Here is a 144,179-nt window from a genome sequence, read left to right as displayed (position 1 = left end):
AGACTCTGTGGGGTTGCATAACTTCTTCTCCGTGCAGTGGCCTGTGGATCGATTATAGAACACCAATCAGTTGTCAAAGCATGTATAATTTGGTTAACATCTTTCCATCTGTTGTCTGTATGCACTTTTTTCCCCCACAGAAGGAACTGAGGATCTTCTCGCTGCGACGCAACAACAGGAGCAGCACCAGAGGCAAATGTCTTCCTTTTGTGCCTGAAACCGTTGCTTATGAAACAACCCAAACATCAAAGCTGAGAAATGACAAGTGGAGCAAAAGGGCTAGCACACTCTTTGCCTGCATTGCCTGGGATGTTAATAATAGGTTTCATTCTGTAGTTCAGGAGGACAGGAAAGAACTACGATAACACGACAACAACAGGCCAGTGAGAGATTTCCGAAACACTGACCATTAAAAAAACATACAAAAAAAAAAAGGAAAACATACAAAAAAAGTCACATTAGAAAAACATAAACTCTGTTTAAATTACTATTTTTAGTTTTGTTATTTTGATGATAGTCTGCTTTTATTGTCCACTTACATCGTCATTTCATGTTGCATATATATTTTTATGTTAGGGTCACACAGCGGTTGCATTTGTTTCAGTGAAGGTATTGTGCTACTTGTTTTGTATGAAATATTAAGCAGCATTGGTCCACAACATACGTCAAAAATCAGTCCATGACGCTGAAAGTTAGATGGCTGAAATTGTTTCGGCATAAGTTTCGGTCTTCATCTTGCCCATTTGAATGCTGGGAGTTTCTTGCAGCCATTTCCTGAGTCACAAAGACGCTATTCTAAAAACAGTGTGTTTTCTTGCCTTTTCTCTTCAGAAGAGTGTCTTATCCTGCTAACATATATAACAGAAAATCATAGCTTGAAGTTTCTGAAGTCTTTGTAAGATAAAGGTATAATTTATTTAATTGCGATTGATAGTGTACACTATATTAGTCCTATATATTAGACACTATATTAGTATTCACACGGTGAATGCACAGTGGTGCATTTGGTAGCGCGGGGTTTTTCTGCACGGAGTTTGCATGTTCTCCTTGTGCATGGTGGGTTCTCTCCGGGTACTCCAGCTTCCTCCCACAGTCCAAAAACATGACTGTCAGGCTCTAAATTCTCCCTAGGTGTGAGTGTGCATGGTTGTTTGTCATGTCTGTCTCTGTGTTGCCCTGCGACAGACTGGTGACCTGTCCAGGGTGATAGGTCGCCTGGACCCTGTCCAGGGTGAACCCCGCCTCTCGTCTGGAATGTAACTGGGAATGAACACCAGCACCTCCTGACCCCAGTTGAGACAAAGAGGTTAGAAAATGGATGGATGGATAGTATTCACACATCTGAATCCTTAAATCCAGGCACTCCATTCTTCTTTTTGGCCCCATGTGTGTGAAAAGCTGCACCTTGGCATGCGGACTGCTTCTGCAAACATCTGCGAAAGAACAGGGTTCAATTTGTTGCTTCTAAATATTCAGCTGTAAGTGCAATTATAACAAAGTGGAGGTGATTGGAAATGACAACAGGGGTCAGCAGCTAGTGAGGTGCAGAGTGCGCTGAGGTCCCTGACTTTCAAACCTTCTAAACTTGAGTTTTTCTTTCCAGATTAGCTGAAGACCGGTGTGTAGAGAGCTTGACAGAATCATCTAAGGCACACATCACAGAGTGCAACGCAAAACATGGGATGCTGAGGGGCAAAGTTCACCGCCGGTGGACTCCAGAGCAGAGGAGACGTGTTCTCTGGGATCATGCTTCTCTTTATTTGGCAGTCCAGCAGGGACTAATCTCGGATTGGACTTTGCCCGGAGACCAAGACTTGAGTGTCTGCATTGTGTTAAGTGTGGAGTTTGTTGCAGAGATGAGATGTGGGACTGTTTTGTATACTGTCTTAAATTCTGCCAAACGTCCCCCTTTTGACTCTTTGCGTTGCTCTTCTTGTCTGTCTCGCAACGATCGGTTTCCCCAGGGCTGATTCTTCAGGTTCTGGACAATGCGTTCGTCATGATCCCCCGTTACGTCTCGTCTTTCGAGAGGTATGGTCAGCCACTGAAAATGAAACGAGACAGACCCTCGGGACACCGGGGAGAAAGCGTCCTCTCCAGTAGGATCAGACTTCATTTGCACTACAGCTGTTAGATCACCTTTAGTCAGGATTACTCAGTGTCTGTGCTTGGTGATTACTGGTGGGGAGGTGGGGGGGTTTGGTAGACTGTTAAAACCCACAATGAGGGAAATTACTCAGTAAGCACTCTGTGACTCACTCCTGTAGGAATTGACTTTGGTCTTGTACAGTGTGCTCTCTGTTTGCTCACCGTCTCTTCATGGTTCTGCACAATCTCCAGTCACGTGCGGAGGCGCAGAGATGTCCTACCACTAGTAAAACAAACAAGCCAGCTGCACAGACTCCAGCAGATGTTTAAGGACGACAACAACAGGAGGCAGCGTCCAGACCGGCGGGGCGTCTCGGTAACTGCTCGCTGGGAGAGGAATCGCGAGCGTTCTTCGGGTTTTGGGGGAGGGAAGGAGGGAAGCTGGCATTTCACAAGAGCCCCTCCGTCGTCTCCTCATCCTTTCCAGACTGACCACATCCATCTCTTTATCCTGTGTCATGTGTTTTAGTTGGCAGACACAGATCAACTGTCTGGAATGGAAACGCTCACGTTACCGGAGTGCCACATATGTTTATATTTAAAGTCATTTCCGAGATTTTTCTTTTTATGTAGTTAGCCATTTTGAAAGAGAAATAACCTAAAAAAAAAGACACATGCAAGAGCTGGAAACTGTGATTCAACTGAAAATGGTCAACCCCCTCCCCTCCCAGTGCACCTCTGGAGCGCCCGCTCCAACAGCTTAGCAGAGTCAGATCAGTGTAATAATCAGGGGAGGAAGAGGGTTGAAGGAGGGGATGAGGAATAGGAGAGGAGGTATGGGTTTTTTTCTTGACCCGTGAGGCCGACAGAGGTGGAAAGAATGTGCTGTCCAGCCGGTGAACACGTTAACGCGAAGAGGGGAAAAAACTTCCTACAAGCAGCTTTCCCACCATCCCAAACCCCCTCACCCACAGCACACACACGGAGGGACGGAGGAAGGGAGGGAGGAGAGGAGTCGGATGGAAGGAGGAGAAAATGCAAACTGCAGAGAAACGGGAAAGCCACAGAATACGCTCGTGGTCAACCATACAAAGAGACAAAACATCTTGAGGATGCAATTTAAAATGAACAGACACAGGAACAGATGGAAAACAAGAGCGGGTAAACAACAAAGAAATGTGGGACCCGCAGCCAGGTGAATGTGCACAGCAGGCACCCTGGATGCAGCTGTTTGCCAGGATTCAAGGAGCTGTGTCACAATTAACAAAAAGAAAACAGTCGAACAACTTGAGACAAAACATTTTGTCATGTTTTCATGTGCGAATAAAAAAGATTGCTCCTCAAAGTTTAGAATCATTCTGTAAATAGTTTTGTTATCTTCAGCAACTGAGACAGATCTTTTCAGAATAAAGTGAAAAGTTTCTGCAAAACTGTGTTAGTGTGCCACTTTGCGTTCTCTCTCTAAAATTAAAAAAAAAAACATGAAAAAAATAATCAGAGACAAAGTCTAAATCTGTAGTACTGTTCTAAACAGCAACAGAAACTAAACTTTTTCCAGTGATCAGCCTGATCTCCTAATTGCACACAGAAAATCCAACAAAGGAATTTTGCAGTTTTTCCTAATTTAACTGCTTGTTTGGTTTGAAAACACTTTCTTTTTCTCTTAATTCATTGACGTATCGGACAATCGTCGTTTCTTCTGTGTGGAAAAACGTATGTTTACTAAAAAGCAACCTTTGCTTCACTTGCGTCCTACTTTACACCAAGGCTCCTGACAAATCTTTGGTTCTCTTAACAACAATCCATTTGTCCCACCATTTTTAATAACTCGTCATAATATGTGTCAGTGCAACCCAAACTCTCAAGTAAAGGATTTATGTTCCCTTTCAAACTTGAAACACTGGGTCATATTTACTATAAAGTAAAACTGAACTGGTTTAAATGGCCAAAAGGTTTTGTTGTTGTATTGTTGTACTGGTTGGACAGACAGAACTTATGGTTTGTTGGCTGGTTGGTTCAACCAACCAATTTCAAACTATCTAATGAATTTCAAACTATCCAATGAAATTCATTAGATAGTTTGACGATAAGGACTGAAAAATGTTCCGAATCCCATAATAAAGTCTAAAGCTTTTAAAAATCTTAAAACCTTTGGTGTGTTTAGGATTCTGGCTGTTTATGTATTCATGACTAAATATTTTCTCCTATCATATTTGTCCAAACGACTCAGATTTCTAAAATGGTGACAATGTTTACTGCTGTTTTACAAAATGGTAGGAACACCCAGCCAGCCTTCAGGGGTCTGTGTTTGTCTTGTGTGTCGAGCACACACACACACACACACACACACACGCATACACACGTGCATAGGTGTCAGGTCTCCTCTGGGGACCGGTCTACGGACCCGGTTGGAGGCAGTTTACTTGGAACAAGCCCACACATGTTCCTGGTTCTGGCCTTGTCCGGTACCTTTCACCACCTCCATTTGGAACTTTGGGTTTCTAATGGAGCCAACATTCTCCTTTCTTTCCATAATTTGGGACGACCTCCCAGTAGAGGTCGGACCCAACATGTCTGCCAGGAGTTCTGTTGGAAACATGGCGTTCAACGGAGGTCGAAGGGAGGAAGCCCGGGGAGGCACCAGGGAGGAGTCAGAAGGGTCCAGCCTGCCCAGGATATGGCTCCTTTGCCTGGGATGACTCAACTCCAAAGTATCTCTTCTCAGGAAAACATCCATATCAGTGCTCTCCCTGAGAGCCTTTGGCTACTTATGGTTTGGAACAACTTCCTTGATTTGCAACTCATTTGCTCTTAAACCATTTTTCTGTTGGTCGTCATGTTTCTGAATCCTGTGAACAGTTTTTTTTTCACCCCCCCAAATTACTGTATGAGAGCATTAATTTGAGCTGACATGTGTTAATGTTCTTGGGTCTGTTGATAGCAGAGGGGAGAGTGTTGTAATATCTTTAGCAGATTGTGGACTCTGTACACAGAGCCTTTCAGCCCCCCATGTTGCTAACACCAGCTCCCCATCCCCACCCGGTGACTCCCACCACAACCATCCCACCTCCTCATTACAATCCATCTTTTTCCTTACTTCCTTTCTGCTGATGGAAAATCTGATCTTCAGAACTGCGGAGGTCTCCCACATTAACTTACACTTTGTACAAATAACATTTGGTACCTTGGCGAAATGCTTCATTCCTGTTGAACTTAGATTTTGGCCTGGTTATGTTAAGTCTAAGCAAACTCAAGTCAGTGCAGATTTTTAACCGCAAAGAAAAAGTTGATAAAGTTTTTGAAAATGTCCAATAAAAAAGTCCTGCTCTTTTAAGCTGACACTGATGAATAAAAGCCAGTGTATAAAAATTGAATTCAGAAGTCACCTAGAAAAACGACATGGGGAACCCCTGCGTGTAACAAAATCAATATGAATACAGCTGTTTCCTGTGAAGTACTCTGAAGTTCATTAGAGAGCTTTAGTTAACTGGATAGAGTTGGACAACCAAACCCAAGTCCTGAACATTTGATTTGACTCTGTTCAGTTCATCTTCTAAGATTTAAAAGTATGGAATACTTGTAAACTTACCAAGACTTGACTTTCCATCTACAGTAAACTCAAAGCTACAGCTGCAAAGGCTCCGCCAAAGTTCAGATCGAAATGGAGCTGGGAATCTCTGGCGAGACTTGCTGTCGATGTTCGCAGATGTTCTTAATGTGATCCGTACCGAATTTGACCTTCTTTGCCAAATAATATTGGGCAAAGATTTTGGTTTCCAAATGGCCAAAGCTGGTAGAGATATGCACCTAAGGACTTGCAGATGTGACGGCAGCGCAAAAGTGCTCCTATAAAATATTATCTCCAGGGCTCGCAATGCATGTTGGAACATCGCAAAAGCACAGCGCATTTATAAAACAGCGGCGTTTCGTCTTGATGTTTAGACGCTGTCTGAAAACCTGCCACATCCAAAAACCTAAAGTTTATTTTGGTGTCCTGTGGAAGAAAGCAGAATATTTTCACATTATGTTGACCCCTAATGTTGACCTCTGTTTTCTTAATATTCTTTTTAGCGCAGCACAAGAAATATTGACGTTGGCTTGCTTGCCCTTTCTGTCTTTGAGGTAATTAGCTGTTCTCCCTTTTAATATTATCCCGACATGAAATGTGGCCTCCACTGTGAACAGCTTACTTAGCTTTTATGGGAGGCTCTTTGCACACTTTGTGAATTTATGACAAGTGCTCGGTGGAATAATAGAGTCCAAGAAGAGCTTACATTTCTCCCGCTGCAGAGTCCGGGATCGAGCCCAAACATTGAGATAAGTACTGGCTGAGTTGCAGTCCAGCGTTGCAGGGATTGTCAAAAGAGTTCTTCCCTTCAAGCTTGCAAACAGTTACGGTCATTTTGTGTTGCGTCCTAAACCGGCGCTCACATCCCTGGCTTAAATTAGCAATAAAAATCCTGTTGTCACTGTGACTGGTTACCTCACTGCAGAGAGGAGACGTGACCCAGGAAGCTTTGATAGACAGGTATAGATGTGAACATATTTTATATGATTTTGCTCCTCTTTAAGGTTGTTTTCTTCATCGCAGTGATAGATGTGATCGGGAAAACTGGAGCAGCACATTGGCGGCCTAAAATAATCCCACTCTCAATCAATCCCACTCTCAATCACTTGGTTTGGCCACTGCCGAGTATATTTTGATAATGTAGTCCCGAATCAGCGTCAGTGGAATTTTGATGTAATAAGATTTATTAAATCAGTTCCTCCTTTTGTGTGTGGTAGGATAAAGTGGATATTAACTTACTCTGCCTTAAGGCTACTTCAGAAATAGAGGACTTAACATTTTTTGAAGTGTTTTCTCACTAATCTGATGGAACAGATATGTTTTTTTTTTTAGCTGTTGTGCAGCTGTCCAAACAGTTAACTACGACACGAAATATAATTTTATGTCTCAACTCTGCTTTATTTTTGTTTTACCTGTGCAACAGCAGTACTTCTGTTCGTTAATGTGTCTGAGGCGTTCTCTGATTTTATTGATATTTAGTTTGCCAGAAACACAAACCTCAACATGATATGATTACTAATAACGCTCGGTGTGTCGTAGTGAACCTCTTATTTCCCTCTTTCAACATAAAGTCATAACAATATTCTCAGGTTTTGCTAAATTTATCCCCAGTTTTGATAGAAAGTTACACTTTCTCCTATGAGAAAGTGTCACTTTGCCTATGTGTGTGCCTTGCCTACGCAAGGCACACAATGCCTTGCCTGTGAGCACATCAACATGTTGGAGGAGAGAACTGGAATCGAACCAACAACTTTCCCAATGCAAGATGACTGTACTTCCCTCTGAGCTGCAGTTGCCCCACACATACATGCAGGAGGAATTACATCTAACCTGTGGGGGGCATTAACCACTTTTCCATACTCCTTTCCTTTCCTTTTTTTTTTTTGGGAGTTATGTGAAGCTGACAAAGACTTCCCCAGACAAAGGGCATGCGGTGGATGAAGAGAAAATCAGAGTTTAAGACACAAGATTGACTTTTTACTGCTGTTCAAGCAGCCTGGGGTAGTTTCTCCAACCTATACTTTTCCCAGTCTTTGTAACTTTTTAAGACTTCTATATCTTAAATGCAATAAAACACACAGTCTCGGCACTACTGCAGAAGCTCACATTTGTCGTTTTCTTCATATCTCCTAGCATAAAGCTAGGAAAATCAATGGCGGTCCTGATTTGACTGCTTTAGAAAGTCTATCCAGTAGCATTCGGTTCAGGTGTTTCGGTCTGCATTTTTATTTATTTTTTTTGACATATTTGAGATCAACACTACAAAAAAATTCTGCAAATAAGTGAATCCGGAATCGCTGTATTTTATTGTAGCTCTTAATGACTTGGTTTCACTGGGTTTTAACAAGCCATGTCAGAGTCAGCTTGGTGGGATAAAAATGCATATTTCCAATAATTATTTGAAAGGCTTTACCTTTTGTTGATTGTAAAATCTCTGAGAACTTCATGGAGGTTTGGATTTAAGCTAATAACGCACAATATATCGGCAATAATATTGGTATCGGATGGCACGTTAACATGTTAATATTGGTCCGATAAATACAACTGAAGCAATATCAACTACTGATATTTATTTCCATCTTGTTGCCATTTGCTCCATATCGCATACCAGCACAAACTTATTCTGCAACAAAACATTTGAGGGCTATGACTACTTTTGCAAGGCCCTGGAGCTCCGTCTCTACAGCAGGAACCCAACTAACCAGAGCTGAAGATTATTTCCCAAAGTTTGGAAAGGTTGAGGGTGAGCACACGACATGCCCGCAACAACCCACATCACACAGATAAGAAGCCACAAAAATATACACCAGAAGTTGTGAGATGGGCAAATTAGATCTAAAGGGAATTTCAGATTTTTGCCAGCTTCAGTAAACACGACGGAGGAATGGACTGCGGGATTCCACCCAAACGTCCACGTCAGCGCGGTGCGAAAACCTCCGCCACATTAAAATTACACATCTTTTAATAGCACGCGTGAAGAGCCGCTCACATCATTTTCTCAACACTCGGTCGGACCCACCTTGGGAGAAAACTCGGGTTTCCGTAAATCAAGCTTAATTTGATATCACCTGACACCTAAATTGAGCGTGAGCCATCTCGAGATGCAGCTCCGAGCGAAAACAGGCAGCGTCCTGGCCGCACTCATTCTGCACGGACCACAGCTCCAAGACGGTGTTGAAGAAGAGCAAACACCAGAGCAATGATTAGGAGTCTTGCTTGATTCTAGGTGCTAAAAGTAGTTCAGTCAACCTCACACAATGACAGTGGTTGCTCATCGTTTGCAAAAAAAAAAAAAGACTCTCACGGCAGGGTTATATCAGGCTCAAACTACGGTGTCTGGAAAAGTAGGGCTTGAATTGTGAAGCAGTTTTCAAGTTTTTTTATTCCATGTTTATCTTTCTGAAAGACTTAAACATCTGAAACCCCAACAAGTGCAACTCTTCTGCAGTTTGTCTCTACCAGCTTTGTGTCGTAGTGAGTATTTTGATGGTGCAGAAAGGCAGCAGAAGTGAAAATTGTTTTTAAAATGGACAAAAAACTTCACAGGGAACGACAGGGAGCCAGAGCGGATCAAAAACAGGAACACAGGCGCAAAACGTAAGCGGGCTATAAACGGGAAAGTAAACAGGATATAACGGGATTTGAGAGGAACCAGCAGGGAGTGCGAGTAGGTGAAGGGTTTAAATACTTTTAGGTGAATGCTGGAACAAAAGACCTAGACTGATCAATCAAGTATAATTACTCAGGATGTTTGGTGTGTTATTAGATGAAATTGTTGTTATTAGTAGCAGTAGTAGTTTGAGTCTTGTTGGAGGAATTCTTGAGAAAATCACGACAAACTCCATGAAATACAGATGTTTACATTTTTCCCTGGGACGACTGGAGGACGCGTCTGTTTTCTATCCCGGAGACAAGAGTCGTCCTCCTTTTTTGGCGGAAACCCACCCAGTCAGACTATATATTTAGGAGAGAGACCACAAACCTCAGTCAGGCTTTATCAGACATTTCGATTGAACTTTACGTGTTTATATCATCTCCCCTCACATTCCCCTCGTCACCTCTGTCAGCGCCCTGTAAGGCTGACTGTAAGGCTTTGCATCATGGTCAGTGCAAATGACAAAGCCGGCATTCGAGACCGGGGTGGAAGCGAAACCAGCCTGCACGACAAAGTGCAGGTTGACGGGAGGGGAGAGAGGGGAGAGAGGGCAGGAGCAGAGCGATTACGAAACAGAGGTGAGAAAAAGGAGGAAGGGGAATCTGTTTGAATGGCGGTGGGAGGTTGGTGGGGTGATACGTGCAGGAGCATGAGGGAGTGAGGGAGCAGAGGATGAAGAAGAAAAAAGAAAGAAAGAGAGACAGAAGGTTAAGATTTGGGATCTGTGAGAAAGTGAGCAGGCGGAGCGGAGTGATGCAAAAGGGTGGGTTGGAATTTGCTCAAAAGTAGGAGCCAAGGCAAATGTGCAGCTGTCAAGGACTTTTGTCCTTTTTAAAAAACACATCTCCGTCTGCGCCGAGCTTGTTTCAGTGCACAAGCGTAATGGCTGTAGGTGTAAACATGCGAGTAAAAACGTTTCTTCTTTTGAACGCTGCGAGACCAGAGCTGGACCAGACGCGGGGAAGATAAGGGAAGATCAGCGCGTTTTGGTCACATATGGAACAAACTAGTGGTGGAGAGAAGGAAGGAGGGAGAGGGTTGGGGTATGGGGGGCTTTAGGGGTTTGTGGGGAGATTTATGCACTCAGTCAAAAGTGAAGAGAGCCACACAACAGAGGAGAAAACGACAGAAAAAAACAGGAAGATTTGATCGTTTTTTTTCCTCGGTGCACCATGTATCCCTCAGCCTCCCTGTGGACCCGCAGCCTGAGCACATGTCAGTGCTCCAGAGCGCATATGTTTCTACTATTACATGATAGGCTGTGGGGAAATATAGGAAAACCGTATCTGTGTGTGCATTGGGAGGGGGCAGAGGGGAAAAAGAGGAGGAGTGATATTAGCCGGGGTGCCTGTTCCAACAATCGGCTCCACCTTCCTTTGCCGGGAGGTTTTGCAGCGGGAGCTCAGGGATCTCGCCTCCAACTCACCTTCCCGTTCTCCGTTACCTAATGACAAGACCTTGGAGTTCGCCAGGCCCAATCAGGAGCAACACCCCTCAACTCATGCTTGGGATCACGACGGCTTTCTTTCCTCAAATAAACTCTTTTCTGTTTTTTTAAAATAAGATTCAAGATTGGCTCGAGAATTTTAGCAGATTCTTTCTCCAGCTAAAAGCTGTTTGACTAAAAATACTGTAAACACAAGAAAGAGCTGTGGTAACCAATTACAAGAGTACAAGTTAAAGTTGACCCACTCATCCCATGTCTTTCACGTGACGGGCCGTGAAGTTGAGAGATTTAGAAGGGAAATCCCTAAGTCCCTGTGCTCGGTGACACGCTCCAGCTGCTTATGACGAAATTCAAGATGTTCCCAGGCCTGAAGCGATACACGAGTGGAGGAAGCCTCTTTTTGAGCAGGGAAACATGCAAATTCCTCACAAACAAAAGACACCGCCTCTTATTCAAACTAGTTCGTGCAAGAAAACAAACAGCGTACGATGCGTGAATATCTGCAATCGATTCTCCAAACAGACCCCAGAGGATCTGCAGTCCAAAAAGCAGTCCTGTGTCGGGACTCATAATGCTTCGGTTTTATAATTTGATCGATTAGTTGCGGTAAAACCATTCAATATTTGGTTTTCTCGCCTTTGTTATGAGAAAACCAGGCAGAATGCCAAAGCAAAGGCAGAGACTGGCGAAGAGGATGGTTCTGATGTCGTTTCAAAAGTGACAAAAACAAGAACAACATTGTCTGCAGGTGGGGGAAAAAATAAGTCAACATGATCTCACTCAGTTTAAAATAACATTACATCAATTTCTAGGTTGCTGGGTCGGTGCTCTTTGGTAACACGACACCAAGATCCGAATGATTTGACATGTTTTTTTGTCGCCCAAGCAGATCCCAGCTGCTGTTATACTTAATTTCAAGTATTAATTTCAAATTGTAACACAAGTTTTTTACCTGCTGACCGATTGAGTCAAGTGCCAGGACGCCATGTTAGAGTAGATTACCTTTTGCGATTCTATCGCTAATAAAAAGAGCTCCTCTGCATTCTCAGTTGTTTGCCTTTCTCATAGTTTCTGTGGGCAAAATCATTAGCAGCAGCTGATTTTGTTCCCTAGCTACATCCTAACATGCTTTCATGCTTCGGTGCCTCAGAGGCATGGAAGAGGGAAACACGTTGTTACATCAGCTAAAAGGCCTGTCAAGAAAACTCTGTGTTGGAATGAATGCAGATAAGGAAAGGGATGAAGTTGACAATTTGCGAGAGGGTGGTGGAAATCTGCAGGTTTAGAAATGATTTGGGAATGTACAAAGAAATAGAGTTCATTAGTGCATCCATGAATAGAAAAATTTGGTGTTAGAAACGTCCTCAGCAAATCCTCAAGTATTTATTTGTGGCGACAAGGCTTTTAGTAAATCTTGAGAATTTATTTCCCTTCATATGGTCTATAAGAAAACTGCATTCGTGGGTTGAGCAGCGGAGTTGAGTGTGTGGGTTGTTCCCATTAACAAAAAATAAATAAAAAAAACTTTTCCTAATCTTCTCTGCCAATTGCAAATAGTTTTCCTTGGCTTTGACTCTTGTTTTGTGTCTTCAAAGGATTGGATGTTTGAGTTTAAAGTGTTTTATTTAAGGAACCGGGGGACTCAGTAATGCGTGGGAAAATCGTACACAAACACAACAGCCTGACACGTCTTCCTCGTGTCGGCTACCAGCTTGGTCAGACTCTGCCCAGGGATTCGCATCTGTCAACCAGCATTTCATTAAAAGTCAGTCAACGCGGTCGTGTTGGCCACTCCGGCACAAACAGCTAACACGATAAGCCATCAGTGGGGTTGACGTCAGCGCCCCAGGCGGGTTATTCCGTTTCACAGAGCTCGTCTCGCCCTCTGTGGGTCGGACATTGACGTCCTGGATGATGGAGTTGGGCTTTCAGGAGTGGAGATGTGCGATTGCCTCTGGTCGACGATGGTGATGAGCCTCGTTTTTCCAGTGAAGGAGATTTCACATGACATCATCACACTGCCTCCACCAAAAAGCTTTTTGGCATTAACACAGAGGATCTATGACAGAATAACATCTAATGCCAAGAAGCAGTGCAGCGAAGTTGGATAAAATTGCAGAAATGTTCTCACTTTGTGTTGTGTATCTGAGGGTAGTATTGGCACATACTGGTAAGACAAAGTAAGAGGACTTTGGTGGACTTTGTCGACTCGTTGCGGGATGATATCACGAGTTCCAGCTCCTCACTTCCGTCTCCATTTGGTTTGCAAAAGAACTGCATTGCTTTGTCAAAGTCTGCAACTCATTGAAAGTCTGTGGAATGAACTTAAGGACAAAACTAGACTGGTAGAAAGTTACATCGATGACTAGCAAAGCTATGAGAGTCTTCAGATTATGGTTGCATGTCCCCAATCCCTTTTTTGTCTTTTAACCACAAGCGACCCCCTGATAAGAGCAACCGAAGATGATTGGTGTTTGTTATTTGGTAAAGCAAGGTATAAGATAGCTACTCAACTCATCTTCAAACTGGCCAGTCAAGGAAACAGTCGCGGCTGCAGTTGTCCCCTGGTTTCTGCCAGCATGTGATTGTGCATGGAAGTAGGGAAAGTAGAAAGGCTCAGTCAAAGTCCTGCATTTAGTTGTGAATGCGTGGGAAAAATTCAGTCAATTCCATCCAGTCCACCTGTCATTTGGCAGTGAGGTGGTATTTTTACTAGTCGTTCACATCCAAACCCAGTAAATTATGACACTTTGCAGTTTTGTGTGGGTAAATGTGAAGAAGTATCAGTTTTTTGTCTTGAAATTCTGTAGATTTGTCTGTAGCTGGACGCTGTCAAGCAGGCATTTGAGTAGTCAAAATGTCTCTTGGTGCTAATTAGAAGATCAACAAACAAGACACCAGTAATATAAATTTTAAAAAAGCATGGAGGCGGGGCGATATGATCCATTATGAGCGATGGACGATTCAATCTTCCCCTTTCTCTCTATGCAACCTCAATTAGAGGTTGCAGTCCAGGTATTATTTGAGCTTCTCAGATGCTAATTGGCGAACTGGCAAAAATGCATTGGTTATGCATCACCTTTAATACTGTGGAATGCATAATCAGTTTAGACAAATAGTTTGAGCATAGTGAAAGATTCTGCGGCACAAGAAATGATTTGTGTTTGAGTCCAGATCTGTGGTTGTAGATCTAGGATCTAGGAAGATTTAAAAAAAAAAGTAGGAATGAAGGAAATATGAAGGAAATATGATGAACATTTATAATGTTTCAAAGTTTCAGCTGAGGGAAAACAAACAGCTTTTGTCAAACCAATCGAAATTTCGACGCTTGAAAAGTGAGGGCAAATGAAAACGTCCTTCAACTGGGATCCATTAACAGTCACAGTTTTCAATTAAACTTTGCTTGCCTTTGTGGCACTAAGGCAGGAAGTGAGTTATTGAGAGCAGCTTTATGTGGGACGAATCAATAAAATATGACGTGTGTGAATAAGGAGAATAGGAAAGACGTCGACTGTTGTTCCTAAGCCGTGAGAAAGCAAGGCCATAAAACAAGATGGTGTGGAAGTTTGTTTGATTTCATATGCTTGCTTGCGTCACGGTTTTGGGTTAAATTTCAACATTCACTAGTCATTTTCATAAAAAACAAAAAATAAACAAAACAGAACTCATTTAACTTGATTGTTTTTTTTTTCTGTTTTCTTTTTTTACATGTTTTACAAAATGCTCGATATTTGTGAAATAGGTAAGCAACACAGTAAATACGATGTTTTCTACGTTCAAACATCTACGCTTACATTTTAAAGTCTTATGTCAACAGTTTCCAGTCATATAATACAATAAAAAAAGTATACTTCAGAGGTCTTGGATTGGTTAAAAGATGTTCTTTTGTTTTACTCAGTGGTTGAAATTCCCTAATTTGAATTTGGAAAAAAATGATAAGATGAAAGCTCCCAAGAAATCAGCAATCAGAGATTTCCCACCGGCACTGGCCACAAAATTCAGATTTGTGCTAAATAAAAAGCTATTGATATTGTAATGGTATGCTTCTGCATCCGATTAATTGTTTCTATTGTCACTTTGTTTCTTGTTTATGTGGCTTTTTTTTTTTTTTTTTTTTTTACTGAATTGAAATGGAAACGACAACAAAAAGTGACCGGAAATTTGTTTAAATCATTCCTTACAAATAAATCTACTGAACCTAACATGACATAAATATGAAAAGCAGGAAAAACAACCTTTATAGCAATCGTAGAACATAATGAACACCTTTTAAATAGCTAAAAATCTGGGAAAAAAAAGGTGTTTGTTAACAAACCGAAGATGGTTTATCCAGTAAAAGACTCATCTAGGTTTTGGCCTTCAATTTGCCAGTAACTCCACTGCAAAGTTTTCTTACCTCACTAATCTGAGGTTTGACATACTGATGAAAAGTTGGACAGGAAGATTCCTCAGCTGGGTTTAGCCAGGGACTCCTGGAGGTAGTAGTGGAAAAGAGGAAGTCAAGAGAACTGAGTGACCTGGTTCTTTCTTGCAGGCCTGTCGGTATAACGAAGATCATCAGGTTTCAGGTTAAGTATCTGTGTTGCTACATTTGAAACAGGGGTATGAAGTCTTTGCTTGCAAAATAAAGCAGAAACACCACTAACATAAAAAGTCATGGCTTTTTGAATCTATGGATTTTATATGAGAGAGAAATGTTGATCCTTGGAATTTTGAACCGCAAAATCAGGCAAAAGAAAGATAATTTTAGATAATTTGACTTTAACAAAGGTCATTTTTCCAGACATTCCTCGCCTTTAAAACTCTTCACAAGGTCAATTCTGCTATTGAGATCCCAATTTTGGACCACAAAGAGCAAAAGTGTGTTCAGAAACCAAGCCGTGTGTGTACTACACACGTTTTGTTCTCGTGTCGGACTCAGTGACTGAACAGCCATCTTCACATGTAGAGGCAAATCATTTAATTAAGAGCTGATGCACCTTCAAAGCCTAAATCCCAGCCCAATTCATCATCAGATTAAGTCTGCCCTGAGGTCTCAATGGACCGTTCCAACACTGCTGGATGCGAAACGTCAGCTAAATGTGAACGCAATCAAGACTCTGCTGCTCTCTTCTCTGGCCAATGTCTTTGTCGATTCCACATTTTCTCAAACACACATAAGGGAGGTTTCTACTTCTTTAGTGTCAGTTTTCAGTTTTCTAGCTTTGGCGGAGGGTTGTCAGAACAGGAGTCACGGACAAAACATCCTCAGGGTCTAAAGCCATTTTTTTGTTATTATTATTTGTTTTTTAAAGGCTCTTTAGCAATTATTGAATGCCACTGATTGTGCGACAGAGTCACCCCTTCTTTCTCCTTTGTCCTCCATTGTCTCTGTTTCTCACTCCATCCCTGTCCATCCATCCATCCATCCATCCATCCATCCATCCATCCCCATCCATCCAATCCATCCATCCATCCATCCATCCATCCATCATCCATCCATCCATCCATCCATCCATCCATCATCCATCCATCCATCCATCCATCCATCCATTCATTCATTCATTCATTCTGGGTGCTACATCATTCTTGGTGTGGCCCCAGAAGACCCTCAAGTCCCAGTACAGCTTTACACTGGTGTCAAGGGGATCGAAGTGAATATCAAGATGGCTTCTACAGCTTGATAATGGATGACTTGGCTACAATTCGTTTAGGTTTCCAGTGCCATAGCGTCTGCTGTTCTTTCTCCTTTTATAGAATTTTCCAGTTCAATTTGTGTTGGTGACGAGGTTCTTTTGTGAAAATCCATTCTTTCAGAAGTTTGACATCATATTAAATCCCCTCAGTCACGTGCCAAACTTACTGCAAGACTGTCCACAGACCAGTCTGCTGTTTTTTAATTACTTTTACTTTTTAATTGACTTAGGTTATTATTTCTACCCATTTTTCCCCCATAAAACTCACACACAGCTTGCCACTGTAGGCTTTAACAAGTTCCTGGGTGTGCGTTTTTCTCAGTGGGTTGTGTAGCCGAATAGTCGCCAGCAGCTACTTTTGGTGAAGACTAACTTCCAACCTTCCTGCCTCTGTCCTTCTCTCTGGTCTCCCCACTCTTCTTGTAATTTTTCTCAAGAACGTGGAAAGCACTACCTCACCCTTTCTATAAACACCCCTATCCCTAACAGCAAATGTTGAAAATGCTCACTTTCTTTGTGTGTGTTCGCTTACTTGCTTTATTTTAGGTGGACTTGGCTAATTTCAGAATCTGCGCCTTAGGGGAAGGCGGTCGGCGGCCTTCGAGTTGTGTCAGTGCACACAAGAGACGCAAGCATGCAAAATATACATGCGCACATCCAACATCTGCTTGGAACGCAATGAGGTCCAACCTTGCAACGAGGACGGAAAACAGCATGTGAGAGAGAAGAAAAGGGAGGGGGACGGATGGGACGGAGGAATATGAATGGACGGAGGGAGGGAGGGAAACTAAGCAGGAGCTCAATGTGACAGGCTTGGAGAGCAGAAGCCCGGAGATGATGGTCTGAAAGCATTGGATCCACAGTAAGCCTCTTCAGAGCGTAGCACACATGCCCTGCGAGTGTAGCGCGCCTCGCTGATGCTCACTTCAAAGGCCAGAGATCCGGCAGGCCAGACACGCTCTTCCCATCGCAAAATCCGGTCCTTCTGTTCGTCCTGGCCACTCTACATGTCTTTAAAGTTTATTTTTATCTCTCAGGTTTATCTCTTTGAACTGCAAGGAGATAAACGGACTGCATCATTCCCTCTGGCAGCAATGGTCTTTCTTGAGTACATTTGTATGGCCTCTTGATTTTGACACGTTATGTATTCGCAAGCACACCTACCCGCTCATTTTGGGACTATTAAACTGAAGAATTTTGTTGTCTTATGAGACGTTGAGCTTCTGTTTAAAATTGATGTTTCTCAGCTATGTCTTGAGATATAATGTTACTCAATTATCAAAACACACCTGGCGTTTTGCCTTGATTCTTTCATGCATGCGTTTAATTTCTCATGGCAACCATTTCGCTGTGCAAAATGCCCGGGTGGACCTAGCACCGCCCTCTGGCGCTAGGGCCACCCAGGCTCCTGAGCTTGTGCCTCACAGAGCAGAGACCCCCACACATTCAGCTCCTTCAGACTAGCCAGCAACAATTAGCAAACACCTGGAGGAACTGAGCATCTGCTGATCTCATTATATAAACTACTTCTCAATGCAACACTGGTAATAAACAACAACAACAAAAAAAACATCGTTCAAGGGTTAATAGATGACTTCCCGACGGCGGAGTGTCAACTAGAGCAAGTTCCTGAAAGAGACAGAGGCCCAATTTCAAGATGTTAAATTCCAAAGTCAATTTTGTTTCAAGACATATTTGAGGGACACAGAATTTTTTCTGACAACTGAAGGTAGCATAGTTACTTGATTGTTCAGCAAAGTGGCCTAGAAAACACACAATGCTGCCCCTTCCATGGCTTTAAACGGGGAAATGCATGAATTGCAAGAAGTTTAAAAAATACTACATCAGCATCAAGAACTGCAGGGAGAAAAATGGTGGTATATTTTAAAAATATGCGATATGACTATATGTTTAAGTTTGGTGGAGTGACATATTTCAAGTGAAGGGAGCGACACGTCTCATTTCCTGACGCTGAAGTGGCTGAAGGAGTTCCCTCTGCTGCCCAGCCTTCATCGCCAAGCACACTGCCTTCATCCTCATCCTCACTCGATTAACTCTGTCTGATGGCTGCAATTGTCTTCAACAATTGGTCATGTAGCTCCGCCTCCCATTTAAAGCCATCTGGTATCTTTATTATGCATTCAGAGTTATATCTCCTTCGAAACAAAAACAAAACAAAAATATTCCCTTGCATCGCAGTGGGCGGAGGCCAGCACGGGTAATACACAAAATGAGAAACATAAGCATCAAAACTCTTCATATTCCAGCTCACATCACAATAGCGATTGTGTTCGGTATTAATTTTTCCAGATTTACCGTTATTAGTTCTGGAATTTTACCACAAGCACACGCTGCCTCCAGTTTGTTGTAGTGGCCAAATGAGATCCTACCCTACTTTCCATAAAGCACTTTCCCATAAAACATTTTTAACTAACGCAACAGTCATAAAACGTTTTAACAAGACACAACCTCCTACTTCAAAAAAGTCTTGTAACATGCTTTTATATTCAATCTGCAAGTCGTGGGTTTTTAGAGATGTACAATGGAACTTCGGAAACATGCAGACGCGAACAACAAAGCTTGAAACGTGCAGTTGACTTATTGGATTTTCAGAGTCCTGCATTTCGATTCCACACACATACATAAGAGCAACATGTGTGCCTTGTTCTGTGAGTAGACGGCGGAATGAGCTCCAGGATCACTTTATGTGGATTTTAGCTCAACTGATTCATTGTCTGGAGCAAACATGGCCGCCTTGTAATGTCATCGATATGAAAAAAGAAAAAGATATCGTACACCTCTTGTATCGAATAAGAAAGACAACTTTATATGTCCTCTAATTTGAGCAATTTGAAATATCCAAATACTTTTTCCCTGAACCCAAAACCACTTGACAATCAGTCAAGTCAATCTAGTGATATGCTTGAGTTAAGTATAGTGAATAGTGTTGTCTAAAGTAATAGAGCTCAATGCATTGATCTCAGATAATTTGATGTTAGTAGGCATAAATGTATTCAACAAAATCTGAAATGAAATAAAACATACAAGGGCTGGATCTGAACTGCTAGACGCCAGACAGTAGCCGAATCTTCCACTGAAAACCACAAACGCAAACCTGACTCAGGACTGTTCCCATCAAACAAAATTACATCGAGACTCTTATGTCTTGTTTATGGAGTAAAGTCACCTACTTCTGAGCCAGTCTGTTTAAGTCTGGAGCCGTAATAGGGGAAAATCTTATAGACTCTTCCTCTTAACGTTGCCTTTTGTGGCGCAGTCGAGGGGAGTGCGTCACAAGCCACATGAGAAAACAAAGATTTCACACACAAAGCTCTGTTGTGCCACTCAGATCATCGCCATCTGCGGCTGTCTGCGCATTCACACCCTTGTTTCTGCTCATCTGTGTTTTTGTAGAGAAAAGTTCCCCCCTCCACCTCCAAACGTAGAGTTCCCCCAATTTTCTTAGCTCATTCTCTTCCCTGTCCCCTCCCTCGTCTTTCCACTGAGCAGGACCCTCCTCTTGTTATTTTTCCAAGTCACCAGCAGACATCTGGATTTCAACTGCAGACCATTACATTGTAACAGGCCCAGCTTTTATGGGTTTTGCAAGAGAAGTGGCAAGTAACAGCCATAAAATGACAGACATCCAAAAGGTTGCCGTAGTACAACAGACACATCATGAATGAGACGGTTGTGCCCATGTGGTCCCTCCGTGGAAGCTTTTATTGAAATGGAAAAAAAAAAGAAAGATGGAGGCTGAAATACGACGTAAAATAAGGAGATGTGATTCCCGTTCCCAGACGTCGTGTTTATCAAAACCAAGATGCATTCTGGCTCGGCTCGCAGAGTTCGGGTTTTCCATGAAAGCGGCGCCAAACCATACTGAGATGTTTGTCATGAATGTGTCGCATGGAAATTGTATCAAACAGGACTCTTGAAGGGGACCATTAAAAAGATTTAACTGTTGGTATTGTATATGTTTGTGTGCTTGGTTGTGTATTTGAGCATAGATGTGTGAATAAACAGCCATTTTCCCAAGAAGTCTTTTCGCTGGAAACTTGCAGGGCGGAGCCTGACAGGGGATTTCAGTCAAGTTTTCTGGGAGTTGGGGAGGAGGGTGTCCATGGTCCTCCACCTGGCTGCTTGTGCTTCTTCTTAATGCTTATTCAAGCAAATTACCAGAGTGAAAGAAAAGGGAACTAAGGTGAGCAGGATTACTCCCTGCGGCTTAAACACTGCAGGAGAATAGTTTGAGTGTCTGAGACGGCATGCCTTTTGAATTTAGAAACACATGACTTATGCACAAGACACACACATATATGGCAGATATTTCTTGGACGTAAAGTGATCTGTACGGATGTGTCCGATTTGACAGCGCTTCTCCAGGTCTCTTCAAGATGTGCCTGCTGAACCATCTCCAGAATGCAAGCATATGGCCTCAACGTGTGTCGTACCCCAAAGAGTTGCTGTCTGAATGCCTGCCGATGTATGTCAGAGTTTCTTCTCCAGAAGGATTTTATTCAGCTAATTTAGGAGTTGAGGTTTAGTTTAGTTTAATGGTTTGCATGTAAACTTGCTCTTTCATTCAGTGCAGTGATTGCATGTTTTTAGAAAAATGTCACTAAGAAAATTGAAGGGTCATATTTAAATTTTTGGCAGTACAGACATTATGTAGTGCTGAATAAACTGAGTTCATTTTGTTCTTCAACTGTCCAAAGATATGTGGCGGCTGTCACCCTAACTTCACTCTGATTGGCTGACCAGCGCCTCGTGAGGACTCCTGTCCCAAAAGTACACACTATTAAGATGACACTTGAACCCAGGGAGATCCAGTAAGAAAGAACCTGAAAACCATTTCAAAGTATTTTGTCATAGCTTAATCAAGATAGTCCAATTGGGTAAATCTTTAAGCTTAAATATTCATGAATTATACACACTTGTGATTTAAAATCCATGTTACTCTTATAACTATATGAGGCTGACATAAAATCCATGGTCTCACTATCAGCTGGTGTTTCCTTCAGTGGAGAGTTTGAATCCAGAGCTTCTGTCTCAGCGTTTTGGTCTGAGAAGTCACTGAGGTAAGGGCAGCGTGGCCAGGCAAAGGGAAAAATTATGACCGCATGCTGCTTGACTCAGATCATCTCACAGTTTCAGCATTTCCTGAACATCCAGCAGCTCTCGCCACGACTGACCATTTCAACACCGGGCAGATTAAAAAGCCCTTCGCCGTGGACTTTTCTGGCAATCGAACAGCTGACATTTCAGCATGGGACGAATCTCCTAAAGCTCCAAAATCAGTCTGCGGTTGGTTTAGGAATTGTGATGACATTTTCTGGCTTACATCAGACATACTCAAACATTTAGTAATGACCTTTTTTTTTTTTCTTTTAGCATAACTACTGCTACACAAAACAGAAAAACTAACTAATAGAAATGCCGTCGAGTATTACTCAGCTGCCATGTGTGCCTTTGATTAAGAACATTCATGGGTAAAGAAGAGATACCACAGGAACTCTCTCCCACTTCGTTTTTCATGTTTTCAGCTCCATATTAACCAGATTGCTCCGACATGTCACGGCTGCATTTTTCCTTCTGATTTTCAGTTCGTTTTGTCACTCTGCGAATTTCGACCTCAAAAACACGACAGGCACGACGGAAGCCCATCGATCACTGGGGCTTAGCTAAGCAGGAAGAACGAATGACTAACTGGATGAGAAACAGAGAAGGTGGGATGTTTTTATGGGCCTTTTCTGAGAAAGGATAACAACATGAGAAGAAGACCTGGAAGTTTTCTGAAAAATTGGGACAAAAGACACGTCAGATTTATACAGTTCAGGACTTTTTCTCCTCTTCTTTTCTAGCTTTACATTTTAGGTCTGTTTTGATTCACATAAACAGTTCCCACCAAGTCCAGCTGCTTATCAGGATCTATTCTAAATAAAAATATGAGGCTGGATTTTGTCACCTTCCTAAGATTTTTGTCAAAAGATGATTTAGGCGTTACGTCATTATTTTAGGAAGGTGTTTTTGAGTCAGGTGGTACAAAAGACAAATTCTATTATTACTGCTCAGATCTATATTCTTCAATAAAATGCAGCTGATTAAATTCCACGTTTGTCATTTGACGACCAGTAAAAGGTCCTAAACGCATCAGTTATGCCACAAAGCTTCAGTCGTCCTAATGTGGCTTTTAAGACGCGGCGGACTTCGCTATGTTCAAATCGACTCCCCATTCGCCACGTTTTCAATCCAACAGAACAACTTTAAGGAGTCTGACATGAAATATTACACTTTGTGTGTGTCCAAGCGGCCAAATCTGCAGCAAGTGTTACAGATTATCACGTCAATGTGGACCAAGTTCTGAAAATAGAGTTCGAAGCAGATGTTTTGGCTAAGCGTGTTCATTTTTGAAAAGATTGGAGTTATTTTAACATGGTAGAAGTCCACTTTAAATTGAAACCAATAGGAAAAAGAATCTCATTTAATTTTTTTCAAAAAGTTGCAAATATGTTTATTTCTTTCAGATATAATTCTCCCCCTCCCCTCCTGGTCATCACTTATCCAATTTTTCTTTTTTAAATAAATCAGTGAATATGTCTTTGCTTCTGAAGGAGGACCCTCTACAACCGGAGACGTAGAGCTTTTGTTTCACCAAGCGCTCAAAAATGTCAAGAGACGTGATTCTGCCTGGGCGAGTTTAGCAAAAACAAACAAGAGTTCTTCAAATTGGTTTCCTTCAGACTTTCACACATCTTGAACTTCTTTTGCATCATTACATTCACATGGGTTGTCTGTGATTATCTTAAGAAAAACAGCCGTCTTTAGTCTGAGCTAGAAAACAAATAAACCGAGCCACTTTGCCACAAGTTTATGTCTGTAAATTGAAAGCTTTTCCTTTCGTAATATATTGTTACTTAAGTTAACCTTTAAATCATCTTTATGTTTGTTTGTATTGTTTTTTGTTTTTTTTTTTAAATGATTTTTAATTTGCAACAAAAAGTTCGAGATTCCAACGCGAGTTTGGGCAGCAATTAACCTCTGCCTGTTATTTCAGATTTTGCTTTGGAAACATTTCATGGGAGTTTCCACGTGGGCAGACAAAATCAACTCTCACAGTTTACCCTCTTGTTTTACGGTTTATTTGAACCGTGGTGATACAGGCGAACGGCTCTCTGGTTTTCCGCTGCTTTTAGCTGAAAATGGGCGACGGCAAATATCGGGAGGGCGCCAACGCCGCACCATGAAAGCGCCCCGCACGGAGCCGCACGTGTGCAAACTGTCTCACACCGTCTCGAAAAGGGACAAACACTCACATGCCCTTCTGCCCTCTGTGCAAATTCGCACTTGACACGTTGTCATGAACTCACCAGCTGCCAGTTATCAGTTGAGTGCAAAATCCTCAATTGGCAGCGTCCCTTGGCCTGAGGAATACATTTCTGCTCTGCATGAATGCGAACTCTGCAGAGGTTTTTCTACAGAAACAGCCACTAAGTGCCCAGAGATATGAAGTGACCTCATCAATTAAATCCCTGTGCTTTCAGTTTTGACATTGGTTCAAAAAAAGAACCGATGTCAAGACTTTATTCAACTGAAAGCTTACAAAACAGACAAGTAAATCAGCACTTTTGACTCCGGAATAACTAATTTAGGCGAAGCTAATTGTGCTAAATGTTTACAAAGTTTGCAAACGCGCAAGAGCACAAAACAGACTGTTAGCCCTCTATTAGCACTTTAGCGGGTATTGGCCCATCACTGGGTTCAAGACATGCATGGCACTAAACAAAATACAATCTAATTTTGTATCACCAACAACTGCACAAAGCAGTATATCCAGTATATATATATATATATATATAAAAAAATTCCCTTCTCACCCACCGCGGGTGGTTCTTATCCTCTGAGCTCGGGTCCTCTACCAGAGGCCTGGGAGCTTGAGGGTCCTGCGCAGTATCTTGGCTGTGCCAAGGACTGCACATTTCTGGACTGAGATGTCTGATGTTGTTCCTGGGATCTGTTGTAGCCACTGCTCCAGTTTGGGGGTTACTGCCCCGAGGGCCCCGATGACCACAGGCACCACTGTGGTCTTCACCTTCCAGGCCCTCTCCAGTTCCTCCCTGAGGCCCTGGTATTTCTCTAGTTTCTCGTGCTCCTTTTTCCTGATGTTGCAATCACTTGGTATTGCTACATCTACCACAACGGCTTTCCTCTGATGTTTATCCACTACGACAATGTCTGGTTGGTTCGCCATTACCATTTTGTCTGTCTGGATCTGGAAGTCCCACAGGATCTTAGCTCTGGCGTTCTCCACCACCTTTGGGGGTGTTTCCCACTTTGATCTTGGGGTTTCCAGTCCATATTCTGCACAGATGTTTCTGTAGACTATGCCTGCCACTTGGTTATGTCGCTCCATGTACGCTTTCCCTGCCAGTATCTTGCACCCTGCTGTGATGTGCTGGACTGTCTCAGGGGCCTCCTTGCACAACCTACACCTTGGGTCTTGTCTGGTGTGGTAGATCTGGGCCTCTATTGCTCTGGTGTTTAGGGCCTGTTCCTGGGCTGCCAGGATGAGGGCCTCTGTGCTGTCCTTGAGTCCAGCTTTTTCCAGCCATTGGTAGGATTTACTGATATCAGCCACTTGGGTTATTTGCTGGTGGTACATCCCATGTAGGGGCTTGTCCTCCCATGATGGTATCTCTGGCACCTCAACCTCCGTTCCCTGTTGTCTGAGACATTCACTGAGCACATTGTCTGTTGAGGCTTTGTCCCTGATGTATTTATGGATCTTAGTTGTTTCATCCTGGACAGTGGTTCTCACACTCACTAGTCCTCTGCCTCCTTCCTTGCGGCTCGTGTACAGTCTCAGGGTGCTGGATTTGGGATGGAACCCTCCATGCATGGTTAGTAGCTTTCTGGTCTTAATATCTGTGGCTTTTATCTCCTCCTTTGGCCAGCTAATTATTCCAGCAGGGTATCTGATTACTGGCAAGGCATAGCTGTTTATCGCACAGATTTTGTTCTTGCCATTGAGCTGGCTTCTCAGGACTTGCCTTATTCGTTGGAGGTATTTAGCTGTGGCTCCTTTCCTTGTGACCTCATCGAGGTTGCCATTTGCTTGTGGTATACCTAGGTACTTGTAACTGTCCTCTATGTCTGCTATTGTTCCTTCTGGGAGTGAGACCCCTTCTGTGTGGATCACCTTCCCCCTCTTTGTGACCAGCCGACCACATTTCTCTAGTCCGAATGACATCCCAATGTCAGTGCTGTAGATCCTGGTGGTGTGGATCAGTGAGTCGATGTCTCGCTCACTCTTGGCATACAGCTTGATGTCATCCATGTAGAGAAGGTGACTGATGTTGGCCCCGTTTTTGAGTCGGTATCCGTAGCCAGTCTTGTTGATAATTTGGCTGAGGGGGTTCAGGCCTATGCAGAACAGTAGCGGGGACAGAGCATCTCCTTGGTATATGCCACATTTGATGGACACTTGTGCAAGTTTTTGCAGTTGGCTTCAAGGGTGGTTTTCCACAGCCTCATCGAGTTTGCAATGAAGGCTCTCAGAGTCCTGTTGATGTTATACATCTCTAAGCATTCAATGATCCAAGTATGCGGCATTGAGTCATAGGCTTTCTTGTAATCAATCCAAGCCATGCACAGGTTGGTGTGTCGGGTTTTGCAGTCTCGGGCAACTGTGCGGTCTACGAGGAGTTGGTGTTTGGCTCCTCTGCTATTTACACCGATACCCTTCTGTGCCGTGCTCATGTGTTTATCCATGTGTTTGCTTATCTTGGCCGCTATGATGCCTGACATGAGCTTCCAGGTTGTGGAGAGGCAGGTTATTGGTCGGTAGTTGGGTGGGACTGGACCCTTTGATGGATCCTTCTGGATTAGGATTGTCCGCCCTTCAGTTAACCATTCAGGGTGAGTCCCACTTTGTAGCAGCTGGTTCATTTGGGCTGCCATTCGCTCATGGAGAGCAGTGAGTTTCTTTAGCCAGTAGGCATGGATCATGTCAGGCCCTGGTGCTGTCCAGTTTTTCATACCTGAGACTCTTTCTTGGACATCTGTCACAGTGATGGTTACCGGGGCTTGCTCAGGGAGGTTGCTGTGGTCCTCTCGTAGAGAGATCAGCCACTGTGCATTGCTGTTGTGGGACGCCTCCCTTTCCCATATGCCTTTCCAGTACTGTTCCGTCTCCAGCCTTGGTGGGTCTGCTCTGTTGTTATTGTTACCCTGCCATTGAGAGTACACCTTAGCTGGTTGAGTGGAGAAGAGCCGGTTAATCCTTCTGGATTCATTCTCCCTTGTGTATCTCTTTAGGCGGCTGGACAAGGCTTGGAGCCTCTGTTTGGCAGTCTCGAGTGCTTCAGGTATGGGCATCTGCCTGTACTTTCTGGGTACTGGTCTTTTCATTGCACCCTTGTGGAGCTCTGACAGTTGGCTCACTTCCCTCCTTGTTACCTTGATTTTAGCCTCTAACCGTCTTTTCCATGGTGGGTATTGGGTCTCATGGTTGCTCTTATAGCCAAGTATCTCAAGGATCACTGATGCTGAGTTGTAGATCAGCTCATTGGTTTCTGTTATGGTGTTGGTAGGGATCGTTCTCAATGCTGCATTCACATTCTCAATGAGACTTTCAGATGGTACTTCACTCAGCCGTTGTAATTGGCGCCGGGGAGGCCTGGTTGTCATTCGGGTCATGATTCTCTCTCAGGTCAGCAGCTGTCTCGTTCAGCTCTGTTTCGCTCATTGGGGCCGTGTATCCCCTCACTGGGTGGGGACTTGTAGTTAAGTCCCCACAGTCCTGACATCCGGGTTCCTCCCTTTTGCCGTAGCATTTGTGTTGTATCTCGTCAATCTCAAGTTGTGATAGCAGTTGCCGTTTGCGGATGTTGGAACACTGAGCTACTAGTTGTTTAGCGCTTAGTGTTGACTGGGGATGTCGAAGTAACCATTCCTTCCCCAGTCTTTGCATGTAACCTCTCTCACTAGGGTTACTTGAGTAGTAGCATTCCAACAGATCCACATTTTCATCTCTCGCCCATTTCCGTCTTGTTCCAGTAGCCCATTTGTCATCAAGGTGCTCTGGTTCCCCAACACCTGACGCAGACCTTGTTTGGCCGGGCGACGTCTGAGCCGGCATGTTATGCAACTTAGTATCTCTCATGGTATGAGGTAGGCAGTAGCTTGAAGGGTCTTGCCTAAGGACCCAGACTGGATTCGAACCCTGCCCTCTCGGGTGATATACTGATGCCTTATGTATTGAGCTATCCAGTCAGCTATATATATATATATATATATATATATATATATATATATATATATATATATATATATATATATATATATATATATATATATATATATATATACTGCTCAAAAAAATAAAGGGAACACTCAAACAACACAATATAACTCCAAGTAAATCAAACTGTCCACTTAGAAAGCAACACTGATTGACAATCAATATCACCTGCTGTTGTGCAAATGGAATAGACAACAGGTGGAAATTATTTTCATATTTATTTCATTCATTCAGATCTAGGATCTGTTATTTGAGTGTTCCCTTTATTTTTTTGAGCAGTGTATGTTAATTTTTTTTCCCCAAATAAAGGTTCCAAAACACATTGGTGCCAGTAAGTGCTGCAAGCATATGCTCAGCTTTTCTCTTCATGACTCAAGTTTAAGCATTATTCGGGAGCTTCATTTTGAAGTAAAAGGTCACGCTTCAACACATAATCACAATAATAAAATCTCTTAGCCTCTTAAGAAACGACTTACACATAACTTATGAATTATTTAGTATGTTGTACAGCCTTCGTAGACCAATAATGAACTGATAAATGTTTTAGTTAAAAGGCAAAAACGGAAATGAAAGCGACAAAGTTTTTGTCAAATATTGATCTGCCATCAATAAATAAGAGCCTAATAGCTGTCGTTTAATGGCTTTTTAGTTATTAATGAAGAGTTCTCAGCTGTAATGATACCTATTAATAAATATTTGAAGTTGGGAATCGTATTGCTACAGTGGAGTGACGACCTCCTCTTTGCCCAGTTACAGCTGAAGACAGGCCCTACATGCACAAGTGGAGTGAGTATAGAGAACAGGAAGATGGGACTTTTAGAGTAAAGTGGAACATATTTATCATTTTGTGGATTTGTAGAATTGAGGTTAAACTAAGTTTTAGAATCTCATAAAGATAATTTGTTATGGCCAATGACTCTATGGCTCTAAACAGCTTTTCTAATGTCTGTTTGCATGTCCCACCAAGTGGGATCCTGGTTTCCTCCAAAGTGTGAGAACTCTAAAAAAAAACAACATGGCACGCGCATGGCTTCAGGACTGCGCGGCTTTTCAGTTCAGGCTTTTCATCGCCTGTCTTTACGCCCGACAACCAGAGACAGACAGGCGACGGGGGAAGCGAAGGTGCACCAGGCTCTGTTGACACGATTCAAAAACAGTGACAGAGCAGCACTGACGTCTGCTGCAGAATGGGGAGATGAAAAACCTAAGGGCCGTTGGGAGGGAGGGGAGATCTGTTTGGGTTGGACCAGGATGCTGAGTTTGTCTCTGAACTAAACTTCTTTCACATAAGTGCAAATCATCAAAGAGTATCGAAGGCCCGAGGAGTTAAGAATACGGAGAAAGTACATAAGTGACTGACACTGTTGATTTGGCGCCTTCTGCTCGTCTGTCTACGCCTGTTTGCCATCCAAGATGCCGCTGGGAGGAGGGAGAGGGAGCGTGTGTCGGTCACATGACTGGCAAAGAGTGGAGATTTCCAAAATGACTAAAACTATTTAATGTGGCGGTGTTTTTTTTTTTTTTTTTTTTTTTTTTTTTTACGTGTTATTCACAAAGCACTGAGAATGTTCTCCTTCCCTTTCAATGCAGGAGAACAAGTGTTGGAGCCTGTGTGTGGCGCTCTCCCACTTGGATGACAAACAAACACAAATACAAAGACGCATGGGCATAAAAACACAATAGGAAAGTCAGCTAATTTGTTTATTAAGCATGTAGGAATTTGAAGACAGCAAAATGTCAGAACCTCGTTTTGTGGCCACCTGTGAGTTGTCACTTTGTTTCATGCAGCTGACCCCATTGACTCTGTTAGCAGCTGGGGAACACCTTGGATCCCTCCTGCCCGGGCGCTGACTGTACATGAAGCTCCGCTGCGCTCCTCTGCGCTCACATGTGGCACCCAGGCCCTGATCTTGGCCCACGCTGGTTCTGCTGGCTCTCAGGCCCACGCTGTTATTTATTTATTTTTCCTCTCTCTTTCTGCACTCGTAGGAGAGCTGATGTCATAAATTAGACATCGCTTGCACGTTGTAATAATTAGAAACCAGCAGGGCGTGCTAATCAGAGACTCGGAATGAGACGTGAAGTTGAAGGGATGGAGCACATGCCAGGCTTCTGCATGGGTGGTGGCACCCAGGATGAGTCAAATCTGCCCAATTGATGGGCCTGCGTGAAAATTAAGTGATTTTATTGAGGGAGGAAAGGAGTCGTCACCAAGCTACTCTGCAAAAACACAACATCTTCCTATTTATAGTCTTGTTTTTAGTGCAAACACCTTAATATACTTAGTATACAAAAATTTTATTTTGTTGTAAGTGAAAAAAAATCAGCTAGTAGAACCAATACTTTTTCATCAATTATTTACTTAAAACAAGCTCCTACAGCTTGCAGAGAAGTTACTTGTATGTTATCTATGTGTTAATTTGAGTGTGCTAGAATATTTGCTTTGCAGTCAGTAGTGTGTCAAGTAGCTTTGCCCCGAAGTGTTTCAGCTTCCCCAGATGCATTTTAGACATTAATATTTCAGACATGATCTACAGAAAGACCTATTTGCTGATTTTCCACAAATTATTAGGCGACACAACAGAAAAATATTGTAATTCCAACCTGCAAGGGTCCACTTTGATTGCGTTTTATTTTCTAATCCTGCCTCATACCGTAATGGCATTTTGAATAAAAACCCACCAGCTGTTGCACCCAAACTTTATAAAAAGCTTTTTAAAATTGGCCGGCTTTCTCTCAAGTTTCTGGGTTATTGTCATAGTCCACAAACTTTGAAACAAATGTGAAGCTGCATCTTTAGGAAAGCAATTTATTTATTTTCCTCACTGTCACCATGAGAAGAAGGACATTTGGATACGATGTTGAGCAGCGACTCAGAGATGGAGACTTGAGCATGACGCTGGCCAAGAAACTGCTGGAGCGCCGTTATCACCGTCCACAATGAAGATAAATTTTAAGACAGCATTGACGGATGTTGACTAAAGAAAGCCGCTGTCCAAATTCAAGTCCTTCATGCTTGACTCCAAATTTCCATTTGCTCACATGGACAAGAGAAATTCCTCCTCAAAAAAGAAGAAGAAAAAAAAACAAGTTTGTCTTCAAATCCAAGTAGGATGTCTGGAGGGGTCATGGTAAACCTTTAAAACAACAACAACAAAAAACACCATATAAACCGTCTGGCGTGTGGTGTTACCATTATGCTGCCAGTAATGCCAGTGGAGTTGGGTTGTAAAAATTAGATGCATTATGGACTGGAGACCTCAGAATCCTCCAACTTCAACTTAAATCAGCAGATATATGATGAAAATGTCCAACCACACAGGACTCCTGAAACATGTCAAAACGCTTGTACGATATTTACTTCATTTTCTCAGTGGCAGCAAGTCATTCACTTTTCTTCAGGATCTTTGGCTCTAGTGCCCTTTTATTTGAAAGTGTGAAAACCGAAAAGTAGGCAAAGAGAGAGAGGGAAGACCACTGGGCCGGGAATGGAACCTGCGACCGCCGTGTCGAGGACTCGGGCCTCGTCGAGGACTCGGGCCTCGTCGAGGACTCGGGCCTCGTCGAGGACTCGGGCCTCGTCGAGGACTCGGGCCTCGTCGAGGACTCGGGCCTCGTCGAGGACTCGGGCCTCGTCGAGGACTCGGGCCTCGTCGAGGACTCGGGCCTCGTCGTGTGGGGTGTTGCTAAACCCCAGCGAGTCATCCGTAGCGTCCATACTGGATGACGGTGACTACTTCATTGAATAGTCCCGTCCTTATCGCTTCACTCCTCGCTCCTTTATTCCGTCGTAGTGAGGGAGCTTCATCTGTCGGAGAACGTTTTGTTATTACAAGGCTCCTTGTGAAAACACATGGGGACGTAGTGCCTGTCGCAATTAAAGTCGCCACTACAAACAGCCGACAGGGCGGAGCTGGGCTCGCTGGGGTGGGGAAGGAGACATGGTTAGTTAATATCAAACACCAGCTTTGGCACCTACTCCATATTATTTCTTCTTTAGCTGAGCGTTTTTATTTCTGGGAGTTCTTTTTTGTGTTTTTTTTTTTTTTTTCACGAGACTATAAATCTAAATCCGAGGGCACAGGCTGTGATGCAGTAAATTACACAAAGGGAAAACGCTTTGTGTTTTTGAAGTTTGAAGTTTTCTCCCTCAGATTATAATTTTACAGCTGCATGTCAAGGTGTAAATTTAGCACCTGTAATGAGCCGCTGCCGCCGTAGAAACGCCGTCGAGCAATACATGGCGCGCTTCCTAGTAAACGCAGAATTGCTCAGCAGCTTCGAGTAATTTCCAGCGACATCAAAGCAGGAGAAACGTCTGAGTTCTTTCGAGTGTCTCTTTAGCACGAGCATGTAAAGGCATGCTTTTATTTATTTATTTTTTTAAATCTCTTTGAAAGTTTTAAGAGTTCGCTTTTTACAGTTTCTTTGCTATCAGTTAACCTTTTGCACGTGAGGTCAAAACATGTCAACTTCTCTTCACAAATCGTCACAAAGCCTAATTTCCTCACAGATTGTTGTGTTACATGTCTTGTCGAGCCTCTTGAGCGCGCACAAACACGCGCACAGCCGAACACAGACTCTGCAAAAAAATTTTTTTAAATTGCCTGCAGGATTACCGAAGCCCTTCTTCTCAATGGTTTCTCCTTGAGCTGTTGTGGTTTCAATTAGTCCCTTGTCAGTCGAGTGTCTACTACAGCTCTTTCCATAAGTGACCTGAGACATTAAAAGCCTCATTTCAAAAGGGGGGAAAGAAATGAAAATCCAACAAGGTTTAAGAGGCGAGTGAGTCTCTAGTTAATTCTTACAAGAAAAGCTGTTTTTGACTAGTTTGAGATTTTTTTTTGAGTGTGGAAATGTTGACACACATATGGATTATCTCCTGCAGTACAGTGTCAGAACAGAACATACAGTTTGGCAATATCGCAACGCTTGTGAGATATTGTGAGTTCATGAACTAAAGTATAAATAATTGTCTCACCGTAAGCCTGAGGATCAAGCTAATACCATTAGGACGTCCTGTACTTTTGGATAAAGAGCATGTATCTAAATTCAAAAGAATAAATAAAAAAATGCGTACTTTGTCAAAGACATAGTTATTAACTGAATAGCACAATTTGCCTCTAAAGCACATGCCGTCACTAACTTTCTATCGGTATTTAATCCAGTAGGGACTGGAGCAGACCCTGCACTGGTGGCCTTCACATCGCACTGTCACAACTTGTGAAACGTAACAAGCTGCCAAAACCGAGAGAAACCTATTTCCAACAAACAAACCATGATCCAATGACAAAGCCCTGAAGAACTCCAGGGGCGGGAGGGGGGAGACAAAAAAGACTTGTTGGAATCAGCCATTTAGTGGTGCAGAAATTTGTTTAAAAGAGGAGAAAATTCAAACAACTGCAAGTATTTTACAGGTCTTGTCAACCAAAACAAAGTCAGCGCTGAAAGCAGACAGCAAGATGCTAATATAAGTCTACAAAAACCCTTCAATATCGTTATGAGACACACAGCAGGCCTTCGCTATCATTGGTGAGAAAGTAGCAATAGTGGCAACATGTGCAGAAATCAACTGGTTTTTCATAGATGCTCACAGAGATGTTTCTCCAGGGCTGACTGATGAGCTGATGACCCATGAACATTTCTCAGTCAGCATTTAATAATGTCACGTAAATAAACACTTTAAAAGACACTTTAACAAACACCTGTGTGTCTTATTAAGTGGCTGTGCAAGTCTGTAGAAGACATTTAACACCTCAGATTGATAGATACCTCAAACAACGCTGGAACTATTCAGCAGCGACTACGGCATTTATATAAATAAAACAAAATTCAATTGTAATAGCCACAAGCCAAACACTGACAACTAAACGAATAACACTTGGGAAGTGTGTAAGCAGATGTTCTGCTTTTCTGGAAGAGCACAAGTTGGATCGAGCTCCCGACTGCTTAGACAGGAAGGCTGCAGCCTCGCTGAGCTCCACGATCATGTACAACACAAGAATTTTCCACATGGCAGATTAACTTAACTCCTTCTGCTCTCTAACAAACTCCCCCGGTTTTCTGAGGAATCACAACCAAAGCCCGAGCCTTACTCCCCCCCGACCCTCTCCGCTCGCTGGCACGTACCTCCAAGTCCTACAAGGCCGAACATGCATGCATCAGCGTCTTTTTTTGTGCATGTAGGGGGGGGGGAGGTTAATTTAGCTCATACCCTCTGATTTGCTCATTCTTGGCACCGACGTTCAGTTGGCCTCTTTTACAAGAGGAAATCTGCGCCTGCAATTTTTTCCGGCGCAGCATGTTCAAGGAGATGAGCAGTAGCTGGAAGCATTTACAGATAGGTGAGAGTGACTCACCCTCTCATTGATGGAGGATGTCTTTTGCCAAACTTTACCGTTAAAAGTAGGTTTGAGGGCGTCACTTTTTTTTGCTTCGACTTGCAGAAGTTTCACTTCCTTCCATCCCCCAAAGCACTGGCCAGATATTTGCCGTGATAAAAATCTGGCAGCAGAAAGAGTCACATATTATGCCAAACAGGCTTTAACAACACCCAATAACAAGAATCTGCAGATGATGGACAGAGAAAAAAGAGAAAAAGAAAAAGATATATATCAAATCTCAAGTTGCTTTCAAATGAACAGATTGATATTAAATTCTTTCAAACAACATATGATCCGCAAATGTGACAGTTTTGTTCACAAACTGAATTGCTGCAAACGGAAATATCTGGAGTTGGACCTCGATTCGCTCATTTAGGTTTCAGGAGCTTATCTGCAGGAATCTGAAAAAGAAAAAAAAAAAGAAAAGAAAAACCTAACATCTGAATTCAAACTGTTTTTTTTCCCCCCTGTTTGGCTTCCTGCGTTCAGATTTCTCTGATCTAGCACCTTGAGCACACACACACACACACACACACACACACACACACACACACACACACACACACACACACACACACACACACACACACACACACACACACACACACACACACACACAAACACACACACACAAACATGATTAAAGTGAAGCTCTCCTGCTTTAACTCTGTTCTATAATTTGTCCCCGTCAGATCGTAGACGAGCAATGTTTTGACATGAGATCTGTGAAAAATATCGGTTGACTCTGAAAGGAATGAAAACATATAAGGTGGAACTTTGACTACGTGTAATTTGGCTTGTGTAAACTTTCAAAGTTTCTTAACAAAAGGAGCAACAGGTTTCTGTACAGCCACAGATAGAAGATAGGGAGCTTCGTTTGTTGCTTTTGCTCATTCAGACAGTGTGGTTGTCTTTTTCGTTACCATGCCTTTAACCATGTTTAAATATAGTTTTATAGTTTGCAAAATGAGCAAATAGAGAATATCTTCAGAAACCTTTCTTTATTTGACATCGTGATGCAGGGAACTTAATGATACGCTCAGCGCCAATTGCTATCCCTTTAAATTGTTTCATAATTGTCAAAAATGACATCCATAAACATTTTATTGCCATTTTATGTGGTGAACAGAAATAAAAGTGTGCATAATAGAGAACTGCAGTGACAAGCCTTGCTTGTTGTTGTTTTTTTTTTTTTTTAATAAATGAAAATCCAAAAATATTGCATCCCGTGCATTTGTGTCCAGCCAACACTTTGGAGAACTGGACTGAAACTTTTTGGGCTTGTTTTTTTTGCTTCAAAAGCAGATCAGACTTGATCAGACTGAATGGAGATCATATTATGTGAACATTTTTCTAAAGAGCTCAATGGGATGAAGGGCTTGACTTTGACTACGCCACTCTAACGTGAATACGCTCTCATTCCTACCAGGCGATTGCAGTTCTGGCTGTATGTTTGGGGCGACTGCAAGGCGAACTTTCCCCTTAGTCAAGCGTTTTGCAGCCTCTAAAATTGGATTTCATCTGGAATTGGTGAGTGGTGTGAGTTTTCTGCCACGCATAGCATTGTGTAGCCTGGTCAAAACCAAGTCTATTATTTCACTCAATCGTCAATGTTTGCCCGTGACGTATGCAATACGCAAGTTCTATTGTATAAAGAACCATCCTCCACTGCAAAGAGAGAAGAAGAAGAACAGAACGGCTACGTTCACCTCCTCTGTTGCCATTGCTAGAACTATTTGCAGACAGACTACAATTCTAAAACAATGCAAAAAAATAAATAAATAAATAAAATTAAAAAATCGCAACATTGTTGTTCACGACTTCTCCTTCTTTTCACCTATTGGCCCGAAAGAAATTCTACCAGAGGAATCAAAGTCAATGGGAGAAACCCCAGCGAAGCGAGATTTGAATAGAGTGGAAAAGCGTTGGAAGGCAACAGCCGGGTAAAGCAGTTTACATGAGACCAACAAGTTCAGTTTTAGTCTCATGTAAAAGTAGAAGAAAAAAAAAAAAAACGTTTTCCGAATGTCTGCTGTCTTTCCAAGAGTGTCTCTACTCTTGCCAGTCTCACTTAAAGCTGGGCTCACACTGTACGATAATCTACGCTGCATCTTTTATTCATGATGTGTCTTTTGGACCTTTCTGTAGTGATCCTGTTGCTCAGCAGTCCAGAACCCTCCATTGTGCAGTTTGTCTGGATTTACCAAATTGAGCTCAGATACTGAGATATGTCGAACTCCTGCACAAAATAATAATAATAAAAAAAATCTGTCCAAGCTTCAGGGAATCTTGTCAATTCCCTCCCATTCAGCTCCTCCATTGTTTGCTCATAAAACTTCCATTATGACTATGTAGCATTGCACTTTGGCAGCTATTATTTCCATTACAAATACCTTGCAAACTGCTGGCAAACACCAAGGGCTTCAGAGATATTTTATTTGACATCCTGAGAATCACAATGAGTTACTTGAGGGTTGGATGACAGTACGGGTCATGTTGTGCATTAGATCTTCATATGGCTTTAAATCCAGCACTGACACCTTGTCAGAGTAGATGTGGAGTTACTTACATCAGGATCGCTGATCAACAATTTCCTGTTTCAGACACCGGATCTTTTCTGATTTATTTTTTTTTTTCCAAGTAGGGACTTTTTTTTTCTTCTTTGATGCATGATTAAAGTCAAAGAGACATGATTTAAAGTCATTGTTATTCCAGCATCAGATTAGTCAGGATGTTTTTGATTAAATTCAAACAAAAGGGAAGGGCTTACAAGACGTTCTTTTTTTCTTTGCACACTTTGAAAACTGAACCGTCTAAGGTCATTATTTTCAAGAAGAAGGGTGAGTTCGATTTTTTAGGAACTATTGCGTGGATTTGTATCATGTCACAGTAAACGTTTCTCTTGTAAAATAGCACAAAAGTCAATGAGATGAAAATTAGAAGTCAGAAATAACATGACTAACTCTAAAAAGTGGGCCATGCTCTGTGTTTAGATCTAGATCCGTAAATGCCAAATTAAAAAAAAAGTACAAAAATTATTTCGAATTATCTTAATTGAACATATGTTGTCTAAAAAAAAAATGTAATCCAAAAATCCAGTGTTTTCCATCAATACTAGAAAAAAACAGCAAAATATCCTTTTGGCTAACATTTATAATCGCTTCACATTGAGTAATTGAACATGCTGTGAGATCTTGTTGTGAAGTCATGATAATTGCTTTTACATAAACTTTTACTAGGCCGTTAATGTTTGTCTGTCTCATTACTGGAGGAGCCGCGATAGTTTATGACACCTTGCTGGAGATGGAGCAGAAAATCTGCTGCATTTTATGTTTATATTTTTAGATGACAATTGAAGAAGACACGTAAGAAAGTATACCTGCTGGATCAATTTGTTCCCTTCACATTTCACACTTTATTGTTCACGGCTTCAAACGAAGAACACCCACATGACCTTTTTTTTTTCGAGCAACGATGCAAAGGTCGCCTTTACAGTGGCAACTTTTATCCGGTCAACAAAGGTGTGTTTGTCTGGATTCCACACTTCTCCATCTGCAGAGTTTAAGAAAGTGACGAAAACCTTTCAGTGACTCCACACACGCCTCCAGACACGATGAACCTGCTGTGTGAAACGTTCAAGTCAACACCATTGGAGGAGACCCTTCGCCTCCAGTCATTCAAGTTTAAGAATTCAAACAAGGATAGAAACAATAGGTGATCTTAAGTTGTTTACTGAGACACTCTCATTTGGGTTTTACTGATTTCCTTTTTCATGCTACCATTTATCCTGACATCTACACGGCATTTCATTTCATTGTAAAGACACTGAAAACACGACAAATGACTCTTTCACGCAAGGTGGCCGCTACAGTTGGCAGCTATTCAAAAGCTATTTTTCTTCTGCATGTGGGGGTGCTGTCTCATTTAAGCTATTTCTATGGACTTTGATGTGCTCCACACAGTGCCACCTACTGGGCAGTCAATGTAAGTGCAGCAAAAGAGGAAATATCTTCAAACCCACGGTCAGCAGATAGCCAGAAAAAAACTGGGCTCTGAATTTGTTGTAATATATATATATATATATATATATATATATATATATTATATATATATATATATATATATATATATATATATATATATATATATATATATATAGATACATTGTGCTACTGACTAGACCTATAGATCTACATTTTTGTTATTTTTTTTTTTAGGACTTTTACAAAACAACTTTTCCCATTTTCTGAGATTGTAAAATTTTATTGGTGTATATAAACAAACAAACAACAACAACAAAAAAACTGCTCCTGAGACAAATTACTTTCACTTAACATTTTATAATGACGAGTTATTTTTTATGACTGCAAGCAAACGCGGTCTCAATCTTTTAATCGTCTTTAAGTCAGTCAATCAATTCAAAGCGAACCGGGCAGAATGCCAAATGTTGTACAATTAATCAAAATGCAGGAAATATACATAAAAAAAATCAAGTTTGTGCCATGAAAACAACTTACAAAAACCACAGGGAACACAATGAGCCAGAGCCGAACGAAAACAGGAATCCAGAACAAACAAAAAACAAACAAACAAACAAACAAAAAGCCACCAGTGGAGTAGAGGAATTAAAAAAAAGAAAAAACAAGATATGATGGGAGGAGCCAGCAAGGAGGAACTGAGGATGGGTTGTGTATATATACCTGTCATCTGTTCCTTCTGTCAAGGAACAGATGACTGATTAGAAACAGGACGTAGGTCTGAGGAGAGAGAGAGAGAGAGAGAGAGAGAGAGAGAGAGCAAAAAGCAGAGAGAAAAAGAGAGAGAAAATTGGCAGGGTGTGGGAGAGTACAAAAGGAACAAAGGAACTTGGACATTTATCTAATTCTAAAGAATGTCTAGACATGAGAAACATAATAAAACTGGAGTAATAGAATAAGTAGACACAAGAAATAAACATAAACTGGAATCACTAAGGAGGACTGAGCTAAAGTGAAACAGAAATAAGGCTGATCTGACCAAATGAAGGAAAACAGAAGAATAGTGAAACTAGAATCAGTAAATCAAACCCCAAGAACAACCCAAGAGTTTCCTCAAACAATGGCATTAATAATAATAATAAAAAAGACAAAAACCAACAAACAAAACAAGTGAGAATAAGTTCATCAATTGAATTAAGAGAGGAGAGGGGGGAAACTTTTTGTGTAAATTAAATTATGTAAACTTTAATTAAATTATGTAAACTTTAATTGAATTTTAATCCGTCCACATGGTTAGATTGAATAGACTACGTACTGGTAGCTTCAGCTGTTTGTCTTGTAAAATGCCTTGAACTAAAATTGAATTTGGTTGATGCTATAAAAAAAATAACATCGATTGAGCTGAACAGGGCTCATCTGTTGCAAACAGCCAAACACCAAACATAAAATAATTATGAATATGTTCCAAACAGTTTTCACAAATCTCACATTGTGGTTCAGAGAGTCTTTGTTCACTGCAACAGAAGCAAGATTAAAAGTGTAGAAGTTGTAGTATTTTGTATTTTTGAACAAGTTAGGAAATCAGTAAACTATGGTCCCGGGGGTTTTAATGCTAAATTTGATTCTCAAATTAGAAATCATATTCAACATCATTAGCCTGCATTGCATTGTACAGTCCTATGTGCCTGCAGTTCACCCCAAAGGTTGGACATCACACTTTACGACAGAAAAAGAGGAAAAAGGTGAACATGTGTCCACCCTCTACTGGGCTCACAGGATGGCGCCCTGGGCTGAGAGCCATCATGGCTCAAGTTCAAGCTCCCCTGTTGCTGAGTCTCAACATTCAGACTGACAGCAGAATGAAGATTACATTCCATCCCATTGAGGCTGTCATCAGCCTCAAATGCAGTTTGGATTTCGCGCTTTAATCCTTCCCTCAGGGAATGAGAAAAGGGAAAAAAAAAAGAAGGAGGAGAAGAAGAAGAAAACAGGATCCAGTGTGTCGAGAGTTGGAGGCGTGAAAGTTTTCCCTTCAACTTTTCCTCCCTCCCCCGGCCAATAACAGAGCCGGGCTGGGACGGACGGACTCCTCTGATTTGTCCGGCTCTGCTGTCCGGGACATGAGTGACGGTCGGAGGGCTGGTAGTCTCCCCACCCCACAACCCCAATCAGCATTTGCCCCCCCCCCCCTCCTCCTCTGACTTTGACGGGACTCTGCGTGACGCGGCTGAAACAAGGGGGCTGGGGGGGGAGGGGCAACACTTGAGCTCCCAGGCGCAGCGGTGCGGGACAGTTCAGAAGAGCAGAGAGGAGAGGAAGCAGTGCGGGGAGAGAGAGAGACGGAGCTCAGCCGTCAACCAGCTGGAGGAACCCACACTTACAAAAACCCCCTTATGGCTGCTTGAGACGTACCGATACACCCCCCCTCCCCCTTTTTTCTCTCTTTCTCTGGGACTTCTTTGGACTTCTACTTTTTGATTTTTATTTTTTTATTTTTTTTTTGTTTTGTTTGCTTTTTTTTTTTTTTTTTTTTTTTTAATTCTTCTTCTTCTCCTTTCTCGTCCTGACCAGAAGAAGTCACAGCGAGTCTTTTTTAATTGAGTTGCTCTCGGCTTGAGAAGTGAATCCACTTGCCGTGGACGGCGCGAGGCGGTCATGGATACCCATATAAGATGGAAAGATAAACGGAGAATAAGGGACGCCCAGGTCACTTTAGCGGTGATTCTGCTTTTTGTCACGTCGCGTGCGAGTTCAGGTAAGACGCGGCGGTCCGTGTGATGCGTTTGGGATCCACTTTGTGTGAAAAAAAAAAAAAAAAAAAAAAAAAAGTTCTCCCCCCCTCAGCGGGTCACTGATGAGCGCCCCTCCTCCTCCATTAGTGCCTTAACTTATCCAGCTTGCAGGGTCGGGAACTTTAGGGGGACTTTAAAAAAGTTTTTGCGATTTGGGGAAATTTATTTATTTATTTTTCTATTGGGAAGGAGCTGATGATGATTTTGTTGCTTATTGCAGTGGCGCCACGAAGGGTGGACCAAAGGGGACAATAGTCATTTGCCAGTCCCTTGTATATTCATGATGTTTTCATCTATTTATCATTATCATTATTATTTTTTAACGAACACTAATTAAATACACAAGAGTGAACTCATTCGTGCATATGTAACTTTTGGTTTTGCCACTCATTACTACAAATACAAAAGCATATTAAAACTCCCGATGTCCTGTCATGATTTCATTTTTGTGTGTCATTCCATCATTATTGTCAGTGGTCGCCATCTTGCCATCCCTTTGAAAACTTTCTGCAAGTCTCCCTGTTTTCAGTTACTTACAGTCCTAAACATTTTTTGTTTGGGGAGGGGCGGGGGGTGATGGTGGGGCACTTTTCGAATGCTTCGTATTTTCGCGAGGCTTTTTGCAAAAAAAGTTCATTGGTGCATTTCAAGAATCTTCAGTGAGGCGTTTGCTGCTCCAGCTTTTTTTTCATCTTCTTCTCCCTCAATAGATGGGAAGGATGGGAATCGTTTTCAGAAGCTGGGAGGGGCTGTAGCTCCTCTGAAGTGGCAGGGTGGAGCGGTTTGAAGGGCTCCAACGCCAGGGGACACGACTCTTAAAGTGCTGGTGGCCCCTCTTTTCTGTCAGTGATGGTTGTGCAACCGAGTTCACGAATATCTACACGTAATGTTTGCATTTTATTCAAATATGACTTAGAGCTCAAATCCTGTGGAAGGTGGCATTTAAAGGGTTTTCCTGTCTCCTGGAGGTCAAGAAGTCAGGCTTGGGTCTGGCCTTTAAATATTATTAGCAACTTAAGACGGCCTGACGTTGCTGGTGGTCTGCTGCAATGTTGCCACACGAGTCTTTGAGCTGAACAGGTGGCTTCTTCTGTATGTTGTACACAGGAAGTGTCCGAGATTGTGCTGAGCTCGTGAATTAGTAGAGTCACAATGATCGCTTAGTGTGCGTTGACAGCACAGAAAAAGATTGTTTGTCCTTTTTAGCTCATATGCATGTGAAGTAATTACCATTGTCTCTTCAGTTTCTTTTTGCGTGTCCAAACTGTATGAATGTGTAATATTTGGATCTGCCATCGGCTATTTCAGGATATTTGAATTGCGATTGCTTTTGGTGGACCCAAGGAGCTTGATGCTGATGCTGCGAGCTGGATTTAAAAAAAAAAAAAACTTATATGACTCATGTACAGGATCCTCAGGGCACCGATGTGCTTCTTGAAACCTGAAGCTGACATATGCCAGTAAAGACTCGATGATTGAGTGGTGGTAACACAGCAAGTACATGAAAAGCCTGTGTAAACTAATTATCTCCTCCGTCAACGTTTTTCAGTGTTACTATCGTGCTCTTTGTCATCGCGAAGTACAGCGATGTTGGTAATCTTAAAACACGGTGACACGCAACGTTTCACCCTCAAGTCAAACAAAGTTGAACTTTCCTGTTCTTCAGCTGCAGTCGTCTTATTTCACTCATAATTAACAGCGTCTTACCAAGCAAGGCTAAGTTTTAGCACAGTTCCTTTGAGAGGCTTGCACAGATATACAACAAAGGCATTGTACGAAGTATGGCTATTGCTATGACTGCTTGAGAATGTTGACATGTGCAATAAACATGTTGAAACACAAGATCTTTTTATTGTCATATACATTCCATGTTGATCATAATTCCATGCCTGAATGAGAAGTTACTTGCAATATCACAGCACTTTAATTAAAAACAACAAAGTGGCAATGAGTGTTGGTTAACAGTGTTTTGCCACAGCTATGAAGGCCTTTCTATTGGGAGTTAGTATGCCCCTTCTGTCCATGTAATTAACCGAGATTTTAAAGCTAAATGTTTGGTTTTATGGAAGGAATGACAGTATGAAAAGTTCTTTCTCTCCGAGTGTGGGACCTCTGCTGGACTGACGACCTCTTGCTTTTGTCTCCTTTGACCTGGAACAGAACGAAATACGTGGAAGGCAAATCGATTCACTAAATAAGAGAAATGTTTTCTTGACAAGAGCGCGCTGTCAAAAGGGCACCGAGGTTTGATTTTCAATTTGATTTTTACGTAAAATTCAAAACAGGAATTGCTGAGCTAACTATGGCCTCTCAGTGTCGATCTGACATCACTGCATAGAACTTTATCTTTTTATAATACTGTATAATATAGCTTAGCAGACATTTTCATATGGGCTGGCATTTAGCTGTATTATTCAAAATAAGAAATGGATGTTGTCAAAACCACCTTTTTACACAGGTTAAAGCTCAGTAAGATGTAACTCATCATCACTTAAAGGATCTTAGTGAATCACAATGTAAACAGGTCACCTTTATACGACAGCAACTGAACTGACTTTAATTAGGAAAGTTCAGTTTTCACAGTCCTTCGTTTTTGATACTGGCCAAACATTTACTCATTGTAGCCCAGCAGCCTAAACTACTTTTCTACCACATTTAGATGTCAATAAACATATGCATGTTCACTTCTTTTCACCTTTTTCATGCTACAGTTACATGTTGTGTGGACAGAAGGTCTCAGTAAAGTGGTATTTGTTGCAGTCCTACTGGTCTGTATCATTAGCTAGTTTCTGCTGGTGTTCTGACAACAAAAGAAGCTATTTAACCAAGCTACAGAGAGATTTGCTAGCAATGTGTAGCCTGTTTACATACAGTGTGTTAACATAACGCATGCCAAGTTTTTCATACTCCTGTTGGAAGCAAAATACCCAGATTATCATCCCACTGGAAGTTAATCAGGCCAGTGGAAGTTCATGGCTCATTTGGAACGCCATTTTGTTTTACTGTTAGTATGGAAACTTTAAGTCGTAAGTGAAAAGTATAAATAACACCAGGCCTGTAGGTCGCTAAGACAATGAAGGAGAGGAAAGGTCAGAGTTCAAAGGTGATTGCTAGATATTTCATGTTTGTCAAGTTTAGTATTTTATCGCCAAAGGAAGGGGAATTCTTTCTCCATAAGGTATTTTTTTGTTTTTTTATTCCTTGTTTTAATAGATTCCCTTTTGGCTGTGCTGGAGGAAGTTAGACTACGATGAAAAGCGAGGTTGCATTTAATGACAAGAAGCTGCACAGTGGGATGCTGAGGAACTTTGAAGTCTCTTTTCCAACCTTATCATTTACCTTAGATTCAGAATTCAATGATGAGCGTGTCTTGCTACAACCACATCCAGGTTGCAGCAATGTTTTCTTTGGATATTATAATTCACTTACTTCCATCTACCAAGTGTTTTATTTACAAGAAAAAAACTCCTGGAAATAGTTGATTTCTTATTTTTCTTTAAATTTGGATTCAATTGATTAACCCAAATGTCACTTTTCACGTTCTTTTTCCACAGCTGGAAATTCACACAGGAACAGAACCCAGTCATTAGAAATACTGAAAAAACATTCTTTGAATACCTCACGCAAATGAAAACAAAGCCATATGTTAGCCAAACCCATAGGTGATATGTGGCAGCAGTCGAGGGGTAGTTGTGTTTGGGCAACGTCAACAATATATTTTCAGGAAATAAGAATTATGCATTATATGTGTTTAATCCTAAGGCAAGTTTAAAAAGGATGAACAGAAGAGCTTGCCGTTTCTCTGAGCGCCTCCCCATCTGGATTCGATAAGTTCCATTGTGCTGTCTGCTAAGCCCTCCAAAAAGCCAAAGAAATGTCTTCCAGATGTTTTCCTCCCATTCTTGGTGGAACAGAGAAACCATGAAAAAAAAAAAAAATCTTAGTTGCATTTTCTTTCAAGAGAAAATACGCCATTATGTGTTGGTTTTAGAGAAAATTTCTACTCAAGTAACAGTGACACAGTTATAGTTGGCTTTAGGAATATAATAACAGCATATGCCTTTTATTTACCCAGTTTTGTACTCGTTGCAACCAGCGTCATTAAAAGGTTCTTTTTGTTTATGTGGGCTGACCTTATGGCAGGGTTAAAGGTCTACTGCAGCTGGTTTTCACCTAGAGTTGCCCTGCGTCTGGACAGCTCTTCTCCAAAAGGATATTTTATGTATTGACCATTTCTGCCCTTTGGCTTTGGCTTTTTGATGAAGCCAGTAACTAGTGAAGTTCAGAGAAGTGACCCAACGCCGGCAAGACGAGCTCATAGGGTTTCTTGGTGTTTTATGTGCAATGATAGCAGGTGGTTTTCCTGGACCGTGTTGCCAAAGAAGGCTCATCTCGATTTATGAAATGATGCTGATTAATGTCTCTTAACTTATGAGAGTCCAACTTATTGAATGCTGGAGGAAGGACCAGGTTCAGAGGGTCGTCTTTCATCCAGTTTAACCACCTTCTCTTATCCAACTCAGACTCATTTGGTGGAATTTGGGTCTGCTGGTTCTTACACAGTGTATTTTAGCTCTCCTGAGGTCATGTCCGACAATATCAGATAAGCGTCTGTGAGAGAAAGTGGCTTCTTGTGTGTGCCTATTGCCTTGGTGCTGAGGAAGGAATCTGGAGCTGCTTGGAGAGGCAGTGACCCTGTAAGTGCATGTGCCACTCCAAGTCTGTAAATGCAGGCTTTGTGGATAAGAGACGCTGTAAATCAGCTTTAATGCATGATAATAACATGGAAGTTAGAGCAAAATATGCACGACAAATTTTTGACCCAGTGACAGAGTTAAGGAGACTCTGTGTTCGACACAATCAGCGTATTATTTGCCATGCCCTGTTGCTAATTATCTTCAAGACTCATTTAGACTAGGCATTAATCTGTTGTTTTAAAGTTGTCACAGTGCAGAACGCTTGGTTTCCAACAATTTTTCTGATTAGTTTTTCTCCTTATGTGCATCCCTTCTCCAAATGAAGTGCCGGCCGTGCCACTTTGTGACGGAACCCCAAACGGTTGCGCTTGGGATTTATCAGCATGCCTTGTTGCTGTACGTTGTGCATGCAGAGTGAAACTCCGCATCTGGTCCAGACTTACAAGCTCTGCATTCACTTTAGCTGTAAAACAGTGCTTTTCTCTGTAATGGGTATTATAATCATTGAGCATGGAAAGCAATGTATGACTCATCCTTTCCATCCCCATTCCCCCTACTCCAGCCAGAGCCTAGCCGCAACTTTGGTTGCAGAAAACTGAGTGTAAGCACTTTTTTCCAAGTGGGAAGAAACAATGGTTTCTGGTCAGTCATGAAACTTTACTGTAGTCATATGTACTCTATTTTAAATTTATTAGGTGATGAAATCAGTTGAAGTTGTAATGAGAGGACATATATAGTAGGACATGGTTTGCCTCATCAGCGGGATTTTGTTTTTGTCCAGGAAGCTTAATTCATTTGGTCTTGTTGCAACAAGGGACTCAACTAGAGTTTTACCGCACACCGGTTATGTGTTTAAGAAGGATTTAAGAGATCTTTCTGACGGAAAAAAACATTGAATATGGACAGGCGTCAATATTTTGTTTAGTTTAGAATGAAAACAAAAAATCTCTGAGCACATCCCACAACCTTCAGCACTTACATCCTACAAGATGTGACTTAATTGCTTTAGTGTAATTAGTTACATAGCTGAAGGCTATTTAACTAGATTGCTAAAGTCCAAAAGCATAGTCAAAGCAGGAAATTAAGGGATAAAACACATGCAAACTTCATGGAAACAGTGAGGAATGGAAGACCATGAAGGCATAGGAGTTTCATACTACATATCATGTGAACATGGGCTGCAGTAGTGTATGATATACTTTTCTATACTCAGTTATATAAAATCACAAATAATGACACAGAATAGTTTTCCTTAGATGTAAGGTTGCTATGGACAGTGTGCTTAGTGAGGTCCTCAATAATCAAGCCCTGGTCACAGCCAGAGTTTAAGCCATGGGACGACAATTAAGCTGTTTAGAGATAGTCTCTAGAAAGTTTGGGGAACATTAGCTCAACTTTTGACAACTGAGCTAATTAGACCTGGCCCGGCCTTTCTTGGGAGATTTGGCTAGGTTCCCATCTCTTGTTCACTCTGTGGGTCTTTCCACTGCAGCTGAGGAAGGTCCTCAGGGCTGTTGACTGGCCACTCACCTTTTGTACTCCTTACCTGGGGCCAACCATATTCTGCCCAGGTTCTCATCAAGATATAGAAAGCCTCTCTTGTCAGTTCTGACACACCTGGGCATGTCCCCTTAACCACTTCAACCCAAGTGTGCTGTCCGGGAGAGCTGCTTTGAGGGCTTAGTTAGTGCTTGATGCCAGGCAGTGTCTGTGGGTTGGGTATGAGAACACTGTGGGTGTTTTCCGTGCAATAAAGAGGAGTTTTCAGTGTGGTCCCATTGCTACCCAGCTGCTATCCCTCTCACTAGTGGTTTCTGTGGTGGAGTGGGCTCTCATGCTGCCTTGTTTCCCATCATCAGTTGATGGATATCCCTTGTTCACAGTTGACGGAGGTCTTCGGCAGGGTTGGTGGGACACCTTTTATACTTGTGACCAAGGAATTTTCTGTTGGGGTGGGCCCTTATGCTGGGATAACCCTTACAAAGTAGTTTTATTTATTGTTGGCTTTAATTCAAGAGGGCTGTCCTAGAGGTTTGCTGTGGGACTTCACATGCAGGTTGCCCAAAGGCACTGTAATTGCCGCCTGTATTAAACAAACCACCTAAAAGGATAATGAGTTAACGGTATGAATTTGGGCAACTGAATTCATGCAATTACTTCTCAATAGCACTCTGGTCAATAGTAATGATGTGATTCTTAAGTATCACATTGAGAAGTGATTGTCGCACAGTGCGCCATACACTGTTACACTGATGTGCTGATTTCTATTATTACAGCACAAGCACCTATTCAACTTGTTAGGATGTCATGGATATATCCTCTATATGCTCTACATCCTTTTATACTCTTCTATCACTGAAGAGTTTGTGAAAACCTAAGATTTGCTCAGCATTGTTACTGATCAACCTATGTGGGGAATTTTATTTCAACATCTGATTGAATTCTCTTTTTTATGAGCCTAGTGAAACAACACAAATGGCCACCCACACACTTGCACCAAAGCAATTCTTATGTCATTTACAGTTTTGTTCAGTGGCGAAGAATATTATTGAGAGGTCAATCTAGTGCAGTAACTCCATTTACTAAATAATACACGTTACATAGATTATTTGCACACAGACTGATGTTTTCAAGCCTTTAATTCTGTTACTTGGGATGATTTTCCTCTTGCAGCTAGAGAAAACAACCATTAATATTACACTATTATATCACACCAAAGGCGAGAGTCAGCTATAATGTCTGCTTTTGAAAATAAATTTTGACAAATGATCCTTATGAGAATGCAAACTCAAATTTATTGGATATGTCTTTGCATAAGTATTCAAAGTGCTGTGTTTGCACCTTGATTTGCTTGGTTCATATCACTTGAACTCCAGGCTAAGAGCATCCTGTGTCATTTATTTCAACTTTCTTTACAGTTGTTGTTGTTTTGTGTGAACTACAGCTGACTTGTGCTGCCGAGACGTAAAGCACTCGAACTGCTGAGGTCTGGAGAGGAAGGCTTTGAATAAGCAATGGAAATGTGAAAGTAGTATTGAAATAACTTCCACTTTTTCTTTATTGGTGGATTTTCCCCTGAAAGTATTTGAGTGGTGTTGGAACAGTAAGTAGGTATCTGGTTTTGTCTGATTTATTGTACGATTCAGGCATAGTAGCAGGATCTTATTTGCACATTGACTTCTGTTCCCCCACAGGGTTGATGTTGCTCAAGTGAGTCACCCGTTAAAATGTCAGTAGCAGATAAATTTATCCTCGACTTGGCTGTCACTCCAACTATGGCGTGTTATTTGGCAAATCATGACATCGCAAGTTATTTCGCTCCGTTTTGAATTCAAGCGTGAGAAGCGACTCGGAAGAAGAATTACTAGCAGGCAGTAAATTTCCCTTTTTGTATTTTGTTTATGTTTCTCAGGTTTCAGAAATTATTGACAATAATGTAGTTTAATCTTGAAAAGTATAACTTCGATGTCCAATTTGAAGCCTGTAGTCAGCAATATAATGTTGATCAAATAAAGTTATTGTAATTGATGCAGTTGATTACCAAGTTCTATGACGCATTAAAAAAAAATTAATAGTGTCACTAATAGTTGAAAGGAAATTACTCCTGTACTAATAAACATAAAATTTAATAAACACTGACTTTGCTCCTGTCGCTCCTGAATATGAGCTTAGCATAAAAATGCTTGCCTCTTAATAAACAGAAACAACGTGAAATATTTGCATTTCTTTACCACAATGTTGTCATATAAATTTAAGAATGTATTTGCAAGTCGAAAAAAAAAGGGCAAAATTGTGGTAAATCAGTTTTTGGATTTGTCTTTCACGTGCTAAAGTTGAAATGGAGTTAGATTTACAGTATTTCATTGGCTTATGATCAATAACTTCTAGCAGTGATCTGTTTTCCACCAACTTACGACAGAAACAAATTGATTCATATATACACTACCGTTCAAAAGTTTGGGGTCACATTGAAATGTCACTAAAAGCACTGTACTTTTCAATAAAAATAACTCTAAACCAGTCCTAACTTTAAAGAAATACATTCTATACATTGCTAATGTGGTAAATAACTATTCTAGCTAAAAATATCTGGTTTTTGGTGCAATATCTACATAGGTGTATAGAGGCCCATTTCCAGCAACTATCACTCCAGTGTTGTAATGGTACAATGTGATTGCTCATTGGCTCAGAAGGCTAATTGATGTTTAGAAAACCCTTGTGCAACCATGTGCACACATCTGAAAACAGTTTAGCTCCTCACAGAAGCTACAGTACTGAATGGGGTGACCCCAAACTTTTGAACGGTAGTATATATATATATATATATATATATATATATATATATATATATATATATATATATATATATATATATATATATATATATATATATATATATATATATATATTGGATAAAATTATTTGTTTGTAGTAAAATTTGGGGGAATTACCGGTAATTCACCATGAACTCCACAAAATAGTGCATTTTTGTACTCATTTATGAAGCATAATTCTATTTTCTGATGAGAAATGATGAGAATGAGTGTAGGAGTCCTTGAGAGCACTAATGATGATGAAACTCTTAATATGTGGGAACACATTCTCTATTTAGATTGATTCTCATCATCCTATCGTAATCAGGAAAAACAAATCGCTGGCTTTGCTTGTGCAAGTGATAATCGAAAAGTAGAAACGTCTCAGTGGAATGCAGGATTTGTTATAAGTAGATTTCTTCTTATTGTTTCTTTTCAGCGCATCTCTTCTGGAATAATAATCACGAGCTGCAGGCTCTCTTTCGCCGTAAATTTCGAAGGTGTCAGCCAGTAAAGCCTTAACTGCAGCTGGAGACGGAAAGCGTCGCAAGATGCAGATAAAACTGGCAGACATTTAAACGCATTTGAGGGTGGTTATTGGAAAAAGACAAAAGTTAATGAAACTGAGAGAAGAGACGGCGGAAATAGGTTTGGAGGAACACAGATACCGTGGCAGAGATAACGGTAATCACACATGTGGCTGAAAATTACTATGCCTGTACTTCTTTTTTTTCTTTTTTTGCTGTAAAATTAGCATTCTGAGGTGCACTATGGAATCTTGAGTCAGTTTTTCCATCTCAGTCTGTGGAGGGAGGCAGACAGTGATTTATCTGCGCTGCTGTGCGCTGCAGCACGGAGACAGTGAAGTAAACCATCTGGTATTCCCACTGTTAAAGAAATAAAAAGGCCATTAAGTGCACCGAGCCTCAGAGTACACAGCACACAACTCTGGGTAGAAAATTGTTTCGTCACATCTGTGTGCATAAAATGGATCAAATACTGTATGCAGGAGTTGTGCTTTTTGTGTGTGAGTTTCCTGAGTAGATGGTGATTGTTTTAGTGTCATATCATCAGACTGTATAGTCCATAATCAGAGAAGTTGTTGAATTAAATACTTCCACTGTGTTTTTTTTTCCGGTGTGCAGCTCTAAGTGTGAGAAAGACTCAGCATTTTCATTCAGTGGTTTGTATTGAAGAATTTCTGAAAATATTTGTCAAATTGACCTAAATTACCCGTAAGTGTTCCATATTGATGTCTGCATGTATAAAAGCTAAAAATAAGTTTCCTCAAAACCAGAATTTTGTTGCATTTAGCTGAGCGTATGTGCAAAACTCAGAATTTGTTGGCCATTTGTTTGGATTTATCTAGCAATAGATGTTATCAACAGAATCGTAAGGCTGCATTTTAAGAAAAAATATAATTGCGTCTAACGTCACCTGGCCTTATGAATGAAATACAAGGTTTTGATAATCCCTCCTTCAGGACGGAATGCAGTTGCTTTGTGTTCTCCATGAGAGTTTGAATTTTCAGTCTGTAGCAGCCTTAGAGAAGAGAAAACATCATTAGCGTTTTCATAAGTTTATCGCCAGCATGAGAGGAATGCAAAGGATGGGATCGACTGAGTGATTCCTCATGACTGTACAGAACTCAGTGTGAAAGTCTCACTCTGTGCCGTCAGAAGGAATCATTTGCGTAAAATCTGTGTTGCGTTTGCAGATCTTTGCGAATCAGCCTTGTCCAAATTTGTTTAGTTGCATAAGTCATGTTCTGATTCTACTATTTTGACTAATTGTGCTACATAGTTTGTGTTTTTCCTCCTCCTCTTTCTCACACTGGTAATTTTTCTGGTGCTTTTCTCAGACAGACTGATAGCTGGCCTTCGTTTTCGATTCAAACATATAGCTTTGAAAAGTCTCCTACTAGCACACACAGCCAAGTCTTGGAGCAATTTGGAGGTGTGTGCGCGTGGCCCTTTCCGTTTGCTGAAAGCAATGTCAGAGCACAACACGCTGTCCTTTAGCATGGAGAGAATGGTTTGTTCGCTGCAGCAGCTCCACAGTGATACCTCTCCATTCAAGCTGACTGTGGTTGAAGCCAAACCGGTGGCAATGGCACAGTTCAGGAGTAAGTACTATAACTTAATTATCGAGCTGCCAGTCTGGTGTGTGATCATAATGAGGCTGTACCCTTAAAATCAAGCCTGTGTTTTTAGTTAGGCTTCAGATTATACAGAAAGGACACAGTGTCACTGGTGCAACCGTCCTCCCCGATGCCTCAACCAGAACACCATGGTGCCACCAGGATAATAAATCTTCCTGTGGTGGTTTCACGCCTGCACAAAAGAGTTGGGAAATTTTCAGAAGCTATCACGCTTAATGGGCACTATTAATAGACGGTAAGTCCCAGAAGCTTCGCTCAGGCAGCTTTTTAACGCTGTTTTTCTGGTGTAAAAGAAGTGCAAGTGGAGAAGGAGTTATGTTTTGTTTTGTTTTTTTGTTTGTTTGTTTATAGCGTGTTTTATTGGGCGTAATTTGATTGGCTCGAAAAGTTATGCAAGGCGAGACAAGCAGATAGGATTAAATTTGTTGTACTGTGGCTAATTTAGTGTCAGCCAGTTGAGAGAGAATGATCTGAAATAAAGTTGTTTGATTGTTCTGCTTAGACATGCTGTCGAATAACAATTCTAATTTATTAGTTTTAATTGCATAGCCAGTGAAGAACATTGGTTGGGGCTTTGGGATTTCATAAGAGCCCTCAAATTAGCACATTAGCACTTCCTTGTAATTTTGATCTGGTCTATTGAACATATGCTGAAATGGTCTGAATATAATTTTAAGTGTTTTGATGTTAAAATGTCACTTGTTTGGGATTCTGCTCTGTACTGGATTTAATTTACTCATGTGCGCTACCAAGCATAATCATAATTCCTGCTGTATGACTCGCCTGTCTGGTCACATAGTGGGAACTAAAAGGTCGCAGGTGTGTCTGATGTCATTTTTTCCGTTTTTAGATTTTTCGACCCAACACCTCAGGGCTCTGGAGTTTTTCTCTACCTTATATATATAAAAAAAAAATATATGCTTCCTCTTTTGAAGGTCACATATAACTGCTTTAAACAATTAAAGTAAAGACCGTAATTGTAACCTGCTGTACTCACAGCAAGGTTCCAACTTTACGACAGTTGGCTTCGGGTTTTATTACAAAATCAGGTGAAATAATGAAAGAAAAAAAACAACAAAAAAAAAGAAGTATTTTACCCTCCCTGTCGGTGATGCACTCTAGGAGGGGGAAGTCTCTCTTCGGGCATTCTTGCTTTCGGCTGTGCTGGCTTCCAGGAGAGGCAGGGTCCTCTTTATGGCTACTAATTACTCCGTGTCCTCAGCCCTAGGTCAAGCATGTGCCTGAGAGTCAGGGCTCACCTCGAGAAGGGCCAACGAAGGAGGAGGATGAGGGTCAGAAAATAAAAAAAATGTTAATCCCTCCCACCCCCTCGAAGAAAAAGGTCATCACGCACCGGTTCTGCACAGTTCCTGCTGTCAAATAAAATGTTGCCGTCTGGAGTCACTGAGAGTTGTTACAGAGACTGTGTGTGCGTGTGTGTGTGGAGGTGTGTGCGTGTGTGGGGGTGTGTGTGTGGGTTTGTGAAAATTGAGGGGAGATGAGTACTTAAGGAGAATGGGATCCACCACAGTCTTGGCTCTGAGCCATAAACAGGGTTAGGAACCTGTTTTTTAGCTGCTGTTCACTTACAGGCTGAATGAAAGAGGTACACTGAGGTCAGATTGGGAGAGGAAGATATTCATTATTCCAAATAATAAACTACTCTTTTGTCAGCAGGTAGGTTTTATGTGAGTTTTGCAGTATTATTTGTCTTTTTTGATTCATGGATTGATTTAACGTTGACTTTCGGTGGCGTCATTCTCTTGAAGCAGCTGTGCTCAGACATTTTCTGGTTTGCAAAGATCCAAAGGATCGATTACTTCTTGACAAAGGCTCTGATCTGTTGATAACAAACAATCATTGGGAACAAGTTTCTGGTTTGCATATATGCATGATCTACTCATTCAGATTTTAGCAAATTATTAAATTATAAAAAACCCCAAAACAAAACAAAAACACTGCAAAACAGAGAAAAATATGTTGCATCTCTTTTAATAAAATCATCATTTTGAATCCAACAGAAGATGAAGAATGCTTTGAATTATGCTTAAGCTTTCTTAAATCCTCAAAAATTGCCTCAACCTGCATTGAGTTGACTGATGCACTTTCAAACCTAAACTAGAGGGAGGTTTTAGCTTTAGTGCATTCACAGAATAGTATTACTCCCTCCAAAACGTCCCAGAATTTTCATTGTTTGACCTGTGATTGATTGATCACAGCGAATCAATGACAATTTGGTAATTTGTGACCCACAGTTCACCGTTTTTTTTTCATTGTATTTTTGTGTGAAAGTAGCGTCACATATGTGGCAGACTGGCAAAGAGCGAATGTACACAAGGCATCGTCGTATAAACACTCTGTGTACTTGAGGTGAACCTGCGTCTTGGATATGAGGGTCTGTGGTTGGGGTGAAAAAGTATTTTTAGCATCCACTTCCAGAGGTGTTGGTTCCCCAAGGGACCTGGTGCATTAAGTTGGTAAACATCTCAGTTTAACAAGGTGGGATTGAGCGCCATACCTGCGGTTTGGAACGCGGTCAGGAATGCTTCCGCTGCCAGGTCGACCGCCTGGTGACCGAAATCTACGGATGAAGGAGTCTCTGAGAAAGTGTAAATCGGGGAAGGGAGTTGAGGTGATAATGTTTGCTTTTTCACATTTCTGAAAATGGTTTTAGATAGATATTTTTTCTCTCTCTTCGAACCATTTCTTGGTGGAGAAAAAAAGTAGACATCTTCTGACTCTCGCCGCAGTTTTTGGGAAGTTTTATTTCCACTTGGCCTGCGGACAAGAGCAGTGCTGTCTTTTCTTAGCCTTTCATTGTAAACTAACTAAAGTTGCACAATTAAGGGTTTTGCTGACGAGTAAAACACATTTACCAATCCCTAGAAAGACTGTTAAAAATGTACTTTTAAAATGGCACTGCAATGAGAAAAGTGATGGCTGGTGCTTTTTTCAGTTTCAAATGCCATAAAGCAGAAATATTTTCAAAGGCCCAAATGGAAAAGCATAGGAGAAACATGACCTGCAGAGAGCAGCAACAGGTTGGGGAGGGGGAGTGATGCAAAACTCGACCCTCCAAATGGCCTCTGAAAACTCCTGCTGTTCAGGCTCTCTCTCTTGTATTTCATTCAAATAAATTTATCATTTTCGAGACGTGGGCTGTGCTTGATTCTCACCACAAACATCTTGCGTTTTTTCTTCTCAACTTCTCAATAATTAACCTGAGGTCATAAATAGAGATGGAAGGATCAGAATTTTGTTAATGATTTCTGATCTGCTTCTTTTTTTTGTTTTTTATTTTGGAAAACTGATTTATGTGGTCAGCTTTCTTTCTGTCTTCAAAGTGGACTATTGAAGACTTCATAACAGGATTCAAAAATATCTTCGTAGCCTGCCTGCCCTCTGGAGCAAAGGGAATCTCAAGCTGCCACCATGACAAGTAATTACATTTCAAAATGTCTGCAGCATGTCATAAATGAACATTTATCACTGTTGATGGTGTATGCCCTTGATAATCCTTACCTTTACTCTGTGGAGCTCCAAAACTGCCAATTTTGAACAAGTAAATAAAACTACTTTACTGTGACATACTCAGATTTTAAGTCTTGCTCTCATTTGCTGCCTTGCAGCCTGAATGCACCACAGACATATGTCATCACTGAAGAGCATTGTCAGCACAACGCGGTTTCGCACATGTACGGAGTATTCACTGATCGGAAGAAGATTGGATTTTTGAGTTTTCAACCCAAAACAGTCAGACTCAGTTGTCAGCTAACAGTAAATTTAGCCATGTTATAAAGCTCCTTTTACTGCTGTTTTGCTTGAACTGTGACTGCAGTCCAAATAAACTGTATTCAGTTACCAAGTGAGGTATCAGTATTGGCGTTCTGTTATAACCTACAGGTGGCTGTGGATAATCTTGGCTGCCGCTGGTTCATGCTTGATCGGTTTTGTTCAAATGCAGACGACTGTCACATTAGAAGAGCATTTTCCAGATATATGACGGTGTAGTTTATTTACATGGAAGGTCATGACACTCTTGTAAATTAGAGATGAAGAGAAGGCTTTCAACCTCTCGGTGGAGAGGCCTGAAAATGCAGCCAAATGCAAGTCTGCATCCAAATAAGGAGATGGGGACAGTGTTGGTAACAGAGACGACGTGTGAGTATTGAATGGAAATGGAGCCTTTGACCGAATGGTTATGACTACGGAGAGGAATTCTGTATTTTGTCTTTAATCTGACCGCCATTAAGCTCCATAATTTAGAGCCACCGTGGTCACTGTGTTTAGCATAAGCCAGCTCTGTCCAGGCCTTGTAGGGACCTCTGTATCACTACAAGTCATTGGTTGATCTGTTTGAAGTGGGATACAGTTCTGCTGGCTGTTGGCCGGTTACAGAGGAATCCTGTTGGGTCGAAGCAGACTGCTCTGACGTTTATGGAGAGAAGACACTGAATCTGATCGAAAAGGTTTTAGTTCCTGTTTTAGAGCTGCAGGCATTTGGTTCCTATAAAACGTGTGTAGCCAAGCTGAAATAAAAATCAAACTTAAATCACAGTCCAGCGCTCACAACTGTATTGTCATAATATTATAATAAAGTTATTCTGTTGGCTGTGAACCAACTGGAATGTCATACATTTAGCTCACAAAATAAATGCAAGAAATTATGATTCTGCGTCAGATGTTAATAAAATATTTGGCCAGTTAGATGGAGTTTCAGTCTCTCTTTAAGGCCACACATGATGGAGATATTAGTGGCCTTAGATAATAAAGTTTGAGGAAAGTTTTAGGGTTATCATGATAATGGGTAAAAGAAGAATGATGTATCACCTTTGCAATATTCAACAATATCACAGTTACATGGTTAACTAATATTATTATGCCCTAGAAGATCAGGTTCCCTAGAGTCATATACATCTTTATCCATCTGTTTTAGCAACTAAGTAATCCCAATGTTTTTATTTTCACTTATATTTCATGCTTATCTTGTTCCAAGGTGGCCAAAAAATGTGTTAAAGTGATTTTGTTTCATAAATGATCCATAACCGCAGACTGTTTTTGAGATAGTAATTTAGTGCAGCGCTGACAGGAAGCCCTAACGCAGGCGCTAACTTCAGCATCATTAACGGCTAACATATCGCAGTGTTCTCAGTGTTTAATCCTTCTTGGTTATCCATTAGTACAACAAAGCAACTCTAGAGCCACTTCCTTTCTCACTTCAAAATAAGAGTCTCCAATGTAGATAGATCAGGGTCTAATTTGACTCTACACAAATTTTGTTCTCATTATTGTTTTTTTTTTTTTGTTTTGTTTTTTTTAACCACCGCTTATTCCATGAGAACATTTATAAATATCAATAAATTGAGAATATGGCTAATACAGCTACTGTGTTCAGTCTGGTGATAGAAATCACAAGTCTTTACATGAGAGGTGAGCCAATGAAGGCTATTTCAAATGGGTATGTCTTTCAGGAACAGTATTTGATTGCCCTGACATTAGATACATTTTTTTTAAATCTTTTTTTTTTCCATGATCACTTTTATCGTTATCACAATCAGGCCACAGAATATTGTGAAAAAAATTTAACTCCACATTGCCCACCCCTGTTTATTTTTGCAGGATTTTGTGTGATGACTACCTATTATTGACTATGTTAGCCTTATAGTTGTGTGTGTCCGCATCTTTCTTGAAATGTAGCATCTTTATGCAGGTGATGGAGATGTTTTTTTCTGCATTTGTCCCTGCTGGATTGTGGAACCTCAAATGCTCAGAACTTCGCAGAAATGCTACATGATGCGTCTGGATCCGAGTAACGTGAATAAGCCTCTAAACAGAAACAGTGGCCATGTGGACAAACCGAATAATGATGGATGGATGAGGGGATGTTTCCCATCAGATAACAGTGTAACATGCACCTTTATTACTGCGCTCCGGAGGTCTGAGAGTGAGCCTCGCTTAATCAAGCCCCCCTTTCATGGTGGATGATGGACATTTTGCAGCTGCTGGATGGTTTTCTATCCCTCTGTTCATTGAGAGCTGACGACAGATAAATTGGTCTCTCTGTTCAGACCATTCTTCCACTCAAAAGCCGTGTCGCTGTGTCGGATTCCCAGACAGGAGTGCGGTTATTGGTACCTTGTGCAGCATCGAGGCAGAGAGGTGGGTGAGCTTTTAAATTGGAGGGTGGGGTGCTTCATTTGATTAGGTGAGTTGCCATCACAAATGCCTGTTCCTGTGCCTATTATTACCTCCAAAGCATTGCTGGGTTCTGATTTAGAAAAACACCTATTAAGTTCAGATCAAATTTTTTTCATTCTACATTTCTGTTCCCACCAAAAACAACTTCCTTGATTTTTCAGTTTAGCTGGTTTTGTTTTTTTTTTTTTTTTTTGGAAAGATGTGCATACAACTCCTCATTGAGCTTTTGGTTTCACAGAGTAGAGAATGTGAAAAGTCTTCGGGAGGTGCGTAAAGAAGTTTATTTACACCACCACACAGCAGTAGGAAAACATGTGCAGCTTCACTGTTTTTCAATGGAAACCTCTGTTTGAGGATGTTTTTTTTAATTGATTTCTGCTGCATGTTAGTCACTCATAACCACATCCAGCTGGGGGTTGTTACAGGTCTCCGCGGGCGGCTTTGAAGCTCAGCCGAAATGTGCTCATTCATCATTTGACGTTTTTAATGGCCTATTTAATTTTAAGTGGTTGTTTCTGTTTCAAGTTGACTTTTTGAACAGTTTGTGCTTTTTGCAGTATCACCTTGTAGATACGGTCGGCTAAGATGTCGCATTTGAGAAAGTGTACATATACAAAATAAGACACTGCGATAACATGGCTGCAGGGAAACCTATTTCCAAACTAATATTTTATGGGAACTTTACGGCATAATTACAGCATTCTTGATTTTATATCTAACATCATAGATTTTATTATATTTTTTTGAACGAAAAATAGACATAAACACAAGATGGGAATTAGTCATGAAGACTTTTAAGAGGAGTGGAGTAACACTGAAGGAGCTACAGCAGTTTCCAAAAAGTCCTGGCTGTATTCCTGCTCTACTTAAAGTAAGAAGTAACATCACAAAACAGAAATATTTAATTCCAAAAGGAACATCCAGAAGAACCCCATGTCCACTGTGAAACATGGTAGTGGCAATATTATGCAGTGGGTTTATTTTTCTTCTGATGGAACTGGGGCTTTTGTCAACTTTTGCCAAAAAATTTGAGCCGAAGTCCAAATCTAAATCTGACAGAAGATATATTTGATTTGAAGGGGGCAGAGGACAGAAGATGTTGTTAGGGTGTGTTCACACCAGCCCTGTTTAGTCTGCTTTAATCCAACTCTAGTTTGTTTTCCTGTAACGTTTAATTCGTTTACGGAGGTGTGAATGCGCAGTCAAACTCCAAAAGCAGGAAGCAGACTGTTGTGCAGGGCATTCTGGGTAAATACAGCCAAAAGAAAAGAGAAGAGTCCAGAGCTGGTAGGAAAAATGAAAGTGAAAATCCTACAGCTGGTCTAATGTGATGCCACTTCATTTTTGTCAACATTTCTTGAAGAAGAAAGTTGTGCTCTTGTCTTCTTCAGAGGTTTTTGTGCTGTTTCCTTCAGTAGTTCTTGGTGCAGTGCCACCACAGGCGAGATGGGGACGGGTTTTTTTAGGGGTTCGGTTTGTTTGATGTAGTGCAGTGTGAAAGTGAATTGCACCAACTGAAAATTAAACAAATGTCGTAACTCTTGTTTCCAGTCAAAATGATGCGTTAAGGTGTGGAGACCTTAACTTGATATATTTGGAGACATTTTGATTAGCATCAACAAATATTATCAATTCGTAATGTGGAATGTTGATGGGCACGCTTCGCTGGAAATTTGCAGGATGAGTGTAACGTTAAAGGTGGAAAAACATCCATCTTAGTCTCAAAACATCATGTTGCGGGCACTTTCTAAAGTTAATATTCTTTTCGCTTTTAAGTTTTAATTTGTGGCACGAGATATCAGAAATCTCCACTTGTCTTCTTTTAAAGATGTTTCTTAAATATGAGGTTTGTCCAAGTTCCTTCAGATGACCAAGTGTCCGACCCTGCACATATCTCTGCTTACGAAAGGAAAACGTGCTACTGGTGTATGTCATCGTGTTGCTTCTGGCTGCATGAACAGCTGTTTGTCCTGGGCGGTTTTGGCACATGACGGTTGCGGTGCAGGGTCAATCTCCATGTCACATTGTTCTGACCCAGCGAACTCCTGCGGTAGCTCGGTCACAGCCAAGGCGGCCGGCTCGAGAGTGTGCTAATTGCACGGTTGTGGTCAGAGAGAGGCGAGCGGTGGACTTTGCAAGTGAAATGGTTGGAAGCGTGGGTTTTTCTGTGTGGCTTCGGTCCATGATCTTTGGAATCTATAAATGGGCACATCTCTGTTTTGTGCCTAAGTGGGAAAGCATAAATTTTCCCAAATGTGAATTGTTCTCCTGAGCAACCAACTCTTGTCTGAGTCAGCAGGATGCTGGAAATAAAGAATGGTGAAAGAAATACATATAATTTAACTTTAGTTTAGATGCAGGTATTTTTGGAACACATTGACTCTGGTGTCAGCCCAAAAGTACACGCAAACCGAGCAGCTAGCTACCTTCCCCCCTGTATCTGCTTCCAATTCATTTAATATACTTTTTGTAGAAAAATTATTTAATAAGAAAGAGTTATGTAGTCAATTATTGAATGAAATTGTTTTCTAAATACATTTTTCTTTTGGTGTCGTAAGCTATGCTTGCAACAAAAGATGGAAAATGCAAAAAGTTTGAACATATTTAATCAAAAAAAGGTATTAAGTTTCCTAAAATTCTTTTCAGGTCCCATAAAACTACAGTAAGTTTTTGAGTATGTAATGTGGGAAATACTGCATGATAAACCCTTAACATCTTTTTTGTGTGTCTGTTTTCTTCTTCGCAGCGGAACCAGCAGACCTCTTGAAGATTTTAGATTTTCACAATTTACCTGAGGGTGTTACAAAAACAACGGGTTTCTGCTCACATCGGAGGTCGACACAAGGACCCGATGTGGCGTACAAAGTATCCAAAGATGCCCAGCTCAGTGCCCCCACCAAACAGCTTTACCCAGGTGAGTGGCCCAGTCAAAGCACAGCGCACACAGCTCAAGTAGCCATTTTGGTCAAATGTTTGTAGGCAATAATAATAATATTTACAGCACTTGTGTTCCGTTGCAAAAACAGATTATAGCTCACTTAAGTTTGTTTATTTTTGGTTCTGCTGATTTTTAAGCAATTCTTTCATTTGTTGTGCTGACACAAGAGTCGTAAGGCACCTCTATGTTGAGAAGGATAATTATATAATTATTTATATTGAGAACAAATGAGGGCAGAGTCACCTCATTTTATTTAAAAAGAGAGTGATCGGTGTTACACAGCACTGCAGTTAATCTGGATTTCACTGTAATTGTAAAAATAGAAACACGATGATTTCAGAGCTGACATATTGAACTGGTTGTAACGTCTTATATTAGTTTGCCATACAGTAAGTGTGTTATCTGTAGACTCAGTGGATCCTTCCCTCAGTGATCAAATGTCTAAAAGAGCCAACATATCCTGGTCAGTCAGTATGAATCCCATCACTGATCAGGGTCAAGCTAGAAACTTTTGGAAGCCACTTCAGTTTACTTTAGACCAAAACCTTTCTGAAAACATGTATCACTCTCCACTGTTTATATAACAATCTCACTTAAATCCTGCATTTGATTGTAGATCCTGCTGCCTTTTTATTGGAAGGTAATGATTTCTTTTCCCTAGAAATCCGACAGCAGATGGATTGGATGCACTCCTTCAATATTCCATGTTGTAGGAGGAGTCCTGACAGTGGGAAAGCAGTGAAAGCAGGGGAGAGAGAGAGGAGAGGGAAATGGGTGGGCGGTTGAGGGTAGTGGGGGTTCCACTTTTGCCTTGTTCTGCCGTGCTGACGTGGCTCAGCGCTGGCTGCTGTGGGGCGTTCTGCAGACTTACTTTCCTTTCTCTCCTCCCTTTTCCCCTCGCCTGTCTTTTACCCCCTCAAGCATCATAATTTCTCCTCCCTATCATTTCTCCAGGACTCCTTCTGCCTCATGGTGTTTTTTTGTTTTGGTTCCCCCGCCTCCCCCCCACCTCTTCTGTTTTTATCTCATTTCCATCTAGCAAGACTTTGCTGAACTCTGAGAAGCCGCTGCGGTTAGGCTGAGCCTAGCTCCGATAAAAGCTCGGACTGCTGGAAGACGTCCCCGGTCTTCCAGCGGCTCTGTCAGACGCTAAACTGGCCCTTTGATTTGAGAGCGACTCTTTCTTCGGGCTTAACGTTGAGCCACGAGGCTTCTGCGGCATGCGTGCCTTTACATGCTCTCCAATCAAACAAATGCCTTTTCACTTTGATGCTCCATGACAGTGGAGCCCCTTATGGGTCTTTGTTTAGACACACATTGCTGTAATTACGCATGTGCCGCTTTGGAAGATCCAAAATAACAATCCACATGAAACAAACCATGTGGAGAGGGGTTTTAACCAGGCACCTCATAGTCTTCAGGTGCAAACAGACTAACTCGCTGTCTGCGTCTTGCAGGATTTAAAATCTAATGTCTGTGTTTGTGATGTGACCCCTGTCTCGCCTCTTTCTTACGAGAATGTTTGCTAATATATTCCAGAAGGCACCTAAACTTCTGACATCATTTTATCCATTATTCCACACCCCCTCCCCTCCTTTGCTAGTTATTACTCTGGCTCAGAGAACTGTTTGCTTTAATAATCTGCATAATATCCTCTCACTCTGGAGGTTACAGATAAAATTACGGCAAAAAAGAAAAAAAAACAAAAACAACAACAACAACAACAAAATGAAGACATGCAAACATCCTGCTTTTGTTGGGACGATAAAATAAAAACCGGCTTTGATTGGGAACACACCAAACCGTGACCCAGTAACCACAGACAGACTGCGATGATGTGTTGGAAAAGAGCAAGTGCAGACATGCAATCATTAGGCAAACATGTGGAAGAGATGAATCATCTAAAACCACCGAGGCTTTTAAAACACTGGAGACCTTTCTTACCTTTATTACTTCAATCATAAGTGGCAAAAAAAGAAAAAAGAAAAAGAGGAACCGCCTGGAGAGAATGGATGGCAGCCAACGAACAGCTGCTTTTGCCTTTTCTTAGAATAAATGAAGGGTAATTTAGCAGGTTCAGATTTGGTCTGAACTATTTTGAAAGATAGTCCCATAAATCATAAATTAGGACTGAAAACAGTTGGATTGAGTCACCTACTGAATAGGAATCTTGACGTGGTTTTGCTGGTATCCGTTAAATTGATATTTTGACACAAAATAGTAAATTGTAAGACTACAGCTCATAACCAGATCAATTAAAAACAGCTTATTGACAGCTGCACTAAATGTTAGATAATTATACAATTGTTGGCACGGCTTAAAAACGACGTGCATAAAACTCTGAGGATCCCCAGGTGCTTCTTTTTGCTGCAGTTCTCTAACAGTGTGATTTAAGTTTTGTTGACCTTACTCCTCCTCCTCACTCTGCATGCTGTGAAGATAAACTTTGGCTCAGGTTGTTTTAACTGATTCAATTATCACTTTGGGCAAAATTAGATGAGTAGGTGTTTTCTCTCAGAGTGCTTCCAATTCGAGGTCTCTGCATAGCGTGCTCATGTGTCTTACAAAAAAACTGATCTCGTTCACAAGAGAGACCGAATAATCAAATTGCAGGATGCAGGTCTACGTCATTCACCTGCCTTTGTACACACGGGTTGATGGTACACCTCTTAACGAGACCCACCAGGAGAAATTCTAGCTGCATTAAGTCCAAGATATTGTGCTCAGTTTTAGCAAGAAAAACTCATTTGGTTATTCCATCGCAGAGAAAATATCAAATTGCTCCCGTGTGAGCGCCTCTTCCCGGGTTTCTGCCTTTTCCTAATCTTTTTCTGGCCTGGATCGGGTGGTGGTGGTGCCAGTGTAAACTCTGTGGACGTCTGGCACCACACTACTGCATGTCAGCATACGCTGAGGACACATAAAACACACACATGAAATGAGAAGGGAGCAATCGCCAATGCAGTAGCTTAAATAGTCAATTTCCAGAAAGATAAAAAAAAAAAACAGCTTTTAAAAATATTTTTCCATCTGTGTCTGGTAACAAGTTTCGTATCGGGACAGTGCTTCTTTTATTTTGCAGTTTTAGTTTTCTGTGCGTCTCGACTGTCTCGATCCCGTTGGAGGTTGTTTTGGGGCATCGGGTGCTTAGTGAAATTACAGGATGAGGCATTAATACAAAACACTCTCAATTTTCACATGGGCTCAAGTTTGATTTCTGTTTCAATTCACTTTTCTTCTCTTTTTTTCAAACCCTGGTCTTTAAAACCCACGGTTTAAAAAAAGCATCATCTTAAAAATAAAAAAAACGAGGTTCCCAAACGAAAATCTTAAATCTAAACAACCGAACAGGTGATCCCTGTCACTTTGAGACAGACCATCTTCAAGCCAGCTGACTGGCAGTGCAGAGCAGCAATTGTGGGAGAAGCGCTGCAGCTTTTAACCAAACACTACCTGCTGAGCTAAGCCTTTCTTTTCGCGTCCCTGAAGTTAGCTGTTTGAGATCTTTTTGTCTCATCCTCGTCTTCCTCTTTTAAAGCCCAGTCTTTCTCATCGCGGCGAAACGTCTGTCAATTATAGCAGCGTTTCTCATATGACTCCGAGCAGAATTCCTGAGCGAGGACGCTGCCAAGGCATGTGGTGTCCTCATGATGCGATCTGATGCTTAGCGTTAATACAGAGACGATGGGAAAGAGGCAGGAAGGCAGAAAGGCAGACAGACATCCAGCTGCTGACAAAAAGAGGGAGATGATAGAGATAAGGAACGAAGCAAGAAGGATGACAGTTATAAATTTGTCTGTCTGAGCTTTTCTTCTCTTTCTCAGCCTAAGCTGGGGTTTCCACACCCGGCTCTTCCTGTGGCACCTTTTCTTCCACTGTACATAACTATCACTTTAACATTTTCCAAGCCTGTCCCCAGCCTGTAACTGATGGCTTTATAAGAGTCTTTGATGGTGATACAATAACATCTTTCCCCTAAACCCAGCCTCTCTGTTCTGCTTGCCTGGAAACCTCAACATTGCTAGTGGAGATTGAGTGCCCTCTTTGCTTATGTTAAACATAACAGTTATCACTTTAATCTTTTTTTTTTATTTTTTATAGAATAAACATCTGGAATTGGTAGCAATCCAGCACAGCCAATGCACAGTACTAGATTGTCGCTAAAAATCCACAATTTTTTGGGTTTTCAACAATTCAGCTCTCAGAACTCAAAAGTATTCAGTCATCAGTGAACAATCGAGTCATGGTTTAATTGGTCAATTTATCTGGTGTTTTTTTTATGCTTGAGTAATTCCAAGGCTATTCGAATGCCAAAATAATCCTCACTTGTGTTTTTACAATTATAGTGAAGGTTTTTATAAGCCTTAAAATGTGTTTTACAGATTCGGCTCAGGCTTAATCAGTCTAAGTTCAGAGGATCAAAAATGTTTAGACTTGTTAAAAAGCAGGAAAATAGTGCTTTAACTTAATTAGTTACTCACTCTTCGTTGGTTAGTTAAGTTTTTTACAGAACCCAACCAGCTTCTTAAAAACTATGCATCCAATTCTTTAGTAGTGAACTATTCTTTCTTTCTAATATGTCAGCACACAAACTCATGAGCTGCTTCCTTTCCTACTTCAAAATAAGAGTCTCAAACAACCCAGTTGCCGTCTTTAACTTGATGGCAATTGGGAATCGGCCATGTCAACACTTCACTGTAATTGTTTTTCCAAGCTAAGAGATCAGAAGTCTTCCAGCACAAAGCCACATAGCTGAAGCAGTTCTGTCTTCTGAATGGTTTTATCATGAGGTCCTGAATGCACCCTACTAGGAGGGAATTTGTCTGGCAGATGTGGGCCCCATACTTTGGGAGAATTGCGGAAATATTTGAGCCTCCACAGTGGAGCTAAGCAGACGGAGCCTAAACGGATCGCTTTCATATCTTTCATGCGGTCACATACCAATAGGCTGTTGGTATTTCCATTTCCAAATAAATGTGTCGTTAAAAATCTCTCCTGCAATAATTTGGGGTCTCCGTGTCTGTTGGATGCATCGGCTTGGGGACGGGAGGAAAAAAATTGGGGAGGAGGAGTTTGAGAGAATAATGGCTCGACAAAGCCTCTCAGGACCAGATGTTTTCGTCATTAACGCTGCTCTGGAAGTGATCCACTTTGTATTTCTCTTTCTAACCCTCTCTGAACAGACTCTGTCCTGCCAGCCACCTCTCTCAGATGAATTCTATCCGGTTGCATTCTTGGCCCTCTTCACATCGCACTTGTTTCCTTCTGCTGTGCAAACCCCACCTTCATAGTTTCTCAGTTTCTCCAGTCCCGTCTTAAGTTTTCCATGCGATCGCATACCAATAGGAAGTGCTGCAACATTATTTGTCCTCACGACAATAAATCTGTCTCCTGACTTTAACACCCCGATGACTTTTCAGGCCAGAAGGTGCAGCGCTTGCTTCTCCCTGCTGCTGGTGACTCTCTGACTCGTCTCTGTTTGTGTCCAACTCGCCTGTCAGGTGATGCCTTCCCGGAGGATTTCTCCATCTTGGCGACGGTAAAACCCAAGAAGGGCAGCCAGTCCTTCCTGCTGTCCGTGTACAACGAGCAGGGCATCCAGCAGCTCGGACTGGAAGTGGGCCGATCCCCCGTATTCCTCTACGAGGACCAAACAGGCAAACCGAGCCCGGAGGACTACCCGCTCTTCAGAGGAGTCAACCTGGCTGACGGAAAGTAGGTGCATCAGTCTGTCGCTCCTTTAGCCCCCAACAAATGTGGGGTTATCTTTTATTAGAGGTGATTTCCTGCTGCTTTTACTCAAGCCATTTGTATTCACAACATTGATAATAGCATACCAAAGCATCAGAATGACACTTTCATGTGTATATACTTTTTAAAAAAAAATTTTTCCAGGCTGAACTTTGTGGAATATGAAATGTTGGTAAAGTGACATGCATCCATGTTTCTGTGTAACTTACAAAGTATTTCAGACAGTTATTCACGGGTTGAGGTGAAATAACGGCTGTTTGTCAAAAAGATTTTTTTCAGGCCGGTTTCAATATTTATTTATTTATTTATTTTAAGCATTGTTAGCCCAGTTAGCGTTACTAAGTGCAGTTTAATGAGTCTACCTGCTATCGCCGCTCACAAAAAAGCCTTTTAGACATTAATTATTCATGAGCTGAAGGGAAATAACTCTTGTGTTTGTTGAAAAACGTTTTTAAAACCTCTTTCAACAGGTTCTGTTGGTGTTGAGCATCTTTAGCCTAGTTAGCCTCACCAACTTCAGCTTATTATTAAGCCTTTCTACTTTGAAAGGTCCCAAATTATTCATGGAGTCTTAAGATTTTTGTGTCCAGCAGTGAAAATATATGCTGGTCACACCAGGTAATCTGATGGATTTAGTCGTTTCCTGTTGTGATACTAGTATTGGACTGGACCCTCTCTCATTTCTTGACTTAATTTGTATGTAATCTGTTGATATGGTGGCCTTTTATTTTTATTTTCTGTATCTGTCAGATTTTTAAATTTATTTTATGTATCGTAATGACTCGTACCTTTGAATTTCAACGCAGTGCAGGCCTCTCAGGGCCATCGCCGCTTGGTTTCACGTTATCCTGCAAGTGTGTGAACTAACACCGCCTCTTGTTGCCAGGTGGCATCGAGTGGCCATCAGCGTGCACCAACAGACCATCACCCTCATTCTGGACTGTAAAAAGAAGATCAACCAGAAGCTGCTTCGAAGCCCCAACCCCATCATTGATACCAAAGGAATTATAGTGTTTGGAACTAGAATACTTGATGAAGAAGTCTTCGAGGTAGGCCATACGCTGTCTCTTATTTCCCCACTCTATATGGTGAATGTATTTATAAATTTGAGGCCAGGAAAAAAACACAGAAAATGTGTAAGGGCATGAATGGCTGTATTGTTTGGTGAAGCGCGGCTATAAGTGGAGTGTTCTTTATGTAGGTCACGAAAACTTTAGTTGTGCTTTGATTTGACGTCTTTTAGTAAATCAGATAAAAGCAAGGCATAATCTCCATTTTAACGTCCATATAGACATTTGCGGCTGTGGTCTGAGCAGTGGTCGACCACAGTGCCCATCCCTCTTTACATGCAGCATAAAATAAGGGATTGTGGCGGCGGCCGCATCCTCTTGAAGATGTGCAGATTTGGCCCGCAGGACTCCACCGGCCTTTGCCACCTACTCATACTCAGGCACCCAAAATCACAAATCACACTTAATTTTAGGTTGCCCGATGTTCCACACTGTCCACAAATGAGCTCTGATTCCCGTAATTCTGCTCCGTTTCCAAATGTGCTGTGTGTGTCTGCTGATTGGATGCTCACACTCTGTTAGCTTTCCCTTCTTCACAAGCTGCAGCATTTCTGTCAGAGTTTTTTAACATGCAGAAACACTCTTCTGATTCTTTAAAGCTCCTTTTGTCCGCATAGAGTCAATGAACAAAATATTGTCGGATTTATTGCATCCTGACTGGTGGACAGGAAATCTTTTGGCGATTATGTTACACTGATGTAACATTACGTGAATACTACGGATGTTTTCTGCAGCCAGCTTTTGTGCTGGGTACTTGTGTGTGACCTCTGTGAGGGACGGACTCGCGCAGAGAAAATCCAGCGAGTACAAGTGTTGTCTTTGTCCCTTCAGAGTTGCGTTTGTTTAAAGGGGGATTAGTCCATGAAGTTCAGGCCCTCGATAATAATTACCAACAGAAACAGATTGATGTGGCTGATGCTGAGCCAGCTGACCTTTAACCTCACTGCTGCTCAGCGAGAGGCAGAAATATGACATCACCTCCCTCTAGAGTCCCGAGAGTTCTTCCACCAGTCTATGGGCGGCACTGATACATAGTGGGATGTAAAACCAGAGTCAATATGTCTTTTCTGTTATTCAACGCTCTACCATGAAATTTCAGTCCAACGTGGAGCCGACAGAGAGTGTCTATTAGAGTCCAACGTTAGGTTTTCTCACACATACTTTAACTAGATCATTCGAACCCTCTGTGCTTTGACCAAAGCCATTCCATTGTTTCTCTGGTTGTATGTTTTAGGCCATTATCCTGCCAGAAGGTGAAACATCGCCTCAGTGTCAAGCTTTTCTCCTCATTGTCTTTTTCCACTGTAAAAGCAGCCCACACAACTGACCTGCATCGCACCATTTCTGGGCCTTCTGCTGTTGTAGATCCAGTGAAAGACGCAACACTGTCAATTGATTTGAGGGACAGGAAAAAACATCACTGCTCAAAACACGTTCATTGTCACATTAGCAGGACATTACATTAGGCGTTTGGGTTTGGGGATCCGACTGCCAGTGGAAACGCTTTCCTGATACACGAGGCCTTAAAATAGAGTACCGAACATCACCAGAACGAACCGTACTGCTCAGTGGAAGTGAGGCATCGCATGTTTTCTTGCAGGACTGTGTTTTATTTAGCTCCATCCATATTTCTATTAACTTCATTAACTCCATTAATGGTGTGAGTGCTACCCTACCAAAATGGTAATTTTTTTTTATCTTGTCACTAGCTTCCCTGCCTCTGCTAGAGAAAAGCATTCTGCCTGCATGAGGCTGTCACAAGCATGTCTCACTGTGGGGATGGTGTCGTTTCCTGATACCAGCAGTGTTTCTCAGTTCAGTCGAAAAGTGACATTTTGGTCTGTGACCGGAAAAGTTTTTTTACTTCTTTTTTTCAATAGCGGTTCGTTGTTTCCTCTCTTCCACATGGGACAGAATTGTGGAATGGAGTCCTCCACATGAGGTGGAGCTCTTCCGGAGTTACCATGGGCATTTTGACTAATGGTTTCCTTGTCCATTGTTTTCAGATATGTGGACAGTCATGTGCCATACATACATTTTTAAAATATTGGATAAACCATCAAAATGCTTGATGTTTTGGAGATAATCTCACTATCTAATCATGCTTTAAAGTTCTCCACAACTTTCTCTCAAACCTTGATTCGTCTTTATGATGTTTGATAAACATAGTTTGCTAATTATTTCCATGGAACAATATAGACTCTGAGTAAAACACGAAGCACAATCATTGCATTACACAAATACCTTTTGTACTTTAGGTACTTTTAGTACTAATGAGGCCTCAGTTCAGATATAATATCTGTGTGCTTGAGTTGGCTATTCAGTACTATTATTCAGTAGCAATTATCCTGCACTTTTCATTTTTTTTGTCGTTTTATTAAAATTTGCTTTGTTAAAGTTGCACAGAAACAGAGCGTAATCTCAGCCAGCCATCAGCCAGCGCTGCAGTAACAGCTCAGCAGTGACTGTGGGAGCCGGCAGATAGTTTGGGAGAGATGTTTAAAGGACTCCTGCTGTGCGTCTGCCAGTCGGGAGACAGGACAGGCTCCAGTGCATTTAGAAACTGGAAAATATGCCACATAGTTTCCAAATTGTCCTCAGGCTGCTCTGCCTTTCCCCCCATTACTCCAATTCCCTTTGTGCAGTTTAGTTAGATACCATGTTGACTATTGGCAGAGTACAAAACTTGTGACATACAAATGGTTTTGATTTTATAGTATAAATCAAATTAAACGTTGGTTTCCTCAGATAAAAAAAATAAAAAAATTTTGCTCTCTTTTAAATACTGTGTCAACCATAAAAATGAAAGAGGGGAGAGGAGATAAAGTCTTCTCCGTCACACCGTTGAGTTACAGTGAACGGCATGATTTAACTGCTTGTCTAGGTTTTTACTGCAGCCTGTGCTTTTTTCTGATATACAGCAGTCAGGGGATAAGTAGCACTTTTACACTGAGGTGGTTTGTGGTTTGGTCTCTAACAAGGTTATTGTGGCAACAGAAAGACAGTCTATCCGCTGCAAGCACTGTATGTTCTCTCTCTTTTTTCAGCATCTTACATAAGAATGCTGCGCTTGTGACAGTGCCAGTGGATGATGATTAAATCCGTGTTAAAGTGTTTACGGGAGCAGGCTGTTATTTCACACTGCAACCGAAAACTCGGATGTGTTTTGCCGGCATTTTATGGGACAGACGTGATGGCAGCTTGGGAGGAGCAGCAGAGCACAACGGCTCAGGTGGGAGAATCTTATCGATCCAAATTCGAACCTTTTCACAAAAGTGAGATTTGCTGTTTGGCTGGACACAACATGTAGGAATAACTTTTTGATTCCTGTATAAAAGGCCGCATATGATGGTGAAACTTATGAGTGAACACACAATCCGTATAGTGATACAAGGTAGTGGCACAATCATGGTGTGGTGATGAGTTTCCTCAGCATGGATAGACTAGGATAGAAGTTGACCTTCCAACGAGAATGTAACCCTAAACACACAGTCATATCTAGAACAGAATTGGCACAATCATACCCCAAAATACTTTGAGGCAAAGTTCAGGTAGCTGAACCGCCATATTGTAACTCTGCTTTAGACTTCTTCACAATTTTATCCCTGACCTGTCTGGGTCAGGGTCATCTGGTCTTCATGATGTTGTTTCTCTGAAGTGTTCTCTAGCAAACCTCTGAGGCCTTCATTGAACAGCTATCGGTTTTGTAATTTACTTGTCACGTGAAATGGCACTAACATGAATTGGTAGTAGCCTGGGAAATTGTGAAAAGGTTTAATACTGCTGGAGGGCATTGCAAATGAAGTATTTAGACTTTATAAAAACTGCCAGTTGGTGTTTTTGTCTTTATGAAAGGTGCAGCGTGGAGTGTTTAGAAGTATTTTGTAGCCGCGGGGTGAAGATTGAGGCCTAAAAGTGGGCTGTTCTGGTTTGAAAGTGTTAGTCAGAGTCCATTTAGAAAATGCGTCCCCTGATTGCTCTGCTGACTCATTTCTGAGCGTGTGTGCCTAAGAAAACCTGGGATCATTTTAACGCCCATTACCGGGTCCTCAGTAGATTTCCGAGGAGAAACTGTTTGCTCCGAGGGGAACGCAAGTGGACCGCTTGACCTCACGTGGAGGTAACCGTCAGGGTAACCTGAGCCTGGCTGATGCGGAGCTGTGCAGACATTGCAGTTCTCGTCTGACCTCCGTCCTCGATCTTTGCGAACCCGTGGGCCATAAGACTGACGCTTGATCAGTAATCGACCTTCGGACTCGTTTAGTTAATTCGAAGTTTCGGATGTCAAGAAAACTGGAGAGAGTGCTCCGGAATGAAAGCAAAGCTGGAACAGTAGATTCAGTTCGAGGAGCCAAAAACTTTGGGTCATACTTTGGAAAGAATGAGGAGGTCTCTCCCCACTGATTTCAGTCTTGGAACGGCGAGCGTTCCACATGACATCATCCAGAGGTTTCCTTTGTCTCTTCCGACTGACTGTTTCATGATCTATAAGTGATGTGTTTTAGAAATGTGCTGGAAATGTGCGATGAGGTTAAGATGATGGCAGGTTAAAGACTTTGTGTGTGTGTGTGAGTCAGATGAAGCAATATTAAAAGAGCTGGGGATAAGTCCAGTGTGTAAGCTTTGGGTTGAGGCAACTTGTGGGGTTTTGCAGTGTGACGAGAGCCAGGAAAAAGTAGTAAAAAATGTGCAACACATGAGCTTGATGCTCGTAAGAAGTTTTTATATTGCTTCAGCCAGATGAGCCACGCATCGTGTTTCCTCATCTTTACCTCGGGACTTTTCTTCCTTCTGCTGCTGATAACCCCAGTCATTGTTTTTGCGCTTCATAAGCTTCAGGTATTCCTATTTAATACCTCTTTGTGTCAGGCTTTCTAAGATAATTTAAGCGTTCTACTGGCTTCTCTTTTTTTTTTTTTTTTGTAATTTGCAGTTTTACTTTTTTCTGAAGTAAGGCTCCAGATTTATATGGAACTGAGCCTGCTGGAGGTCATTTAGCCTCAGTAACTGTTAGCTCACTGAGTAATGCATGCATAATGGCTTTTCTCCTGCAGAGACCTGGGAATTTCATCCCCTGACTGAGAGTTCATTTCTAGGTTTGGTGCAAAAATATTTAAGTCGCTGCTTTCATTAAAAGAAAGCAGGCTGTTTATTTGCGTTACAGACGTACTTTAATGCTTGCACTGCATGCATACAAGGCATAACATTATGACCATCCGGGTTACTTTCCATTTTAAACCAAGACAGCTCTTTCTGAATATTGGGTCTTGCCTCCCACAGCGTATGCCAGATCTCATTAGATGGATATCTTCACAGTTTGAAGGCTTAGTGGAACCTTTTTTTCTTCTTTTTTGCATATTTGTAGTTATTTCTAAGCATTTTTCACGTTGGTCAACGTTGGTTTCCTTTGCTTTTGGGTTGCTGTTCTGAAATATTGTTATTTGGAGGACAAGAGTGAAGTTGCAGTTTTCGTTTGTTTTTCTAAATGTGAGAATGTCTGAAAATGTGTTTTATGTTGGTCTACACACAGATAAACATTGTTTCTGAAACATTAAGTCCTACCATTCAACATGTGAGTGTCATTTATGATCCACCCCAGCTTTCTATAGGGTTAGTGTATTTACTTGTAGGTTATAAAATTTACCATGTTAGAACAGAGAACATTCTTTGTCACTGTCTCGTTATTATTTATTTTTTCCTCTTTTAAATACTTGGTTTCTCACCTGACCATCCTGGGATTCATGTTCAGTGCGCTGTACTGATTTCCTGAAGCAGACAAAAAAACAAACAAACAAAAAAAGTCTGAATCAATCTGAAAATAAAAACTAAAATATTCACCAAACCTAAGTAAGTCCCTCTTAATCAGTGCAGACAGAGCGTCTGCATAGCATTTTTATGATGAGAAAGACCAAAAGCCATTCAGTTAATTACCAGGATTCAGACTTAAAATATGGCAAATTGGTTGAACATTTAAAAATATTAAAACATTTATGTAAGACTGAATCACAGGACTGAATTGTAAACAGAAAAAAATAAGAACATGCGTCTGTTGTCAGCTTGTCTTTTCCATCTGCTGGTTCATTTTTGTCATAAGATCTTGGCTTGATGAGCCTTTTGATATTTTTTTCAGAAGTTTTGATTCTGATGATCCGTTTGAAGATTTGGATTCAGTTGTGACAGCGTTTTATCCCAGTACTCAGACAGTACAGTGATAGTATCACATCATATCAATCCATTGCGAGCCACAGGATGCTCACAGTGTCTAGTTTTCTCACTGGTGAAGTTCAGTTCGTGGTGTCGTGAAGTTTTGGGGATAAATTGGGGAAGCGCTCTGCCTCCATGTGAGAACTGCAGCTCTTCCCAGCTTGATGCAGATTTACTGTAATGTTTCTGCTTACAGTCAGACACCAGGCTGGCTAATGACAGATCATGGCAACACTAATTAAAGACTCAAGCAGAGTTAATGCTACACTCCTATGATGCACTATGTGAGACACACTATGGAGCATATGTGAAGCTGGAGTGCAAAAGATGTCCATGTCCTTTGAAGGTTTTTCACATTCGGTTACGTCGCAACCGCAAACCTTGGTGTATTTGAGTGGGATTGTATGTGATGGGCCGACGCAGATTTGTGTATAAGTGGAAGCAAAATCATAAATTATTTTGACTTCTTTAAAAATCTGAAAAGTGTGGCATATACGTACATACATCCCCTTTACTCTCATACCCATTTTTTTTTTTTTTAAATCCCAGTGCCTTTAGGAGTTCCTAAATTACTAAATAAATAGTCATTGTGATTGCTGATACAGCTGTATTATTTTTTCTGCTCCAGTTAAATAAAATCTAAAAGTCACCTGATTAGTTAATAGTGTACGCCTCTGTTATTGAATGTACCCTGAATGTAGCCTTTTGTTAGACAGCATCGGTGAAAAAACAGCATCTTAATGTCCAAAGAAAGCAACAGGCAACGAAATAGTTTGAGACATAAGGAAAACATTTAAGTGTGGTAAAAAGAAATCCCCCCAAAAAACTAGCATTTCACATCACTGAAGAGCAACACGGTGGTGGCAGCATCATGCTGTAATGATGCTTTCATTAAACTTTATGTAATCAAGGTTTTTACTGTATGTGTTTTAATCACACCTCTGCTCTGTGTCCGGATTCGCTGTGCCTTGCTAACAGAAAACACTGCTTTTATACGATTGTGCTTCAGTGGTTCCATGAAAACTGAAATTTCCAGCACGGATAATTAGCAGAATTTCCTTCACCCGTGTCAGATGTTTGTCTTTTCAACCCCTCTCCTTTCCTCTCCTTCTTGGTTACTCCTTTAGACTGTGTCAGCAAACGCTAAAGTGTCCCTTCAGCACTTCTCGTGTGGATTTGCATGAATGTCCAAACCAAACAATTAGAACCCACGTCTAACGGGCGGAAGAGAGCTTGCTCCGATTTCCACAAACCTTCCTCGTGACAAAAAAACAAAACAAAAAAAGCAAAGAGTGTCAGAAGATTTAAGCGCGGTTGCCCGCAGCTCAAAATCTGACGCAGCGCAGACTTTTATGGGGGCCGGGACTCCAGACATAGAGCGGAGCAGTCTGAGTGGAGAAGACAGTGGTGGCGAGGTGAGGGAATGGTTAAAGAGCTGGGTGGTGGACACGCAGGGTGGCAGGCAGACAGCCCTGTTGCTCTTGGCCCTGACTCCGGGTACTGACTTCTTGCTGCAGTCTGGACTGGGGATAGAAAATCTGGTGAAGATTTCAGCCTGGAAGTCCTTTGAACGCACGCTTGTGGTGTCGATATGTTCGAATGCTGTTTGGGTTGGTTTGTTTCTTGGGTGCTGATGGGGAACATGTCCAGGTGGCGTGCAATTCCAGGCTCAGATGTGACAGGTGTGTGTGTGCGTATGGGTGTATGTGAAATACGCTGCTAAAGTAGTTCAAAGCTCCTCTCTCCAAGACTCTTATCCTTCTCCCACTCATCAATCCCCCTGGAGAACGCACAGGGAGAGAATACTGAAAAATAAATGTGAGTTTTTCCACTTTTAGCTTCTTTTTTTTTTTTTTTCCAGGTCTTATATTAGATGTAAAAGTTGAAAGAGACATTTTGAGCCATTCCAGGAGCGGAGAGAAATAATGAGCACTGATGTTATGTGAGTTGTTTTTGCTAAGGTATGCTGGTCCAAGATTAAGAACGTACAAATATCTGCAAGGTGTGAATCCAGTCAGCAGAAATTCCTCAAATAAAAAATACGTTTTTTTTCCAAGTCACTTCAGGGAGAAGAAGAAAATACATCCAATGCACGTTTCTCACTTGTAATCAGCACCTTCCCCTCGTATTTATGATTTAGAAGTTTTTAAAAGCAGTACTCCTTCCTGGCGCATGAATAAATTTCTTAGTTTTCAGAATTGGGAACACCGTGAACTCAGTCCACTCTGCACATTGTGCCTCAGGTCCAGATGAAAGAAACACATTTGGCTTTGTGTTCTCTCCTGCCCCCATCTGGACACAACCTGAAAGTCCAGCAGGAGTTAAAAAGTGCCTGTTGCCAAACGTAAAGCCTCACACGTGGAAAAGAAAAAAAGAAAAGAGAGAGAGAGAGAAACAGCAGTGAAGGACGATGCAATTCATCTTCATTTATGTTTATTCCCTGCTCTAAAATGCACAGCTTTTTTTCTTTTTCTTCTTCTTGTTGTTGTTCCTTTTCTTTAACACAAAAGTATGTCAGGTAAGGTCATCTTTTTCCAGAAGCAATAATCTTTTGCACCACAGCCCAACAATAGGAGAGCGACGTGCAGAAGCAGAATCATGTGTCACTGGTGCTCAGGAAGAAGCTTAAGACCTGTTATTGTCTAAAAATTCTGTCTTAAGCACCACTCTGATGTGCCACAGAGTAAATAATATCCCTCTGTGTTTTCCCAACTGGATTTCTGCTTCCTGCTCCTTTCTGATTTGAGCACTCTTAGACATTTAATTGAAACATTAGATTTTTCCTTTTCCGCGAATTGTTTTTCTATATAATACATCTTTTGAGGCATATTTTACGATGATAATCAGCAACGACACATCCTAAATCCCTGACTTGCGCATGTGGAGAAGTTGCATGAGATGTCGTAAAGATTACTAATGTTATCTAAAAGCAGGAAATTTCACTTACCCGCCAACTGGCTGATGAACTAAGTTAACTAATCAGCCAAATAGCAACAAAAACACATAGAATGGTTGGTTTGTAGCTCTGAGTCGGAGTACAGTATGAGGTTATCTGTCTTTTTGCTGCATCTGCAAAACTGCAGCTTATATAAAGCCTTGGCACCGGAGCTGTTTGACTGATGCGTGATGAAAGGTGGAATTTTGACATGAAGACAGGAATTTGGTGGTTGACATGGTGCATCAGGACTTTAACAATAGTTTTCACTCTCAAGTTGTTCTCAAAAGTGCAGCGTCTGAGATTTAGTGGTTTTGAAAAATTGTTGTTCTGTGATCGGAAACAGAACGAGAGAGAGAGAGAGAGAAAAAAGAATGAATTATCTGCATGTGGAGAATTAAAAAACAAAATTGTTAATTTCATGAAAAGCTTGATCCAAGATCAGATCAGTTCTGCAAACTGTTTTTTTTTTTACTGCAAAACTAAATAATGGGCAGTTTCAATAATCAATATTTCATCTACTTCTCCCTTTCTTTAAATTACCTTTACATCACACTCTGTGTGCTTTGGGTCTCCAAATCATCTCCAGCATGCTTCATAATGAACGCCCCCTCTGGCAAAGATATGTACTAAATGGTTGCTGTGGAAACATGTTGCTGTTTTGTTAACGGCTACATTTTTTTAATTTTTTTATGAATCCTCTGTCATTCTGCTCACCCTGTGTTGTGGCAAAATAAACTTCTTCATCCAGCGTTGTTTGTCACAGTCCCAGCTGTATTCATTAAACTTTTTTTTTTTTATTATCCCTCTGCCGTACCGTAGCTTGTTCTTACCCAGGGAAACAGAATGTCATAAAACTGTCTAAACACTGCTTTCTCTTGGAAAAATGACTTTAGCTATATTTGTTTTATAGGAATTGCTATGGCTGTCAGAGGACTGGTAATTACAAAAAACAAAGCAAAAAAAAAAAAAGACTTACTATGCTATATATTTACCATTGAATAAATGTGGTCTGATTAAAACTTTTATTTTTATTTAAAAATTGTTTAATGTACTGCATAATGATTTTTATTTTATTTTTAGGATTTTAGGTGCTCCTGTTTATCCATCAGGCCTGGATACACTGAAAAGCTAAAAAAAAAAAAAAAAGCACTGAAAATATATTTTTTTCTTGCCTTCGAATCGGCTCATTAATTATTTACATTAGCAGCAGAAATCACATCACGAAGCTGTGGAAGAGAAAGCAGTCACTCTGAAACAGGGATTTTCTATTTCTAAAGGAATAACATGTCAATGTAGTTGATGTTTTCAACTGCCCTCAGGATCTTACATTAGCATTTAGCGTAGCTCAGATGGCTAACATTCCAGAACTGTTTCCTTGTATATTTATTTTTTGGGCATTTCTAGAGCATGTTCTTTGAAATTTTCCTAATTCTTCATGTTTATCAACAGATTAGAGTAGAAACATTCCTCCATCAGCCACAACTTCCACCCTGAAGATTGTTGTTTTCAGTGCAACCTTGTAGCGCCTAGCTAAAAATTCAGACTTTTGTTTGTGTGTGTGTGTGTGTGTGTGTTTGTGTTTCCAACCCACAATTCGCTGATTTACACCAGCCAAGCAAAAAATGATCGCCAGCCAATTTCTTGGTGGATCTTCCATCCGCAGCAGAGATAACAACATAATATGTGTGGAGGATGCTGTTCGAAAGCTGGAGACAGAAAGGCCAGTGAGGTTATCCAGCTGGTCGTACGCATTACTGCGATGCAAAAACATGGCTGCATTTGCCAAATCGTGAATTGTAAAGCAAGCGTTGCACATATTTCTAGTGCGAACAGTGATTTGCATTGCCAAATTCAATTTGATTAATGCAGTTATCTTTCTCTCGTAGGCTAATTCTGTGCTAACCCCTGGTTTGTCGGCAGAGTCCCTAATTCCCTGTTGTAATGCCAAAATACTCTGATATCTGTAGTCTTTTCTCCTGTAAATATGCATTTTGGGAGTAATCATACTTTTACCAGACCTTAGTAATACTCCTTTAACAGTACTTTTCTTTCTACTGTAAACTCCCTCTCCCTGTGTCTGTGTACATGCCACACATCATTAGCCGCTCTCTCCCAGGGTGCTTTCGGAGCTCTCTTATTAAATCTTTGCTATATGATGAATCATCTCATCCAGCCAAATTTAGGTTCCCACCATTCGGGAGAATCTTTCGCTGACATTCCTCTGGCAGTTCGGAGAGAGGAATCAGAACAAAGAAAAAAGAAGAAGAAGAAGAAGAAAACCACTAGAATGGAATTTGAAGAAAGAAGCAGCACATCAGACTGCAGGGCTTATTTCTTATTGAATGTGACCTCGTTTTCTTTTTTTTTTGCAAACAGTGAACACCCATCAGCTTCTACAGCGCATCTGCGGCGTTGCAGCTTCAGCAGGATAATAGAGACAGATTGTTGAAGAGATGCAGAGCCGAGCCTGAATGGGAGATTTGCTAAAACTGGGCAAAACTGGGTTTTAGCTGCAAACCGGATGGGAGAGTCCAGCTGTGTGGGCAATGTCTTGGAGCAGGGCGGATTCAAGAACGCGGCAAAAATCCAGCTCTTTTTTTTTTTCTTAGCAAATTAGGAGATTTGCAAGCAAAGCAAGGGTGTTAATATTCACAAGGCTGCAGCTTACCAAGACACAGATCGTTTTCTGCAGGAACAAATCATGCCGTTGAAGTATAAATTATTCAACAAGAGCTCTTTGGCACCGGGCCTGAAAGAGGCTGTTCATTGACTTTAGTTTGATGAAAACTGCAACATTGGTTGCTTAGAAAGTTAGGTTGAAGAATACAGCAGGGATTACAGAACAAACAGTGAGAAACGACATCTTTGCAGACTTTTTCAGCTGCCCACTGTCAACTGTAGCTCGCCAAATGAAACAACAAGAATATGAGCAAATCTATTTCTTTCTGTTAATGTCATATTGCTCTGCTATGACAGAACCAGTGCAAAGTAAACAAAAAATAAATAAAATGGGAAGAAAAAATGTAGGTGAACCCGGGATTCAAGTCAAACATATCCTCTTTGTTCTGCAGACCTACAGTAATGCACAGTCCAATATTTACACTTGGTTTACTTTTGATGGATGTTAGCGATGAATGTATTAAGAAAGGTCAATGTTCAAAATGCTCGGGTGCTAATTGGCCACCACATGTCTCCAGCGAACGGCGGCACATTTTGCTTTAAAAAGGGAGGTTCTGTGATGTGTCGATCGTAGATGGCGACAAACAAAATGCTTTTTCTCACCATCAAAAAGGTTTCTGCAAATTCTCATTGGATATTTGATTACATTTTCTCAAGCACATGATTCAGTGGGGAGAATCTCTAAAAGCTTAATTTTGGCATCAGAACAAGCTTGAATGCATACTTCGAGTCATCTTACTTCTTACTTTTACGCTGCCTCAAGCCTTACGGGAAAGATGGCGGGTAACAAAAAGTCACGTCGACCGTCGTTACATCAGTTGTTTGTGTAAATTTGACCCAGTTTGGGTGAATTAAAAAAATAAATCCTAAGTAAGTCCACATTTCTGCGCTAGATTCTTTACTGTCGAGTTCTTCAATGCACAGCTCAAATGAGCTAAAAGCAAAACCTTTTGACGTTTACGCCGCCGACGTTGCGTTGCGGCTTCTTCTGCACGGCCTGGACTCCGCGCTGCTCGCATAAACTCTGGAGAGCAGGAAGCCGCTTCTTGTGGGGGCCTGGCGAGGTTTTGTCAAAGGATCTGAGGCACTCGCTTAAGTGTGGCATGTTTTAGCGAAACACTGGGAGTGGAGCTCCCGAGGGAATTGTCACTGGTTACACCACAAATACATGCAATTTTTGTTCGCCAGAGGAGAAATCTGTGCACAGTACTTTTCTAGCTGCGAGGACATGGCGAGGGATTCCAAACTCTTGCCTGCGTCTTAATTAAAAACAGTCAGCATCTGTTTTGGTTCATGACTCTTCTGTCCTGTAAGAAGACGAAGAAGAAGAAGAATCCTTGTTTCGGCCATGTTGACTCCACATTTGATTGATGTGGAATGACATCACTGGGCTTGGAAGTGTTATTAGGACATGTTTGGATGGATGCAGAACAGCTTTTTAGTGCCATGCGCATTCTTGTGAGAAACATGTGGCTAACACACCCAGCTCCCCATGAAGCCCAGGGATCCTGCCGAGCCTCTGTTTTTCTCTCTTGTTCCCTCTCCCTTGCTCAGTTTTTTTCTCTATCAATCTTGCCTGCTCTGTCACTGTCTGACCTTTTTCTTTTCTTTTTTTTTTTAATTTTTCATCAGCTGTTTGAGTCTCCAGATTTCCTGTTGTGCACATGCGATAGGCGAACCGGCCGTCTTAACGACGGGCTCGGAGGCCGAATCCCTCACGTCTCACGCAGATCAGGGCAGAGCTCACATAGTTAGACTCTGTAAAGACTCCGTCCTGTCGCCCTACATTGTCTTGTAACTCCGCACTGCTTGTTTTAAAAGCTTTTCCTACCACGACCCGACGCGCAACTCGGAGCCGGCGCCACGTTCCTCACGGTTTAGTCACCCTCTGCTTGACCTAGTTTCAGTTCTGTATGTTCTGGAGCAGCACTGTGTCACATGTTCATACACAGATGATTTCATCCTGCTCTCCTCTCCCTAAAAAGAAAAGAGAAAAAAAAAACTGATGTTTGTGTATCACGTTTGTTGGTTAAAGCTCATGTGTGACCCGGAGCCGTTTCCAGCGGACACTCCTGACTTTCTGTTTCTTGTGGTTTCCAGGGAGACATCCAGCAGCTAATGATTGTAGCAGACCACCGGGCTGCCTATGACTACTGTGAGCACTACAGCCCCGATTGTGAAGTGCCAGTGCCCGACCGGCCGCAGAACCAGGACCCCAACACGGAGGACGATGTGAGTTCGATCTCCGGCCGTCCTTTTCAGCTATTCAGTGTTTTTTTTTTTGTGTGCTTTTTTTGTTGTTTTTTCCCCCCTTAAACATGTAATTGTCTCTAATCCTCTCCTTAAAATGATGATTGGTTCTTCTAAAGAAGCCCCTTGGCCCGTGCTCAAGAACTTTAACGCTGCCAGAGGAAACTGCTGAGGGAGAGGAACAGAGTTATCAGGCTGCACAGTTAGTCAATAAAGCTCAGAAATGATGATGTGCTGCTTGCTTTCCCAAACTGTAGGCTGAGTGGCATTACACCGTGTGCATGCTAATCGCAGAAGAGCCAAAGAAATGTTCCAGCGAGAACTCAAGACTTTGGCTCCTGATCCTCGAAGCTGCACCAAATTTAATCAGAGCACAGGCAGCAGCAGGAAACTTGGGAAAACTTCATAAAGTGAGAAAGTCCCTGTCTACACTAACAGGAGAATATTCAGTTCTACTTGTTTATACAGCAACAGTTTACAACAAAGCAGTTTACAAGACACACCGATGCAATTTATGTCCAGCTATAAAAAAAAAGAATATTATATTTAATCAAACCAAGCAGATTCATAAAAGTATGACAGTACAGTCATAGCGATCAGTAATCACTGATCATTGTGATCATTGTATTAAGGTAATACTGTCAAATTTCTTCCCTGGACTTACAGGAATGTATTTTTCTAAAATGAGTTGTCGGTTTCCCAAACATGTTCTCAGAAATATTTTCCATTCACACAGAAAACAGCCCAAAACTTTCTTTTTTACTCCCTCAGACTTGTAATTAACATGGAGTATAGGACTTGCTTCCACACATAGTTAGCCATGAACAAAACAAGAAGATTAGATGTTCTAAGCGAACACAGCTTAGAACATCTAGATCGGGAAAACCTAATCCCAATCTTTTGGGAAAACGTAGGTGTTTTCCCAAAAGATTGCTTTAAGTCTGTAATCATTTTCCAAAACAAAATGCTTAGGGTCTCCCGAAACACTGTTTCCGTGTGAACTCAGGGCACAAACAGATAAGTACTTTCTGGTTCTAGAAAAAAAAACAAAACAAAAAAAACCTCTCCCCTGTGGACGTGACTTACAGTTCTGCTTAGATAAAGGCTACCTATATACAGCTGCTCTACTGATTTCATTCTTTGGGGAAGAAAATGAGACCACTGCAAAACAATGTTTTTTTTTTTTTAAATTAATAAATGTGTGTTAAGATAAACATTAACCACCGCACATATTACTCCCAAATTCCTAATAGATTTCATGTATTTTTGTGCAGAAAATGAAAAATAGTTTTGAAAACTGGTTGTTTTTCAGACCATAAACAAATTATTAAACATGTTTTATCATAAGGACAGAATAGACATCATTATGTGAGCACTGTGGCTTTAACCACAGTTTTCCATGGAATGATCTGGGTTCAAGTGATTACCTGACCAGCCCATCATTAAATAGCAGGATGTGTCACATCTTAATTGGATTGGCTGTTATATGTGTAGGCATGTTCATTTAAAAGATAAAAATTAAAAAAAATAAGTGGCCACTTTACTTTATTCCATGACTGTAGAGTCAATTCAACTCAAATCAGCCAAATTATTAAGACCGATTCAAATTCAGTTGCATATTTTTCCCAGTTAGATCATTGTTATAATGTGGTGTGGTCTCATTTGGTTTATAGAGTCATATGATAAATAGCCCGATCAACTGCACCAAGTCACTTATTTTCCAGCATGTAAAAAGCATTTCGTAATGAGAGCAAGACTTTCTCAAAACTATTTAATATGATGTGAAAACACACAATGACAAAGCTGTTTCCATCAAACTTCAAATCTGAGCTAAAGTAGTTTTATATCTGAGAGCAAAAACATAAAAGAAACAGCAGCACAACTGCTTTGGCTTCATTTGTGTAATTTTTAGCCTAGCACTGCTTTAGCTCAGGGTCTATTTTCGAGCTTGGATGTTGATCTTGTCAGATTGTCACCTTCATACTAAAAACGACATTACTTTCCACAGGAATCCCACAAAGTAGGTTTTTTTTGTGTTTTTTTTCCATCAACAGAGGAAAAAGTGTTCGTTTAAAAAACATCCTGCGCAGTGAAGCTGTGAGATAAATCAGTTTCAGTTCATAGCAGGAATGTTTCATCTGAGTCTGGAGAAATACTTATTCCATTGATGATGCCGTTGTATGTATTTGAATGGGAAAAGAAAAAAAAATCCATCTTATTTCTCGATGGCCACGTTGATGTTAGGCAAATTGATGACAGTCCTTCTTTCATATGATTAACACTTCCGTCAGCTTGTCCAAATGAGTGGAAAACCCCAGGATTTCTCTGCCTTTTGGACATATATTAACTTCTTTCATTTCCTCAGAATAACTGGAAGCACATGTGACAGAAAAGCAGGAATGTATGCTGAGTTAGTAAAGAAAAGGGACCTTGAAAGGCAGGTCTGTCGGGACATGCTTTCTCTTTTTTTTTTTTTTCTTAGCTGATGCTGTGGATTTTTATCACTGTGCAGTGTGACATTTTTATGCTTTATGAAAGAGGCCATTAGATTCTTGTATTGACCCTGAGCATATGTTCAATTTAGTTTAGTTTATTTCATAACGTGCTAAGTCCCAACAAATGTCACATCCCTGCACTCTGTAGAAGTAACAGGTCCAGTTCATATGAAGTTGAAAAGAACCCAAGTTGATCTAAATTCAGCTCTCACTCAAATTTATTCAATCCAGCCATAATTTTAACAAATATTTGCCTAAAACACTTCAGTTTTGACGACAGACTCGCGCCTCATAATAATCGTGCCACTTATATGTATGTTTTATCTCATTAATCCTGCTGTAAAAATGACTTGCCTGCTGATTACAATATAAAATTGGAAATCTGGCAAATCCGAAGGAACGTTTTTGAAGATTTTGATTGTTAAGCCAACATTTGCTCCCATCAGTATGCATTCTAAGTGCAGCTCTGTGAACATATAGCTGCTTCATACTCTACTTGGAGGTAGTCCCCATTGATTTTTTTTTTTTTTACAATTGACTGTAAATAATGTTGGACATCTCAGAAACCCAACAACCAGTTAATGTTCCCCTTCTTCTTCCATTTATTCTCCTAAACCTATAATTTTCTCCTGTGCTCGGTTGAAATCGTGATTGGTTCCTGGGCTGTAAGGAGGCCCTTGGCCCGTGTTAGAGCACTGCAGTCTGCCAGGGGAAAACGCTGAGTGAGAACAACGGGGTTATCGGGCTGTGCAGTTCGTCGATAAAGTTCAGAAATGATGCGGCGCCTTCCTCAGCCTGCTCCCCCTCTCAGCACTACAGGCTGAGAGGCATCGCACAAAGTGCATGCTAAACAAAGGAGTCAAAACACAAATGGGAAGTTCTGGACCTGCTACATACCCTCCAGGTGTGCAAAATGTAATCATTTCCCACCTCTGCAAACTGATGACAGACTCATTAGGCAAACCGAAGACGTTATTAGTCATTGAGCAAGTTGCAAGTTTCGACAGAGTGATGCAGCAGGACGTGTCTGTGAGTAGAAAGCATTTCTGCTGGGTTCTGATCGATGGCCAGCCAGCCAGCCAGAGGCAACAGAGTTGTAGATCATGTTTTGAAAATCAGATTGTTAATCATTGATTGTTATCCTCTCCCTCCCAGTCATTCTTTCACTCAACACCGGTGGAATGTATTTCTCATTCAGGTCGCAGAGGAGGACAACTACTACTACGAATATCCCTATTATGATGACCTTGAAGGCAAGCCATTTGATTCAACTTCCGAAACAGAGACGACTTTTAAAGAAGCCAAGGTGACCCACTTAGGAATTTCAATGGACTACATCTAGAAACTTGTATTCATGCCTCAAAACAACCGTGTACCAACACTGAATTGCAGGGGACAGAAAGAGGCAGTGTGGTGTCCACAGTGGAGAAAGTTGTCAGGGGCGGTTCGGGCTCCACGTCCGTTTCCACCAGCTCGACTTCCTCCAGCTCATCATCCAGCAGCTCGTCCGCCGGCGCCGGAGGGGAAGACGCCTACGGGGACGCGAACAACGGTTACGACTACGACGGCTACGGCGACACCAACTACTACTACGGCGAGTCCACCGCCACGCCCGACAGCGACACCTCCCGGCGCGTCACCGTCACCGGCGTCAGCACCGGGGGCGACTTGGACCTCGGAGCAGTGGGAAGGATCGATCTGGAAGGTGGGGCTGGAGTGGACAGGAAGGTGATCACCAGTGGAGGTGGAGCTACAATAACAGTCACTCGCAACGTGTCAGTAAGTTGACCGTAAAGCAAAATCAAATGGGATGTTTTTAAAAAGATCTTTGTCGTGTGTACACTGATAACATATTTATACTACTTGATGTTGTTTTTGCATTTTTTCCAGTTAAGATCACAGAACTCAATGTATTTTAGGGGACAGACCAACACAAAATACTTGTTAATTGGAAGTGGTAAAGCTACAGCATATTAACAATGTGAAGGCCCCCACGTTTATTAAAGAATATTCGTGAACAAGCATCACCATGAAAACCAACGACGACAGCAAATAGGTTGAGGGATAAAGCTGAGAAGAACTTTGAGGCAGAATAAGAATATAAATTTCATTCTGTAGGCTTGCAAAACGATTTAAGACCTTTCATTGCAGTAATTGCATTCTAATTGGACTTAACACTCATTTGCATAGTGATAAAATTAAGAGGTATGCAAATACCTTTGCATGGCGCTGTCTTTTCTTACCATGTCTCGATGACTGCAACTGTGTTTTAACAGGCCGGAACATCCTACAGCGACTACGGCAATGGCTACGACTATGGCGTCGACAGCTACTACACAGAGGGAGATGCTGGAGGCAGCAGCAGTACAGTTGTCATCGGTGGTGGAGGAGGAAGCAGCAGCAGCAGCACCATTCTGGGTGGAGGCGGCGATGGCAGCAGCAGTACAATTATAGTTGGTGGTGGTGGAGGCAGCAGCAGTACTGTTGTAGTCGGTGGTGGTGGAGGCAGCAGCAGCAGCAGCAGCAGCAGCAGCAGCAGCAGCAGCAGCAGTAGCAGCAGCAGCAGCTCTACAATCACCATTGGGAGCGGGTCAGCTGGAGGAGGATCTGTGTCTGTCAGCGGCGGTTCCGTATCCGTGGGAGGATCTTCGACCTCCAGCGGAGGCTCGGTGTCTGCCGGCGGTGGAGCCGGCGGGGCCGCTGGCACCGGCCTGACCATCGACGGAGTCGATGACTACACCGGTCTTGACAAGTTCAAGGAGGAAGACATCGTCGACTACGGAGATTTAGAGAACTACGACGTCTATGGAGACTACACTGACAAAGTGCTGCCTGCTGAGACCGACGAGTACTTCGGCCAGGTGAAGAACAACCCAAAGATATGACTCCTCAACTTTGATTTCAGATGATGAGGAGGACGTCTCAATAAAACCTCCGTATGTGTGTACGCAGGTTGATGGAGCTCGTGGTGAGAAAGGACAGAAGGGAGAACCTGCTGTTATTGAGCCTGTGAGTATCTGTGTTTTAGCAACAAACTAGAGCAGCAGATGTAACGTGCATGTGGACACAGTTGGAAGACGCACTCACATATGTGTGATCCACATGTAAACAAGATCCGGCCCTCGCGTCGGAAAGCAAATGTTCAAGCCAAATGTATTTACCAAGGACAACTAAATCCTCCTTGCTGAATCCTCGTAGCAAGGCCTCACTCTTAGGATCTCAGCATAAACATTTGGAGAAGGGCCAGGCAGGTATTGTCAATAATCTCTAAACACAGGGTGAGCGGAGTGGGAACAAAGAGGAGGGAAGAGATGGGGGGAAAAAACGAACGCAAGAGAGAACTACTAACCTTGATCCTCTGGGGTCACTGACTCTAAATTAGACTCTGACACACAAGTATCTGTAACGATGACTTGTTTTGTAAGTTTGAAAATGTATACACAGACAGAATTTATATGTCTAATGGACCTACAGCTGTTGCGCTTCAAACAAATGCCACAGAGCTGTGGTTAGTAAACGCGTGATCAAGCGCAAGTGTTTATAAGTGGAAGTAAAAAAAAGTGTGGGAGATCCTTTCCGCCTCAGGACCCGTGAAGCGCAACAAAAAAACGGAAAGCGATGTATGGTTTCCAAAGACTTTTGCAAACAAATGCGCAACCACCCAGAAGATGCCGTCTGCAGCGTGGCTTGGCTGCATGATGCTGTGGGAATGCTTAGAATTGATGAAGAGATTCCTAAGCCTTCTTGTCAGGAGGATCAGGCATTGCTCACGGCAAAGCAAACATTTGAAGAAGGGCCATGCAGGAATTGCCAGTATTCCCTAAACACAAATCTCAAGGTTTGACTTTTGTTCATAGAAATGCTAGAAGAACACAGTCAGTGTGCTATTTCTGTTTTACTTATGCAGTTCTAATCACAAGCAAATGATTACGTACAAGTGTGACATATAAGGATATCAATTCATTCAAACTATGTGACTATTTACACATATGTATTACAGAATATTACATATTGAAGGAGAATTTAGCTTCAGATTCACATATTAAAGGATCACCTATGTTGCCTAATTTTAACACAAGTGGTTGAAATGGCTTCACTCTGTTGTCATAATAGTCTTCATTTCTTTGTGTCTGATGCAAGAGAGTCTTCCTCACTGCTGCAAGGGGGTATTATGATCCCTTAATCAGACCCCAAAAAATCTAAATAACCTCTCACTGACTTTATGTTTTATATAACCACATTTCCTTACTGCACTTTCAATCATTTCCAAAGACCAAAACAGTTAGTTTGTTGAACAACCAAAACAATGTAGACTAAAGGTGAAGAGGTGGAAGCACCCACACCCTTAGCAGTGCCCTGTTATTTTCATTGGCCCACTAATCCTGCTCTGAATGATGGAGGACCTCATGAGAAAAATGAAAAGACGGCTAAAGCTTGACATCAGACAATGTTTAAAGCGCCTTCTGGTGATGTGTTAAGAGATGAAATGAGAAAAAAATATTGGCAGATTTGAATTTCCACAAGAGTGCTTCAGTAGTAAACCACGTTTTCACAACGAAACGTTAATTACAAAAGATTTTTCAGTTTAAGGTGAGAAGGTTCGCTCTACATCTGGAGGAATATCTCTCCATATGTCGATGATACCGTTCCATTTGTTTCCAAGCTGAGACACAAGAATCTGAGGACTGATTCAAATCTGCGGTCATTTCCCAGTGAAACAAATGAATTCCTCCCTGACACTCAACACCTTACGTTAGCTTGCATTTATAGAGGAAAACATCTGGATGTCTTTGCTTTTGATTGCATTAATTCACTCGTTTATTTCGCACCTACTTAATTGGAAGCACATTTGATGGATGGACGGGAACCAAACGTCGATAGGAAGGTTTGCCGGAGGCACGTTTTTGTTAATGCCGAACTGCTACCACTGAGACGGTCCATGTTCGTGGCTGCACAGTGGGGTGTTGTTGTGCAAAGACATATGCTTCATAAATGAGGTCATTAGATTGCTCTGTTGACCTCTGCAGTATCTAATAATATCTCTGCTTACATGTTTCAGGGTATGCTAATGGAGGGTCCGCCTGGGCCTGAGGGGCCAACAGTAAGTCAGTTTTTCCTTTTTGTCAAATTCTGCATTTTCTTCCTCATTATGTTCTGGTTTCACAGAGTCTTTTTCTTCTATCACCACTGACGGCTTATGTCACTCGTTGATTGTAGGATAAATGAAAATGAAAGCTAAGATTGGTCAGTAAGGCCAGCATTCAAATGGAAAAGTGTTGTTTTTTTTTTCCTCAAAGGATTTGCACTCTGGTAAATGTTTTAGGAACATTTGGAAAAGCCAGGTGCTGCTGACACCAAGCAGATGGTGTCTTCCTCAGGCCAGCGAGCCTCACTGACACAATGAGCTGCAGTTTAAGCAACTAAAGATGACCAGACAAAAGGATCAACGGCGTGTCCCACCTCCTGTGTGTGGCCACTTTGGGATCTCGTGGCGTGAGATGCGAATATGGAAATTAATTGACATTTCTTTTTCTGTCCACAATAGGGTCTCCCTGGACCCCCAGGATCTTCTGGCCCACCAGGCAGTCCTGGAGATTCTGGAGAGAGGGTGAGAAAAAATAAAAATAAAAAAAAATCACTCAATATATTTTCTAGAACAACAGAAACTCAGCCTGTTTTGGGAGCTCATCATGCACACTATTCTCTTTAAGGGTCCTCCGGGTCGCCCTGGCCTTCCTGGTGCTGATGGTCTGCCAGGACCCCCTGGAACTGTCCTGATGCTGCCTGTAAGTAAACTCTGGTTGTGTTTGTTGTTATTATTATTATTATTATTATTATTTCAAGGGTTGAAACATTTCCTTTGGTTTTGTATCACTCTGGTCACATTTACAGCAGTTTTACTAATAACTCTGACACATGTTTCACAATGTGTTCTTGGAGGAAGGGGATTTCCAATGAATCCAATCGTAAATATGTTAATAGGGATGTAAGGCTTTAGCAGCCTCTTGTGGTGTTAGAGTGGAAGGACCTCCTTGGACTCCCGACAGCACAGATCTACATATTCACCCCAAATTTTTGATTGAAAACCTAATCTACCAGGCGTCTCTCCAGGAAGTCATATGGTTTTTGATGGGACCGAAAGCAATATCGCTGACTGACGCTTTTGCAGCCGTTGATCCGACTGCAAGAGTTACGCAACCTTTCCAAATAGCCCCTCTGTTGTCTACCTTCAAGCCTCTCGTTTCCTTGTACTTGGAAGATGCTCTCTTGCCTGATTACTTGTACAGATGTGAAGTCTTGCGGCTTCGTTGATTCGCGGATCTCTGCTGGCGGAGCCGTGTGGCAAACTCGACCTGGACAGTGACTCAAGCAGTTCTGGCGTATCCTGGCTGGCAAACACTGCCGTTTTGAGATCCAGCCCCACAAGCCTAATGAGAAACATGCATCTTTGTTTAGCAGTTCTTTCGAGCTGCAAGGACTCTTTTCGGTTCCTTTATTTGACGCTGAGGAACAAGGGAAAATGGTTAACAACCGTAATTGATAGCATCGCATTGAATTTTCAAGCTACATTCTCGGTCATGCTAATCAATTCTTGGATTGAGCTGAGTTTTCATGAATTGATGACGGTCTGCATTAGTCACCAAAGAAATCAATACAGGGCAAATCTTATAAATAATCAAACCAGGAGAGAGTTTCACTCCAAGTAAAGATGTCAAGACAAGTAGCTGTGCGGGAACTTTGACAGATTTCCAGATGATTACGCTGATGTTCTGTGCTGTGAGCTGCAGCAGGTTTTACTCAAACCTTCAGCTCTGAGTCCATTGTTTGTTTTATTCCCTCCTGGTTATCAGGATTCTGGAGCTACCTTTTACCACTTTATTGTTGTACATCCGTAAGCCGACAATCAGCCTTCTCAGGACTGTATGCGGTCTGAGCCAGAGCATCCCATCCAAAAGAAAAGAAAACAACATCACGAGTTGAGCTGCACGTCCAGCTTTTAATTTTCACCCATGCTGTAATGCTGGCGCATGACCACCAGATGGCAGTAGAATTTGACCCTTCTTGGACGCCCTGTTCAATATTTGCTTATGTTTGTTCTTTAATGTGAAGAACAATGGAATAAACAAAGGCTGAACTCGTTCATTATTTTTCAAGTAGTGGATTTTTTTCATTCTTTTGTGAGCAGTTGTTGTTTTTTTTTTTTTTTTTTTTTTATAATTTTGTGGTTTGTATGATACTGCATTAAAATATGTCCGAAACATTCTTTCCACAGTTCAGATTAAGCGCTGGAGGGGACTCTGGGCAGAAGGGACCAGCTGTTTCAGCACAGGAGGCCCAGATGCAAGCCATCATGCAGCAGGCCAGGGTAACAGCTCACAGCTCAACATAATCTTTGAGGCACTAGTCAGTTTGTATTTATGACACGCTGCAATGCGTTTGCTCTATAAGCGAGTGCAGACTTGTATGTATATCCACATGTATATGCGGTCAAACGTGCAGCCTGAAGCCAGCACTCTTATGTTGATCCGTTTCATTTTATTTTCTGTCTTTGTCCAGCTGGCAATGCGCGGCCCGACAGGTCCAATGGGTTTGACTGGCCGACCTGGCCCTTTGGTGTGTACTTTCCCTCCACCAATCAGGAAACACCAAGAAAATCTATTGAAGTGTTGCCTGTGCATTTTAATTGATCAATCTTGACTGAGACCTTACAAAATATCTGATGTTTTCCTCTTTATTTTATCCCTTATTAGGGTCCACCCGGTGTACCAGGACTGAAGGGAGAGTCTGGAGAGGCGGGACCTCAGGTACTAAATGTCATCCTCAATCATCAGATTACGCTCCCTACTTTTTTGCAAGGAAAAGGAAATAAAAGAACAAAAACAAACCAGTGTCTGTGATTGACAAATGTTTTGTTTCAGGGGCCGCGTGGACCGCTGGGATCAGCTGGACCCCCTGGAAAGCCTGGCAGACGGGTACATGTTTGAGCAAACCTTCCACATACTCCAACAAGTTCATTTATATGCCTGTGTTCACATCTCTGAATTAAAAGTAGCTTATATTCCATGCTGCAGCTGTTCAGCGATCCTCTGCTCCGTCGTCTACCCAGCTAAATACCAGTTGTTTATTGCAGGGTCGTTCTGGAGCAGATGGCGCCAGAGGAATGCCAGGACAGACTGGGCCGAAGGTATTTTTACGTCCACAATTGACAAACATTGATTTAAGCGAATCGCACTTCATAAAAAGCAGGATTCAAAACAGGAACGTTGGCGTTCGTACAAGATTTCCAATTTTCCGCGTGTTTTTCAGGGAGACAGAGGCTTTGACGGCCTAGCTGGACTTCCTGGTGAAAAGGGACACAGAGTAAGAGATTTTATGGGCTTATGAAAGTCATTTCAGCTTTGTTCAGACGTGAGGGCAGGGCAAAATGTAATAATGTCTGTTTTTATAGGGAGAACCAGGCCCCTCAGGACCTCCCGGTGCTCCTGGCGAAGATGGAGAGAGGGTATGTTGGAAGATATGATTTCACAGCTTCTATCTCATTTTACTGTGCCAAGGAGTCATAGAGCTGTTGCGATTGCATCCTCTTTCTGCATGCTGTGATCAATACATAAGTACTTTCTACAAACACCTCTGAATTCGACATCTCTTCCCTGCTCTCACGTTCTGCACCCCTTCGACCTCATTACTCGCGGTTTACATCAGCTGATCTCACCTGATTTCCAATATTTCCCAGTCTCAACGACTCTCATTCCCTCACCTTGTTCTCCATTATCGTTCCCATGCCTGCGCCGGAGCCTGACACTGACTTTATCTCTTTCGCAGGGGGATGACGGAGAGATCGGACCCAGGGGACTTCCTGGTGAACCAGTGAGTAATTGCGTTTTTTCTTTTTTTTTTTTTTTACTCCCTTTCATTTGTGCCTCTAGATGTTGTGCGATGTGTAGGCGGAGGTGGGGTTGGGTTAGTGCTCGAGGCCTGCTGTCATCGTGTAATTGCGTTAGCGGTGTGTGATGATATCATACATCAACTGCGGGCCGGGTCGCCCTGCTCACGTTGTTAGACGCTGAGATTTTTTTTTTCCTGCCTCACACCGCCGCGTTTATCAGGCTTCGCTCGTTCCTCACTGCTGTCTGGAGGTGAGAAAAGCTGGCAGTGCACATCAGGGTTGTTAAAGCCACCCACTCCCACTCAGGAAGGATGTTCACTACAGAGAGTAGGTGGGAGGAGGGAGGAAGGCAGGAGGGCACAAGAAAGATGAAAAAAAAAAAATCAGCAGAAAGCTGTTGACATATTGTGTTATGATTCATTCTGGCCACCAGGGTGTGCAGATCTTTTCTGCCAGGACAATCAGTCTGGTTGGGTAACTGTGAGGCCTATGAAGCACAGCAGAGAGAGTAATAGTAGTAATAATAATAATATCAAGTTTGTTTAATAGTAATAATTCTATATACGGGGGGCTTTTTAAGTACGTCCAGAACACCTTGCATGTGTTAACAAATCAGCAAATTGCGGTATTCAGAAAATAACACCAAATATCTTAAAGTGAAGAGAAAATCAAAGCAACGTTAAAAAGAGAACCGGTCTGACAAATCCGGCGCATTTTTAAAGACGAGGGTTAAGTTGACTGAAAGCTGTGGTAGTCAGGCCGGTGGCAGGAACCGTGTAATAAACAGAGCAGGTGGAGCCCAGAGTCAAGTGATGGAGTGATGCTGCGCAGTAGATCAGAGAGACATGGAGGCTCATAGTTCTGGAGTTGCTTAAAAGGAAAACAGAATTCTGAAAGCGGTGCGCCGATTTACAGGATGCCAGCTAAGTTGTTAGAGGACTGAAGTAATGTACTCAGAGGAAGAAGTCTTTTTTTTTAAGTCGGTGCGGCAAACTAGAGATGACAAAAAGACAGTAGTCAATTTGGAATGTCAGAATAGCATGCCCAAGAATGGTAGCGTTGTTTATTATTAGGAAAATTGAAGAATGTGCATTGACCGTTGTATTCTTTAATGAAGTGTAAAAAAAATTACACTTAAAACTTTTAGCGTGGTTAAAGGGAGATTTTCAAGAACTGCCAACACATAGAATTTACCGGACTTATCCAAAACAAAAGAAACACCAGAAGGAACCCTATTTTGTCTCTGTGGAAACTAGAAAATTAGCATAAAATTAATGATTTAATCACCACAAACAGCCAGAAAGAAAGGAGACTGAGTGAGTAGGATCAAGATTGTAGGTGGATAGAGCAGGCTGTCATCAGCGTAACATATAATCAAAAAATGTGACCAAGAATTAGCATAAACTTTGCTGCCAATTCCTTCTTTAAAAATAGTTTCAAAACCATTAATGTGAAGCTGAATGTACTAAATTGGTTTCTCTAAAATCTGATTCTTGTTTGGCTTGGCTTCTTGTAAACTTTTCTAGGACAATCTGTCTCATCTGTCGGTACTGGAACTCTTCACTGGATTTAATTTAGTTTTAGTTCAAAACTAAATTCTCGAAGGCATCATGTTGGACTCAAACGAAAACAAGTTAAATCTGAAAAGTGTTTCGGTTTTACTCGGTTTTGCATAAATTTTTCTAATTCTCGATAAGGTTTTTTTTATTTGTTTCTAAACGCCAAGCTAACATTTAGCAACATGAGCTTAATCTAAAATATAAAATACATTTTGTTTGTGACCTACATACTTCTCCCTATACAATAAATAATTAAATACTTAAATTAAACTAAACTGAACTAGACCTAAGAATTGTTTTTTTATTTTTATTTAGCTGTTTCGAGAGGAAAAGGACATAGGAAGACTAAATGCCAGTTAAATACATAGGATTTAACCACCTGAGTCGACAGCAGGCTCAACATTCACAAGGGCGTTTTGCGAACGGCGGGTTATTTTTAGACGCATCATTTTGAAACTGGTTTTAATTATTCATCAGACCTCTCTCAGGTGTAATATCACCCTCAATCTCATCGCCCCCCCTTTAGGGACCTCGTGGTTTGCTAGGACCAAAGGGACCTCAGGGACCTCCTGGACCACCTGTACGTATAACCTCTCCTTCTATTATCTTTTCATATCCTCTGTGTCAGAGCAGATTTGGTATTTACAGAACAGAATACGTTTTTACCGTCTCCTGGGCTGCTACAAAGACAGCAGACAACACCCACGGGGATCCACCAATGTATCTCACAGACTGCACAATAAGCAGCACACTACTGAGTTTAACTTTAATATTTCCTGAAATATTTCTATAGCAGAGATAAGACTAACTACAATATTTATAGATTTAATTTTGCATGAACAATGGGCATTGGACTTTTTAAATTTATATATATATTTTTTAATGTTGCGCAAAATAGAGATGTTTTTTTCCGAATTTTCCTTCAGCAGTTTAAAAAATTAAATGCCGTTAAATGGGTTTTCATTTCAGCGGGTTACAGATTTTCTTCTTTCACGCCTGATTTTCTCTCCCTCATTTCCGTGACAGGGAGTTGCTGGAATGGATGGCCACCCTGGACCCAAAGGAAATATAGTAAGTAAAGATTGAACTGATTAAAGTCCTAAGTTAGATAAAAAAAAAAAACACCACTATCGGAGTGTTAAGTGGCACCAGTTTAATCACTCCGCGTGTATTCTGGCCTCGAAAAGGAGCCCTTCCGTACACATCCATGAGGACGTACACACGCTAGCAGCATCAGAGAATACACTCTTGGCTAGTTGTACATTTGCAGCTCAATTTCTGCCAGTGCCCAGCACCCGTAATGAGAGAATATTCTACCGGAGCGGCTCGCTTGGTCTTTTGGGAGTCTTCCAACAAGGTAGAGATGGAAGATCAACAACCAGCCCAGACTCTCGGACGGAGGCAGCGTAATTGATTGCTGGTTATCCTACGGGGGGGATGGTGTTTTGTGTTTGTGGTTCAACAGTCTGCGTCATTAGAAAAGTAGGTCATACACCTGGGCACTTGTCCTTTTGCATGAAATGCGACTGAATTTCTGAAGTCCAGCAACAATATGAACATGTACAGTATGTTTGAGTTAGAAGTGGGTAAGTCATTATGATTCAGTTGAAGCTGATTTAATTTTGATCTATTTGGTGCAACATTTTACCCCTGTTTTCCTCTTGGAAAAATAGCCTCATGGGTATGTAAGGAGCTTTCTAAATGTTTATTCCAGGGACCTCAGGGAGAGCCCGGCCCCCCTGGACAGCAAGGCAACCCCGGTGCTCAAGTAGGTAATTTACATTAGATTTCTGTCTCAGCTATCAGAGAAAAGGTTCCGAACAGCTTCTTATCGTCTCCGCAGGGACTCCCGGGGCCGCAAGGAGCAATCGGACCTCCAGGAGAGAAGGTAGCACATCAGACCTGCTGAATATGGAAATTCTGCTGGAGAAGAAAAAAAAACTGCTGGAAAGATAAAATGTTAATACATGCAGACCCAGAATCTGTAAAATTATTGGAATTTGTCTCATTCATTTGCATGAGCAAGAAAGCCAAGCTGCTTTCTTATTCAGGCCCAGATTCTTATCACACAATTATGCAAACACATCCCCATCCTCAGCACTGAACACTGCCCCACATACAGGAGAGACCCATTCAAATCCTGATACGTTTTAAGCCAATTACAGCCATATCACATTCGCCGGCTGACATTGTGGATTATTGAACACCAAGAGTTTAAAAATTAATTACATGGGTGGTATGTTTCCCTCTTTTTTTTTCTTTTTCTAAAAGAAAGCTTTGAACAAAACGAGATAAAGACTCAAAACTCAACCTTTTCTTTCAGTGTAATCAAAGCAGTCATCAGCTCAGGATGCTAATTCTATATATTCTTGAGTTTTACAATAATACCTAAACCGACAGAAAATGATAACTTGGGGATATTTTAACTTAGCTGTTAGAATCTACAAAAAAAAAAAAAAAAACATAACAACACATAGTCTAAGCTGTCTTGTTTTCCTGTCATCATTAGCATATATACCGAGAATTGGCGATGTCAGGCTTATGGTCAGCTTAAATAGACTAAATATGTACATTTTGTTTTAAAGTTGCAGTTTCCCACAGCAAGTGGGAATCTGCTGGGTTTTACGGCATTGTACGCATAAGTCACCGTTTGGTACTTCCGTTTTGAAGTCATGGTTTGGTATTATTTGGTGCAAACACATTAAGAAAAGTGAAGCAAAGTCTATTCCCCCCCAACACAGCCTTGACCTCAATATAGTTGTAAAAATTGATGCTTAAAGCACAAATTACACCAGATTAACAAATCCTCTTGCTAATGTAATACTGACAGAATATTGTGGCTTTAATGCCATTTCACAAAAGTACTTAATCTCCACATAGAGCGAGTTACTTACATTATTTCTGTTAACGAAGACCACCAAAAAGATTCATTAAGTGCATTTTACTTTCTGCGTCGTCACCAGAGTATGAAGTGTGTATAGGCAGACTTTAATGATTGTTCGAGGTCCTCAAACTTTTGTCCATTATACTTTTTTTTTTTTTTTTAATGTGCTGCTTTTTTCGAAAGTTGCTTGAGGGAAAGTAGAAGCTTCTCCATGTGTAACGGTTTTGAAAAAGCAACATAAGTGCAGGTCACCAGGGAACTGAACCACCTTTTGAAAATTATCGGTTCGAATGACCTTTATGTCCCACCATGTAGCTGTTTTCACTTTAGTGATAACGCCCAACAATGCACAGTTATTGTCTTTGCTTCATCATCATTGGAAAAACGCCCGAATGTCTCATTTTACGTAACCGGCATCGACTTCGTATTGCGTCGCTGCAAACTTTTATGAACCTTCACAACATATTGACTAACTGTGACGTTTTGTCAAGGGTCCAACTGGAAAGCCTGGATTGCCAGGAATGCCGGGAGCTGACGGCCCTCCGGTGAGTTCACATCAAGATCTCCAAATGATATCAGATTTGAACTGTACTAAAGCTGACGAATGATTGATAGATGGATGTGAAACACTGTGAAATAAACTTCTGTGATTTCATATCGCTTTGCCACATTAACGCTTTTAACATATACAGTGCAAACTACCTTGATGATTATTAGTGTGAAGCATATGGATGATAGAACATCTTCATTTGGCTCTGTAACAAGATCGTCACACCCACACAGAGTACTTTATATGCAAACACCCTCCTTCACATCCCAGGCTGCAGTGACACCTGCACTAATGACAGATGTTTCTCAGAAATCACCAGGTGGCTCCTACCGTAGTAGAGAGGGGGGGGCCGAGAAAGGCTTTTTGAGGTTTAAGTAACTTCAGGGGCAGGAAAAAAAATAAATAGATGAATAAAATTTGAATTAGAAAGTGAGTGTCTGCTGAAAGATGAGACAAAATGGAGGAGAGCTCACATAATGCCATATGTCGCTTCACAGTCCTTCAAAGGTTTATGTTTCGGACTTGAAATAGCTCACATCCATCCACTCAGACATTTTGCTTTTAATTCATTTGTTGTCTATAACTTCAATTATAGACAGCAAAGCCGTTGAGCTTCCTCTCTGCCCCTAATTTCTCTCCTCTTTTGTATCCATTTCGGTCTCTGTGCTAAAAACCCATCAGTGGCTCTGCGAAGCTCCTTTGTCTCATGAGAATCCAATCAATTTTCCTCCAGATGTCTTTTTGCTGGACATCCACGTGCGTGTTCTGTGTGGTGTCGCTGCAAGCTCATCGTTGTGTATGAGCTTGCAGAGTGTGTGAAGGCTCAAAGCGGCTTTGGTCTCGGCTTTTAGAGCCCAGTAATAGCTGTGAGTGCATCTGCAACACTGTGCATTAAGGATGGAAAATGAATTCCCAAATGAGATTGGACCCTTGAAAGGTCCACTTTCCCAGTTTCCCAGTCAGATTTGCCCTTCAGCAGTTTTACAGCCCAATCTTTCAGTTATAGGCATGTTGCACTGTTTATGGTGGTAATTATACTGAAATGCTCTGCAATAATATTCCTCTCAATAATTCACAGGGTCATCCTGGCAAAGAGGGCCCGACTGGGGAGAAAGGACACATGGTGAGTTTTTTTCTTCTCCTCCTCTTCTGCCTTAATTTATTGAGAGTTTTCTAATTGGATTTTCTTTCTTCCAACATTTTTCCCCACACCCAAGAAGATGAAACTACCAGGTTTTGCGACTGATTATCACTCTCCAGTTTTCTAAAGCTTCTAGTAATATGAGTTTATATAGTTTATAGAAATATCGTTTATGTAGTTTTAGGTAGTTACGGTGTCCAATTAACAACCTTAGAAATATTTCTATACTTTCTTTGCAATGAAAAGTCATTAACTAATTATATTAAAAGGAGAGACGCCGCATTGTGTGCCTGAAAAAGAGAGAAAGCAGAGTTTGTGAACATTGTTTTTCTATTGACACAAGTAAATACAGTCCCGTCCTTGCAATAAATTTTGTGGGAACGATAAAAAAAAAGAAGAAAAAAAAACTGTTCAAATTTACCAATAATGGTATGAGGGTTCATTGACAGATGACTGTTATTTGACTGACTGGCAGGTCATCAGTCCCTCTAGTTAAGCTAAAAATTGGTCACTTCCTGCCACTGGTCGATGTATCCCTGCATCTCCTCCTGCTAGTCCATGTTTGAGCATTTTGTGTCAGCACGATGCTAGTTCTTATCACATGTCTGTCATTCTAGGGCCCTGCCGGACCTCAAGGCCCCATTGGTTATCCTGGCCCTCGAGGTGTAAAGGTAAGTTCATCGCCATTAATATCTAGTACATTTTTGGAGTAGTACAAAAGAGCTAATGGCTGTTAAAGGACAAATAATATGTGTTGTTTAGTGTTAGCAGTTTCTTACTATTTTGCGCAACTAATGACGGTGCAGATCGTGAACCGTTTGTCATGAAGGCACGACAGACGGCAGTGCCCAGTAATGGCACAGCTTCCACTGAGAAAAGGGGATCACTCAACAAGCTTGGCTTGTTCCCAAGACTTCCTGTCTTAGTTGGCTGAAATCTAGGTGGACGGTCAAGGATTTGATTCTTTTTATTTCTTTTGCTCTGGCAAGTTCCTATTCTCTGCAGGGAAGATTTTTAGAAGGACAGTGAGTCAGCTACTTCAGAAGCTCTTGCCAGCCTTATTTTAGAAAAACACATTTTCACCCGCCAGAGCGAATGCGCTGCCGTTTTTTCCCCCTCTTGCCCCGTTTGCTTCCTGATTGTCGTGTAACGTCCGTCTGATCTTGTGTCGCAGGGAGCTGATGGCGTCCGCGGCCTCAAGGGAACCAAGGGTGAAAAGGTAAGCGGAGGCAGGCGGGAGGGCAACGGAAAATAAATCAGTTATTCAAGTCAAAGTTGACATTACCAGAGAGATGATGGTGATTGTGATTAAACTGATGATTGGGGGTAGACGGCCTTTGCTTGCTAATGATAATCGCAGAACACATAATTTTGGTGCTACAAAAAGAAGGGGGCTATCAAGTGTTTCTATGGCAACAGTGGCTCTCGTCTCATTGCTGCTCTGTCAGACTTGACGTCTGTGTTTGTGTGCAGGCTTACTCTGGAGGGAGTAGAGGATATTTGACTAATAAAAAATGTTTTTCTCATTAAAGTCTTGTCTGTTGCACCTCTGACAGTGTGTTTATTTTCTTTTTTTTTTCATGTTAGGGGGAGGACGGCTTTCCTGGCTTCAAGGGAGACATGGGCATAAAGGGTGACAGGGTAAGGTTCAGGTTTGACCCGGAAATGCCTTCAGACCCGTCTCTGCTGGCTCACATTACAAACACACACTTTTGCCTGTTTTATTTGTATTTTAGTGTCTGAATGAAATAAATCAGTGAATAATTCTGAAGTGGAAGGAAAAGGATGCATAAGTATTGACATTCAAATGTGTATTCTTGTCTGTTTATCTCGCTGCCCCTAAATAAAATAATCTGAGAAGTAGCCAAGAGGCTAAACGGCAACTCCGAAGAAGCTAAATGTATCTAGAGCTCGTGTGGGAGAATCTGTTGACAGGACGCCTTTTATGGTTCGTACAAACATTTCCGCTTCCTGTCGACAGGATCACAGCTGTATTCATGCTAGCTTTTAGCCCAGTTGAAAGGTAGTGTTTTACTCAGAGACATACAGTTTTCAATATGACTTTTTAGGCTGCAATAGACACTCGTTTCTGTCTGTCCAGACAATGCAAAGTAGAAACGAATTGACAAAAAAGTGTGAAGTGTGTTCTCACCTTTGCCTGTGGTGGCGCTGCACCAAGACCTACGGAAGGAAACAACATGAAAACCTCAGAAGAAGAGACTGAGCACAGCTTCCTTCTTTGCAAAATGCAAACAAAAACAGAGTGGTAGGTTTTAGCGGTGGTAGGATTTCTCCTGGTAAACAAAAAAAACAAACAAAACAAAACAAATGTCAGCCATTTCTCCCGCGAGTGGTAAACTCTCACATTTGTTTAGGTTGTATTTACCCAGAATGCCCTGCACTATAGCCCACTTCCTGCTTTCGGAGCAGTCTCTGAGCCGCTTGGCACTCGCGTTGGCATTCAGACCATCCCAAAGTTCACTTCAATCCAACCGAGACCAGGAGTTTTAAACAGAGCAGAGTTTGCTTTCTTTGGTCCGCATCAGGATTCGTTTAAACATTCACACCTCTCCAAAGGAATCAGACTTTCTAGGCAAGCAAACTAGATTTTAATTGAAATGGACAAAACTGGGTTGATGGGAATGCGCCATATGTCTTGCTAAGGGCTGGAAAGCTCGTCAGACTTAAAGGAAAAGTTTTATGGGTGTAAGTACTAAAATATCTTGGATGCAAATGAACATGTTACATGTAGCAAAATTCATATATATTAGCGTGGACAAATTAAAACGCAGACGACTGAGTATCTGCGCGAAAACCTTCATTGTAAAACATTCTCTGTCCAACCTGATTGGGCTTGAGCAGTTTTAACCTGGCACAAAATGCCACTCTAAAGAGCCACACATCTGGTTAAGACATATCACAGCAGCGGAGGGGTTTGAATATTTTTGCAGGGCATTGTTAATTTGTCACGCAAAGCAAATGTACCTTTTCAAATGGTTTGAAGTTGAGCATCGTCCAAGTTAACCCCTTTTGAGGCAGTGCCCCTCCCCCGTTGCCTAAAACCTTTCTGACTGCTGCGGAAGAGACCGTAATGAGAAAACATGAGCTGTTGTTCATGTTGACAGCTATAATAGTGTAGGAGTTTTCAATCCCTTCTCTGCCTCTTCCAAGTCAGTCCTAAGCCCACCGCCCGCCCGAAAAAAAAAGAAGTTTGACACGCTCACTCCGGAGCAGCTCCTCTGAAGTGCATTAGGGATTTGCGCTGTCAAGCTGCAGGAAAATATGACTTCCACGGTGAGAAACATAACTCACAGCAGCCCCGGACTTGAAACATTAAATCCCCCTATCCCTGAACCAGGCTGTCTCCAGCTGAAAAAGGACGGAGAAATCAATGGCACTTTAAATACCACTCCAAGCCCACGAGAGACACGGGCCTTCCGCCATGTTTTTCTCTGGAGACGACGCCGAGCCAGATGAAAGCAAAGATTTGAGGAGGGCCCCCTGTGCTCTGGAGATGCCCGCATGGGCTAGGCTGCAAATGACTCGGTTTGAAGCAGGGGTGTGAAAGGGGGCCGCGTGCGCGTGTGTGCTTGCATGCGCGCGAGGGCGCTCAATTTAAAGTGTTTTCTTTGATGAGCCCGTGAGCGCAAGTCAAGTACAGTTTGCCTGATGCCGTTTCATGTGTACTTGAGGGACGTGCGTGCGTGTGTGTGTGCGCGCGCGCGCTTGCTTACTTTGCAACTCTGCTCGGACCTTTAACTAGATACCTTTCACACACCAATGGGCCTCCGCAAGCAGCGCCGGGCTGTCAGTGCCAGTTTGTACTCTGTCATTTAGTGTGTGCGTCCTTTTAAGATGGGAGCACGCTTACAGCGAGAAGCAGTAATAGGATTGCTAACCACTTTTCAACGGGAACAGTATCTAACTGGATCCTTTAAGCAAGTGTTCAGTCCTGTTAAAAGGGCCAGCCTGAACTACTCAGAGGACAGCAACTGGCTCAAAGGTATAATGGGTGTTCATTTCATCATAGCCCGGATTTTCTTTTGTGTGCTTGTGACAAAATGGTCTCTATTTGGCTCACATCCTCATTCCTTTCTTCTGAAAACACAAATATACTACAGAGTAAAATGATTAAAATGAGCAAAACAGAGCAATATAACATCATTAATGTCCATTGATGTTATTCCATTAATAGACAGAAGTAGCCTGGCAATAGTATTCACACCCTGTGAACTTTTTCCATATCTTGTCACATTACAAGCAGCACACACTTTAGTGATTGAACCGAGATTTGTATGTGAAATACCAACACAAAGTAGTAAATGACTGCAATCAAGATCAGAACTGATGTGTGCTTTACGTAGTCTTGTTATGGATAGACCAATTTCAGTTATTTGCAATTTGTCTCGGTGAGCGTTTGTGCTAGCTCTACGCCATGTACTGAAAGAAACGTTCACGCTTTGTGGTTCCTGTGCTGTCCAGGGAGAACTTGGACCAGCAGGACCCAGAGGAGAGGACGGCCCAGAAGGGCCAAAGGGTCGCTCAGGGCTCCCTGGAGATCCTGGTCCGCTCGGCCCCACTGGTGAGAAGGTGAGACCCTTTTTTTTCTCCAATTTATATTTCTTCAGTATGAGGCGTACATATTCCTCACTGCCTGCCTAAGAGAAAGTAAAAAAAAAAGAGTTAATCTTTATTTTCTCATCCTCAGTCATGTTTGCTCTAAGATTAAGGCACAGCCAGGCTTTAAAAGGAAACCATTTTTTTTTGTTGCAATTATCTGATCTGAACAGGGATCAGTTTGCCCACTGCTGCTGCTCTTCAACCAGCAGAAAGCATTAAAGCCTTCAGACTCTGCATCAGTTAAACTGTGTGTAGGCTGCTGTGTATATTTCACACAGCCAGCGGCAATTCTCCCAGATGACTTAATCATTTTTTGTAACAGAACTGAGGAGTTGATTTATTGTCTTCTGATGCTCGCTGGAAGAAGATTCTTAATTATCTCAATGTCTAACACATGTATTTGATTTTTATGCCTTCGACTCTGATTCACATAGTATTAAAGCTGCTTCTTTTATGTTGTTGGTTTTCCTTTTCTTTTTTTTCAGAATCTGATTTGACCAAATGATTGAGTTGTGGTCAATTTTTCAGTTTCCTCATTAGTCTGCGTTGAATAACGCCGATGCCGTTTCCGTGTATAATTAGAATCGACGCTTCACCTGTGAACGGCGCGGGTATTTATTGAGCTGTGGCGCTTGAGCATGTTTGATTTTTGTGTTCATTCACATTAAAAATAACGGGAGGTTTGCTCAGTCTTGTTTTTGTTATGAGATAAGATGTTTTTGCACTCAATTCCTCTATGGAGGACAAAAGAAGCCCAGATATTTATTGGGATGTAATGGAATAATATAATGATGCGATCATTTGGTCATTACCAGTTTTTACTGCCTTTCACCTGTGGCAGTCACAGGGAAGTTCAACAATATAGCTCAACAAAGGAAAAATGGGTTCAGCATGTTTTCTTCTTCTTTTTTAATCTGTTTGCTGCTGTTTATATACTCTGGATGGAAATAAATGTTGCCAACTGTTATGACTCCCATCAATCAGACCGTTTTCATTCGACAGCGTCTGACACTAGAAATGGTCAAACCATAATGTAACCGTGGTGATACGCTGCCTATAGAACCTGCAAAAATAAAACATTCAGCTGGAGAAAACAGATTTATGCACAATTCGCCTGGTGGATGTCAGCGTGTTGTTTTTCTTACATTTTTGCATGTAACATGAGAAAACTAATATAGGAACGAATTACAAAAGTCTTTGTTTATATCGCTTTTTTTTTTTAGATTCTTTAAAAAAAAGAATGTAACGTGTCAGTTTAGCTTTACTTGATCTGAGTCATACAAAATTAAGCATTTTTCAACATACGGCAAAAGAAAAAAAAACATTAAGCCTTTGATGGGCTTTGCAAAAGTATTGTAAATTATACTGTCCCTGCAGTGGACAGTTCAAAGTATGACTGCAATAGATGTACTATATATTATATCTCACTCTTGCTATAGCCGCTTTTCACAAGAAGCTGTTTGCTAAACTGCTAGGCTAAAGCTCGCGCATTGGCAAACAGGGAATAGATTCCCCTTTTTCATTGTGAATGTCTTTGAGAAGAAGAATAAAAACAGTTTCCAGAAAACATGCCACTTTGTTTGATCCACAAAAATAATATGTGTCTGCCAGAATACAGATTTGCATTAAAAAGGTAGAAATGTATGTAGAGCATCACAAACAATACGCCACCAATACGTATCGGGTGTTTAGTCTGTTGAAATCTGACAACTGACTATCTTTGTTTGTGTTAAATGTTACGTTTCGTCGTCGAATTGCCACTTTGAGTTCAACAAAAGCTCTACTTTAGGCAAATCATAAGCATTTCATCGAAATGTGTTTTTGTCAACAGGGTAAACTGGGAGTTCCCGGATTGCCAGGCTACCCAGGAAGACAAGGACCGAAGGCAAGTGCTGAACATATTGCTAACCAAAAGCATTACTCTGATACTTTCTGGCAAATTAAGGTTTAAGGTAATAACTTGCATGTTTCCTCAAATTGAAAGAGTTAAAGGCGATCACCTGAAAGCAAATAAAAAAAGGATAAACCAACACAAACGTTTTCATGGTTTAGTAAGAAAGGCATAATTAATGTTGCTATCTTTTGAGAAATCTTTGTCGAATTCCCTTTTCTGGTTGAATAAAAGTTGTTCAAAATCTAAATATAACATAGGTATGACTAAAATTGGACTTATCTGGAGCTCTAAGACACTTTGCCTGTCTGTAATGTCATAATGCTGTGTTCCCATTTCCATGTCATAAATGCATTCAAAGCTGTTTTTTTTTTTTTTAACCATCAGCTACTTCAAGCTTTAAGCTCGTCGTAGCAAAACTGGACATGATCAAAGAGAGATGGAGATGTGAATAAGCAATCCCTGTCAGCCCTCTGCTGCTTGTGCGATAACAATAAAACGCCGCAGCGTCCTCTCCCACTAACTGGGAGTATTCCAGGGAGTGGAATAGATAAGGAAAAAGGGTTTATCCTTTCTCTCTCAGGTGACTAATCGCTCTCTTTTCTTCCACACAGGGATCTCAGGGCTTCCAAGGCTTCCCGGGCGCCAACGGAGAGAAGGGCTCCCGGGTACGTCGCACATAACATTTCCTATTTACATTAGCCCGACAGAGTGTTGGGACACGGACCCGGACCGAGATCAATCAACCCCAGCGGAGGCTGCGTGGCTCCGAAACAGATTTGACCAAGCAGAGGAAGAAAGCACCTCTTACACAACTCATTTCAAACCAGCAAAAACATTGTTTATCACCCGATGGCGCTCTGAGCAATGTTTCACGCGCTCTATGTGTGTTAGCGACGGGCCATTAGCTCGCCTGGAAGAGTAACAGTTTGTCACCGCGCCAGTCGCGGGGCACATTCTCATCTTTACAGGACAGTGGGAAACTTTATGGGACTGAGCTGAAAAGGAAGAAAAAATGAAAAATAATAAGATGCACTTCTCTCCCTTAAAGGCTTAACACCACTCAAAAGATGCGCTTGTCCTCTCATTAAAGTTAAACGAGCCAGTTTTAATTTGGGGCCTCACGATATGACAGTTAAATTGTTAAAAAAAAAAAAAAAAGTTATTTTCTGTAGCGCTAACTGCTCGAACGTTGGCGATTATAAGAATTAATGATGACATAAAAGCGCCCAGGCCTTGGCGAGACGTAAAAGCTGATCTCTGTCTGCAGATATGATCCTCTTCTGGCCTTTAGATTAATTTATGTTGAGCATGCAGCCCCTCTCCCTTTAATGATGTGAGTTGCCACTCCTTTGATCACTGCGTGTTCTTAACATCCACAGGGCACAGGAGGAAAGCCAGGCCCACGCGGACAGAGAGGACCAACGGTTAGTCTTACTCAGCACACTTCAGCTTATCTACAGATGGCAAACTTGGCACCTCGGTAAAAGCAGAAGGGGGGTGTGGGCTGGGGCTGTGGGGGGGGCTCGACGTGGCTATTCTTGAGGGGGAGCCAAGTCGAAACATTAATTAATCTCAGCGTTTCCAGGTCATCTGTATCTCTGGCGGAGCCGACTCTGTGATTCTGATCACGTCTTTGTTTCCGTCAGGGGCCGAGAGGAGAGAGAGGGCCGAGGGGACCAACAGGGAAAGCTGGACCAAAGGTCTGTGAAATATTTCACTCTCATGAGGGTTTTTTGGCGAGTGTGTGTGTGTCGTTTGTTTTTTTTTCTTTTCCACAGCTCACCCCTATGCTTTGTTTCCTCAGGGTAACTCAGGAAACGACGGCCCACCAGGACCTCCTGGAGAGAGGGTATGTAGCATTATTATCTTATCAAAAGTCGGGTTGTTTGAAAGAATCTGTTGTTCTTTGAGAGATCAATGATTTCTGACTGGCGGTTATGTATTTTTTCTTTTCTTTTTTTTGTTTCAGGGTTTGCCAGGGCCTCAGGGACCAACAGGTTTTCCAGGACCAAAGGGCCCTCCTGTGAGTCAGATGATCTTTAGAAAGCCATCTTTTTGTTGTTTTGGAGTACTTTTACTTTGAATTTGTGGATTTGTGTGAATTTGCCAGGGACCCCCAGGGAAAGACGGACTGCCTGGACATCCCGGACAGAGAGGAGAGACTGTAAGTAAAGCCGTTTGATCGCTGAGCTCGGTTGTAGTCGCCAGACTGTTGGGTGACGGACTAAGTTTTGGTTTCTTCTGTCACGTCCAGGGATTCCAAGGCAAGACAGGCCCTCCTGGTCCTCCAGGTGTGGTTGGACCTCAGGTATGCTCCCTGCGTTTTTTTTTTTCTTTCCCAGAAAGCAGCGTGCTGTGCCAAAACATACCAGTCACTTGTTTAGAAGTTACATTCTTGTTAGTGTATTTTCTGAAATGCGCTCGCATCAAAGCGACAGGAACAGCCAGGAACGCTTTCAGCCGGTCCGGCAACAGCTGATTTATTGTTGCGAGAGCCATACCTCGGGTGCTGTTTTTCTTTCTGTATTAGCTTTGGGCTCTTCATCCATTATGCATGACTGCTTAGCAGACTTACCCTCCAAGCAGTTCTGCTAATGCCAGCCGAGAACATTGACGATAATGGAGGAACACCGAGGCTTTAAGGGGGAGTTGCACTCCTACTCAGCAAATGCTCAACTTCTCCTGAAGGATTTAAGAACTGGAAGCATCTTTTCCGTCAACGTTCCTCACCAAGTACACACATTAAGCCCAACATTATGACTTTGCACCTACACTGGTCTGCAGCCAGGAAGCGCCATTACTACAAACAGCAATGTCCTTTATCCTGTGATTGCTTTATTGGAACCATTGCTAACTTATTTAGCAATCAGAGCTTCGGTTGCTTCTCTTTCACAATTAGGCAAGCCATTAATCTCACATCAACTGTGAGGATATAACTGTCAGTGGTCATAATGTTATGCCTGATAGCTGTAGGCCTAGTATTTCAGTTGACATGTTACACTTGGATGTTTTTTAAGCTCTTGTTTTTATTATTATTATCATTTTACCTGCAGGGTCCAACAGGTGAGACTGGGCCAATGGGAGATCGAGGTCACCCAGGACCCCCAGGTCCGCCTGGTGAGCACGGTCTGCCCGGAGCTGCAGGGAAAGAAGGAGCTAAGGTGAAACTTTGGTCTCTGGACCGCTAACTGCGCTTCCCGCATCTGTTCACTATTGAATTTAGGAAGTTATTTATTCAAACCAACCATAGGGTGACCCCGGTCCTGCTGGCCCAACTGGTAAAGACGGCCCTCCTGGACAAAGAGGCTTCCCCGGAGAGAGAGGTCTGCCAGGCCCTGTGGTAAGTCATCCCTCTCTGCTCAGCATTCAAATGTACCTTCCAACAAAATCAATATCTCTCGTTCCGTGTTTATTTCATAACAGACCAAGGCTGTAAGCTATTAAGCTGCTGTAGCATCGTGTTAAAGTCAGACAGCTCTGAATGGCCTCCAAAACGGGAACATGCTGTTTATTTAACTTTAGGTTGTTCTATTTCCCCTCTCCCATTCTACGAGAAAGTTTATTACACTTTCTCACTGCAAAGTAGATACCGAGAAACCATTCGCAGTATCAATTCAGTCCCTATTGTCGTGACATGCTGAATTATACGGTACACACACACCACCTCTCCCTGCGATGATGGAGCAGATTTGCTGCTGTATTGGTAGAGAGCTGTTTTCTCCATCTGCTGAATGGCTGCTTTGGAGACTGCAGGAGGTTTTCTACCTCCTGCTGTGCCAGTTTAAAGATAGGGAGTTTATGAGGCAGGATGCTTCCTCAACAGATGCACGTGTGTCTGTGTGTATTTTCTCATGCTTTTGTTTAATTTTGCTCTGCAGGGGGCTCATGGTCTGAAAGGGAATGAGGGTCCTCAAGGCCCACCTGGACCTGCTGTGAGTATAATTCACTGCATCTGCATGCTAACCTTTCATTAGTTCAGATGCATCTTGGAGGACAGCCTTCATGCTAAAGTTGCTATCCTGAAATTTCCAATTTATAGAATATTTAATGATATATGTCAAATATGCTGCGTACATAAGGTTGATGACACGTGGGACGGGTTTTGCGTGTTAGTTTTGATTCCGCTTTATTGTTTTGGCGACTAACATCGATGTGTTTCGTTTGCCGAAGGGTTCTCCTGGCGAGCGGGGTCCGGCCGGCCCAGCCGGTCCTACAGGCCCACCCGGACGTTCTGGCCCACAGGGACCACCAGGCCCTGCCGGAGAGAAAGGTGGACCGGTAAGGGGCTCGTGCTACAGATATACCCATAGCGTGCTAGATGTATTGCTGTGCCTTTCTGACTGACTGCGTGGCGATGCGCCGTTATGAAACAACTCTAGGGAGAAAAAGGTCCTCAGGGCCCAGCCGGAAGAGACGGTATTCAGGGACCTGTGGGTCTACCAGGACCTGGAGGGCCACCAGGGCCACCCGGAGAGGACGGAGACAAGGTCAGTTGCTTTATATAGCTCGATTTCCATTCTGTCTAAACGGAAACAAATGCAATAAAAAGCAATTATTGTCAATCATCTAGTCAGATGTTTACATAGTCCTACCATTGACATGGATGTTATATTTTAGACTTTTGCTTGTGTATTTTATCAGTTCTGTGTGTGTAAGTGTGTATTTCTTTTTTTTTTTTTTTTTTTTTTTTGAATTGAATGAACAGGTTTCAATCCACACAGAGCCAAAATGATACTTACAGCTTAACCCACTAAATCTGATGTCTGGTTTTAATAATTTAGAAGTCCGGACCATTCCAGAAACTTAATGTTCGCCGCCTTTATGCCTTTCAGTCGTTTGTGTTTGATGTGTGTTTGTTGATGGATAACCTCTTGACACACTCACCTTTGTCCAAGCGTCAGTTATTAAAACTCTGGCAAAAAGTAAGAGACCATTGCAAAATAATCAGTTCTTTAATTTTACTATCTATAAGTACCAGTACATGTTTGGATAAAGTAAACATTGTCCTTTTATTCTATGAACCACTGACAACACGTCTCCAAAATTCCAAGCAAAGATTTTGTATTTATTTGCAGAAAATGATAAATGATGCAAAAAAAAACAAGCTCGTATTCATTTCGAAACAACAATAGTAATGTTTTGACTCAGGAAGAGTTCAGAAATCCATATTCGGTGGAATAGCTGTGAGGTTTTCAATGGGGTTCAATGCATTACTGTACCAACTCCATAGACTGGATCAGTGAGTTAGACCTTGAAAACGTCGACTCCTCCAAAAGTTGTTCTTCTTGTCACTGCAAGGGGTTTTCTTGTTGGCCAAATAGCTCTCCTGGCTCTCCTGAAGACTTTGTCCTGATAAAGAGTTTGAAAGTGCGTGAAAGTGTCATTTTATAGACATTTTTCATCTGCACTTTTTCGGTCCAGAATGTTGACACTAGTTTGAGTCTGGCTTGTTTCTGAGCGGTGCATGAACAAAGAACAGCTTGAGCCAGATGGTTGAAAAGATTACTCAGACACGCTCATTCAAAAGCTGAAGATTCACATCATTTACATTGCCAACAATGTAAACAGAAATATATGTAACCCTACCCAAACCCCTTACGCCAGACACCAAAGCTGGGATATAAATCATATTTCTCTTCATCCCTCTCCCTCTGACCCAAACGCTCAGAGAGAAATTTGTTTTACAGAGTTTGCATTGACTGGCAGATCTATAATCGTCTATCCAGCCTTGTTGCTGCGGCGCACAAACTCAGCGGCGACAGGCGCCGAATTCAGAAGCAGTGACACAACGTGTCACGGTGACTCTTTAGCATTCAGAGGTGAGAGCAGCTCCTTATCCTCTCCAGAAACATTTGCGGGAAGCTCAGCAGCTGCAGAAAGTCAAAGGATAATCTCTCATCCTGCAAGTGAGCCCCTCGGTTCTTACTGGGCCCCACAGCGGTTCCCTGCAGAAAGTGGACGGACAGAGACAACACCGGGAGCATTCGCTGTGTATGATTTACGGGATGTTACCAGCTGACATTTTACACACGTTCAGACACTTTCATGCCGTGGAGATTTGACTGATTTAAGTGCTTTATCGTGAGACAAAACCCATAAAAGTAATTGCCTTCACCACTGATAGCTATTGAGAATACACGTCCAAACACCCACAGCTTAGAAAAAGGTTTTGAAAGGGTGCAAAGGTACAAACGGCTTTATTTTGTATATTTCAGTGTGCTTTCTAATGGCAGCAATTATCTTGTTTTCCTTCGCTTGATAGTTTGCGAGTGACTCATAATAAGCCCCTTCTGGCCCCTCTTTTAGGTGTAAATTGTTAGAAAAGAGTGTTGGATAAAATGCCTGTTGCTTTTGTCAGTTTCTCATATGTGATTTTCAGTTATGGGAAAAGTCAGATCAGGTGATGCATAATCATAATGTGCATGACGTACCCATTGCTGAGGATTGTGTTTCACGTTGATGGTTCTGTTTCTTAGGGAGAGCTCGGAGAACCAGGACAGAAAGGAAGTAAAGGTGACAAAGGAGAACATGTAAGTTTTTTTTTGTTTTTTTAATCAACCATTTTACGTCTTCACATTTTGATGTGTACTTAAACACACGCACCTCATATTTAAAAAAATAACACAAGACTTCTATTGTTGTGCTCCTCTCCAGGGTCCTCCTGGTCCTACGGGCCCTCAAGGCCCTGTCGGAGCTCCAGGTCCTGCTGTAAGTGTCTGCTTTGTGTAACCTTACTTTTTGGTTTAGCAACTCTACAACATGGCTCACTTTATAACCTCTTATTTTTTGCAGGGTGCAGATGGAGAGCCAGGTCCCAGAGGTCAGCAGGGCATGTTTGGCCAGAAGGGAGATGAAGGGTCGAGAGGTTTCCCAGGGCCTCCAGGCCCAGTTGGGCTGCAGGTGTGCACCGCAATATCATCTCAAGTGTTTTGAACAATCAAATCAAGAACAGACAAAATTCAACCGTCTTCTCATTCTCCAGGGCTTGCCTGGTCCACCTGGTGAGAAAGGTGAAACGGGAGACGTCGGTCAAATGGTGAGATGGGCTCTGAAACTGTTATTGCTTGGAAAGAAGCATCCAGCCCAAAACTCATTCACAAATCAAAATGACTTTTATCATCTATTACAGGGTCCGCCCGGTCCTCCCGGTCCCAGGGGTCCTTCAGGTGCCCCTGGAGCCGACGGTCCTCAGGGACCCCCTGGTGGTGTCGGAAATCCTGGTGCTGTTGGAGAAAAGGTAAAACTTCTCACCTGGTTTTATCCACTGATATCTCAAAACATTTTCCGGATAAATTAACTGAAATAAGAAGAAATCCACATATTCACTGTAATTGTCATTTTTAATGCTAAAATGGGCAAGCTAGGCAATGTGTTACACGGCCTCGCTACATGGTTAGCGAGATTGTTGAAGTCTGTAAAAGAAACCACAATAACACCAGACTGAAGAAAGCCATGGCTGCTTCTAGAACTATTTAGCTTTTTGAACCCTGTGGAAGGAGAGATAACTTCAAGACGTTATGTTTCCAAATCAGGCTGCAGTGCAGAGTTTGAGATGGATCGAAAGGATCTGGGTGTGACTATGACTGGTGGAATTATTTCTAATGTTTTGATTTGCCAGCAGAAAAAAATTAAATGGGAGCAATCTGAAAGCATCAACGTTGAAACATTTGCATTCATTTTAAAACCGCATCTGCCAATTTTCGCTACCAAATCCAGTGGAGGAGAATTGTACGTGTGCAGGCGAAAGCTTCAGGAAAAGCCACTCTCGGACAGGCTTCTTACTCGTAGCTGCTCTTTCATTACAAAGAGGCCCATTTTGGCAGCTGCGCGGCTGCTGAGCTCATCGTTCTGTGTCCGTAGTGATGATGTGATTTGTTTTATCTCCCTCAGTCAATAGAATCACCTTTTGCTGCTTCATAATCCCCGTCTGAATAGCTTCTCCTCCTACAGCACGAACCCACACACTGCTCTTCTTGGCTAATCGCCCTTCAGCTGAAATGGCATTTTATTGGCCGCTGTACAAAGTTGGCAGGCAACAATAAGTCAGGCCTATTTTTTTTCTCTCTCTCTTATAAACACAATCCCTGGTGTATCTGTGATGAGCAGCTGTCTAGATTTTCTTTTTTTTTCCCCCTCTCTTGTCAGCAGATTTAGCCAAAAACAGCACTAGTGGACGCAAGCGGGGTTGCATTTATTAAAAAAAAAAAAAAAAAAACAGCATGTGTTGCTAAAACTTTAAGGTTCAAATCATGCTTAGTTTGAATTTCTTGACAAGAGCATGAGAGGTTTTGAAAGACAGCTCCACGCTTATTTCACAAAATCCTTGCCGACTCCTCCCACCCAAAAACAAACAAAACAAAACACTGAGTGGTCCACGCCTGAGGGAATCCGGATGTGCTGATGGCAACACATTACCGCGCAGCTCTGGCGCTGCAGAACCACGCGGCCCGATTTGCTCCTTGTCTTCTGAACATGACATGGGATAATATTTTCTCCACAAAAACAAGTGCAGCAGACTTTATCCCTTAAGCCCCAGCTGGGAGGGCAGTAGCTCTACGCGACAGTGAATAATGACACTGTCACGCGCGTAGGTGAGTCGACGGGGCAACTTTTCAGCGGGGATAGGGGTTGGGAGGCTGATATGGGGGGAGGACAAGATATATGGACAGGCTTTGGGGAGAACAGTGAGGTCAGCAGGCTCTATCCTCCAACCATCTCCTCACACTTGATGGATTGAGATCTCCCGTGTCACGTCTTTCTGTTCTCATTCAGGTGACAAGGGCACAGGGACAGTCAGGGCTGCTGCAAATGATGGCATTCGTTGATCCGCAGTGGATCCTCGGCTGATAATGTATGTGTTTGTCCGTCCTCCTCTCTCAGGGAGATGCCGGTGAGACGGGAGAGCCGGGACTTCAGGGAGAAGTTGGTCCGCCGGTGAGTAAATCCGTCTCTTCTTTCTTCGACATTATTTGAGCCAAATGATCTAAGGTGTTCTCTTTGAAATTGGAACCCTTTGTTTTTCTACATCTGCGTCTTATATATATATATAAATATATATTTGTCTTTTTACCCTAGGGTCCAAGAGGAGAGCGTGGAGAGAAGGGAGAGGCTGGTCCAGCTGGTGCTGCGGGACCTCCTGGCCCTAAAGGTCCACCTGGAGATGACGGCCCTAAAGGCAGCCCTGTGAGTTCTAATCTGCCTTAAGCTACACGAAAACACTTTTGACACTGCAACAATGGTCGCCCAAGTGATCTTTACTGTGTCCAAAAAGACGAGTGGGTTTTATTTCCTATCTAATTCTTAGGGTCCGAGTGGCTTCCCTGGAGACCCTGGACCCCCCGGAGAGCCCGGTCCAGCTGTAAATATACACATGACTGATTGCCTCTGAGCTCTGGTGCTTACATCGCTTAAATAAAACATATTTTTGACTGAGGTTCTGTTTGTATGTGATTCAGGGTTTAGATGGCCCAGCTGGTGATAAGGGAGACGACGGAGAGGCCGGGCAACCTGTGAGTGCTTTGGTTACTTGTAAGGGGGTTATTACTGCTCTGTCGTAGCTGAAAAGTGTTAATGGCTGCATTTTCATTTCAAACCAGGGCTCACCTGGACCCACTGGAGAGTCTGGTCCCTCTGGACCACCCGGAAAGAGAGTAAGTACGACCTAGAGGTCTTTCCATCCTTCTTTTGAGAAAAAAATTTAAAATGGTACCAGTTTCTCGACTCTTATGTTTGTGTTTGCATTACACTTCAATAATCTCTGTCAATAATTTATTGAAACAGGGGCCTCCTGGAGCACCGGGGCCTGAGGGAAGACAAGGAGAGAAAGGGGCCAAGGTAAATCATGGAATACGTAAAAGTTGTCTATATTTCATGTCTCCCACTTTGTGAATATATTCCATACGAATAAAAATGCAAACTATTTCCTTAAAAGGGAGAGCCAGGCATTGAAGGTCCCCAAGGAAAAACAGGCCCCGTGGGCCCTCAAGGATCACCTGGAAAGCCTGGTTCAGAAGGACTTAGGGGCATCCCTGGCGCCGTTGTAAGTACAACCTCACTTCTTCTTTTTTGGTATTTGTTTTGTTAAAAAAAAAATTAAACAAAGAAAGTTTTGGCAAACAGCAAAATGTAAAAGATTCACACTGTTTGGTGGTCGGCTTTGAAAAGCCTGAATAACTGATGTTTGTTTGAAGGGCGAGCAAGGACTGCCTGGCTCTCCAGGCCCAGATGGACCTCCTGGACCTATGGTGAGTAAATGCACCGATACCGGACCCGGCTTTACTCGATGTTTACAAACGTGCAGTGTTGGTCTGATCCGAATGCCTTGTTCTTTTCACAGGGCCCTCCTGGTTTGCCTGGTTTGAAAGGAGACACTGGCGTTAAAGGAGAGAAAGTAAATGCCTCCACTACCCATTAAAGCAACCTGAATAATTCAGAGCACTGGCGTAACATTAAAACTAATGATCAGACTCAATAACTTATGAGATTTCTTTGCCTCTGGTTGTCAATGTGGCAACCTTATGCTTAGAGGTTCTGTCAGTTAGATGTATTTATGCTCAAACTGATGTGTTACTGACTGTTCTTCGTCCACAGGGCCATCCGGGTCTCATCGGTCTGATTGGACCCCCAGGTGAACAGGGCGAAAAGGGTGACAGAGGTCTTCCCGGCCCCCCAGGATCATCCGGTCCCAAAGGAGACAACGTAAGCAACACGGCCCAGAGGGGAGCAATGCTACTTTAGGAATCGCCAACCTCTGTGAACCGCCCTGACAGTCTTACCCATACTTCCGGAAAGATTTTAGTTCAGCTAAAGTAGCAGGCAGAGACCTTTGGTTATCTCTTGAACTTGTCGGTTCTGTATAACTCAGAGAATCTGTAAATCCTGGGGATTTACATGTCGTCTTCTCTCCGTTAGGGTATCGCTGGTCCTACAGGTCCCCTCGGTCCAGTTGGACCTCCCGGCTTACCTGTAAGTCCATATTCTTCACATCAGCCTGATAGCAGCCAGTGTCCTTTCTTGGCCGGTATTGATTGCTTGATGTCATTGGTGTCTGTAGGGTCCTCCAGGTCCCAAAGGAGCCAAAGGGTCGTCTGTAAGTGATTTACAGAAACCTGAAGGTTGTAGAGGTGACAACAAGTGTGTGTAAAGAGTAATCAGTTTGTTTTTCTTTCTTTCAGGGTCAAACAGGTCCAAAAGGAGAGTCTGGAACCCCTGGTCCTCCTGGCCCCCCTGTGAGTAATCCAACAGGATAGTTATTCTGTCCCAGTGTTTACCAATCCCTTCTTCCACATTTTTTTTTTTTGTCTCTGTCCATCTGTCCCCAACAGGGCCCTCCCGGTGACGTCATCCACCCGCTCCCCATCGTGTCTCCCGTCAAAGGCAGAACACGTAGGAACATCGACGCCAGCCAGATGGTGGACGACGCCGCCATGGACGCCAATTACAAGGACTACGACGACGGCATGGAGGAGATCTTCGGGTCGCTCAACTCGCTGAAGCTGGAGATCGAGCAGATGAAGCATCCGCTGGGCACGCAGAGCAACCCGGCTCGCACCTGCAAGGACCTGCAGCTGTGCCACCCTGATTTCCCCGATGGTTCGTGTGATGTTCCGTTTCAGACGCAGGGCCCTTCTGCTCCGCTCTCTGTCTCTCGCTTCTTGAATTGTTAATGCAGCAGCAAAAGAGAAATGTTTAAGACAACAGAACGCAGATGAACGGGACGTTGAGTCCCGTTACGGATACCGATGTCTCGTGTTTCTAAACGCTCCAAATGCCGCAGTGATTTTCTTTTGAGAAAAAAAAAATATCAAAGAAACTTGGAGAAGAAGAAAAAAAACACAAACGCTGAAGCTCACAATATCAGAGTTTTTACTCTTGAGTTGATTTTGGAGAAAACGTAACAGCCAGAGACCTTCCACTGAATTACATATTGCCTTTAATGTTTACCCAGCTCAATATTTACATCTGATTATATTCTTAATGTACATGCATTACCTCGATATTTTTCACACATTTCACTTAAGAAAGTGAAATGTGATTTGGATAAAAGCTATTATGCAACCAAACTAAATTTAGTTATTGCTATGTTTCTTCCAAATCTGTAAAATTCAAACCACTGGATGTCTTAGAAAAAGAACAACAGCTTTACATTTTTAAAGTTACATGTGTAGTTGTATTTTTTACGTCCTTTTCAATTTTGACCTCGAGGAGCATATGTTCTAGATGGCATATTACGGAGATTTATCCACTGATCCCACTTGTTCAGAGCCGCGTCTGGTTAGCACAAGTGAATCGTGTCCAAAGACCGTCCTTGAGGGAGCAAGCCTGGTTCAGCACAACAGATTTTAAATGAATGAGTTGCTGCCAGGCTACTGCACAACCTGACGATAAACTGAGAAGGAAAATTCTGCCACTTAAATCAGGTGTAGCAGGGAGACATCTAAAACATGCAGGACATCTTTTTCTGAAGACCCGGTGGACGGTGCTAGCTAAGGTGCTCCTTTATTTATTTGCTTAATTAATCTCCAGACAAGACAGTTGCAGCCTCGGCTGTTAAGGAAAAATATGTATGCACTATTTTTAAGTCCCTTAATCTCCTCTGTTGACAGGAAGGTAAAACACAAACACAGTAATCATCGGATCCCCTGGTCTATATGTTCACAAACAACGGAAAACACTTCTTTTTTGCTCATATATAGTATTATGTTGATTTTTTTAATGGAAAAATCTTACCATTATTGTTTGTTGATTTAGTCTGTGGGGAAAATACACCTAAAAATTAATGATAAAAAAAATGGTGCAATCAGATGCATCGTTTATAAAATACATATAGTGACTTTCTAATCAATGCTGGCGTTTTATTATTCAAGTGTCTCATAGGCATGAGAAATCATTGTGTTCGTCGTAATCACAGGGAAAAAAAATATGCATACTTTTGTCATTCATATAATTTTTCCACAGTTTTTGGAGCGTCACTAAATTCCAGCATCTGAAGTGAGAAATTGAAGAGACTCTTTGAATGCAATATTTGGTAGGATCCTATATTTGCCATAATATGTTTTAGCCTGTTGGATGGACTTTTCCTGCCATCACAACAGATGTGTATTTGTAGTGGTTGTGACATTGTGATGAAGGAAAAGCGCAATATTCAGTAATAGTGCAACAACTCGATGGTTTCCTGGCATTTTGTAGCCTTAAGTACAATTACAGTGAACTCTTTAGCAGCACAATAGCACCACTCTGTTACTGAAGTGCCAGGCAGCCTTTTTTGATGATGGAAGATTTTATATTTGGAGCAGCATGTGTGACTGTTACCCACTTTATGCACATCGGCTACCACACTAGCATTGGATTATTTTTTTTTAAATACTTTTCTTAGTGTTGCTTTTATCATTTGCTGAATAAATGCCGTAAAATTGTGTGATAAAATTATAAGTTCACATTAGCCAAGTGTCATAAACTTTTGACTTACAGTCCATTACTTCCTGCTGCCCTGGTTTATAAATAGAAGTACAGAGACCAGGTTTTCACTCTTCAAAATATTGCCTAATTTTGCTCATGAAGGTGAATATTAATAATTCCTGACATTGTTTATAGCCATATGTACACATCTTTACTACGAATGTCAATAACAAAGGAGGGTTCTGGAAATCCTTTCAGTCTGAGTGAAAGGACTCAGACTGAGTCCTTTCTTGTAATAAAGTCAAACACTGACTTTATTACAAGAATATGAATGGACTGTTCCTTTACCCTTTTGCTTTATTTCAACCAAACAGATTATAAAAACAGTTTTTACACTTTCCCCTCTAAATAAGGATTAATTGGGTCAGATTTACAGCTCTGGAAAAGATGAAGAGCCCACTGCACCCATTCAAAACCTCCTAGTTATTCCACCAAATATTGATATCTGAACTCTTCCTCAGTTATTAGCATTGTTATACTCAATCATATGCCTATAAAAAGTAAACTCTGATCATATTAAGTGGTCTCTTACGTTTTTTCCAGAGCTCTATATGTAATTCTAAAATGTCAAATTAATCTGAAGGAGACAAGGACAGGCATTGACTGCTTTACACCATTCACCAAATGTCCTATTTTCTCCTCTAAACGTCTTCCGCTTTGCCTCCGGTCTGCAGGTGAATACTGGATTGATCCAAACCAGGGCTGCTCGCGGGACTCCTTCAAGGTCTACTGCAACTTCACAGCAGGTGGAGAGAGTTGTATCTTCCCGGATAAGAAGTCTGAAGGGGTACGTCCGGCCGCTGTGCGCGCAATGCACATCTACACAAAAGAAATCATGTGCAGAGCTTTTGGAGAAAACCTCCACGGTAGAATCGACAGAGGAGGAAATGTTTGCAGAACTCTACAGATAAGGAAGATGTAGTGTGTTTTTTATTCCCTCCTCTCTCACACGTGGGACTGATTGCTGTATTCGTAACGTGAACACCTCGAGAATAGCGACTTGTGTAGTCACGAAATGAGCCTTCGTTGGGTCCCCTGCTGCGGCGGGACAAGGAGGTGTGGGAGATGACTCATCAGTTATATTTTACAAACAGCAGACAACATTCTCTCCAACTCGCCCAGAGGCTTTTTCTTTTGTTCTGTTTTCTTTATCTGAGTGCTGCTTTGACAGGGAGCAGAAAGAACTCGGTGGCATATGAAAGCAGTGGCAGGTGACAAACACAGCGAGAAGACTTTCTGGTTCATTATGCATGAGCGAGCGGAAGAGAGAGGAGTGCGGCCGAGTGGAGGAACACTGTCTCCGACAACTCGAGGGTTGTGCAATAGCACAAGTGCTGCAGCCATTTTAATGATCCCACTCATCAAGCCTCAGAGGGGCGTTGGGGAAGGAGGGGTAAGGGGGTTTGCTTAAACCCGGAATAATGAAGCGGACTTTTTATAGCCTCACCCGGCGATGGGGCCGCGCTCTCGTTTGTGTCTGAGGCAGAGAGAATAGCCCCCGCTATCAGTCTTGATGCATTAATGTCAAAAAACTCTCCCACATATTATCATCAGAGCGCTAACCCACACCGTCCACATGGAGCACAAGAAAAAAAACACCACACTAGAGATGCTGAGAGGGAGGAAGTCGAAAACGAGCGAAGGTTGCCCTTCAAGGCAGCAGGGGTTCAATGCACGTCGTCTTCTAGCGACAGGCGATTCGTCATCGACACGTTAGGCGACCGCTGACGGTTTCCTATCAAACCTTGCTCGCTAATTATAGAGGAATTCATCACTGTCACGGCTGAGGCCGTTACGAGATTTTGATGGCAGAACGATGTTGGTGCTCATCTGTAAACCGGAGCAGGAGAGATCAGCGTCTGGCTAAAAGGATCCGTGCGTCCGTCAAACCTTTCCACGTTTTGTCTTGTTCCGACCGCAAGCGTCAGCGTATTTCAGCGGCATTTTGTTCCACATAGTTGAGAAATTTTTTCACCAGAAAAGTCTAAGTGTTTCCCCCTCAGTATGAACCCAGTTGTTCTGCCAAGGTTTCTTTGGGGATTTTAGTGGATAAACCAAGGAGCACACAAGGTAGGAACAAAGTTGTGGCTGCTAAAGGAGATCTGCCTTAACTGTAAAGTAAAGGTGGGAGATATGGACGTTAAGCTTTAGCATACTATTTTGTTGTATTACGATGATAACCAAGTGTCGATAAGAACTACTTGATAACATTTTTTTAGTGTATGACTATAAATATTGCTATGGAACAACACACCATTTGTAACACACCTCTTCAGTGCTCCAGCCACATGATGGAGTGTGATTTGTGTCACAGCAACTGCATAATTATGTTTTCAAATTTGTTGACACTCATTGACCAAACAGTGGAGAAACTATTACAACTAACATCACTGACAATGTTGAGAGGGCCCCTAAAATTACAGCCTTAGTAACAATAGAATGGTTCAGACCTAAATATATTCTTGTGTTAGAATGGCCCAGTCAAAGCCCTGACCAAAATCCAGCCGGGAACCCGTGGCTTCCTGTTCATTTTGTATTTGAGCTTGAGCCTTTTGCAAAAAAAGGAATAGTTTGCTGTAAGGCTGTGATCCACAGCTCTTGCAGCTGTGAAAGCAGCAGCCGACTTAAATGACTTGATCTTTTTAGAAAACATTCAAGTAACACTTTGACAATAGTATCAGAGAACCGCACAGACTGCCTAGCAGAAACATAAACATTAATGTAAAAAGAAAAAAACAAAACAAAAAGAAAAGCTCCATGCAGGCAGGCAATCATTTAATATCACTGTGTACTTATGAATATTTCAGCAGTAATTAGCCGCCAGCTGCAGCTTGCACGGAGCGCTGGGCAGAAACTCTCATGCCGTAGTCCAGCAAGGCTACTTGATCTCACTGAGCTGCGTTTCAGATGTGTAGGATTCATTACTGGTGAACAAAAGGAGAAAGAAGAAAAGCTGAAAAGGGGAGCGGGGCTGAGACTAATGTCAAATCTGTTTCCTCTCTTTAACACCTTTCTTCCCCATCCTTCCTCTGCCTTCTTTTGTTGATCCGCGCCCCAGGCTAGGCTCACATCCTGGGTAAAGGAGACTGCCGGTTCCTGGTTCAGTGAATTCAAACGTGGTAAACTGGTAAGCCTGACTCTTAAGTCCCTTTCCCTCCCCTGAACACTTCTTATATTTTACAGAGCAAAATGGCAAAATGGCCCAAAGACTCGCCAGGCACTTGGTATAGTCACTACAAGAGAGGTTCGCTGGTAAGTGGCTCTGCCTGCGGTTCCCAGAGTCCCCGGCCGAGGCCCGGGCTCTGCATGGTTCTGGTTCTGGTTCTGCACTGTGAAGTATGTATTAAGCCTGGCGCTATGCTTGTAGGTTGTTAATTTATGATGCATGACTTGGCATGAGCTGCATTTTTCTTCAGTCCAGCAACAATGAAGAAGAGATGCTGTCAGAAAGAAATGGAGGAGAGGTTGATGGAAGGATGATACTTTAGGTCAGTGATGCTCTGGGGTCCAAAACGACTGATGACAAACTATTCAAATTATTCCACTTTTTCATCAATATTAATGAGTTATTGACTTAAACAAGGTCCTATATCTTGCTGAAAAGGAACACTAAGTTAAAAATGCAAAAATTAGATTACTGTGATTTTCTCTTTCTATTTTAATTTTTTTTTTTATTTAGCTGCTCAACCCAAAAAAATATTTTTGTAAAATTTGTATAGATCCAAAACATAAACAGGGCTTTTAATAAGTTAACTCAGACTGTTAACGTATGAAAAGAAAAAATAGACGGAGTCATCAGTTGTTTTCTGTTCTGTCTGTCAGATTGTTCACCATTTTTCACTTGAGGTCAGGACCCGAACCAAATCATTCCAAGTTCCACAAATGACCCTCAGACCACACTTTGGACACCTACCTCTGCTTTAGATGCAAAATTGGATTTCACAAAAAGAAAAAAAAAAAAAACATCCTGCTGTATCCAGTCCATGATACTTCTACTCCATATAAGTAGCATCTCTTAAGTGACTCAGTACCTTGACCCTATGACCATGAAACGCAAGCTCATTACTTTAGGCTTCTTTCTTAAAAGAAAAAAAAAAATCTGATCCTGCAATTCCCTTTGTGCTGCTGCTGCGATGCAGCTGATCACACACTCCCAGTGTGTCGGCGTTGGTCCAGGTCAATGCGGTCAGGGCACTCAGTCACCACTCAGAAGCTTCTGGCTCCTCAGTCTGTTGACTTGTGATGATCGAGAGGTAACGTTTCTCCTGAGATGTGTGGCTGCATTCACAGTGTACGGGGGCAAAGAGTGAGGTGGAATGTGAATAACACAATATATGTATCTGTTTTTTAATCTGCCTTAAACACAAATCATTTATACTTAATGGGACAGTATTTTGCATTTTCCAGCCTCATAGTATCATTTTATAGCTCATGCAAGTAACTATGTTGCCTTCAGTTGTTGCATATATCATATGTGGCCTGAAAACAATTTGACATTGTAATTTAACAATTAGGGTTAGGGTTAGGGCAACACTCCAGCTTTGTTTTTGAAGTATGGAATAATATCATAGCGTGACGTAAGGCTAAATAAAGTCGATTTTACATATACTACTGCCCCTTTAAGAAAAAAACCCACTGCAAACTCTTGAAATAAGTCTCCAAAAGTTTAGGAAAGGGACCAGGCGCCCCTCACTCCCCTCACCGTTCATTTTGAATGTCAGCCCTGCGGGTATCTCGTGTGCATGCGCATGCAAGCATCGGCTCACCACGTGCCAAAGCCAGTCGAGGAGGGAAAACACCGAGGCACCAGGTGGTTTGCTGCTCCGGCTGCATGGCACATGTTCAGCATGCGCTCTACGCTCAGTAAGTCCTGTTTGTCTGCAAGGCGAAGTGGATCTAATGGATTCCTGATGGTTGGTATGCAGATTGTCGTTTAAGAGCATTAAAATAAACTGGATCAACTAGGATTGGTTCCAGATGTATCAAATCAGTTTGGATTATGAAGCCCTGTAATCATCTTAATGGGATGTAGCTCAGTTTTGTGTAATGTGAGCATGAAAGTGGGGGGGTGAAAGGAGGATTCTGGGATAATTATGAGGCAATTAGCATGTCATTACTACCTTATATATCCTATTTTGAGAATTACACTTGTGTGGGTTTGAGGTTCTTCACATACATGCCTCTAGCATCTAAATAAGCTGTTCGGTGGGTCTGCCTTTCATTCCAAGGATTTTCCATCTTCATTTTTTATCATTTTTGTAGCCTGGAGGCTTCAGTCCTCCCCTTGTAAGCACATACATTACACAACACACATAAAATACATTTATGCCATTAAGGAATCAGGCAGTTATGTTACAATATTCCCCACTCTCATAAATGATTCATAAACATTTACAAAAAACAAGCCGGCTTTGAGTTTGCACTCTAGTTTTAGAAATCTCAGAAGATTGTGTCTCTTACAGTGTTTATGTATAGCGCATCAATATTAGGATGAAGGGTGTGTCAGATTTCCAGTGTGCAGCCATGTCAGGAGAAGCTTAGTGATAAATCTATTTTGTTCTTCGTCTTTCTGTGTCAGGCTGGCCCTTTGTGAAGCCATTCCCAGAGTCACACTCTGACTTCAGCGGTAGAGCTGAAACTAGCGCTCGCCTCTGGTTAAAAGCCTCCAAATCTCTTGTGTTTGTCAATAACACTTTAATTTGGAGATGATTCCATTGGGAGCAAAAAACACAATTACGTCAGGAATACAGTGATCGAAAAACCCAATTTTTTGCTGTCAGTGGTCATTAGCTCAATACATCAGTTTATTTGATCTTGCACTGTGGACAAATTATACCAAAGTTCCCTGAATGATACTCAGAGGACAACACATATAATCCAAAGTAATGCTGGTTTAAGGATTTATAAAATAAATTTAGCTTTTACCTTTTGCAAGATAGAAAAAAAAATCTGACACCAAAGATGGCTGACATAAATATTATATTTAAATATAAATATAATATTTATGCCATATTTATGTTAATTTGGTTACGTAATGACGTCAATTCACAATTCATCTACTGACAATAATATTATGCTGGTAATAATATAGTAACTCCTTTGAATATTGACTGTAAAAGAAATAAATATACTCAAGTCGGTTTGGGATTGATATGTTATACAGATTTATGTAGTTTATATAGAATCCAGCATATGCTGGTATTTCAGAGGAGCTGTACAGCATAGTGGTAGGACTGCATCTTAAGTCTGGGTCCATAAATTGGCCATTTCCCAGAAATCCCCTCACACACTCACCTAAAAAAAAAAGAACTTAAATATTGAGATAATTTCACTGAAATCTGTGCACAAAATGAAATGCAGTTTGGGTTTGTGACCCCGCGTCATGTAAAGACACTGCAATTCGGAATAATGCAGCAAAATCAGGCTCTAAAATGTAATAAAACGATTATTAAAACAGCATTATTGAAATAGTTAAGTAAAATCCTTGAACTCATTCTGAATGAACTACATGTAGGTTAACACCAAGGGCAACTAAACGACCAAAAGTTAATTATTTGTTATACAAAGTGTTAATTTACATGTGCACATAATGAACAGTTTGTTTTACATTATGTGTCACATTATTAGACTTTTTCTAAAAAGAAGAGCTACCTCCGCATTACGTAATAGTTGGCGCAACATGCAATGTTATTGCATAAGGCGAGAAAAAGCGTTGAAGGATTTCCCTTTGCAATGCGGTTGTAGTGATGTTTTATAACATCTTGTAGCCCGATTATTATTACTTATCAGGGCGTTGCAGGGTGTCATTTACCTTCTATTCCTATCCCGGTGTAAAAGCTGGCATGCTAGACTTCATTTTTAAAAGGCGCTTTTCTTTCCGTAGCTTTCCTACGTGGACGCCGAGGGCAACCCCATCGGCGTCGTCCAGATGACCTTCCTGCGGCTCCTGAGCGCGGCGGCCCGGCAGAACATGACGTACAACTGCTACCACTCGGTGGCGTGGCACGACCAGGAGCAGGACAACTATGACAAGGCCATCCGCTTCCTGGGATCCAACGATGAGGAGATGTCGTACGACAACAACCCCTACATCCGCGCCGTGGTCGATGGCTGCGCGGTAGGTTTCACGAAAGGCCACCCGGTCCTTGTCGTCTTGTGAAGCGTCCGGGTCCGTTAGATTTCTGAAATTAATTCTGTTCTCCCTCTGTGTCTCTCCGTCTCGCCCTCTCTCTCTCCACAGCTGAAAAAGAGCTACGAAAAGACAGTACTTGAGATCAACACTCCGAAGGTGGAGCAGGTGCCTTTTGTGGACATCATGTTCAACGATTTTGGCGGCTCCACGCAGAAGTTCGGATTCGAAGTGGGGCCCGTCTGCTTCATCGGCTGAGACCTTTTACCGAGCAAATGGAGGAAGACGAAGAAAAAAAAAGAAGAAAAGAAAAACCTACTTTTGTTTTCTCAGAAAGAAAAGACAAACAATTGAAAAATAATAATAGGACGATGCTATTTGTATAAAAAAGAAAAAAAAAAACTGTTTCCACAAAGCGACACGAGTCAAACACAATTACGTCAGGAATACAGTGAAAATCTAAAGGAATAGAGAAAAAATAACCTTGAAACCTCAGTGTGCCTTCTTTTATCACATGCAAGTTTTGAAACTGGAGTTTGCGTCCTTCCTCCCACACCCACCCACACACACACACACACACACACCCACACGCGTACACGCAGCCTCCCCTGCCCGAGTCGCCCCCCGCCCCATGTCATCGCATTTGATTTTGATTCTTTTGGTCTGAAACAACGAAGGCGACCCTGAGAGCTGCAGCCGTTCCAGACAGTCGCAGCGTTGCCCACGGACACCATCCCATTCGGCTCTGTTTTGATCTCATGCCCCAAACGACCCGCTCCACAGCCCCTCCACCCACATCCACCATTTTTTCCTCCCTGCGTTTTGCCACCTTCTCTGTCCTTGATTTTGTTTTCTTGTTTGTGCATAAGTGTCTCCCCATTCTCTTTGGAATGGACCTTATATATTTATATACTTATAAATATATATAAGTAATTTTTTTTTCCTATTTTTTTTTTTTTTAATGTTTGTAAGTACATTCTGTATATTTTTTTTCTCCTGGTAATGTTTATTGCTTCTGGCTTCAAAACATGCATGTGACTGTACTAATTGTGAGGTAGACGAACGAGAAAACATCTAAAATCGAACACACACACATCCAAATCGAGGATAGAAGAGAAAAAAGGAAAAAAAAAAAGATACTCAATTAGAAGTTCTGTCTTGTAGAGCACACTCTCATTTTTTATTTTTATTTTTTTTTTTTTTTGTAATTTAAGAACAGATTGGAAATAAAAGACTAAAACATATGTTCTGTGATATAAAGTACAAAACATTCCCTCATTTTGTACCCTCTGAACAAAAGCCCCACTCTGGTGGAAATGTAATTAAGTTAATAAACTGCTTCTGTACTTTTTTGCTGAAATATTCATCTTACTGTGCAGTGAAAGGTAACGAACGGGGGGAAAAGAAAAAAAAAGAAATCAAAACATAGGTGCTATTTCTCTCCTCTGTGGTGCTATGTATGTTTTTCAAGTTTGTGTTGTTTGAAAAAAAAAAAATCTTAAAAGAGATAAAAACTTGTGACGATAACGGCCCACATTGCTCGACAGCGCCCCCTCTGCCTGTACGCTGAATCGATTCACAAGGCGGATATCTGCTGCAGCCGCTTCCCTCTGTTAAGGTTTCCCACACACCTCCTCAATGGACCGCACAGATCAGAAAAGGCCTGTCCCAAATGTTTGGAAAGACGAGAGGAAAAGAACGACCCCTTGCCCCCCGCCCTGAAACACACACACACACACTCCCCTTTTCTCATTTTGGTCTTACGTACGGATCGCCTGCTCCGAATCGGGCTGGTAGAGTTGGCAAAATGGACATGTTGTAACGGGTCAAAAGGGATTTATTGCACCCTATCCAAAGGATTTTCACTTAAATATTTAGCTTTACGTGACTCGGAGTCAACAACTTGAAAAGTCACCAAATTAGCCTTTCTAGTTTGTTTTTGTTTTATTAGAAAATATTGCTCATGCAGTGTTGGTTTTCTTCATGTCTCAATGCTTTTATTTTTATTTTTTTTTTGTTCAAACTATGCACTCTTTATGCTTATGACCACTAGTATCTACCACAGAATTTTTACAGCTCTCTATACATAGGTCTGTTTTGTTTCCCTTTTTTCCCCAATAAACAAAAAAAAAAAGATGGAAAAAAAGAAAAAAAAATCTTTACGTGACTTGAACCTTTGCTGTTTAAGATAACTCTATACGCTTGTAGATCTTCGGCTCTGTTCTTCACGGTGTCGCAGCACATCCAACATTTATCACTTTTGCTCTCAAAAGAATCAGATGGCAAGATAGGGGGGGTGGGAAATAAGTAAATAAATAAAGAAACAGCAATAATAATAATAATAAGAAAAAATTTATTTTGTAAATTTCCAGAACCAGCATCGATGCTGTCGTTGCTATGTTTCATTTTGTAGATTTCCACTTGTAATGTCTGTTATGGTCCTTCTTTTGTTTTCTTTTTGTTTTGTTTTGTTTTCACAGTCTTGTCAAAAAAAAAAAAAAGATAAAAAAAAAAACCTGTGTTTTTAAGGGTGAAGAGCCTAGAGGATCATATTGGGTTTTTTTTGTGTCAATAAATTCAAGTTTACTGTGGCCATCCCACTCCTGTATCTCTTTTGAAGCATTAAAACCTATCTGCATGCATGAAACTGTAAAGTTTTTTTCCTCGTGTTACAAGTTTGTTTGAGCCACATGATCTCCACACAGCGACCCCGCGACCTCCCATGACCCCTCACCCTCCGCCCCCGTGCCGTCAGGATACATCCGTTTTGCCGGTGCCGCCGACGGGACGAGCGACCAAGGTCACGTCCCGAGTGTGTGAAGTGGAGAAACAAACAATGATGAACTTGTAACTCTTACCAAAGCCAATGTCCATATGTAGTATATTTATTGTGATATTTAAAAATAAATGATAAATGATACCAATAGTGAAAGTGTAAAACTCCCGCTCTTTACATGCACACTGGAAAGCACAGATTAAATTGTGCAGACGATACCTGACACAGTAATCCTCTTCAACGGCGATTTTCAGGACACATGCAGTCGGCCAAAACATTTTTCTGACTTACTTATTTTTTTTGTTTGCTTGTAATCTGATAGCTGTGTATGCAACTTTTTCGGTGGGATTGCGTAAATGAACAGCTGGGCGCCTTTTGTCGTTTATTACATGTCTTTTGATGTGTTATAACACACTTCTGGCTCCACAGATATACCACAAGAAGGAAGAACAGCAGCCACATCTTCATCAGTTTCCTCTTTTTTTTTTTCTTTTCATATATTGAAACCATCAGTGGCGGTCCTCGCTTTAATACAGTCCCGGGCAAGCCTCTTCCTCCAAGGCACCTCAGCTCCACACTCACTACCTCAACAAGGCCTATTCTGCAAACTGTGTTTTAATTATTTATATTATGAAAAAAAAAGAAACACACAAAAAAATTGATTTGCTTTAACGCATTGTGCTTTTTAAAAACATTTTTTCATAGACCTAGACGAACTCGAGAGACTGAAACAGACAGGCACAAACACAGACTACATGAAGTACTAAATAGATTATTTATTTTGTAAATAATTGCAATCTGTCTGTTTTCTGAAACTAAAAAAATTAATAAATGCTTCACACATCTCCAACGGCATCAGTAAAAGAATAATTCAGCTTAAGCGCCCTGCTTTGTGGGCATCCAAGCTGGTCTTTCTGTCAAAACCAAAAGAGTGTGATCTTTGTGTTTTCACGAAGAGATTAAAGAATAACATAATAGAAAAAAACCCAAACTGACTTTTAAAGAATCTTGACTGGGTGTAAAAACATTGGGTTCAGATGTGATGAGTAGAAATGCTTTTGATTTTAAAGTAGAGACTCGCCAGAGTCTTCAGAAACCCACTGAAGCACTGCTTTAATCGTGGCTGAATCTGAAGTTGCAAATTAAATGAATTCAAAGTAATAAGCCACATGTACCTGAGGGGGGATATTCATAAATTTCATTCAGTCAAAAGCACACGCTACCCCCATGTTTCTGCTGCCCTGGGCAGCGAACCACGTCCATATGAAAACAGCTGCAGCAGCGATTGATGCACAGTTAATGCACAATTAACGCACTTCTATGCATTTTGCTATCTTGAGTTGTAAATTATTCACGGCGCGATTGGATGTGGGTATTTGCCGCAGGTTTTTCCCCTCCCCCCTTTTTCTTTTAGCAAGTGAACTTGCTATATATATAAGTTATGTTAACTTTTGTCGTGAGCCTCTAATTTCAATAATCTGCTTTGATCAGATGTGTGCAGCACTTCAAGCATCTCATTAAGAGAAAACCTCGCATAAAAGCCCAGTGCAGCAAACTTGATATATAACTATTTATTTCTATTTGTAAAAGGTTGGTACCATCGTTAATATTTAATGCGGTGTTTACAGGATGAATTTACAATGATCAAAGTGCCAGTGGCAGCATCCTGAGTGAGTGAAACCAAAGTCAAATCTCTGTATGAGCACAAAGCAACATCGGAAAGGCAGTTATGATAAGTGGGACGTGTTCAGTAAATAGGTTGTGAAATGGGGATAAAATAGGAAGGGCTGGTCTCTTTTGGTTTCACAGTCACATGGTGAACCACACGGAAAGTAGAACGGTGGGATGCATGAGCCGGAGAGAGGACAGTAGATTGAGAGCATGATAATAACAAGTCAGAATATAAAAATGTTATGTTAAAAAAAGACCAACTCGAGTGTAATTTGGCAACTTACGGTGGAAACCTTGAGATTACGTTAACAGAACAGTGTATGAAATGAAGTCAGACCGAACCTCTCTCGTTTCAGGTCAGTGAGGGTCGCCAAAAAATGATTCCCGTCTAGAAATGCAACAGTAACAAGAGGAAGAATATGTCGAAAATTTTAAATTTTGCTGATGTCGCCTTGTGGTGATTTTATGGTTTTCTAACTGTATAAACCAGTATTTCACAAAACTACAACAGAAACACATTTTTCGCATCATGTGTCATGTGATCAACAACTGGATGTTACTACTGGCAGAAATAACAAAGAAGATGACAGGAAGTATTAGAGAATACTTCCTGGTGACTGTCTCTATATTCCAAGATTCGACAGAGAAATTCATTTGCGATTTCATGAGATTTAAACAAACACGACAGCAATGGAAGAGAGAAATTTGACTTTTGCAACTGTGGATATGTTAGAGAGACGGTGCGAGGAGATGGAGGAAAATATCCTCCTTAAAGAATCACTGGAGGAACTTAACATGAAACTCCAAAATCTAACGGGAAGAAGACTCCACCATCGATAACTTGATCGAAGAAATAATTGCTGAGAGACGAAGAGGATGAACAAGAAAGACGGATCAGGGCTCTGACCGACGAACTGGAGGAGTCAAGAGCAAAAATTGAATCTTTAAAAGAGAGTACAGGGACGTGGTCAGAGAGAATCAACACCTGTCAAAAACCAACATCGATCAGTCAACAAGCCAACAGTACATTACAGAAGAAGAAGAGAACGCCGCTGGCTCGAAAATGACAACGAGGCTAAACAAGGAAATCGTTGCCCTGAAATTAAAGATGAACAGGATCAAAACCAGAAAAGAGGCAGCCGACATCAAGACTGAAAAGACCCGGGAAAGAACCAAAGATGCCGGAGGAGACGAAACCAACGGCTGAGGAGAGTTGGACATGTTTTTGTCTCATGTACCGGGAGGGACATTAAGATACTGGTTCCCTCCTGGATATTTTAATAATGCTAAAATATACAATTTCAAACAAAAACAAATTATGAACAAACATCTAGACAAAAACATGTCCAACTCTCCTCAGCATTGTTGGTGTGGTCTCTTCCAGAGAGCGGGTCTGGGGTGAAGCAGGATCGATGGGAGCGTTTTGGAGAGGCGGGTCTGTTGGACAGTGGAACCTCGGAGTCTGGAAAGCTTTGTGCTTCTTGTCCTGGTCGTGGAACACTGGACCGAGTGCGAAGCGGCCAGGATGAGGATCAGTGCCTCCAAATCCGAGGCCATGGTCCCAAGTCGGAAAAGGGTAGAGAGCCTCACCTGTCTCTCCCTCAGAGACAGGTGAGAAGCTCGGTCATCCGGGATGGACCCAGACTAGAGCCGCTGCTCCTTCACAGCCACTTGAGACTATGGTCGGGATGTCTCATGGACGTCCATGAGGTCCCTCACCAGGGTCCCAGGGAGCCCCAGGGAAGACCCAGGACATGCTGGAGGGACCGTGTCTCTCAGCTGGCCTGGGAACGCCTTTGGGTTCCCCCGGAGGAGCTGCAAGAAGTGGCTGGGGACAGAGAAGACTGGGCCTCCCCTCTGAAGCTGCTTCACCCGAGACCCGAACCTGGATTAGCAGCAGACGATGGACGGACGGACGGAGGGATGGACAGACGGACGGACGGATGGACGGACGGAGGGATGGATGGACGAATGGACGGACGGACGGACGGATGACAATTAAGTCCCTTGCAAACAGTAGAAACACAAAAACACGCACAAATTACTTACGTTTTTTTTCCCTTTGATGTTGTTTAATGGTTACTGTGGTAACTGTGGTTACTGTGGTAACCATGAAACAATCTCCCCTTCAGTTCAACCTTATGACTGGAGACACATTGATGATGTCATCATTATAAAATAACTTGCTGTTAAGTATTGTTGATGTCATCATTATAAAATAACTTGGTGTTAAGTATTGTTGATGTCATCATTATAAAATAACTTGGTGTTAAGTATTGTTTATGTCATCATTATAAATAACTTGTTGTTAAGTATTGTTCATGTCATCATTATAAAATAACTTGTTGTTAAGTATTGTTATGTCATCATTATAAAATAACTTGGTGTTAAGTATTGTTCATGTCATCATTATAAAATAACTTGCTGTTAAGTATTGTTGATGTCATCATTATAAAATAACTTGTGTTAAGTATTGTTGATGTCATCATTATAAAATAACTTGTTGTTAAGTATTGTTGATGTATCATTATAAAATAACTTGTTAAGTATTGTTGATGTCATCATTAACTTGTGTTAAGTATTGTTGATGTCATCATTATAAAATAACTTTTGTTAAGTATTGTTGATGTCATCATTATAAAATAACTTGCTGTTAAGTATTGTTGATGTAATCATTATAAAATAACTTGGTGTTAAGTATTGTTGATGTAATCATTATAAAATAACTTGGTTAAGTATTGTTGATGTCATCATTATAAAATAACTTGCTGTTAAGTATTGTTGATGTCATCATTATAAAATACTTGTTGTTAAGTATTGTTGATGTCATCATTATAAAATAACTTGTTGTTAAGTATTGTTGATGTCATCATTATAAAATAACTTGTTAAGTATTGTTGATGTCATCATTATAAAATAACTTGTTAAGTATTGTTGATGTCATCATTATAAATAACTTGTTAAGTATTGTTGATGTCATCATTATAAAATAACTTGCTGTTAAGTATTGTTGATGTCATCATTATAAAATAACTTTTTGTTAAGTATTGTTGATGTCATCATTATAAAATAACTTGCTGTTAAGTATTGTTGATGTAATCATTATAAAATAACTTGGTGTTAAGTATTGTTGATGTCATCATTATAAAATAACTTGCTGTTAAGTATTGTTGATGTCATCATTATAAAATAACTTTTGTTAAAGTATTGTTGATGTCATCATTATAAAATAACTTGTTGTTAAGTATTGTTGATGTCATCATTATAAAATAACTTGTTGTTAAGTATTGTTGATGTCATCATTATAAAATAACTTTTGTTAAGTATTGTTGATGTCATCATTATAAAAACTTGTTGTTAAGTATTGTTGATGTCATCATTATAAAATAACTTGTTGTTAAGTATTGTTGATGTCATCATTATAAAATAACTTGTTGTTAAGTATTGTTGATGTAATCATTATAAAATAACTTGCTGTTAAGTATTGTTGATGTCATCATTATAAATAACTTGCTGTTAAGTATTGTTGATGTCATCATTATAAATAACTTGTTAAGTATTGTTCATGTCATCATTATAAAATAACTTGCTGTTAAGTATTGTTGATGTCATCATTGTAAAAACTTGCTGTTAAGTATTGTTGATGTCATCATTATAAATAACTTGTTAAGTATTGTTGATGTAATCATTATAAAATAACTTGCTGTTAAGTATTGTTGAGTCATCATTATAAAATAACTTGTTAAGTATTGTTGATGTCATCATTATAAATAAATTGTTAAGTATTGTTGATGTCATCATTATAAATAACTTGCTGTTAAGTATTGTTGATGTCATCATTATAAAATAACTTGCTGTTAAGTATTGTTGATGTCATCATTGTAAAATAACTTGCTGTTAAGTATTGTTGATGTCATCATTATAAAATAACTTGTTGTTAAGTATTGTTGATGTCATCATTATAAAATAACTTGCTGTTAAGTATTGTTGATGTCATCATTATAAAATAACTTGCTGTTAAGTATTGTTGATGTCATCATTATAAAATAACTTGCTGTTAAGTATTGTTGATGTCATCATTATAAAATAACTTGCTGTTAAGTATTGTTGATGTCATCATTATAAATAACTTGCTGTTAAGTATTGTTGATGTCATCATTATAAATAACTTGCTGTTAAGTATTGTTGATGTAATCATTATAAAATAACTTGGTGTTAAGTATTGTTGATGTCATCATTATAAAATAACTTGGTGTTAAGTATTGTTGATGTCATCATTATAAAATAACTTGGTGTTAAGTATTGTTGATGTCATCATTATAAAATAACTTGTTGTTAAGTATTGTTGATGTAATCATTATAAAATAACTTGCTGTTAAGTATTGTTGATGTCATCATTATAAAATAACTTGTTAAGTATTGTTGATGTCATCATTATAAAATAACTTGCTGTTAAGTATTGTTGATGTAATCATTATAAAATAACTTGCTGTTAAGTATTGTTGATGTCATCATTATAAAATAACTTGGTGTTAAGTATTGTTGATGTCATCATTATAAAATAACTTGTTGTTAAGTATTGTTGATGTAATCATTATAAAATAACTTGCTGTTAAGTATTGTTGATGTCATCATTATAAAATAACTTGTTAAGTATTGTTGATGTCATCATTATAAATAACTTGTTGTTAAGTATTGTTGATGTCATCATTATAAAATAACTTGTTGTTAAGTATTGTTGATGTCATCATTATAAAATAACTTGGTGTTAAGTATTGTTCATGTCATCATTATAAAATAACTTGTTGTTAAGTATTGTTGATGTCATCATTATAAAATAACTTGCTGTTAAGTATTGTTGATGTCATCATTATAAAATAACTTGGTGTTAAGTATTGTTCATGTCATCATTATAAAATAACTTGTTGTTAAGTATTGTTCATGTCATCATTATAAATAACTTGTTGTTAAGTATTGTTGATGTAATCATTATAAAATAACTTGTTAAGTATTGTTGATGTCATCATTATAAAATAACTTGGTGTTAAGTATTGTTGATGTCATCATTATAAAATAACTTGCTGTTAAGTATTGTTGATGTAATCATTATAAAATAACTTGCTGTTAAGTATTGTTGATGTCATCATTATAAAATAACTTGTTGTTAAGTATTGTTGATGTCATCATTATAAAATAACTTGCTGTTAAGTATTGTTGATGTAATCATTATAAAATAACTTGCTGTTAAATATTGATAGATCAATATGATTTTCACAGCGTTGTTGTTGTTAGCAGCTGCTGAAAGTAACTAAAATAGTTACTGTTAATGTCACTTTGTTACTTTCCAAATGAAGGAGTCAGTAATCTAAGTTACTATTTCAAGGAGTAATCAGTAATCTGATAAAAGTTACTTTTTCAAAGTAACTGCAATCACTGCCTGTGTGTAGATAGTTTGGCTGTAATGAAAGAATATAATCTAAGAAACACAAAGACAAGAACATCATAGAGCAAAACAATAATGTAGTTTCAGTTTACTACATATATACATGTATAGCCTATATATTAAATTATATTTATATAAGTCATAATATAATACATAATATAATATTATACGTATTACAATACAATATGTTATAATATATATATATATATATATATATATATATATATATATATATATATATATATATATATAATACATATTGTATTGTAATATTATATTATAATATTATATTATATTATATTATATATTTATAATATTGTATTATAATACAATATGTTATAATATATATATATATATATATATATTATATATATATATATATATATATATATATATATATTATAACATATTTTATTGTAATATGTATCATATTATATTATATTATGACTTATATAAATATATTATATATATGTAGTAAACTGAAACTACATTATTGTTTTGCTCCATAATGTTCTTGTCTGTATTATATGTATTGACTCCTTGCAAAAGTCACTCACCCACACAATTAAAACCTCGAACTTTATTGCATTTTATTGGGATTTCAAACTTATCTTTTATAATTTCACCTGATAAATCATCTAAATTGTAAAGGAATATTTTTACCTACTTCCTTAAAAAATGGTGATGTTGCCAGATGTTTTTTGTTGCATTTCTAGAAAAAACTGACTGGGGTGTTCAAAGTGTGGCCCGGGGGTCACTTGCAGCCCTCGGATTGATTCTGTGTGGCCCGCCAGCACACGTGGGAGATGCAGATGGAAACTTTTATCTTTAATTCAAGCAGAATTACAATAAACAAATTAAAATATCTTTTAGCATCCAAATTGGTCTTTTAAAGATTGACACAAAACCTCTTCTTACTGGTGGGAAAAGGCTGAATATTTATCTTTAGTCATCCAAAGTAATTAGCTGGCCATACGCTAACTCCTTTGCATTTTAAGATTTAGATTTACAACAATTTAAACTTTCCTGTCTAAGAAAGAAAAGGCCTAATTTTTCTAGTTGTTTAATTAAAGATAAATGTATATTTAGTTTATTGTTTTGTGTTTTTTCATAACCATCATTAGAGTCAAGGAGGTTGAATAGTCACAAATTGTCGTTTGCGTCCATTTTGTTTGTGCCGGGCGTGCCATCAGTCTGCAAAATGCACAGCACTGCCCCTTTCAACACCAAACCTGCAAGACGCTACTTTCTGGCTGATGTGACAGCAAAGTCAAAAGAAAGCAGACAGGATATCAGGAAGAGAACTTTGCAGATGCACCAGTCCGGTTTATCCTGGGGAAGAATTTCTCAAGTCCTGATAAGAGAGCGATGCTATCCACAGTGAAATGTGTTTTGTAATGATATGCCCCGAAAGGCCGCCGAGCGAAGAGGAAATCATTCCTCCAAAGGAAACAAAGGACTCTAATTTTTGAGTCCTGTGGATTGATGAAGTATTTCTTTTATTCTTTTTATCCAGACTGTGGAGACGCAGCAGTGCCACGGGCTGCGCAATGTCATCACACCATCACACTGTCTCCACTGAGACGTGTTCGACATCTGACAATTTTCCAGGTTTCCAACCGACCTGAACTCTGCTGCTCAACCCGAAACGCATCATCTTTACAAATATGAATAAACAACAAATAAAATGGAAATGATAGTTTAATGCACCTGGATGATTTTGGTGCATTACACTAAAGAGAGAGAGACACAAAAACAAAGAATCATTGAAATGGCTGAGCTCACTTTCATTTATCATACTTTTAACTGATTTATTGCTTGTTGTGACAGGCAATAAATCAAAAGGTTTGCTTAAAAACGGACATAAATGATTAGTTAGCAAAACGAAAAGAGCGAGAGCGGCAGAATGACCCAACACGTGGGTCAGCAGTGAGCAGTCCTGAGTTGACCCCCTGGCGGCGGCAGCGGCTGGTTCCCAGCAGCGAGTCTCTGGACCCTCCTGCTGGTTCCCAGCAGGAGGGTCCAGGCAGAACGACCTGACACGACCTGACAAGCTCGTCACCGAGCTTGTCCCCTCCAAAACCTCAAACAGACAACTCTTAGCGGTGGATCACTCGGCTCGTGCGTCGATGAAGAACGCAGCTAGCTGCGAGAACTAATGTGATTTGCAGGACAGCCTGACACGACCTCTGAGACGCTCCAGTCTCAGAACAGGAGTTCCACTCAGTGGTCGCGGCGCACTGGTCAGAGGAACACCGCTGGACCCGCCAGGGCGACTACCTCAGGGCTGGCAGTGTTGATTCAGATACAAAAATAACCAGCCAGCTGGGGGTTTTCTTTTCTGTTCTCTCTCTCGAGCTTTTGACAGTTTATTTTTTTCTTTTGGCAGAAAGAAGCAGGTAATGATGGCGCTGCTGGGCAGCTGTTGTGCTGTCGGCTTCTCCATCACCGTTTCATGTGAAGCCTGTCCACCGGCTGTCTACCCTCACAGCCGGCGCCGTGAAGACGAAAGGCGTTTGAGACGATTCTTCTCTTTCTTAAAAGCCAGAAAATCACGCTGTGCTCACAAACAATTTGGGAAAGCCCAATCGGTGCTGTGGTGTTGTGAACGTCGGATGGGTCAATGCAGGTTTGTTGATGAATTTGGAGTCGACGCCTCAGATGCGCCGCTTCCTCGCGCATCAGGGAGAAGATTTTGGACCTCCACGTGTCTGGGTCATCTGGGAAAAATGACGTCCAGGTGTTGGCCCCCACACCTCCTTGAAATGAGACAAAATTGATGTCAATAAACTCGATGCCGTTTGTGCAGCAAATTTTCTTTGTTTGTGCTGCTTTGGCTTTTGAAGATATCAATGAGAATTTAAAGGTCAAAAGGTCAACCAGACCCGACACGTTTACAAAATCACAATGATCTTTAAAATTTCATTAATATCTTCAAAGCCAAAGCGGCACAAACAAAAAATAAAAAATTCTGCAAAAATGTAGTCGAGACGATTGGCACCATTCTTGTCTGAGTTGAAGAGGTGGGGCTGTTGGGTTGACCTTTCATGACCTTTGGAAACGCATCTTAATTTCTTTAAAAAGACAGCGGCAAAATGGCAATTTCTGCTGCACAAACGTTTGACACCACCGTCCCTGCGGGCGGCTAATGGGTTCGACGCGATTTCTCCTCGAATCCCGGCTACGATCCTGCATGATGCTGCCACCGCCGTGCATCACCACAGGGCTTGTACGTATGTGCAACTCTTTGCGATATGTTAGCAGGAATGTTTTCCAGGCTTTCACTCAACAATGGCTTTTTTTTTTTCTTTTTCTCACACCTAATTATTATAACACCCTGGAATCAAATAAAACATTTTGTTCCTAAAAAAAACAGAGAAAATTTATGCAGGAGGGAAAATGAAGGAAAAGACTTTAATCTCTGCATTAAAGATGGGTTCTGATTTCCTCCAGGTTCCCATTTGTATCACAGTTCTGTTGTTTCTTTTCCAAAACTCCCTTTTTGTTCTTCTCCACATTATTGGGAAAGCAAATTATCTGTTGCATTTAAACAGCAGCCCACAAAACAAAGAACAGATGCATATTTCTATGTTTAATTTGCTATTTGAGAATAAAGGTGCACTTTTACTCTCCATCTATAAAGTCTTTCCGATCAATTCAAATACACATTCACCAGGCTGCAAATGGCAAAAAAAAATAGTAAATACATTTTTTTAAAAAAGCACTTAAGCTTTACAGCAATCTCCCACCCCGAAACACAGACTTTCTGTAAATATTGCAAAGCAAAGTTATCACAAAGAATCTTGGAAACTTTTTCTTTCCTGGATTTTTGAGACAAGATATTCTACTGCAAACTTTTCTCTTCTTTTTGTCTTCTTTTTTTTTGTTAATAATTAAAGCTGCCTCACTTGGCATGAACCAGAGGTTCACCCAAAAAGAGTAAAGTTGAAACAGTTGGGTCACAAAAAAAGAAAAAAAAAAAACACACAAAAAAAACAGTACGTTTCTGAGCGATTTATTCTGCCTGTCTCGTCGTTCCGTGACAAAGCACGGCTCTGTTTGGGGAAAAACTGCAGACCTTTTCACAGGAAACCCAGGAACACAAACGGAGCAGTCAGGAACCCAGACACGTTTTCTTTTTTCGTTTTTTTTTCTGGATGTCATTACTGTGGCAGAGAAGCTGCTGCCTGCTGTGTTTTATCATAACACTTCACTGCTGCGCGTAAGGGACGTCTTTATGGACTCCCTCGTTGTACGAGACGCTAATATATAATGCCCTGACATTCATTTTTTTTAATTACTTTTCTTATAAGACCTTTAAAGATTGCTTAAGCAAACCGATTACCTAAATAAGTACCTTTTATTGCCAGCTGCTAATGTGTGGTCCGCGCTCGTGAGGGAGGAGCTTGTAAAGGTCGAGGGTCAGATGTTTAAATCGGGATTTTGGACGCTGTGTTAACGCGTAATTGCTCTGAGCCTGCGGAACTTTGGCTAACAGAGCCCATTCATCGCCAGGCCCCAGCACCGCTGACCTACTTACATATGAATCAGACAGCAGAAGATAGTGTTGCAACACAGCCTGGTGACATATTGGGAAAATTAATACCGGGGCCTTTTCTGCTCTAATAGCCTTTCAGATTGAAGACTGGCTGCGGTTCAAATCGCTGCCTTTCCTAATGCGATTAGAGCGAGCCGCCCGAGCGTGGCACGCGGCCGCGTCTTTCAGATATCGCCCCGCATCGGCGCCGCCGCTGACGTTCAGGCCCAGTAATCGGCGGTTTGCTTTTACTGGGATGGCATTTTGTAGAGAAAGGCGACCTTTTGCTTCCATTCTTGACTGAAAACAACAGAGACTGAAATGAAGACATACATATTTGAACGTCTAAAAAAAAAAAAAAAAAAAAAAGAAAAAGAACAACTGTTTTCTGCCAGTTTGTGAAATGTGTTTGGGGGAAAAAATACCTTTGACACTATCATTGTGATGCTGCAGTAGACATAAAAAGTCTATTTCCTTATCCATGTATATGAATACAAACTTTTAAAGAGGTTGTGGAGACATCCCTGTTGCCTGGGCAACACCTTTTTTTGTTTTGGATGCCCTCTGGCCACCATCCCAAAGCCAAAGGGTCAAAGGGCAACTTAAATCCTCTGTAAACTTTATTTAAGTCATCATGCTGAGAAGAATGAAATGATTATTTCTTATATATATATATATATATATATATATATATATATATATATATATATATATATATATATATATATATATATATATATATTATCACCCACCGCGGGTGGTTCTTATCCTCTGAGCTCGGGTCCTCTACCAGAGGCCTGGGAGCTTGAGGGTCCTGCAGTATCTTGGCTGTGCCAAGGACTGCACATTTTCTGGACTGAGATGTCTGATGTTGTTCCTGGGATCTGTTGTAGCCACTGCTCCAGTTTGGGGTTACTGCCCCGAGGGCCCCGATGACCACAGGCACCACTGTGGTCTTCACCTTCCAGGCCCTCTCCAGTTCTTCCCTGAGGCCCTGGTATTTCTCCAGTTTCTCGTGCTCCTTTTCCCTGATGTTGCAATCACTTGGTATTGCTACATACCACAACGGCTTTCCTCTGATGTTTTATCCACTACGACAATGTCTGGTTGGTTCGCCCTTACCATTTTACCATTTTACCATATATATATATATATATATATATATATATATATATATATATATATATATATATATATATGTAAAACCAGTTAGAACAGTGGCTAATATTGTAAAATATATAATAAAATGAAAGAGACAATACTTCCAAGCACAGTGGCAATTTTTTTTAACACAATCAAGTGTTACCTTCAGTGGTTATAAAAATGCTGCATACACCAAATGTGACATAAAAGAAACTTGACTGCGTAATTTGACGCCTTAAAATTGGGTGTCTGTCTCTTTAAGAACCTCCTGCTCTTTCCAACACGCTGCCTTCAACACATCATCGCAACGCTTCTCATCGCGCCATTTACAACTGTTCCTAGGAGAGGTAGTTTGCATGACAACTTAAGCAGATGCACAGTTCCACCAGGTGTGTGCTGATTGCTGCTGCCACTAGTCTGGAGGAGCTTGATGGGAGAGGGACGCTCTGTTAGACCGCAGCTCCAAGGAGGAGCTGTGTAGAAATAGGCGGCGCTTTGTGAGAGCAAGCGTTTAGGCACCTCTGAACTGTTGCCATGGGAGATTCAAGGATTCGCTGAAAAACAAAGTGAATCCCTCCTCATCGACAGGAACAGTTTCTATGATTCTTCTTGTATCTCTAGACTGTCAGAATTCATATGCTGATAACGATAGTGGGATTTTCCGTGACTGGATCGCGACAAGGCAGAATTTCACTTGAAAACATCTTTAATTTCCCTCAGGAGTTTCCTTTCTGCCGCGGCTCTAGTTTAATTAAAACTTTCGAGGACATTAAAACACAGTTGAATATTATGATCTAATTTTCATATGATTATTAGGAGATTAGCGCGATCGTCACCCGTCCTCCGCCTTTTTCCTAGAGGAGGTTACAAGAGGAACAAAAATAAAGAATGCGGTGAATTACAGTGCTGATAGAAGAGCAGATGGGAGAGGACTGCAGGGGAAGAATAGAAAGTAAAGCAGCGACGTAGAAGCGATCGGGACGGGATGTTTGATGTGTAAATACGCCGCAGTCGGCGATGTTTTCCCTGCAGACGCTCAGGTAAATACCAAATGAGACGAGGTTCAGATTTAGAAAAATATATATATATACATATATTTATGCAAAGTGTCAGCAGAGATCATTAACATGCTGAGACTCATCAAGCTTTGTTCCTCTCCGCCTTTGTCATTGGGGACGACAACATATGGGACGAAGCTGAATTCGGTTCCTCAGATGACGGGAGTCTCCGGGGTGAAAGACCTCAAATGTCTCAGAACATGAAAGCGGGCAAAGTTTCGAATCAGAAATAGTGGAATCTTCCACGTTGGCAGGAGGAACCCGCACACTACGCACCTCAACTGCGTGGTGGTTGCGAGAAAGACGTTTTGACACCGAAGCGAAACGACGGCGAACAGCCAGCGGCCTCGATTCGACAACGCGTTTCGGCAGGAGAGGCCTCGTCCCGCCGATGTCAAACCAGGCACTCCATTTAATTAGATCGTCTTGTTCGGCATCCAGAAGGAAGAGCATATGGTCCCGCACTTTTCTCCCCCCCCTTTCCCTCGCACTCGCACGCGGTCGCTCTGTTCTATTTTCAGGATTGTGTTAAGTATCGGCTTTGAAGCGGCCGGGCTTCTCCAAAACACTTTGTTGCCCCCCCGCAGAGAGACGGGGTCACGGAGAACCGCGTGGCGCAGGACCCAAACAAACAACAGCCAAGGACAGGCCCTGAGTCCCAGCATTAATTATTTCTCCATGACTCAGCAAGCATGTTTTTGTTTTATTCGCCCCCTCTTGTCGCCATTCGATGGACACAAACAGGACCAGGGTAAATTATTCACCAGTGTGATGCACTTCTGCTGTTCCGTTTAGGAGTCGTGTGCATTTTCGACTTCTAAAGCTGTGGGAAGTGGAAACTAAGGATG

The 144,179-nt window shown here is 41.4% G+C and overlaps 1 protein-coding gene across 2 annotated transcripts; it reads left to right on the top strand.

The window, feature by feature from the left end:
• Window positions 1-40,262: 40,262 nt before the first annotated feature.
• On the top strand, window positions 40,263-129,629 carry col5a1 (procollagen, type V, alpha 1). Of its 2 annotated transcripts, none has more exons than XM_055052720.1 (66): window positions 40,263-40,850; window positions 61,003-61,170; window positions 66,696-66,909; window positions 67,832-67,994; window positions 81,937-82,068; window positions 85,780-85,887; window positions 85,974-86,360; window positions 86,858-87,442; window positions 87,534-87,590; window positions 89,641-89,682; window positions 90,127-90,189; window positions 90,293-90,367; window positions 91,855-91,947; window positions 92,139-92,195; window positions 92,333-92,386; window positions 92,501-92,554; window positions 92,713-92,766; window positions 92,889-92,942; window positions 93,031-93,084; window positions 93,405-93,449; window positions 95,554-95,607; window positions 96,054-96,098; window positions 96,742-96,795; window positions 96,871-96,915; window positions 98,403-98,456; window positions 99,540-99,584; window positions 100,220-100,273; window positions 100,777-100,821; window positions 101,190-101,243; window positions 104,085-104,192; window positions 106,054-106,107; window positions 106,728-106,781; window positions 107,496-107,540; window positions 107,763-107,816; window positions 107,921-107,965; window positions 108,086-108,139; window positions 108,227-108,280; window positions 108,371-108,424; window positions 109,170-109,277; window positions 109,367-109,456; window positions 109,995-110,048; window positions 110,287-110,394; window positions 110,496-110,603; window positions 112,593-112,646; window positions 112,771-112,824; window positions 112,909-113,016; window positions 113,099-113,152; window positions 113,246-113,353; window positions 114,997-115,050; window positions 115,192-115,299; window positions 115,421-115,474; window positions 115,572-115,625; window positions 115,713-115,766; window positions 115,897-115,950; window positions 116,048-116,155; window positions 116,307-116,360; window positions 116,453-116,506; window positions 116,707-116,814; window positions 117,028-117,081; window positions 117,170-117,205; window positions 117,291-117,344; window positions 117,441-117,708; window positions 120,249-120,361; window positions 122,758-122,826; window positions 126,458-126,691; window positions 126,815-129,629. In XM_055052720.1, the coding sequence occupies exons 1-66, from the start codon at window positions 40,751-40,753 to the stop codon at window positions 126,959-126,961; spliced, it is 6,054 nt and encodes a 2,017-aa protein (XP_054908695.1). In that variant the 5' UTR covers window positions 40,263-40,750; the 3' UTR covers window positions 126,962-129,629. The 2 variants fall into 2 exon arrangements, with proteins under 2 accessions (XP_054908695.1, XP_054908694.1); XM_055052719.1 differs by lacking the exon at window positions 122,758-122,826 and adding an exon at window positions 122,633-122,701 and having other exon boundaries at window positions 40,264-40,850.
• The last annotated feature ends 14,550 nt before the right edge of the window (window positions 129,630-144,179 follow it).

The sequence above is a fragment of the Poeciliopsis prolifica genome, unplaced genomic scaffold (assembly GCF_027474105.1).
Source record: "Poeciliopsis prolifica strain line A6 unplaced genomic scaffold, Auburn_PproV2 SCAFFOLD035, whole genome shotgun sequence".
NCBI lineage: Eukaryota > Metazoa > Chordata > Actinopteri > Cyprinodontiformes > Poeciliidae > Poeciliopsis > Poeciliopsis prolifica.
Note: the sequence above shows the minus strand (reverse complement) of the source record. Positions and strands in the feature narration are given on the sequence as shown.

What these genes read in the sequence shown, in the direction of transcription:
- col5a1 (XM_055052720.1), top strand. Translation starts at nt 40,751, where the DNA reads ATGGATACCCATATAAGATGGAAAGATAAACGGAGAATAAGGGACGCC. An exon ending in CCATCATGCAGCAGGCCAGG is followed by an intron (nt 91,948 to 92,138) that starts GTAACAGCTCAC and finishes GTCTTTGTCCAG; the next exon opens with CTGGCAATGCGCGGCCCGAC. An exon ending in AAGGAGAGAAAGGGGCCAAG is followed by an intron (nt 115,951 to 116,047) that starts GTAAATCATGGA and finishes TTTCCTTAAAAG; the next exon opens with GGAGAGCCAGGCATTGAAGG.